The sequence below is a fragment of the Homalodisca vitripennis genome, chromosome 5 (assembly GCF_021130785.1).
Source record: "Homalodisca vitripennis isolate AUS2020 chromosome 5, UT_GWSS_2.1, whole genome shotgun sequence".
NCBI lineage: Eukaryota > Metazoa > Arthropoda > Insecta > Hemiptera > Cicadellidae > Homalodisca > Homalodisca vitripennis.
The window spans coordinates 101,671,147-101,815,325 of NC_060211.1; the positions used below are offsets into that span (position 1 = coordinate 101,671,147).

General features: G+C 33.4%; 4 protein-coding genes across 4 annotated transcripts in view; 2 read left to right on the forward strand and 2 right to left on the reverse strand.

Annotated features, from left to right (window-relative positions):
• Window positions 1-14,092: 14,092 nt before the first annotated feature.
• On the forward strand, window positions 14,093-50,246 carry LOC124362569 (ring canal kelch homolog). The gene is given in 14 exon segments (XM_046817192.1): window positions 14,093-14,415; window positions 24,607-24,766; window positions 25,810-25,956; window positions 27,215-27,440; window positions 31,839-32,014; window positions 34,778-34,874; window positions 36,085-36,241; window positions 39,861-39,970; window positions 44,164-44,454; window positions 45,402-45,542; window positions 46,273-46,387; window positions 47,444-47,584; window positions 49,556-49,698; window positions 49,700-50,246. Coding segments are annotated over 13 exon segments (1,818 nt in total). The 5' UTR covers window positions 14,093-14,415; window positions 24,607-24,728; the 3' UTR covers window positions 49,736-50,246.
• Window positions 50,247-77,004: 26,758 nt separating this feature from the next.
• On the forward strand, window positions 77,005-112,582 carry LOC124362570. Its single transcript, XM_046817193.1, has 8 exons — window positions 77,005-77,144; window positions 102,394-102,496; window positions 104,543-104,580; window positions 104,690-104,873; window positions 105,453-105,709; window positions 109,136-109,280; window positions 111,081-111,215; window positions 111,346-112,582. Exons 2-8 carry the CDS (start codon window positions 102,416-102,418, stop codon window positions 111,508-111,510), a joined length of 1,005 nt encoding a protein of 334 aa, XP_046673149.1. The 5' UTR covers window positions 77,005-77,144; window positions 102,394-102,415; the 3' UTR covers window positions 111,511-112,582.
• Window positions 112,583-113,808: 1,226 nt separating this feature from the next.
• On the reverse strand, window positions 113,809-117,013 carry LOC124362571. Its single transcript, XM_046817194.1, has 2 exons — window positions 116,953-117,013; window positions 113,809-114,934 (listed from the first exon to the last, which is right to left on the reverse strand). Exons 1-2 carry the CDS (start codon window positions 116,980-116,982, stop codon window positions 114,002-114,004), a joined length of 963 nt encoding a protein of 320 aa, XP_046673150.1. The 5' UTR covers window positions 116,983-117,013; the 3' UTR covers window positions 113,809-114,001.
• Window positions 117,014-126,999: 9,986 nt separating this feature from the next.
• Window positions 127,000-144,179, reverse strand: part of LOC124362572 (zinc finger protein 37 homolog) — a 22,385-nt gene continuing 5,205 nt past the window's right edge. The window contains exons 2-6 of the mRNA XM_046817195.1: window positions 141,354-141,587; window positions 140,279-140,643; window positions 137,345-137,995; window positions 136,457-136,810; window positions 127,000-129,602 (exon numbers count right to left, since the gene is read on the reverse strand). Coding sequence (XP_046673151.1) covers window positions 129,077-129,602; window positions 136,457-136,810; window positions 137,345-137,995; window positions 140,279-140,643; window positions 141,354-141,566 — 2,109 coding nt within the window. The 5' untranslated portion in view covers window positions 141,567-141,587 and the 3' untranslated portion in view covers window positions 127,000-129,076. The remainder of the gene's footprint in view (window positions 129,603-136,456; window positions 136,811-137,344; window positions 137,996-140,278; window positions 140,644-141,353; window positions 141,588-144,179) is intronic.

A 144,179-nucleotide genomic window follows, 5' to 3' on the forward strand; every position in this document is an offset into this window, starting at 1 on the left:
TCAAGAGATTTATTTATTATGTATGTTACTGGCATACAGATTTCCTCTTCACAGATCTTTAATATCTAAGAGGAGATATAATTGAACCCTGCAAAAAGTTTTAGCTTCAGGGTCTGAATGGTTTTAACTACCTCTTCAGTATTTGTTGGAAACAGACATTAAAGCATTATTAGGGTTAGCATTTCTGATTGTAGCATCTAATATTAGCAAGGAAATCATTGGGGGTGTGTTACTTGTGGGGTGCCTCAGGGTTCTATCCTGGGTCCCCTACTCTTTGTACTGTATGTAAATGACATTCACAGAGTTCTCAAATACTGCAGGTATCACATGTACGCTGATGACCTACAAATCTACTTGCACTTTGACGTTAACTCCATTAATGACTGCATCAACAGGATCAATGACGACATTAAAAATATTGTTTTATGGTGTGAAAACCATGGACTTACACTAAACCATACAAAAACCAAACCAATACTTATATGCCACACACGTTTATGGAATTTTCTGGACCCGAACACTATTGAATCCTTAATTATTGACGGAACTACTCTACCACACTACGAAACAGTGAAAAATCTTGGTTTGACATTTAACTCGAATTTGACTTGGACGGAAGCGGTGAGGGATATATGTAAAAGAGTCTTCGCATCTGTCCACTCACTGAAACGCTTACAAAGATTTCTACCTGAACGGATCAAACTACTGTTGACAAAATCACTAGTACTTCCACACTTCAATTACTGCAACTCTGTGATGAATGACATGACGGTAGCACTTAGTGAGAAGCTGCAAAGGACTGAAAACTACTGTTTACGTTACGTTTATGATGTGAGACGAGACCAACACATTACACCTTACTATATTCAGGGAAATATTTTGAAATTAAAAGAACAACGATCAATCAAAATACTAAATTTAGTTCATTCAATTTTACAATCTGGATTTCCAAAATATTTTTCAAACTATTTCCAATTTATATCTCATGATAGTGCAAGAAGCACTCGCTCTGGTTCTCGTACCTTAAGAATGCCCCAACACAGGACTGTAGTATTTGATAGATCTTTTCAAGTGATGGGTTGTCGTCTGTGGAACTCCCTCCCCCCAGAAATCACTTCCATTGAGGGAGATTGGCGGTTTGTGGCGGCACTGAGACGTTTGTACCATGAACGGTTGGTCGGGCGGGTCCGTCCTAAGGGTCTGTGAGTGTGGTGAGGAGTGTGAGTGAGATAAAACACCATATATATTATTTATTTCTCAAATATTCTTATTATATATTTATAAATTATTGTTATTAGGTATTATTAATAGTTTTTGGTTCTTATTAAAAATGGAAGTTGTAATATTATTTTGTGTGATGATTGTATAACTATATATATATTATATTTTTTTTTTAGAAGTATCATATTTATAAATTTTTAGTGTTTAGATTAATGTTTAATTTAATGTCTTTAGTAAAGTAGATTAGTGTTAATATTAATTTGGTTAATATTTGTTAATAATTATTGTTCAGACAGGTTAAGTGTAAGAAAGGGCCATGAGGCCCTAACTTTGCCTGTTTAAATAAAAAAATTTTCATTTAATTTAATTTCATTGAAATGGTCTGCTACTTTGTTCATGTCCTATGTGGGTTTTTCCCACGATCTCTAACTCCCAATCAATGCTCCTGTCGTCTCTATATGATTCTCTTTCACTATCAATGATGCTCCAAACTGCTTTCCTCTTTAAAGTCTTCATTGCCTTCTTGTCTGATCTGTTTCAGCTTCAGGTCATCATAGTTTTTCTTAACTGGGAAACGTCCAATTTGTCAGTTTGAGAGCCACTGGGCATAATCCTTTCTTAGGCACTAATAAATTATTTCCTCAGTTCTTCAGCCTCTGAGCCAGTAATATATAACCTATTTTGTCTTCTTCAGGTGACCTTGTAGGGGCAAGTTGTGTTTAGAGCCACAAGTAATGTGTCAATGAAGCTATTATATGCAAATTCAGCACTTTCTAAGATGTAAAACTCCAGCCAGTCTTGCTCAGCTAGAAGACTCTTGAGAGCTGTCAGATTCTGTGTGCTGAAGTTCCGTCTATAAGGTGAGAAATTCTCAGTTATTTTGGAGTCGAAATCATTACTGGTTATTTGTGCTGTATGATCAGACATTCCATTGTTTATCACATCAACATAAATTATATAGCAGTTGAGATTAGTACACTCAATGTCAACTGATGTTCTGGAAACACCTGGTGATTCTCGTAGGTTGAAGAGTAAGTCTATTAATGTTGTAGGTTGCCAAAATTTCTAATATTATCAGTTTTGTTAGTAAAGTTATCCAAGCCATTTACATTAAGATCTCAATACATATTGTATACTATGATACAATTTGTACATTATCATACGTAACAATACCATTATGCTATTGCTATTTAGGGGAATAAGTCTAGAATATAGGAAAAAAGATCAAGAGCCCTTTGAAGTGGAGCACTTGTAGGCCGATAAATGTCCATGATGTACAAGTGTTGTTCTTTACCAACTGATGGTTCAACTGAATGCTTGAAACACCCGGTCTGTGCTAAGTCCCACAATGTTCAAGCTCCAACTGCATTGGTATGGTTATTGAGTTTGTAAATCGCCAAACTCCCTTTTTGATGGTTGCTTCTGCTAAAAGCAGCCATCAGTGAGCAGTCTATAGTAGTTGGCAATGGTGGATGGATTCAGGTCATGTTCAGTGAGGTTTCTTTAGGGTCAGAAAATGAATTAGTTTCTCTTTCTTGTTATTGAGGCGATCAACATTTTGGTGGAAGACTAATATTTTATTTTTAGAACTGAGTTTATGAACACTTAAGAAACATGTTTCAGTTAGCCTCTTTTCCATTTGGCAGTCTTCTTTTGGCTCATGAATAAAACATCTTTTCTGGTCCATGTGGGCATTAGTCCTTGATGAGGAGGACGAATTTCTATCTCAATAGACAGACTGGAAAGTATCAAGCTTTTTTAGGACTTTTCATGAGATTTCTTGCAGTGTTTATTTTTTTGTCAGGGGACCTATGCACTTCAACCACCACTGCAATCTCATTGATACAGTGTTTTGACTCTATCAGAGGTGTTTGGCAATATTTTTATTGTGATGAACTAGACTGAATATGCAAGTTTTGGCTGGTTAGGTGGGAACAAAGTGGCAGATGTCTACTTCTCCTGCTAAATTTGTGTCAATTTGTATAATTTATGAGGTTGCGGCAGATTTTGCCACTTGGAGGACAACACTAAACATCTTTCTCTTCTTACCTCTGATTGAGTTAATTTTGTCCTGTTTGGTTTTTCTACTTATATTTAAATTGTTGGACTTCACCTGGGACTGTCTATTGATAGAGTGTGTTCTGGTTAGGCTTAAGCGGAATAGCCACAAGCTTTTCTTCGCTGAATTATTGAAGTTGTTTTTGGAGTACTTCTAAAGATCACTTCATATGCTCTTAGCAGACCTTCAGTTGGACAACGACAAGTAGTATTTTGTGCCCACCTGTTAAGTCCATGTGGAATATACTCAAAACTATAAAGGTGCTGATAGATTACTTAGACGTGAAACGGGCCTTCCTGTACCTCTTAGCCCTCAAACCCCTCACCATCAATGAGCGAACCATTTCACATCTAAATAATCTATCTGTATGATAGAATACAGTATATAAGGGATTTTTTATAAAGAACGATGTCTAACTTTGATGTTCAGGGTTTTCAATTCACAGTACTTATGTGTTTTTTGTTGTTTCTGATAGAAATAAATGGATCCTGTACTGGTACAAGTGAAAGGGAGTAGTGGAACAATCAATAGCAAAGACTAGTTTATCTTACCTCATTCATAATGCAACATATTTTTCTGTTCTTGTTACAGTAATGGTGAAACTTATTTATGACCCCTGAGGAATCTATTTAGATGCAACACGACAGGATAAGGTACAGCTATTTAAATTTACTAAAGTTACTGTTAGTAATAACTGATATTAATGACAATTGGGAACAAACACTTCATATTTCATTCCAAAAATCAAGATTATGCAATCTGTAGGAGTACAAGGTAGAGTAGGACGATGACAAATTGAAGGAATTGAGTTTTATTCCAATGACCAATACTGACTTAAGTGATATTTGATTATATTCTGCTTGTCATTTCGCAGTTTCAGATGATGTTCTTGTCGGATGCAGCATAACCTGTTATTGAGCATTGAAATACCTAGTAAATTGAAGAAATTAACTTTTATCCCAATGAATATGACTGACAAGTGATTCCTAGGTACGGTACCTATACTTATTATGTGAGAATTTCAGGAATTGCATGATTCCTGTGTTGAAGGCCGTATATAACCTGCTCTAGAGTTGTAAACTTAACTAGGCATACATTATTTTATTGCTAAAGAAATGATCAAAATGTATGGAAACAGTGCATAACTATACAGATGTACTTCTCATATAAAACTGAATGTATCATAAGTAGTTTACAACGATATAAAAAAACCCTCACACACAACTTTTGAGTATTTATAATGAAAACTTTAATTTTTCGGGTATATTCACATTTTTTTGCAACAAATGGTAAAAAATATATGTTAGTATTACAAATATATTACTACACAGTAAGTTTTACAACATTAAAAGAAAAAACAGATTTCTATAAAAATATTTTTGTCCCAAGCCTAAAACTTTGCCAATTTTTTGCTGTCTGCGAAGGGTAAAAAAAAGCATTATGCTTTGGTTTTGATTAACACAAACATGTAACAAATGATTTTTTTGTATTATACCTTAATAATAAACATGTAATGTATATTATTAAAGTAAAATTATTTATTACATTATTTTATTATTTAAAAATCTCGTACATAACTTGTTTTGTAAAGGACAAAAGATTTTAAATAAACATAGTTCAGTTGTGTATACCACACTATAAGTGACTTGACATTTTGTAATTAGATTTGTAATATTGTTTCATGGTAAATGAAGGGGAAATTGTATTGTACCAACCATGTTCTTAAAGAAAATAAGCAAAACGTTTTAAAGAAGTTTAATATTATTTACTAATGGATTATTGTTTTACTAAATTGTATTTTTTACTCAGCCTGTTAAGAGATGAATGATTGTATTCCTTATTATTTTACGAATTATTGTCCATAATACCTCAGTTTACTAAGCATGGATAAAAATATTTGATGCACAAAAATATATATTTATAAATATTTAATTTTTATAAAAAATAGCATTGTTTTAATATTAATGTCTTGCAATAAATGTGTTTTTTTTTTTCAACGTGAACACTAGTAGTTACCAAATTCTATTGATGGCTAAGTGCCAGAGTTATGAGGAACAAGTAAACATCTCAGTTTTCTGTCCTATACTGTTGGTGCCAAACACTGGTTTCACAGGCTGTGTTGTTGTTTCTCTCTAGGATGTTTTCACACATTCAGTAACAAAGAGATAACCAAGCTGCTCAAGATTAAGTCAACAGTTGTATAACCCGAAACTTTGTTTCCTAGCACTACTACGTGTTTATTCCTAAAACACAGTGGCTATAACTAACACTTTAAAGCAGTAAAAATTTTCATATCCACAATATATGTAATATTTCTTTTTTTTATACATAAATTGCAATAAAAGTATTTATTTAAAATTTTGCTTATGCAGAGAAAAGTCCTTCCAGTCAGTGCTTCAACATCCACTGTAATAAACATTTCTTGTTTCGTTTCTCAAATCATGTTCCTGTATTATTTTAGGGAATCATTTTACTAACAATAATACAAATCGGAATCAACATTAAAATTTCTTAAATGGAAATACCCTCTCCCAGTACTATTTTTGATTTTTTAGTCTGCTGAATTCAAAATCTCTCCATTTTCCAATTTTATTCAGTGTAAACTCTATAATCCCATCTCCAAATTGCCTCCATTCCTATCAAGTTACAATAAGAAACGCAACTAAGACTAAATTAAAAATTTAACCTACAAGCATTGCACAAAACATACTCATACTCATAACATTCTCTTTCTTTACAAAATTATAAACTGGACTACTGTATGTTCTCCTCATTTAGTTTATATGTTCTTCAGCTAATGCATAAAAGTGCTAACTTAATGAGATGTCATAGTAATACCAACATAAACAGTTTTATTTTTTTATGACATCTTAACTCGGTACTATGATGACGAAACTAAATTTTTTAGTTGACAGAGAAGGTGATTCAAAATTGATATTTCTGAACACATATGTCAATAATGAGTGTAGATATTTATTTTTGATTTTCCTTAACCTTATATCTTAATTCGTCAATGTCATCTTTCTAACACATGTATTCTACCATTTAAATTTACATTATATTGAGATAGATAAGGTTACAAATGATTTATTCCTTGTTGTTATTAGTTCACATTAATTACGAATCAAAGCAGTAAAATTAGTAATTTTGGATAATCTTTTGTTTAAAAATTTATAAAAACAATCATTTTTGAAAAATACGTTGAAAATTAATGACATCTGTAGGAAAAATAGTTGTTATGAACAACATTTAAAAGTCTATTCCTGTTTTACTATAAGATGCTTACTGTAGTAATTGAAATATAATTATTCCTTTTCCAAACTTTTAATACCCATCATCTTGAAACATGCAGATATATTGCAAAATATTTTATTCTTTGATAATCTAACAGTCATTATTTGAACAAAATGTTCAGTAGGTCAGTGGGTAGTAGATACTTCAGTTATTGCAAGGCAGTGTAGCTCCTCTTTGGTTGGAGAGGTTGCTGAGCAATCCTATTCTAGTAAGCATCCTATTGGTGATTCGGAAGTCACATCAAATAGTTTAATTGTACATTTCCTTTCATGAAATTTGGCTTAATTCCTTTAATGAGCATTTAGCAGGATATTTCAAGAACAAAAAGTATTATAGACTTAATATTTTGTATGAAACTTTATTTCTACATCCAGGCAAGATAATGTCTGAGTTTTGTGCATATATTTCCATGGGATTCGGTTATAACAGCATTATAATAAAAATTACAATAAAACAGCATCAAGAAGTAAGCTACAATAAAACATTGGTAAAATTCATTTTAAAATAGTGAATTTTTTACGTTTAGACTTTAATAAGCGGGCCTACGCTCATTGTTTGGTTCTTTATATAGAATGTTTCAATCCAATGAATATTTCGATGCTACAGTTTATTTAACTGAACATATGATTTCAACTTGATAATTACAGTAACTTTTGTGTAAAAAATAAACAACAAGAAGTAACTATTCTTGGGGAGTTTGAAAATGGCGATTAATATGACAAATTGTGTAAGATATCTTTTTAAAATTATGAGATTTGTTTCAAGTAGCTACAAAATGTGGATTTGGCTCATTGTAAAACCCATGGGGAGAATTCATACATTTATTTCATAAAAGCGGTTGCTCACTGCTATCTGAACAAGCTGTAAATAAGTTTATTGTAAAGTTTGTCTGATATTTAGGTCTGGGTCAAAGATGGTTTTGTATTTTTCAATGCTATTGTTAAATGTATTTAATTAAATCTTGTAATGTATTATTCTCGTTGTTAATGTATTATAATTTTTGTAAAGTGCGATTATAATATAATATCAAAGTTGGATAATAAAACTAATCGTTCGATAATAGCAATTAAGTAATGATTAAACTTATTAGAGTTTCCTCTTTATATGCATCAAAGTAATATTACACAAATAAATCAACTAAACTTAGACATCTCTTCAAGTTCAGTTAAAACTGTGTTGTAAGTCAATTATTGAATAATCAAGTTATTGCTACAAAATGCAATTAAAATTATGGTGTACATTGTTAGCAGCTAACTTATTGAGCTGTAGCACTCCTGTACAAGTTGGTGAAGAATATATATTAAAATCATATTAAAGTAAAAATATAATGCAATGAAGTAATTATTAAACTGCTTACCTTTCCAATAGGTGAACTTTCTCTTGAGAATCACCACTAAATAGTCTATGCCTACACTAAAATCACCTTGCCCGAAAACTTCTTTCCTGCACAAAAGCCGACAGCAAGACTGGCAAGTTTCTACCAGTAACAGTATTTATTGTAATATTAAAAAAGGTAAAATAATTTGCAGCTTGTTAACCTCAACTTTAAATAATCTTGTAAAGAAAGTTTTGTTTAAAGAAATCTAATATTTATGACAGAAACCTGTGCCAGGTTACAGTTGAGACTAGTTTTGAAAACTTGCAACGTAAATTTAAACTTCAAGAACAAACCTAGCAAGTTTGCAGCTCGCAACAGGTATTTTCATAAATGCATGTATCAGACAAACGAAACGACGACGCTCGCTTGCTCACTAAAATTAAACCTACAAACTGACAGTTCACTGTTAGACAGCTGATGGGACGAAAAAATTAAAATTGATGCTTACGCCAACGCCGCTTGCTTCTCGCCGTGTTCGGTAGCTTTTTCGTTATATCTGGCCGTCAATGCATACAATGTGATTGCAAGCTCTCATCGCTTCCAACTCAAACCGTATCGTACTACAGCAAGTTTTCATAACAGGTAGGCTATAACGCGACTTGACTGACCGATCGCGGCCCACCTACCAACTGTTAGCGACCTGCGCATCGCGGCAACTAATTTATTTTTATCAAATGTTTACTAGTTTGATCAAATATGGGTACAGCCTACTGGAATAAATAGTAAATAAAATCACAACGAGCAAACTATAGGGTGAGACTTTTTTGGACTAATTCTATTTGATAAAAATACCAGGTTTTATAAAAAAGTAAGTTAACTTGCTGAATCATTAAATCAAAATGATTAATCTTGCTCCTTTAACCTTTCGTCTATAGAACATTGTCTTATACCTAAGATGTTTTTAGTTCTATTAGTTTACGTTTTCTTACTGGCTACGTGTCTGTTGCATTATATGAATAGACATTAACTTATTATGTTTTAGATCATGTAGCTGTCTTACGCTCCCCTTATCACAAAACAGTAAGCATAATACGTTTATTATAATAATATTTAAAAAAAAAACACTCATTTCTTGTTTTCTTTTAAGCCCTAGCTCTTGGCTATGGTGGCTTGTTTTTGGTTACTTTGGCTATTATTCCTACCTTGATTGGACCTCCCCGGGATTTGAACCCGTGATCTCTCCGTTAGAGAGCCGTGACTGTATCTACTAGTCTACGGAGGAGGACAATACTCATCTTAACTTTGCATAAAAGCTCAGTTGTGAGCTAGGATCATTATCTATCCTTCAGTCATTGGAAATATTTCTAATACACTCACCAACGAGTAGATTAACGTCTCGGTAGGCCCGTCTAAATTCTGGAAGTAAATCTTAACTTTCAGAATTAGGGTTTTAAATCTGTTACCCAATTTATAATGAAATTCGAGAAAAAATATGCAAACGTCTAACATATGTTTATTTAAAATAAATTATAAGTTTCTCGGTATCAAATTTTAAAGTGCAGGTTTTCTTCAATGAACAATAAAATTCAAATTATTGCAGATGACAAAAATTTTGAACGTTTTAGACAAATCCTTAACCATTATAAAAATACAAATATAAGGGAATTTAACTTAGAACATTTAAATACTTCATATAAAGAAGACCTATAAAGCTGGAATGTGTTTCACTTTCTAGATTTCAAGTAGGTTCTTATAATTGCTGAATCGAAATTGCGCTAGTATTGATAGAAAAATACTTGTAAAATGCGTAAGGCAAGTTATAGAGTAAGAAGACTTTCTAGACACATAAACTCAATGATGTACGACACATTCCTTCTCCTAACTTGGAGCAGAACACTATGATAAGTTATCGCTAACCAGCTGGTCTGCCATTCGTGAATTTTCTAACTACTGTACTGTATACCTCCTCTTAGAAGTTACTTGATTGAAAACCGTTACTGTTGGTTTATTTTATTAGTTAATATTCTATCTTAAAATCTAAATATTTGTGAAAATGGTGACGTTATAGGAAAACTTCACGTCAAGATAATTTAGAGAGTGGGCGAGTTGGCAAAAAGCGAAACCCACGGAATCCTTTGCATAATACCAATGGCCAGTCCTCGGAAAAGCAACAAGATGTAGCTTGCAATGTTTTGTCGGTGATTTAGTGTGTTAAGAAAGTTAGAGTATGTCAGAACTATTAATAATTGTATATCACTAAAATATCACATCTGTCCTACGACTTTCAAAATGTAAACACTAAAAACAGCATTTTTAAGTTTTTGCAAATAATAAGAGAGACAGGTTTCACATAGTTACAATTTTTCATCTACTAGGAAGAACACGAAGGAGAATGTTTAGGCAAGATTGGTCCGCATCTGCACCAGCGAGAGGAGAAGCGTTTTTTAATTCCAAATACGTGTTTTATGGAGAGTGAAATTATTAAGGAGCGATTATCTCAACTAAACAAACCATTTTCTTCTTGGGAGTTTGTACCCTAGACCAGTTAATTCTCTATCTCTCCCCAAATATAACCGTTGATGTTGCCTATTTTCAAGTCAATAGAGCACAAAACTCTAGCTCTAAAAACACTACATTGCCAAATTATTCCATCTAAATTAAATGAAACATGAATCCTCGATAATAAAACATGAAATGTACTCTATAATTAAATTATATAAGGGACAATGCAATGGTCTTGTTATCTTACAATTAATTCGACATGATGCGACTTACACGGTATCACAATGATTTCAATAAAATTGATAATAATAAAGTGATTTTGAGATTTAAAAAATAGCAAAAACTACATTAAAGGACAATGATAATATAAGCAAATCATTTATCAAAATCTAAATATATACCACTATTATGTAAGTTGAAAATGCACGAAATAATCGTTGAAGAGTAAGAACAGAGTATAATAATAACATAATGCCTATTGCAAAAATAATAGACGTGGCTTGACGATTTATAGTAGGTAATTGTGATTCTTAAGTAATCGAGAGAGAAGAGTCTGTCATTCAAAATTACATTATATCAAATATATTAATTGCTATTAGTACTTTACATGAAGCAGGCCAGGTAAGCAATAGTTAGATACAGTCTTAACAATGATATAAGATAGCACAATATAAGGGGGATGTCATTTAAAATTCCAGAGAAGGAGCTAATCAATTTGTATTTGTGTGTAAAAATTCGTTATTACTGTAAAATCGATTGTCTTTTAGTCAATAATATAATTTGTATTTGTAGTACTTAAAAAAGAAAGTTTAAATTAACAGGGGTAATTTTCTTAACACATTTAATACAATTTAGTGCAGCTAAATAATTCCTTGTTAAAGCAAATGGATTCTGTGGGATATCATTTTTAGTTTATTTCTTGTATTGTATTTATATGCATCCTGTCTGGTGCTAGTGTTCAAGATTAGTGTTTTAGTGTAAAGTGGAATCTGTAAATATATACAAATCAATGTCAGTTATAATTTTAAAATGTTTAAGAAGTCTACACAATTCAATAGGCCATACTCTAAAAAATAATCGAGATGGGTGTCTTTTGTATAATCCAAAGTTGACTGATATAAGATGATAGACCTCAAAGCTATTGTAATTTAAATAGGCAAAAGTATGACAATCTTAAATATTTATTAAACACTGTATCCCTTAACTTCATGAATACGTAGCATGAAAAAATTACAAATTTTATTCGATGTATATTAAATGTATACTAAACATGCCAATTTAATGAATTGACGATTTTAGTATCTAATAGTTTTAAAGACTGGGTATCTGACATATATATTAATCTCATAGTAATACTTTGTTTTCTTATCATTACAAAATTAATTGATTAGAAGCTAACCAATTAAGAGATTTAATTTAAACATTTTTCGTTTTGGGTTGCAATTGTTGAAAACTGTATGTGACCCAACATCGTCTGCATAGATTATCAGTTTAACACATTCTTCTAAACCTATTGGTAATTAATAAAAAAAATAATGACACAGAGACAACGAATTATAATAATGGAACGCGCTCTGGGCCGGAGAAACCGAGCCGAAATCCTGGGCTGCGTTCCGAGTCTGCAGGCGCTGGAAATGGGCAAGAACTAACTCCGCCCATATGGCAGGCATTATAGTAATGATCTAATATCACTTTAAAACGCCTTGTAGACTTAATACAATTGTTAGATACTACAATTTATTTATTATTACAAATGTTAGTAGCTGCTTTTTACCGTGGATTTTTATTTTCTGTTAAAAAAACTGATTTTTGTGCAATATCAAAATAACTGAGATTTTGACTTTTATTTTTCTTACAAAGTCGGAAACAAATATTACAGGCATTAAAATATTACCCAGATGAAAAAAAAACAACTTTTTATTGACAGTATTTTATTTCAAAATAAACTACAAAAAATTTACAAACATGACACACTTAATCTACGTGTTAGAAAATAAAATTATTTTGACCAATATTTTTGCCTTATTTCTAAGTTGGTTTCTTTTTTAATGTCAAAAGTTTTTGTTTTTTCGATGTGATGAGATATTATTAAAAAAAAATAGTTTAGTCACAGTTTTAATTCAAAGTAACTCGTGGCTTCCTGTCAATTTAGAAGTGGTCGCATTTGTTTGAGATAACTAGAGTAAATAATAATATTTTACAATTTTCAATACCGTACATCATCACTTGATCTACTTAATTTACCCTTAGATTTAAAATCAATAAAAAGTTAATGTGTTCTAAGATCAGCATCATTGGCATGGAGTACAGAACTTGGTGAGTTCTTGCCCACTTTAAGCGCCTGCAAATCCATGGATACACCAGTAACGCACAGCTGTGTGCGACCGGAAAACACAACATGCTGCTTATGGGCAGTGCGCGTTCCAGTAGTATAGTTCGTTGCACAGAGATGACCAAGCAATTGCTTTTAAGGGAAACATTAGTTACTCTATCGATTGTATATTATTTACGCATTGGCTGTAACATTTATATCATATTGATGAGATACTGACTGTTTACTCAAGCCGTAAGTTTACAGTTCGTTAGTCAATAATTCAAATTGCAAACAACATAAGGCTTTACAAAGGTCGAAAAGGGTGAGCGGTATTGATTTTTGTGTCCTCAATATCATTTCTGGCTTGCTCAGTTACCGCATAATAGCAGTTATTGTCGACCCTTTTCTCTAAAATAAAGTTTTAAATCTACAAGAAACAACATAAACTAGTAAATGTAGATTAAGTAATTCATAACCTAACGGCTCATGTACTTTTTGAAAAATTGGTAGTATTGAAATAAGCCTATAATTTCTTAGATAGTTTTTGTCTCAATTTATAAGTACAGGCATGAGTTAGGCGAGATACGTCCAAATAACAACCTCAATGCAGACACTCAGTTAAAATAAAGGGCATATTACAAAATCAATAAAATTTCTATTCTTATTATATAAAAATTGTGAAATAACTTTTAATGTCTGCTTGAAAGTGATGTTTCTCCATCACAGCAAAATGTGTTTGTGTTAATCTTTTCTTTAAATTTTCGTATACAATTTAGAAAGTCTGAAAATACTGATCAAGGACAAAGTAATTTGTTCAGAATGCGCGTATTTTTAAATTTGTAATGGCAATCCATTTAGTTAGCACCTGTTTGATGGATGTTTAGTAAATCTTTATATGCTCTCCTCTTTCCACCTTGAAGTTCACTTCTATCAATACACATTACACTCTTATAAAGCGATAAATAGCCCATAGAGACTAGAAGTCCAATCGCAGCTCATTTGTAATTGTAGGAGTATTATTTCCAGTATCATACGACACACATCCAGAATAAAATACTTTTAATTCTTATTTTTAGTTTCTATGATTTAGTTTAATCAGGTATACATGTCTTGTTTATAAAGTGTTAGTCATACGCTAGTTGTATCTTAGTTTTGGTCAAAGGTTGTGTTTACATGTACTTCACACTCTATTTTTTATTCCTTAGTCTATAGTAGTGATTGTCACACCATAGGTGATAAATATTTTTTTTTTTTCATTTTATTCTACAAACTTTGACATAACGTATAATCTGACCCATAACGTATAAACTGACCCATAACGTTTGTTTATCTATGGTGACTTGCTTTTGATTTTTTGCGTCAGCTGACTGACAGTTATGTCAAGCGCATAAGCATAAAGATTAAGAACAAGCAGTAGGCTAATTCAATTCGAGTAAGGGCATAGATTTCAAGGATAGGGTATTGTTGGCGAATGGGATGTTTAGGTAAATTATTAATCCATGTTATTAAAACTGTACTATACATACAAACTTCTATTGTTAATAGGCTAGCCTAAATTAGTTAAATTCAAAGAATCATAACTTGCTATGCTAACCACTGTTGACTGATCATTTCCAGTTTACGAACTTATTGTGGAGTAACCTTCTAGAGTAAGAGTAACCTTCTAGAGTGGAATAACAACAAATTATTTGTGGAACTATTAAATGTGTAAGTACTAGACTGTCTTATCTATTGATAACATATGTATATATCTTTTTAAAATCAGCAATACTATCTTCCTTAAAGTTTCACAAGAAATTAATTATAAATACTTAAAGTAGTCATTAGTAATGTCATGTGCTTATCTACCTAGTAGTAGCTACTTTGTGATTTGGTTTTTAGGATCTGTTCATATTTAGATCATGATAATATAAAAGTAGTGAGAAAGTAGCCTACCTACAATTATATAAATTACAAGATACAGTTATTGATTAATATATATATATATATATTTTTTAATACCCTAGCTTAAATCTAAAGTAGCCTATGTGGGAGTTGGAGCTGTGTCACAAGTTGCAGTTACAATGTTTTATTAATAGCCTTCTATCTCTCATTCTATAATACTGGTGATCACATAATAAACATTATAAGGCCTATCAAGTGTAATACATTTTAGTACCATTTATCGGTATCAACCACATTATTGACCTGAGTTACCAATCATAATTTATTTCAATGTTATTTAATGTATCAGGGATACTTTAATAAGCTACCTACACTCTTTAGTTGATAGTTTTTTTTGGAACGATTTAATATATTATTCAATTTTCGATATTAAATAATAATCGTATGTAACAAGAATTATAACACAATAAAAATAATACTTAACAATTTGTAATAAAATAAATTTATCAATTCATTATATATATATATATATATATATATATATATATATATATATAAATGATTAAATACTAAATTATATTTTCGATTGTTATTAACGAATGGTTTGATTGTTTTTATCCGAAGTTATAATTCGATATTACAATTTATGTAACTTAGCATGTGATTTCAATTAATTATTACTACTTAGTGTAATTTTAATGCAAACAATAAACAACAAGAAGTAAAATATTTTGATATTCTGATATTTTGAGACTGAAAATGGCAATGAATATGAGATATTCATCACAATTTATAAGATTTGTTTAAGGGGAGACGACACCTCTTATAAATCCATAATTAAATGGGGTGTCAAGTTCAACTTTAGGAACCATTATCTCCTAAACTACATGAGCAATCTGCCCCACATTTGTAACACTTGCCAATTGTATTATTCTTGCCCTATTATAGCGCAATATGTAAAAAATACTTTTTATTTCTATAAAAAATTTAAAAAAAGAAAAATTTTTATACAATTTTTAAAAATTTTATATTTACTAGGCCTAGATAAATTTATTTTTCAACATAACTCAACATCTCCTAGGGCAGTATCACACAATATTTAGTCTTTTAGTTATATGCCAAATTTCATTCTAGTATCTCAGACAGTTTTTTAAATTTATGTAAAAAATTAAGAAAAACAGGTTTCGGAAGAACACATTTGAAAGTAAGAGATTGGTTTTTTCACGAAAAACCACCTGGACAATTGCTTTCTTCATCTTTACCTTCCTTGTTTTCTTTTTAGCTTCCATCTTAGTACCCTTTTCTTCTTATTTTATTCTTTTACTTCCTTTACAGCTTTTCTTATTCGTTCTAAGTTGATTCGCTTTAGACCTAAAACTGTGAACTTCCCAGGACTTATGTTAAGGGGAGTGCAACATTAAAAAAAATTTTTTTACAAAATATTGTATTTTTTATTTTTTTTGTAATTTGGACTTTTGTGAACATTTTGATACCAAAAATATTATAGTTTTAAGCTTCTAAATAGTTTTTATAATTGTTATAAAATATGTCTTCATTGCCTTTTACGCTGGCAAATGCTGCCGCAATTGTGTTTCTTTCAATATTTGTTATAGTGCTGGTCTGGAAATTTACAATCTGTGATTTATTTTTGTTGGGTTGGCAACAGGATTACTGCAGATGACAAGCATTGACTCAGATGACATTTCTAACACTGTGTTTTGTTTGGTTATAAAAGAAATAATACAAAAAATAATAAAAAATGCTGCCTGTACTGTCACTAGCGTAGATACCGGTAAGGTTATAGATGTAGAAATCCTTATTAAATACTGCAGAGGTTGTGAGCGAACAAAAGGTTTTGCAGAGAAAAAAACTGCCCATCTCCCTAACTGCCAGAAGAATTATGAAGGAACCAGTGGTGGCATGGAGACAGTTGCTGCTGTGACTGTTTTCTGCGATCTGAAGCTAAGCGCAATGTCCGCTACGTTAAATTTCTGGGTGACGGAGATAGTAAATCTTTCAGTGCAGTAGTAGAAAGCAGGCCTTATGGTGATTTGCAAGTGGAAAAACTTGAGTGTGTAGGGCATGTTAGTAAACGTATGGTACCCGTCTTCGCAAGCTGAAGCAAAAGTTAGGCGGAACATTGCTTTCCGATGGTAAATCAATAAAAGGCGCTGGAAGGCTGACAGACACTCTCATTGATAAGTTACAGCTGTACTATGGCAATGCTATCAGAAGTAATGTCAATGACTTGAATAAAATTAGGGAAGCTGTGTGGGCAATTTACTGCCATAGCTTGTCCACTGATGCTGCCCCGAACCATATACTTTGCCCACCCGCTCTCAACACATGGTGCAGATATAACAAAGCGTCCTTAGCTGAAAAAACATCTTACACACATCAGCCAGTACCAAAAGCAGTAATGGAAGCCATTAGACCTGTGTTCAAGGACTTAGTTAACCCTACTCTCCTAAGGCGTTGCCTTCATGGCAAAACCCAAAATGTTAACGAAAGCTTCAACAATGTGGTGTGGAGTAGGGTACCAAAGAATGTTTTTGTTGGGCTGAAAACTCTTGAATTAGGTGTTTTTGATGACATAGTTACTTTCAATGAAGGGAACATGTGTAGATTAAATGTTTTAGAACAGTTAGGCCTAACACACATGGGGAAATACACTCTGGAGGCGCTGAAGACGGCTGATGTGTCGCGAATGAGAAAAGCGGAGTTTGCGGCGCAGTTAGCAACAAAAGAGTCCAGTATCAAGAAAAGAAGGCTAAGGCTTGGGGAAGAAGAGGTTGATGATCCAGACTACTGCCCCGGTGGATTTTAAAATTTAAGTGGGGTCTAATTAAAGTTTTGTCTTATTTTTATGTTCATTTTATTCAATTGTTTTCGTATTTCTTCGATTACCGAAAAGTTCATTTTTTTTGCAATTAGGTACACTTAAAACAGGAACCGTTTGAAATATCTTAATATATATATATTTTTTTTTTTTGCTTGTAGGGTATATCAGAATGCAGCTCTGGAAGTAAAATAATAGTAATATTTTGAAAAATGCCTTCAGGAAAAATTATTTTCACAAAAACAATATATACAAAAAAATATATGTGAGAAAAAAATCATAAGTATCAAAGTACTGAAGATATTTTAACTATTTTAGTTCCAGATATTTATATAACATAGATAAATAAACATGCAAAATTTCATAGCTTTATATCTAATAGTTGAGGAGAAAAAAAACCTACCTAAAAAGCGTAAATTTAACATGGAAGGGATAGGGACGTTGGACTTCCCTTAAGCGTTTTCAGAATATTAGCTTTTCCTATGGATCCATCATTAAAGCAGATAACAGCATCTGCAACACCTAATTTGAGGGTATCAAGGCCTACAAATACTGTTTTTGGTAATCTTTGCCTTACAGAGGCATTGAAGCTTTCGTTCCAATTTTGGGTTCGACCGTGGAGGCAGCGGGATCATAAATTATAGTCCTGATATAATCTCTAATCTAACTACCAAGTTAACTTGAGACTCTTCATACTCCTGTTCATTTGGGTATTTAAAATTGTTAAGTTTCTTTGATGCTGATGACTCCTTAGGACTAGGATGCTCAATAGTAGGCCTATGACTAGGCCGGACAGTAGTTGAGAGGTTAGATGAACCAGAAGAACTGGAACTAAGCCTATGTTGATTACCTCTGAAAGCACTTTTGGCATTAATTTTCCTAATTCTAGGCATTATGTTTAGTAATACACAATAGAAAATCACACAACTAAAAAACAACTTTGCACAAACCCATGTCAACAAAAACTGTTGTAAACAAACACAAATACCACAACACTGTTCTCTGCAGTTGTCATCTGGTTCTATTTGTCTGACTGTTAGTCTTAGTGCAGTGTTATCAACACCAAACATCAGAAAGCTAAAATGTAGGTATAATATACACTATAACAAGTGATCCATTCCATAATTGAATTATATTGCATAGAAGGTTGCAGATCAGATGCATCAAATGTCATGTCATGGATTTGGTTTTATTTTTTTAAGTAGGCAAAATATTTGTCACATATATACTATCATATATTTCTTTAAAGAGAATAAAACTGAGAATGTTTTAGAATAAAAAAATTAAAACTGATGTTTTTAACTCTAAAGGTACCAACTCCCCTTAAGTGGATTCAACATGGTTTGGCTCCTGGTAACAACATGGGAAAAATTCTTTCCTCTATTTCACAAAAGCGGTTACTCATTGATATCAAGCTGGGCAAGTTATAAACAGTGTAAGGTTCCTTTGATATCTAAGTCTAGGTCATAGTTGGTTTTGTTGTTTTGTAATGTTGTTGTTAAATTTATGTTTTTAAAATTGTAAAGTACGGGATTCTTCTTGTTATTTATTATAACTCTTATTGTGTACGATTTTTACATATGGAGGTTGGATAATATATCGTATTTTTCGATAATATCAATTGAATAACGAGTGTAGACCGCTTATTAAAGTCGCCCCTAGCATTCAAAAATACAAAGCTAACTTTTGCCTAGACCTCAGAGAAATGTTACATTATTTATGGCTTGTTTGGATAGCAGTTAGATTGCAGTTAGTTTGGTTTTGCTTGTTACGATCGTGAGTCAACCTCGTATAATTTAAACCTTTTGAGAATAAAAGTTCATATCAGCCAGATACAAATCTCTCCGGCCATAAGCGCGGTGGTGGCCAGTGTTGATGGCATCATGAAACATCATCCCTCAAGGTAGTACCTATCACTAAAAGGTCTAAATGGTCTGATCACAAATGCCTCCGATCATTACTGCTAGCTAAGAAACGCAACTTGACAAAACAAACAAATATTGTAAATTTACCCAACCATAACTTACTGCTATCTTGCAAGAAAAGTTGTTCCACTTTTACGTTCTAGAACTTATTGTCATTTTCATCCCATAAAAGCTTACATTGTTTTGTTCAGGAAGACGATTGCAGTTGGTCAATAACGCAAATCTCGTTACCGGTGTCAATAAAAATAAATATGATAATAATATAAACAAATTGAACCAAACTTTCTACAGGCGAATAGTGTAAAAAAACTTTATTCAATAAGCAAAACAAACGTAACTATAACTTTATAATTTAGTATTTACTACTATTTATGTACATATATACCATGGGGTAACTTCCGATAACATAAAAATAGCTCTTCTCTATTTAAGAGTAATACACGATTACACAACAAACCCTTACTCTCACTCTGAAAAAACACAATGACCAATTAAAAAGGAATTTTAATTATTTTACTAATATTTTAACTGCTCATGTAATCCACAATCAAACAAGTAAAACTTTCCGGACTAAATACCAAAATTCTGGATAATACCAAAGTACTTTTGTAATATGTGTGTATATATTTACCTACTTATATAGATACGAATGTAGGCGGCATATTAAAGTCTACACTGGGAGAGTATGATATGCGGACCTTGTTTTTTATCATTTAGTATAATCATTTATTATAAATATATATATATAAAACAATTATTGGACTTCTTGGTATATAATTTCCTTTAATATTTTGGCTTTGCCGTTTTCAAAAAGTTATAATAAAAAAACACAGCAAACAAAATTTACATAAGTAAATAAATAAAAATTTACATAAATAAATAAACAGGAATTTTTGAACATGTGATTAAGACCAAAGAGAAATATCATGAACAGAGAAAGAATTTAGAAAAAATAATACATAATAAAAACAATTAATTGATCGTTACATCGATTGAACATCGATCTTGATGTTTCTTGTATACAAATGTAGTGATATACACCATCATCGATCTTTTATTCAGACCAAAGGGTACTTTTGATTTTAATATTAACTGATGTGCCTGTTCTAAATTTTCTAAGTAAATTTTGTTTCCATCTTCGGGTACTTTGCAAATACCTTTCAGTGAATAACATTGTTCAAAATTTTTTTTGGTATATATATATATATAAAATTAGTTTCACAACACGCACATTTACATACATATTTATATGTATGTAAATATATATATATATATATATATATATATATATTTATATGAAGTCACTTTACATATAATAGGCTATGTATGTTTACAATCTGAAAAATCTGTTTACAGTGTTTAAATTAGTTAACGTTCAAATAATTTAATTGGTCAGTTGATTGTATTGATTGTTGTAGAGGGGTAAATCAAATATAAACAGTAATTTATTTCTTTACCTATATTTGTGAACCTAATACATTTATTATTCTTTTAACATTTTCAATATACTCTCCTGCGTGATCTACACACTTTTGCCACTGATTTTGAAGTATCAATATTCCCTGGTCATAGAAATTTTGAGGGCGAGTTGTAAGCCAATTGCGCATGTGCTCCTTGACTTCTTCATTGTTGTCAAATAATTTTCCTCCCAGTGATTCCTTCATAGACGCGAACAAAACATAGCCACAGGAGGATGTCAGGATTATAAGGAGGGTGCCCAAGGGTTTTCCCGCCGATTTCTTCCAGTGTTTCTCTTGTTAAGGCCACGGTGTGAGGCCTGGCGTTGACATGCAGGAGAATGACATATCTGATGGACATGTCTCTTCTTTTGTTTGATAGGTGGCTTTTGCCAACTGTAACAACTGACAGTAGTAAACCGCATTCACTGTACGTGATCATGCAGAAAATTGACAAATAAAATTCCCCTACAGTCCAAAACAATTGGTGCAAGGGCTTTTCCAGTAGAGAGACAAGTTATGGCTTTCACAGGGCAACCTTCATCCTTTTTACACCAATTCTTACTTTATATTTTTGACTTGGGGGTGTAGTGGTGTATCCACATTTCATCGCATGTAACAATGCACTTTAAAAATGCATCTTAATCTTGCTGAAATCTATCCAGTAGCCTTCCAGTGATCCCACACCTAACCTGTTTTTGGTTTTCAGTCAACAACCTTGGAACCCATCAACCACTAATTTTTCTGAAACCAAGCTCATAAGTGATTATGGATTGAACACTTCCATAGCTGATATGGACTGATGAAATTTCTTGTACGGGTAATTGGCGATCACGTTCAATAAGCTCTCCATTGGCATGAATATTGTCATCTGTAAGGCTTGTCCTTGGGTGTCGATCATGACTATAATTTTCAACCCGTTCTCGTCCACCCTTGAATTCTGTTCTTGCGGCCGCCCACGTAAACACATGATTCTTAGACAGTGTACTGTCCCCAAACTGTGCCCACAAACGAGTTAAAATTTCAGACAGTTTAATACCCTCATTGGTTAAAGCTTTATGATAGTCCGTTGCACAACAGACAAGGGACTTCTTGCTTGGTCACGGCTGTACTGACGGCAATGCTGAACTGAAAATTAACCAGAATGGTTCCTACACTTCTTATAAACCAAAAACCTACTCCACACATCATTATCTAGTTGGGACTTGTATTCTAAGAACAATAGCAAAATTACCGTTTATATTTGATTTACCCTCGTAATAAAGCATTGATGTTATTGTTTATGTCAATATAAAAACCGGGTTCGTTTATTGTATTGTACCATGGCGTCCATTACTATACCACAAGTTCAACTCTAGATAATTCTTAACAATTACTATCTTAAATTCAGTTCCTCTTGTACTATAATATTCAACATAAGCCTGTTGAAATAAACACATTCTAATTTAATTATTTATTGATCTTTCTGATAAATAATGCTTAGAGTGTGAATTGGAAAGCAATTAAAGTGCAAAAATCTCAAAAAATCAAATAAAATCGTTATAAAGGAATTAGTAGCCTAACAGATTAACAGCGTGCGTTGTGAATGAGAAACATCACCCAAGTTAGTAGGCTACCTATAAGACTTTAGAGGTATCAGACTCTGAATACCTGAGAGACCTAAAAGATATTATAAAATCATCTAACATTAGTTTCTTATTTTAGAAATATAATTTTTGCATGTATTTATTATTAAATAATTATCAAATATCTTACTACAATTTTATAATATAACCAACTGGCTTTTTTGCATTTTTACGTTGGATTTTTGGGTTTTCCTCTTCCTACAATCTTACTTTGCAACATATACAAGTATAAGGAGACTTGACATTGATACAGTACCTAATTCTAAATAATTGCCCTGGAATTCCATGCCAGTTTCCAGCCTGTTCCATGTGTTTGGAAAATTATGTATATGAACGGTATATGAGTACTGGCTAGTCTATGTGCAATTTAAGATTTTTAAGATTCAATCAATCGATTTTTTAAATTAAACTGTGTTTTTAAGAATAAGATTGTGAATTCACTGTGTGGATGTGTGGTGTTCAGGAAAAACTGATACTTAGTTGTGATCAAAAGTTACAATTTTGTTTGTAAGCTGACCAATGGTACGTAATAAAGTAATGGGAAGTAGGTTAGGTTTTATTTGAGAAAACTCAACTAAATTTTTGTTAATAGTTGTAGTGTGTATTATTCTTTCAGTGATTATAAAATATAAAAAGTTTGAAAACTAATTGAAATTCAATTATTTATATAGGTATTTTTCAAAGAACTTGAAAACTTTTTGTTTATCATATTAATAGACTCAAAATCTCTCTTAGTGTGTAAGATGAAAGGTATTAGGTTAGTATTTAATTAAAAGTGTTATTGTAACACTTAATAATAATTCAAGAAACAAACATAATATAAATATAAAACAGTAAAACAAATAAAAAGACAATAGAATAATAGCTGTTGAACGTAAACAAACCAGTTGAACTGAATGATTTACTCTTTTTTTCTCAGATACATTGGTTGAAAGCAGTCCATGGATATCCAAAGTGCAAAAATCAACACATATTTGAAGTTTTTGGAACAAGAAAGCACTCTTAAGCACCTACTACTATTTTATAACTACAACATTTTATGAAATTTTTAGTCGCACTCTGTGACTTCCACACTTTTAGATTAAGAGCTGGATGTTATTAAAATGATCTTAGTTTTTGCACATTGGAATAATATTAAATCTCATGCAGTTTTACGCTTGTATTTTAGTCGTAGAGTTATGTGAGATGTTTTCTTGTAAAAATATAAATAATACACACTCAAAAGCTTTTTAAATTGTTTTTTGGGTATTTTTCAGAAAAAGATCTTGAACTTTATTGCATGTCATCATTTAAATATAAAAAAATGTATACACTTGAAAAATGTCAAAACGTTTGGATGCGTAATATTGACTTTAAAGTGAGATATCTCCTATAATGCTACAATCAAAATAAGAGTGTAAAGCTATATAAGGTTCTTACAGGGGAAAAACTCAAGGTTATTTTACTACGGCCGGCTCTGAAATCATAAAATTACTCACAGTAATATTGTATAACTAAAATTGTCAATAAGTGTAAATAGTTACATGATGAGTTTTTTACGTAATACATTAAATTTATCTAATAAAAATGAGATTAATGGCTGGACTGGAAAATTATTGTTTCTTAATTATTACCTTACTTATCCCTGTGCAAAACTGTAACAGTCTTAAGGGGTATAAGAGAATTGTAAAATTTTATTAGTGAAACTCTTTCTTATTTTGTGGAGCAACATTTTGTTGTTGTGTATCTGCATTGTGTGTTATATGAACTTGTTGTGGCCATATGTTTAAGCTATGTTGTTTGTTGTTGAATGCAATAAAATAATGGTGAATGCAGGTATGTATGTATAATAGTAAATAACACCAACAAAGTGCTGCTTCCATAAAAAATAATAACAAAAAAGAGTTTGGCACCTGTGTTCACCAACCCTACAAATGATTTTTTTACTTAGGTTGAAATGTATGTTACAGGCAGGGCTGTGTTATTCCATAGTGAAGAGAGAAATAAAGGGAGTTTGGCACCTGTGTTCAACAACCCTACAAATGATTTTTTTTTTACTTAGGTTGAAATGTATGTTACAGGCAGGGCTGTGTTATTCCACAGTGAAGAGAGAAATAAAGGGTGTTTGGCACCTGTGTTCAACAACCCTACAAATGATTTTTTTACTTAGGTTGAAATGTATGTTACAGGCAGGGCTGTGTTATTTCACAGAGAAGAGAGAAATAAAGGGAGTTTGGCACCTGTGTTCAACAACCCTACAAAATTATTAAAGAAGATATTTTATTGACTACAAAACGAATTTCTTTTCAATATGGACACAAATGTGGAGTGTGGAATGGATAGAGGAAGGTAATTCACTAAAACTTATCTTTTGACTAGTAGGTTATTTCTAAAAATATTATTGTTAGTATAAAAACATTTAATAAAAGACACACATCTCCTGTCAAATTGGTACTTCACTTCTAATTTTTCTAGACATATCTCATATCATTTTCTAGATCTAAGCCACATTTAAGAATGGATCACTTATAAGGTCGAAATTTTTGCCTTAATTAAGAATTATTTTTATTCATTTATACATATCTGATAAAACAGTTGTAATACACTTATTTCCAAGAGAACATTTTAACCCTTCCCATGCCGTAGACGGATATATCAAAATATTAGACTTTGACCAAAACGCCAAACACGAATATATTCTGAGTGTAGTATATCCGATATTACACATTGTGTCTCTTAAAGAGTTTTTCAGTTCACAAAAGACCTTCAAAATGGCTGTTGCATGCTCCTTGTCTATCATGGTTGATAAGAAAGTATTTATAGATGACCTTTACTATGCTGGCGCCCTTTGTGCCCTTTGTCTAGAGCTGTGTACCTGCTCCTCTTCTGTGTGTCCTAGAGAGCCATTACCAAATATATCCCTTGTCTGCCCAGATGATAAGATAAGATGATAGACCTTATCTGTGAAACCTTAGATAAGGGAATGCTCTAATAACTAGAAGTGTATGTAATTTATCAGTTTTATTAGTTTGTACCAAGAATTTGAACTTAGATCAAATTCACAGTATAGTAAATTGTTTTATTTAGATTTTATCAATAAATATGCTAATTTTAACCAAAATTCCATGTTTAATATTTTTTGTGTGTTTACCTGTTATAGTATATTTATAATACAAAATTAGTTTTGAACTTAAAGACCAATATATTTTATAGATGTCTTGGCATTATTGGGAAATCAATGGATTTATTAGCGGCATGCAAAGGGTTAAATATTATTGTTAGTTATTAATTATGATGCACTTTTTGTTAAAACTTATCACTTTAACCATAACTGACTATTCTCCTAACCATGCTGTGATTACCCTGCTATTTATTGCCTCTTATGTTTATAGCTGCCTGTTGCTACGATATGCGAGTCAGAATTCCTTGGATGAGAGCTCCCAGAAGCATATTCCTCGTCCCAGCAGCAAAGAGAAACCTCCTTATCGGAACAGCAACCATGCCCATCGAGCATTTGATGTAATGAAAATCATGAGAAAGTAAGTATTTTAAAATCTATTAATTATGAATTAGATTAAATAACAGGTTTTTCAACAATAGTCATTTTAAAAATTTAAACACTACAATATTAGAAGGTATAAAAAAATCTTAATACATATGACTGAGTATGCATGAAAAATTAATCAAAGTATGGGGTGAACTTGCCTAAATGAAATTTGAGAGTATGACGAAATGTATGTAAAAAAATCAAATATATACTTGAAATTCTAGAGTGATCCAGAAAAAGTCCAGAAAAAAAACACAAACTGTGGCACTGCCAAATAAAGACACACTGCAAAACTCATAGTGCACACACCGTAGAAGGTGAGAGTCTGGGAGAAAATCAACATCAGCACATCCTGTGCAAGCCTAATGCAAATCTTTAGGATTTGTTGACACTTGAAATGAGAATACATTTCAACCCTCAAAACGTAGTATTCTATTTTTGTTACATCTAACGTTGGGAAATATTGGCAATTCTGCAATCCTTTTTTAAGAGGGAAAGAGCCTAAGTAAAGACTTAGGCTACCCAAGGTTCTTGGATTAGGGCAGTGTCCAGGCCTGGTAAGATAAATCTCCTACCCAAGATGTAAGTTGTACCCTTTGCATCGTGGAGGTTTATCTGAATTAGACATTTAACTTTTGTACACCTTTTCTCCTCCTACTAGGAGGTCCATTCTTTTTGCCCTTCTTGGGGTGCTTTGGAACTGTGCTCTGTTTTTAAAGGGGGGAAAGTATTGTCTGAAATCTGATGCTGTCACAGACTACTCCTGAAATTTGCAGTCATGTTTGTATGAAGTGATCCAAAAATAATTGGTGACAAAGTACAAAGAAGCTCAAAACAAACTCTTTGCATCATTTCGACATCAGAGACACCTAGACTACAAAATAAAGTGCAATCTAAGTGAAGTGGTATTCTCATTGTCTCATCAGGTGCACTATGATGTTAACTGACACGATCCCAAACCACTGTGGAGCAACCAAGTCACCACAGACGAGTTCATCACATAACATCAGTTTTCATTATTTTACCTCCTATAATAACTTAAAAAATTTTAGTTCAAATAGAACTTTAAGTAAATCTATAAGTGTGAAATAAGGAAATTTATATCCAGTCTTCTAAGGGTTAAATGAGGTTTTTAAAACATATTTTATTATCATTCAATTAATTAAAAATACATAAATTAACTGCATTTTGTGTATAGGTTTGATGATTGAATTGTGTAATCAGATTGTACCTCTGCACTATGTTGTTAGGCAAAACCTGCTGTGTGATGTGCGATTGGTGGCAGACAGTGTGGAAGTTCCAGCACACAAGATGGTGCTGGCTGCTTGCAGTCCGTACTTCCACGCCATGTTCACCAGCTTCGAGGAAAGCAAGCAGGAGCGTATTGTGCTGCAAGGCATTGATCCCCAAGCTCTGCAGTTGCTCATTGACTATGTCTACTCCTCTGAGGTTCACGTCACAGAGGAAAATGTGCAGGTTTGTATTTATATCAAAGTCTTCCAGTTCACACCACGTCAAAACATTGCTTATACAATTATCTTGTTGAAATATTTCGACCTCGCTGTGGAGAGCCATCTTCAGTTAACAAATGAAATACCAGAAACATGTTTTGGTAGTTTCAAGAGTTCATACTTTTTGTTTGTAAATTATCTCTGATAAATAAGGGTTACTGAGGAATGTAACCCTTAGGGGATACCTGTATATCTGCATTCGTCCATGAAGGGTTAAACTTTTCTAAGTAAGCAAAATATTGAAGTAGAATATTCATTTGGTGAGGCGTCAGAGCCTCATTTCTCGTCTCTTCACATTAGTGCAGTCATTGAAGCGAAAAATACAGTCTTACCTCCGAATTTTTTTACTGTGAATCGATTTGCATGAAATTTTGGAATTAGGCTCATCTTACCCTTAACTTCAAAAGTGAAAATGATCTGAACTCCGCCTATTATTTTTAAGGGGTATAAACAACCCCTTAATGGAAAAAATTGACATTGAGCCATTTTATCGCTAGAAAACATGTCTAATAGTAAGTGGTGAAATTGTAAAGTGTTTTGTAACACAATTACCTCATATTAAAATCATTTTCAACCCCTTGAAAATCTTACAACCCTTGCAAACAACCCCTAAATTGAAAAATCACAAAAAAATACTTTGGTATGACATAAAAAGATGTAAGTATAGAGTAAGTAATATTTTATATTCTCTATAATAATTATCAAATTTTTAACCCCCTTTCAACCCTTAAAAACTACCCCTTGATATAAAATTGTTAAAAAATTTTTTTTATAAAATGAAAAGGATTTAAATATTATTCCACACTCTCGAAAATGATTATCATATTCTTAAGCTTTTCTACCCTTTAAAACTACCCCTAAATTAAAACAGTAAATATATATGATTACATTTTTAAAAATAATTTAGTTTAGAGTAAAAAATTGCCATTTATTGAATAAAATATTTACAAATTATATAAAATTCACTCAAATGTGTTATATATACATATAAGAACGTTGGTATGTATTCATGCCTACGTTTCCAAAACATATGAGCCATATTATGTATATATATACACATTGCAGTAGTTTTGGGTCTCTATTATACTTCGTACTTTCACATTGTTCCAAATATTCACACTCCGAAATTTTCAGTTACTAAGTAGAAAAAAATATGATAAGTTTTTGGACCATAACTCCTTCAATTTTCATGCTATCACAATTTATAAAAAACCATTGTAAAGGTAATTAAGAGAGCTGCAACATCCTTCATTGCAATATATAGTAAAAAAAACCTCTCTCTCAAACGGTGAAGGGTTAAAGGGCTTAATAGAGGCTGTGATTGCGCTGCCACGCGCTCTTTAAACAATCATATCTCCATCAATTTTTGTTTGACAGAAAAAACAAAAAAAAACCAAATTGTTTGTCAGAAAAATACCTAAATTTTTCATTCCTACACTTTTATACGTATCTGTCATCATTTTTGAGATATTATGAAAAAAGGTGGTTTTTTTTATTTGAAATTTTTTTTTAATCATGACTTTTTTGAAAAATATGTGTCCTGAAGCAGTCAAACTGATACAATCTATCAAACTCTTCATAATAAAGTTAATTCTAGGCGGAATACGATTAATTTTAATTTTGGTGGAAATGTCACTTATGAAACCCATTGATTTAAAAGAAAAAACATTAGATGCTCCTCTTATTTGCAATACAACTCACTTATTTTACGTGCAAAAGACTTTTAATAGTGCTCATTTTAAAGCTTATTTCAAGCACTACAAAACCCTTTTTTATTAGAATGCCTAAAATGCATCTGCTTGCCGCTAGATGGCATTGACCACATCGATTAAAATTTCAGACAAAATAAAAAACAGCTTTGATCTTTAATATCTAGCTTAATATTGCACTTAGAATACTTTATAAAAAACTTAATTGTTCATTTTTTTACCTGTTACAATTTTGTTCTTTATAACATTTTCGATAAAACGTATATTTTTGGAGATATTTTCAAAAAACCGATGAAAAACGTGAAAAAATTGCGAATTTTCAATTGCCAATAACTTGAAAATTATTGGATTTTTCGAAAAACTTTGTAGATATTTTGCTTAAAATTAGGCCTTCTATCGATATCCGAGGTTATTTGAAAAAAAAAAAAAAAAAAAATTCACCCCCGAGAAGGGGTGGCAAAAGGGTGGTTGCGGAGTTCAAATCATTTTCACTTTTGAAGTTAAGGGTAAGATGAACCTAATTCCAAAATTATATGCAATTCGGTTCACAGAAAAAAAAATTCGGAGCAATAATGCTTCAATGACTGCACTACATTCAAATAAACACATCGCTGCCAAGAAATGAATATCCTCGAATATAAGAAGCTCTGTAAATTAAATATTCTTTAGGTTTGGAAATACGTCTTTCTTTGACAAACTCGCATGAAAATCACCAAGTTTGCAACTGAATTCAAATTTAACATGTTCTACCTCAGCTTAAAATTTGTTAAAAATATTCTAACTCTAACTAGTAAAAACAATTCTTATTTACCTAAAAAGCTTAGAATATTCTTATCATCTGGTGTAAATTAGAAAGTCTACATTATTCCCATTATCTGGGGTAGTATATTCTTGAAGTTTTAGTAACATAAAACATTGAATATACCCTTAAATATGCATAGTTTATGCAAACACTACTTTTTATTCAATACTTTAATATACTTGAGATATAATTATAGTAACATGTACAAAGTGAGGCTAAAAAAAACCAGACTGTGGCTGGAATAAAATATTAATTACACATGTTTACAATTTTATGTGATTCCCCTCAATGTACACTCCTTCTCAGTTACTGCTATATGCGAATGTCTCACTGTGCGAAGCAATGCTGCTTATAATTTGTTGTAATCTTGATCATGACTTCCGTCGCTTTAAGGAATAAAAAATCACAGAGGGTCAAGTCAGGAGAGTAGGGTGGATAGTCTAAAATTGGGATGTTCTGTGGCTAAAAATATCTTCACTGACAAAGCACTGTGAGTTTGGAGCAATGTTCTGTTTAAGGATCCATAACTTGTTTTTCCACAATCGCTCTGTTTTCCCGGCACACGCTCACTTAAGGTATTCAGAAAACTAATTTATTATCTATATTTCCTTTCATCTAAAAATAAATAATTGCCTTCAATTTTAATTTTGACATTCATGCCTTTATCTGCTGTAAAGAACCAGATTTCCAATGCATTGATTAACGTTTTCTTTCAGTAAAAGAATTGTAAAGGAAAGACCATTATTCATTGCAAATACTGATGTTTTCTAAGAAGGTAGGATCACTAGGATCATTTTGAATGTTCTGTAATATGTCAGAACAAATCATTCTTCAGCATTACTTCAGTTTAGATGTGAGTCACTTTAGGATCATTTTTGAACACACTTTGTTCATGTTGAAACTGTTATGGAGAATCTGATTAACTTTCCTTGTCAATTCCTGTTAACTCATACATTGCTCTGATAGTTAAACAGAGATCTTGTCAAAAAAGGTTAGCAATTTAAAAAAAGTTAACATCACTTTTTGCTGACGATGGTCTGCCAGTACATGTGTCGTTACTTGTGTTCTGATAAACAATTGTTACCTTACACTTGATGTAACATTGGAAATGTTTCAATTCAGTAACATTAGAAGGTTTGCATAATTTGTGCAGAGAATTGCGTTATCAGTACAATGATTGTGACTTAGGATTATTCGTAGCGCCTTTGCTAAAATTGGCATTTACAAGCAAGAGTGTGTAATTAATATGCATAAAATTAATGTGTGAAAAGGTGTTTAATTTATTTAAAAAAATTTAAAATACATGTCATATTACCACTTGGTAGTAGCCAACCTGCTACAGCTGATGGATGTGCGAGATGCTTGTTGTGACTTCCAACAGGCTCAGCTACACCCCACCATCTGTCAGCTAGGGTTGTACATTACTGTGTGTTGACTGCTGTTGTAGGTTCTCCTGCCGGCAGCAAACCTGCTACAGCTGATGGATGTGCGAGATGCTTGTTGTGACTTCCAACAGGCTCAGCTACACCCCACCATCTGTCAGCTAGGGTTGTACATTACTGTGTGTTGACTGCTGTTGTAGGTTCTCCTGCCGGCAGCAAACCTGCTACAGCTGACGGATGTGCGAGATGCTTGTTGTGACTTCCTACAGGCTCAGCTACACCCCACCATCTGTCCGCTTGGGTTGTACATTACCGTGTGTTGAGTGCTGTTGTAGGTTCTCCTGCCGGCAGCAAACCTGCTACAGCTGACGGATGTGCGAAATGCTTGTTATGACTTTCTGCAGGCTTAGTTATACCCTACCAACTGTCAGCTAGGGTTGTACATTACCGTGTGTTGACTGCTATTTTAGGTTCTCTTGCCGGCAGCAAACCTGCTACAGCTGACAGATGTGCGAGATGCTTGTTGTGATTTCCTACAGGCTCAGTTACACCCAACCAACTGTCTTGGTATCCGAGCCTTCGCTGACCTCCATGGTTGCATCGACTTACTCTCGTCTTCTGAATCTTACATAGAACAGCACTTCCCGTAAGTCTTTTCTTATAGGCTTCATTATGTGTGTCATAATGTATAGAAAAATCGTTACATTAATATAGACTAGAAATTACGATTATTATATTAGTAAGAAAAGTGTGTGCTGAAATTGTTAAAGTTTAACTTAATAACTATAAAACAAAAAATACATTTTGTAACATGAATGCGAAAAATGTATGTACTGAGAAAATGTGTTGTACCTCTAACAATGACAGTAAGGTGCTTTAATACACCTGAGAGAGGTGGGACAGTATTGTAAATGTATAATTATTGAAGCCAGATCATAATATTTTTTATGTCTTTGGCATAGTAACTGTATACAAGTGAAAATATAAAAAATATATCAGTTTTAAAGGGCAGCACTGTATTTCATGTTTATTCATTTTGTATATTGTGTGTATGTTTGGTTCAGTTTTATTAAAAAATATAAACCACTACTGTCCATTATAAAACTATAGCAAAGATGGTTGGGCATGGAACAATCATTTAGGGCCAACAATCTGCTAATAGCCATTACATTGTATTTCAAAGTATATAATAATTTATGCCACCTAATTAATAATACAAATAAAGTGTTTTAATATATTTTAAAATTGGTTACTGAAGTATCCATTTTATTCTATTACTGAATTTTAAATTAAAGCATATATTAATTTTCATTTAAAATAACACAAAGAAGATTAATAATTTATTATTATTTATTGAAATGACCAATGATTATCTGTTTATTTTTCATTTGTCAATGTTGTAATACAATAAACACACTGTTAATATTTTTATCAACCCATTGAGGTAGACGTACAATCTGGTCTCATATTGGTAGTTTTGGAAATGCCGACATATATGCACAGCTTGTGTTGCTATTAACAAAGCAGCTGCTCATGTAGTTGTTCAGAACTCAAACAGGTTAAATACTAATAGTAGTTTTGATTACTCTGAGGTGGTATTTGAGAACTAAAATGAACAACCAAAATTAGTTTTTCATATTTTTAGCCATTTTAATTGTTTGCATACAGTTATGATTGTTTACATTTTAATAGTGGAGTGAGGATAACTATTAGAAACTGAAGTGGAACTCTTATTAAATAGTGACTTACGAGCAAACTACAGAGTGTTTGATAAATCATAACCCATCTTATATTTTAAATAAAAGATTTAATCTTTTATGTTGAAAATTGTGACTAACATAAAAAGAAAGCTTAATAATTCCTAAAGTGTTTTTATCATATAAATTATTCAACTACAGTTTAACATGTACTCAGGTGTTGGCAACACATTTCTCTAACCACCGTTGGACATCTGCTACTGAGGCTTGCAGCATGTTTGCTGGTATTTTTGTGAACACTTCCCACGCTCTGTTTTCAAGATGGGGTAAAATTGTTGGCCTGGTTTGTTCAGTTCTTCTTGATGAATTGTATACAGTTTTGCTTGTTGGGTATTGACTTATCAAACACATGCCGGCACACATCCTGAAAGCCTCAGTGGCAGATGTCTCACAGTGTTTGGAGAAATGTGTTGCCAACACTGGTACTCCACTGTTGGCAACACTGGACTATAGAATTGAACTATAGTTGAACATAAGGGAAATAACCTTATGAATTAAGCTTTCTTTTTATGTGAATAAAAATGTTACCATTAAAAATAAAATATTTTATCTCAAATATAAGATGGCTATTGATTTTATGCAAAATTGATAGAGCTTATAAGAACAGGTTTGAACCACATTGAATTTGTCACAGCACTGACAAAGTCATATCAAAGTTTTTCACACAACAACAGACTGTTAATAAGCAAAAAGTTCTCATCTGTAAAGATTGAACAGTGAGATTTGTTGTGTAAATAATGTTTTCAGTAAACAATAAATTTCATGACATGAATATTTATTAAAAAAGGGAGGGTAGGGTAATACCAGGCAGTTTGGAATATTCTGAAATTGCACTAATTAGTTATTTTACTGATATATAAAATATTTTTTACAAGTTATTATTTAACAAATTTTTATGATAATATTGTTTGTTAAAAGTATTGTGGCCTTCGGGAAAGTACATAATGAATAGTAACATATATATATATATATATATATATATATATATATATATATATATATATATAATTTTAAAGATCGTTTATTTTGATTGCTTTCTTTTTAATTTTTTATTTGTTAATAAATACAAATTAATTATGTAAGGTAAAATGTTATGATATATATATATATATATATATATATATATATATATATATATATGTATCATATATATGTAGGATATAAACTTTGTTTTAAATGGAATTACAAAACATTCTACCTGTTAATTTGTCCTTTTCTATCAAGGTTTAATCAAATGCTTCAATTTTATCCATGTTTTATAGTTGCCATTAGTGTTGTAGAAGCCAGTATAATTATTTATGCAATAGGGTAGTAGAATATTGGTCTCTCTTGAAGTGATGAAAGAGACCATTTATTTTTATTTGAGGATTTTCTTTGCCAAATCATTATTTTCCCTAACGAATGAGGGTGAATCCAGTCTAGATGTAAAGAAATGTATAGCGACAAGTAGTGTTTTTCTGGACCAACATTCAACACAATATTAGACACCACAATAATCCTGACCAAACAGTTAATTTAGTTCTGGAAATTATTTCTTGTCAAAAACTTTATTTGGTTAGTTCTCCTAAATAAAGTTTAAATAATTATAGTAACTTTGTAATTGTGTCTGGTTACCTGACACAAGAAGTATTAAGAGTATGTAACTGTTACAGGGAGGTTGTGGAGTGTGAAGAATTTCTCACCCTCTCCCACCATCAAGTGTCCAAACTGATCTGCAGTGACCATCTGACAGTTCCGTCAGAGGAGAAGGTAAAGACTTTTATATTGCTAAAAAAGATTATAAAATGAATGTTTGTAACATTGGAGGACAGAAACTAAGCCATGAGGCTGAAATTAATTAATCTTAAAAATGATTAACATTGTCATTCTTGAAAGATTTTCTCTGTGTTATGAAATAAAAAGAATTTGTTCTGTCTTTAAGGATTTGTTGTGAAATTATTATTTTGATTAAGGTAATAACACTATTATTCTCTGTCCTTGTGTCTAATATTTTGGTTAGAGAGAAATCCCACTGAAAAATGACGAATAACTTGAAAAATTAAAAAAGTTTTTCTTGTTGAAAATGTTTATTTAGGTCTTCCTTTATAAGAAAATTACAAGTACAATGTAAGTATATTTCTTTGAGAAAAATAATTTTTAAGTTGTGTGAACACATAGATTTTCAGTGTGCACATACAAATTCTAGTTTCAGCCTAGTATAAACATTTTATATAGTAATGAATCTATTTTAGTGATACTTGTTATACTCTACATTGCATATTCTCTTTCTGGCTACATTATTAGAATGTAGAACTGAGAGAAAACACAAGGTATAAAATAAAATAGACTTTATCGCATATAAAACAAGATAAAAAATATAACGTAACCACAACCCTAATCACACAATGAAGAACAATCACGAGATACGTTATAGACAGACTCATGATAACCGACAAAACAGTAATACACGCCACCGACACATAACAGATCATGTTTGGTTATTGAAGGCACATGGCAGAAGAGCAGGTGGATGGCAACGGTCACCCCCTCACCCTGCTGCGGAATGTTGGTAATCTAAAAATATTTCTTAGCCAACCGTGGTAGGTACGGAGCGTGCACCTGCAATTTCAAAGGCTTTTTGTGAACTAAAAAAAGCTCCAAGAGACACAAAGTGTAATATCGAATATAATCTTGTTTGGTGTTTCGGTCAAAATGTACTATCTGTCTACACAGTTTAGGAAGAATAAAAATAAAAATATAAAATTAAAAACTCATTTATTTTTTTGAGATTTTTGTAGCAGTTCAAAGACAAGAGATAATTTGAAATGAATACATAAAGATATAGTAGGTATTATACACTTCCATAATAACAATAAAAACATCTCCATACAGCCCTTTGTTCAGGAGCCTTAGTGTTTTTTGTAAATGCTTGTTATCAATTTAGTCAATTTAACTGTGTTAACATGATATCATCTTGTAGGTGTTTGAATGTGTCATCAGCTGGGTGAACCATGCCCTGGAAAACAGACAAAGTCACCTGGCAGAGCTGATGGAACATGTACGGTTCCCTCTACTGCCACAGGACTACCTGGTCCAAAGGGTGGAGGAGGAGCCTCTACTTAAAGCTAGTCTTAAGTGTAAGTGCATCAGTTATTCTATCCTTATTCTTACAATATAACATTTGTTATGCTATAGACAAACATGAATTAAGTATGTGTGGGTACCATGTGTAGTCAATCCTACAATGGTTAAGATTGAAATCCCCAGGAGGGTTGACCTACACTGAGTAAAGCTGAAATTGAGTTTTAACTGAAATCTGGACAACCCTGTGGATGTCCAGGATTGGTATATCATTAACCACAAATGTTGATATATTGGGGTAAAAGGTTGGATCTATAGGTTTAGTTTACTGCGGAGAATGACTGTAGGAGTGGGTGGAGCTTCCTTAGTGTTAGTCTGTTGCTAGCCTGAACCTGAGGAAGCAGTGTCTCCCTCGCTTTGACCGGAAGAGGCTGGAACAGAGCCTTCCTTCTTCCAATACTGAGATATAGAGCCCATTATCCCTCCTCCTAGGATCTCAACAGGAGGCAGCCCCTACCACCAAACTTACCAATTCTGAAAGTCCTCTCACTCCAGAAACAAAACTCAAAGGACCTTTTAGGGTTCTTTTAGAGTACTATAGGAAAGTTGAAAAACTGTTTTATACTATTTTTAAAAGTTCTTTTACTGTTTTTTAACTTGAAAATGATATTTTTCAAAGCTATTAAACATAAATGGTTATAAAATACATGTTTAATCCATACCCAAAAAGATTTTAAATATTGTTTGTGTTTTCTTTAAGTATCAGTAAAGAAATTTATGCTTTATTTGTGCTTTTAAACTTAACATTATGGTGCATAGTATAAAAAATGTATACAAAAAAAATTACAAAGCCCTTAATAGTTACAGTTTTGTTGTTTCCCCAATAAAAATGTGTCAAAGGAGTAAATGGTTTACAGACCTAAATAGTAAACTATGTAGTGTGTATAACTATGTTTGATTCATGAAATTTGTTTATTTTATGTCATTCTACAAGATAGTGGTATTAGAACAGTTTTAAGATAAGTTTTTGGCTCAATGTTTTTTATATACCGTACAGGGTGTTTCAAAAGGACTTAAAACTTGGAAAATTCATATTAACATTATTTAAAAAAAGGTACAGTGCTGGTTTTAGTGCTGTTTTAAAAGAAAGCACATCAAGGTTTTTACATTAATCTAAAGATGTCCTATGTGGCTTCTGTGGATTATCCTGCAGACATCTCATCGGTTATTGATTTCTTCCCAAACTGCCACTAGCAATGCAAGTGTAACTTGCTCACTGGCGGCGTAGATTCTTGCTCTAAGTTCCGGTAAGTTACGTGCAAAGGAGGTACATACACCACGGCCCAATCCATTGACCTGGAAAGCTGTCATTGAGAAATTCCCAGACGTCAGTCAGATAGTGTGGTGATGCATCATCTTGCATGAAATACAAATTTCATTCTCGGTCATCCTCATCGATCTGTGGTAGTAAAATTGTTGTAACATATCCAGGTACACTATCCCGTTGATGGTTCTCTCTTAGAAAAAAAAGGGCCATACATTTTCTTCTTACTCAATGCACATAATACGTTCAGTTAGGGCTATCATGAGCAAGTTTCAATGTTTTATGTGAATTTATTACTGACCTAAATCCTATAGTTATGTATGTTATCCATGCCACTTAAGTGAAAATTTTACTCGTCAGAAAAGATGATATTGTCCAAAAAATGTTCATCATCATCCAATTAATTTAACATATCCGCACAGATGCACAGATATACCTCCAGCCTATCTTATGGGTGTATTTAATTACTCGTAAAAGTAACAATCTGTACGATTTTGAATGCAAACATTTTCTCAACACACGCCAAACCATTATATGTGGGACTTGCTGCTCACGAGATGCATGCCAGGTCCATTTTGTAGGGCTGTTGACAAAACTTTGTCTCACTTACTCATCGACTTCGTCAGATGTGCTTGGACAATCTGATGATTTCTTTTGTTTTACTGAGCATCCGATTTCTACAAAACATTCGTTCCACTCATAAATTGTAGGCCTACTACGAGGATCTTTACTGTATTTGGCATGAAAATTATGCTGAACTATTGTCACCGACTTTGATTCTTCAAACCAAAACACACAGCTTGCACGCTCCGGTCCAGTAAAGGCAGCCATGTTTAACGTAACTGTCACTAGCGCTTGTTGCAGCCTTGATTCTGCACTAGCGAACTACGTGATTTAAAACTTGATGTGTTTCCCTTTAAAACAACGCTACCAGCACTGTACCTCTTATGAATAAATTTATATGAATTTTCAAAGTCCTTTTTGAAACACTGTATTTTTTTTACACATCAACATTATCCTCACAACATACTCATTATATTCTTTTATTTTCATACTAAACAACACAAAAATTTGAACAAATAGAATAAAAATACATATTTTAGTAATTTTTTAGGCTAATAGTATATTACTTTTCAAGTAGCTGAACATTTCACAGCCAGAACCTGTTTTAAACACTGCGGCATTAAAAGGGCTGATGTTTTCTGATTGGCTTTTACATTTATACAAATTGTGTCGAAGAGCAGATTACTATCCCATATGGAGTAAATTGAGAGAGGGATGAAGTCTTTGTTTCTTGTTACAACAACCTCACTCACAATATATATAGAAACAATGACATTGGCAAAAGTGTAATGTTAATGCCAATGTGTCATTTTTTTGAATGTGCATTGGGATATGTTGCCATAGTGGGTTATGGTTATGAATAGGATATATTTGTAGTTACGTTTACTTTTTCAATAAGTTAATATCTGAATTTTAAATATTGTACATTGTTGAGAATGTTTCATTTTTTCCGAAGTATGTTTATATTTATATCCTTTTGAATTATTCTTTATTGTCCATAGGTAAGCACAAAACGTAAAAATATCCATTGTAGTTTTAAAGTTTCAAATTGAATAAATATTTTTTTTTGTACCATAAATTTAACAAATTTCATAGAATCGGTTCTAGTGTAGTATTTAATGTTTTCATAAATACCTAGTGCCATTAAAATGTAAACCACCCAAGATCAATAGTGCATTTGCTATTATAATTAACTTGCTAATTCTTCATATTACAGTTCCATCTGGCCTAAACGATACCCAGCTTTTTGTGGGGGATCCGTTATCACATTAAGCTGGAAATGGCGGATTTTATAATATTTAGTGATTAAAACTATTTATTGGCCATTAATATAAAATATGTTCCTATACAATGGATAACAATTGATAAACAATAATAACAACAAATATAATTTGTAATATTCATGATGATTAATGAGCTAAGAATTATTGTATGGTTACAAATAATACTAAGAGTTTGGAATAATTATCTTGATTTGTTAATTGAATAATGTTTGAATAGTTCAAAGTTTTAGTTGGTAAAATTAAGTGTGAAATGTGGAGTATTCATTTTATAAGAAACCATTTTTAAATATGACACATCTTAGAAAATTATTAGATTTCACAATTAGTAGAGGTATACGTCTTGAGGCTGCTATCATATAAATTGCAAAAGAATTAAATTCAAAATAATAAGCTGACGTATCTTGAAATCAAACTTTAAGTCACAGAATTATAACCTTAAAATTTCTGCTATTCTTAGATTCCTCACTTGATTATATTTTTATTCTCATTATGTTCTTGTTACAGGCAAAGATTACTTAATTGAAGCCCTAAAATACCATTTACTTAAAGGAGAACAGAAAGCTCATTTCAAAACTCCAAGGACAAAACCAAGGCAGCCTGTTGGTTTACCCAAGGTTAGTAACAAATATGGATATGTATTAATAATTTGAAAAATTTCTTATAAAAACGGTACTGCATTACTAGTTAGTTACGTAACTGGATAAGTCAATCTATCCATTTGTGGATTATTAGTCCAATAGGTGTTTTTGGACCTTCACTGCTGGTCTATACTAAGTGGTTTCTTGTATAAAAGTTCCTCATTATGTGCAGACTACTGCCGCAGTTAACTACGTTTACTTTGGTTTGGTACAAGGTAATGCCCTTAAAGATATCTTATTTTTTAATACACAAGTATTACATAAGGATTGTGTAATACCCTTTGCATTTGTTTTTTTTAATAATCGTCCATCCTTACAGCAAGACTAAATTTTATTATATCTATCCTTGTGTACGAGGGGGTACCCAAAAAAAACCGGAATTGTATTGCTGGCAGCCGGCAGCGTGTAGTACACATTCCTGCCGCTAGGCGTGTGTCGCGCAAACCCATTGCGAGCTCAGTGACCCCAGTTCCGTTGTCCTAGTGCATTCTGTTCGTTCGTAGTGACTGTTTTCGCTAACCCTGTTTTGTTCTTGTTTCGTTTTTTGTCATGGTAAGTTTAAGTGAACAACGTGCAGCTGTGAAATTTTGTTTTTTACTTGGTAAAAATGTTGCAGAGACTATTTTAATGTTGAATACAGCTTACAAAGATGATGCTATGGGGAAAACTCAGGTCTACGAGTGGTTCGCTCGATTTAAAAATGGCGACATGTCGATTGAAGACAAACCTCGTTCTGGACGTCCATCAACCTCTCGAACGGACGAAAATGTTGAGAAAATTCGTGAACTTGTGCTCGGTTCAGCGAATTTTAACAGGAGATTTAGGACTGAAAAGGGTTGCTGCCAAATTTGTTCCTCGACTTCTGACTAACCATCAAAAGGCACATCGAGTTGAAACTTGCCGCCTTCTGAAAGAACATCTCGAAAATGATCGCGATTTTCTGGAAAAGGTAAATACTGGTGATGAGTCACGGTGCTATGGTTATGACCCAGAAACGAAGCAACAGCCAAGCCAATGGAAGTCGCCATCTTCACCTCGTCCAAAAAAAATGTCAGCAAGTCAAATCAAACATCAAAACCATGTTGATTTGCTTTTTTGATGCTAAAGGCATTGTTCATTCTGAGTTTGTTCCTCCAGGTCAGACTGTCAACCAAACATTTTATTTGGAGATTTTAAGAAGATTGCGCAACAGTGTTCGCCAGAAAAGACCCGATTTGTGGCAGACTGGAGACTGGTTCTTCCACCACGACAACGCACCGGCACACACACACAGCCATCTCAGTTATGCCCCACGCACCTTACTCGCCTGACCTCGCTCCATGTGACTTTTTTTATTTCCACACATGAAAAGAGGCTTGAAAGGTCAACGATTTGACAGCGTTGAAGAGGTTAAGAAAAAAACAAAGCTCGAGCTTGCAGCCATTTCTAAAGATGACTACAAAAAATGTTTTGATCAATAGAAATACCGTTGGGACAAGTGTATTAGTTGTAATGGAGATTATTTTGAAGGAGATATGGTCGTATTGTAAAAAATTTGATAATATATAATTTTTATAAAATAATTCCGGTTTTTTTTGGGTACCCCCTCGTATTTATGTTCAAAAAAAAGATTTCTCACAGTTACTAAAAAAATTATGGTGTTCATGTTTTAATGTTATCATAAACAGTGAAGTGCGCTACAATTGCTGTTACACAGTAAATTTTATTTACTGTAACAATCTTCCAGAATTGAGACATGGTGCAAGTATCCCATGAGAAGTACAAGTGCCAGATGTAATAATGCTCAGGACTCAAGTAATGCTTAGACACTCCGCTACTGGAAGTTACTGAGCTAAACAATTGAATACATTCAAATGTGTTTGGTTGTGTAACACCAATAGGAAATGTCCAAAGGAACTTTTTACCTTGTCAAAACCTCTGACAAAAATAATGCTTGAAACATTAGCAATAACATAAGTAATTTTGTAAAGATTTAACATGTTATTTTTAGATTAATCATATATTATTCAGTAAATAATAAACTAAACACAATTAATAACACTGTTTAAGTCTGTGGGAAAACTTTGAAAGCAGGAAAAGGTTATTCCTTGGTAGCTTTTGAGAGTTTTGAACAGGAATGGTGTTTATCTCAGTTATTAGGATTCATAAAACCAAATAAATAATTTTTATACATGTGTTTGGATTTTATGTAGTTTCAAAGTAGTGGTTGTACAAGGTTTTGAAAAGTATGTAATAAACCGAATCATTCTAATGAATATGTTTACAAACATGAGTTGCTAATTATTGTTCTGGGCCAAAGTCCATGTTTTAAGAGACCACTTTATATCGATTTTAATATGGTTTGAAGATAATTAAATTTCTAAAAACATTTAAAGTATTAGGGGTTTATTAACATGCCATCAGTGTTGTACAAATTAACCTAAAAACTAACAATGAACATATTTTTTGGCACTTAATGCTTAAAAGTTAATTAAGAGATAGTTTAGAAAAAATTAGATTCCAAAGCATGAATATTTTTTGTGTGAACTCTTGCTTGTTATACTTATAACAATTTTATAAACCAGTCGAGGAGAATATTTTGTGACTAATAAAGTCCATAATTATGGAATATTTGGTAATTCAGTATAATCATTATTAGATGGTCAAAATTGAATTTTAAACTTTTGTGCTTGGTTGAGTGGTACTTGATATTTTTAGTTTTCTAATTTTTAAATTTTTCCACCGTATATTCTTCAGGATGGATATGAATCTTCTGTAGCCAGTGAGGATCTTGAAAAGACCAACATAGTAGATTTACGCAATGAGTGTGCTGAAGGCAACTCAGGATTTGTAGAGGCAAGTCAGGCATTTTGTGCTAGCCATTGCAGAATAAGAAACATTTCAGCCGAACAAAACTAAGTGGGAATCCTACACAAACTAGAGTGCTCCCATAGTTGTGTTACTGTGATGTTCTACTTCCTCCTTTATAACTGCTTTTTTGTGCTTTGAATAACTTATTCTTTTCTTTTATGCTAATACTTGACTTTATTCTGCAGTAAAATGTAACATTATAAAAGTGCCAAGTAGTTTTGGTTTGTTATAATTTTGCTTGTGCACTATATTCAGCATGTGTGTTATGATAAAGATGAATTATTGTTTAGTTAATAATAATAATCATCATGAGTGAACAATTTCCAATGTTAATCATATAGATTTGGTCACTATTTTGTCGTTCTATTATTATATTTTGATACAATGAAAAAATACATAAAATAGTACAAGAGCTATATTTCATCCTAATATGTTTATAAAAATTTAAAATAGTCATAAGAACCAGCACAGATTAGATGTCAAAATTTGGAATTCCAGTAATATATCAAAATGAGTAAAGCACAAAAGCTCCAAAGTTTAGAAAATTAAAAAATTCAAGTGACATACAAGACATTTTTTATATAATCCATGTTAATAGCCCTTGATATGTGGGTAATGTGGAAGACTAGATTATTTATTTATTGTTGTTTAGAAAGGATGGCACGAAACAAACATTTAATACATAGAGACTGGCTTGTCCGCACGATCAAAATCATGGGGAAGTCACACAGTCTTGAAAAGCTTGGCTTTTTCAAAGGTTATTCCAACAGTCTATAGTAAGTCCCACGCAAGTTTATAAGCGACTTCTATTCAACTGGAACAAAATCCCTTCACAAAAATGCTTGTTGTAGATCTGGTTAGCCCACCAGTTGGTTTGCCGTTTGTAGTAGATCTATCTTCAAATATAGAGATCATTAAACTCCTGCCAATACAAATTCCTGCTAATATAAATTCTGATGATTTTTTCCCATTTATTGAAATGAAATGAACCAATGTTAATTTAAATTATTTTAATAAACCAATGTTAATGTATGATCCATTACAATTTTCAGGTTTTCGAAGCGTTAAAGAAGTAGGATTGAAATTGGATGATGTTTCATTGTGGTAACTACTACCAGTATTGATAGCATATTTTGATTGTACTCATTGCTTAATTCACGGACAGGTAAAACTCATTCAGATCCCAATAATATTTGTATTTGGTATTGGTTTATCAAAAATATAACTAATCATACATGGTCAATATCTTTTACTGCTGTGAGATTTATAAATCTTGAAATTAATAATGAAATATACATTGTCGTATTGTATTGTTACAGGTGCTGCTGGTTGTAGGGGGCCAAGCACCTAAAGCGATCCGTAGCGTGGAGTGTTATGACTTCTCAACGGAGACGTGGAGCAGTGTGGCAGAGATGCCTGGACGCCGGTGTCGTGCAGGGTTAGTTGTGCTGGGTGGTCGGGTGTACGCAGTAGGCGGGTTCAACGGCTCACTCAGGGTACGCACTGTGGATGTGTACGATGCCGTGTTGGACCAGTGGACTGTGTGTGCTGGGATGGAGGCTCGTCGCTCCACCCTCGGCGTGGCTGTTCTCAACAACTGTATTTACGCTGTGAGTAGCTGGTAGTTGATCTAGTCAAAACCAATTACAAGTCACTGGCTTGTAAAAGTAGTGTGCTGCACTTGGTAAAAAACATTTAAATATTTAGAACAATTTTTTGGGGGTAGAATGCTTAATTAACATAAAAATTCTCATTAAACAATGCAACATTAATGATTAAATTAAACACTTGGTGTTTTGCTTCTTTCCACTTTCTATATGGCAAAAGTGCACAAAACAAATATAGCGCAAAGCAAAATTTTATTATTAACAATAAAACAAAAAAAAGGCATTCTGACCCAAAAATCTTACAAACATTTTTTTTCTGTTTCTCCTAACTAAAGTTTTTTTTTATAAAGGTTACAAATATAAATAAAATAAAGGTTAGTAAAAATTATCTTTGCCTTCTTTTCAAGCCCTAAAGAGAAATTAGGCAACTTTAGCACGTGCTTTAAGGGTTAATCAATAGTTAAAAAAGGTTTTAATATTTTCTACCTTTATGTTATTATGTAATATTTATCAAAAAAATCAAACTATACATTAATATATGGATTATATACTACATTTGATGTATTTTGTAATATTGAACTCAAACATAAATATTGTAATACAAATATTTAATATAACTTGTTTGTAAAAATCATTAAAATTTCAATTGATGTGTCTTTTAGCCATGTAGCAATTAAACAAATCTGATACACTTGATACTATGAGACATAACAAAAAGAATAAGTCGTTTTGTTGCAATGGAACTGTTAGCTGAAACGGTTTGGCTCACCCCATATCAGATCCGAGATGTACAGTCATGCAACAAACAGTCAGCAAAGGAACTTTAGATACTTTTTAAACACACCTTAGAGATCTACTATTCATTCACTCGATTCAAGTTAAGTATTATAAGTAAGTTTTTGAAAATAACACATTGTACTTAGTTAAGAGAAGCATATTTTTTTGTGCAGGTGGGAGGGTTTGATGGTTCGACAGGTCTCAATTCTGCAGAGATATATGACCCCAAGACTACAGAATGGCGCATGATTGCTTCTATGTCAACACGTAGGAGTAGTGTTGGCGTTGGTGTTGTCAACCACCTTCTTTACGCTGTAAGTCTAATTGTTTGTCAACAAAATGAAGCTAAGAATTTTAGTGGATCAGGTTTAATTATATTGGGAGAATACTTAGAAGAAATTGTTATAATGTACCAATATTAAAAACTAAATCTCTTGAAATGAATACAAAAATTTATAATTTGGCAAGACTTGCAGTCATGAAATTTTGAATTAAATTAAAATAGAAAAAGCAAGATTTTTGATTAGATTCATAAACAAAAGAGATGTGGAGGGGGAATTACAGACATTTATAATTTTAAAAAACTAATTAATTATTATACCTTAAATTTAGTACAAATACATTTATAAAAGTAAAGTATAAATAAATTTCAAAAAAATTTGATTCCAAAACCAATATTGTGATCTTAGTTATCGGTTTCAAATTCGATTCCAATTTCTGTTTTTTTTTATTAATCGTGACCATTTTTCGTTATTACTTTCTGACAATCTCTGACAGATAAAATCTGTTGAATTGGTCCATTGGAATCTGTTCTTTAATATTTGGAAAAAAGTTAATGTGGATGTCGCTTGCATGTGAACATACATATCTATGATCAGTGATATATTCTGCAAATTGTTTATTTTTTCCACACTTTCACTCCAAATCTTTACATTTGCACTCTAAATTAATGTTCATTTATTGGTAACAGAATATTGTAGGTAATAGAGAATGAGCACAGTTAGTGAAACCCTGTTGTAACATAACATAAACCATGTTGTGCAGGTTGGAGGTTATGATGGGGCGTCCAGGCAATGTCTTAGCTCTGTAGAATGTTACAATCCTGAGACGGACACGTGGACTAGTGTCGCTGAAATGTCTGCAAGAAGAAGTGGTGCAGGTAACGGATAGTTTATATCCTTGATGATAGTTCAAACTCATTTTTCTCTGTGAAAAGGATAAACTATTTTGAGTTTATTTAATTAATTACCAATCATTAATTGATTCAGGAAATCACAAATAGATCAAAATTCAACTTAAACTGATTGTAATTTTAGAACACTGTTTCCAAAAAATATAAGTAGGCCAGTTACAGTAGCTTACTCTCTGTAAGAATTATTTTAATAGGTTGAAATAATCATCATTGTTGGTTATTACTATATGTATAGTTATAAAACATTTTTTCTCATTAAACATTGTTAAAAAACTTTTACAGGATAGCTTTGCAATTCCTACTAAATAACAGTGTAAAAATAAATAATATTTCAATTTTTTCAACTGAAAATGTTACAGAAAAAGGTTGACTACAATTATATGCAAAATTTTATCTTTTTTATACAATTCTGAACTAATTCAAACATGAAGTGATTATGAGATAATACATTTGTTATGAAAAACGTTTATAATGTTGTATCACCTGTCTCGTTCCTATGAATGGAAAATCTAACATACACACTTAAACACTCACACATTAAAAATATTAATACACATTAAAAAAAACACAAGGTGCTGAATAATCGTTAACTGCAGTTTGTGTGTTCATTAATTGCATTCAGAACTGTTTTTTAAACTTTGTGTTGTTTTTGACATGAAAGAGAGCAAAAACTATTTCTTGAAATCTCATGTCAAGTTTAATTTCTGTTACATAACAATGGTAAATGTATGTGACAATTCTACAATTATTTAAAATCAGTAATAGCAAACTTTAAAGCAGAATTTTACTACAGAACCTTAAAATTTCAGATAATTTTGAATATAAACCTATCTTAAATCCTACTGTTCTTTATTTAACATAATATTTGTATTCAATGCTTTGTCACTTTTTTTGTATATTTCATTGATTAGACTAATTATTATGACAATTATTCTAGTACTTATTATAAGTAGATAGATGTGCTATAATTTGAACATAAAGTAACTTATGCTTCTAATGTGTATATGTATGATGTATGGACAGGTGTGGGCGTGTTAGATGGTGTGCTGTATGCAGTAGGTGGTCATGATGGTCCTCTTGTCAGGAAGAGTGTGGAGGCGTACAATCCTGACACAAACACCTGGACACCTGTCGCAGACATGGCGCTTTGTAGGCGTAATGCAGGTTTGGCTCAATAACTTATAGTGTTTAATTTTAGATCCTTACTAATAATATTTGTTTATATTTTTATTTTTTATTTGAGACTGCTTGCTTATTTGATGTATATTGTTGTCAGAAACTGTTTTCAAGTTCAATACTGTTTGTTGTGACAATTTTGCTGGAAAAGAGTGAATTAGCTATTGTTTTAATGATTACTCGATTTATTAAAAGTATGTTATACATTACTTGTAATTATTGGAGTTGTGAAATAATTCTGATAAAATTATTCACAAATTTTTAATATGTAATGATTTCTGTGCATGAGATTCTTTACACATATTTTAAAACTCATTTTGTATTTTAAATAGTTTCTAATCATTGAGGTCATTGTACTCAAGCAGTATTAGTACGAAAAATGTCTAGAAAGTAAGTATGTTTTGAATTAAAACAGTACATATGTTTTTTTTTAATAATTTTGTTTATACATGGAAAGATTTATTATTATTAACGTAGTATCCATCCTTATTGAGGTATTTGTCGTAGTAGGTTACCAGATTATGTAAAATCGCTCCGCGAATAAACAGTCCACCGATGAGGACAGCCACAGCCATATATCTACTCTGTTTTGTATAATTGTCACATTATGATCATTTACCACTGAGCTCACATTTTATGTATGGCAACAATTTGTATTTAGAGGGTGCCAGGTACGCCGAGGGAGTGAGTAGCTCACAACTAAATTAGTTTTTGAGCATTTATGGAACCTGGCTTGGAATAATTCAATTGGTTCATTTCAATCCGAAGGCATTATGATTGTGAATCATCTGTCCTCTTTACTTTTCTTACACACTCCTAACCAAGTCATATTCGATTACAGAAGACCTCCCACTTAGTGTTTTCTCATAGATATTTTGTTCATCCTTCATTGTATTGTAATCTGGTGATGGATTTTGATTGACTTGGCATTCCTTGCATTAAAAAACCAGATATCAAACCGAATGTTACACTAGGTGTGAGCATCAACTTCATTGTTTTCCACTAACATTTGGGGAATACATCACTGAAATCTGAATAGTAATAAAATTCACCCTTTACAATAAGTGCAGTTTCATCTTTGTTTGCATTGAATTTATTTTTAAACAAAGTAAAACAAGAATAATAGTTATTCTCGTACTATCATAGTAACCTTTTTACAGTTTTTTATGTAATGTAAATAGTAGTAAAGGGCATTTTAAATATTTTATTCAATGTAGTTTGTCCTAAACAAAAAGACATGAAAAGTAATTGAATTTTAATTTTCTTCATGTAATAATTTTCTCCATCATTAATGTCATATGTTTGATTTTGCGTATTTTTTTTAGTAAAAAGCTAACTAATTATATTTTTTTTATTGAATTGTTTTGACATGTTTAACACTTATATAAAACAATATACAGAACATGGCAAAAATAATTCTTACAGTACAAAAATACCTAAAGTACCTTTGAACTCAAACTTATCTCGAATTTTAAAAACCTTTTTAGCATTTTTGCATATGTTCCTTGTTTTCAATATTTTCAGTATTTTGAAAGTTAACATTATTTTGTTTCATAAAAGGCAATTTATTTCTACACATTTTGCCACTAAAATAGCTTTTTATCTTTATTTGGTTTCTACTTATAGTTTAGTCACAAATCATAGAAAAACTTTTGCTTATAGATCTATACAGTTTTGAGGCATGTCCTTATAACGGTGGCGTCTAATTTCTGGACATAATAAAGTTGACTCCTGATCATTCCTGGAAAATAGCTCACATTGTTCTATTGTTAACTGCCAACTTCAAAGGTTTAAAACTGAAAACGGATTGGAAAATAACTGGCCTTTTAAAATTTATCTTGATATAATGATGTTAGCTCCTCTTCAATTGATTTGATTAAACTTGTGTATTAAAATGTAAAATGTAATTTACATTAATTATTGCTTAAAGTTCTAATAATATTTTTGTATGTCTGGCAGGAGTGGTAGCACTGAACAAGCTGCTGTATGTGGTGGGTGGTGACGACGGTTGCTCTAATCTGGCATCTGTGGAAGTGTATAACCCCAAAACTGACTCCTGGTCCATGCTGTCATCGTGCATGAGCATCGGGCGCAGCTACGCGGGGGGTGGCCATCATTGATAAACCAGCCAATATGTGAGCCCACCTCCCTCTCCTATCACCGCCGTGCCATACCTCCTTCTCTACGTCCCAACACTCACAGTTACTAATCAAGCCTGCGACTAAAATATCATTCTGAGTGGCAAATAAAATATATACAAATATTTTAATATCGATTAGATATATTTTCATCCAAAGTAAATTTTTTAAACTTTCATACATAAATCTAATGAATTTGTAAATAACTCCACTATAATAGTGTGTATGTCGGTAAATTAAAAATAAGCCTAGGTTTTCTTAATGTTCCTTTATACCCATATCTGTGAATCTCTACCCACAGCTGTGACAACTATTCCCTCCTTATTTATTGTTATTTTTGTAGATACTGTTATACTTATTTTTTTATTTATTTGTAGATAATTATTTTACACTTTGTTCTTGTATAATAAACAAATCTGGTGTTAAAATCAAATATTGCAAGCAATAATAAAAGACATAATCGAGCTACTAAGTCGATTCTAAAGTTGTACAAATAAAATACAGTACAATGATTTGTCTTGTTATTTAACAATTCCAATGCTAACAGATACAACAAAACTAAAGGTACTAAAAAACAAGGTCTGCTCAAACATTATTAACAATAATAATATTTCAATTATCACTAACCATTAAACAAATAGCTAAAGTTAAGACAATATACTCAACTCTGTGGACGTCAACACACAAGGTTGCCGCCCATTTCGTCACCGCCAGCATCCAAACTAGTTTTGGTTACTACAACTGTTGTAGTAGCCAAAATTGCCAACCCTGTTTTGACGTTTTTGCAACTTATTACGTTTTGCTCTGTATTATATAAATTGAATTTTTTTTTTATTTTATAGCAGATAATATGTGCTATAGAATAGTGTATGAACAGCATTTTGTATAGAACAAACTTGTTTATGAAGTGGTAATGTCTAACCAAAGCATTTGTTTACACAAAAATTCACTTCAGATCAAAATATTGGTACAAATAAAATTTATCTATCGATAATATTTTTATTCAATACAGATATTATATCTAAGACTACTTACAAAAATTCAGAACTTTGAAATTTGAAAAATAGTTTTAAAATATCAGAAATAGGTTTGTGAATACTTTTATAGTATTAAAATGAGAACATTTTCTCAATACCATAAGTTGTATTATAGTTTTTCTTAAAAATTAGAAAAATCTTTGTCAAAAAAAGTTACTTTGTTCACGTTACTTCCAGCTTGTGTGTTTAAAAAGACAGTGGGTGGGCATTTTTTTGCAATTTTTACAAATACATCTTATTTTTCTTCTTTATCCACCATGGGCTATACTTAGTCTACTGCACACAGAACGATTTCGTTCCCTGCCATTGAGCAATTTGTCAAGCGGTTCATCACCAGCAAGCTGCACTTAAACTGGTGCTTGTTCACCAAGCCACTTGGCTGCATGTTTATCAATCAGTGCAAGTGTAAACTCGAGTCTTGATAAGGGATTGTTCTTGTTACCTATTTTTAAATAAAAGATATAAGTTTAAAATCATCTGTCCAAAAATGTGAAATGTCACCTTTAGCCAATATTTGAGTGTACGACGCTCGTTTAAATAACAACACAACATCTGGCCTGATGTGTCTATGCCGCTATTAAAGGAATTGTACTCACGTATGATAGAGGTTTTACTGGTAATAAACACTTTATTTCCTTTTTTAGATTTCAATTCACTTTTAGCCTCATTATTTTTATCAGTGTCTCTTTCACCCTTTGTAGCAAAAAAAAGATAAATAATGATTATATTTTAATCTAAACAAACTCTCCCTTTTAATTATTTTAATTTAAATAATGATTAACATTGTCACATAGCAACCATAAAAACAAACAACTGAGTCAAGGTCATTAGTACCACCAACTTTAAAATTGATTAGTCTTATTTACTTTAAAAATAGTCCAAAACAGTTTAAATGCCATGGTGGCCATTGGCATTTTTTTCCCTCAAACCTTGGCGGTCCGGTTGATCAGATGTTTTTCAACTAAATATCAACGGTTCGTGCAATTGGAAGTTGGCATCCAAATGGTTAAGTAGGTCTCATCACAATGATGTTTCCTTTGCCTGAAGCAGATTCTCTATAATTACAAGAAGTAACTATGTCACATTTTGTTCATCTTTATAGTACCTTGAAGCCTGTGTTACCAGCTAATTGGTAAAATGTTAGGAAAATAAAAAGTCATAATAAGAAATGTTAAGGTAAGTTTGTAGAATAGATCTGATATTTAGTCCAAATCATTGGACAAGTTGTGTTCTGTGTGTGTAAAGTTAACTGCAAATTTTCTAAGATTATTATTGTATCTTGAGTTACTTGAAGCTTTCCTTGTAAACTTGTGTTTAACTCTTAACATTAATCACTCTGAGCTTTTGAGAAAATTGGACCATGAAAAGTGAAAACACTACTGTCAGGGAACTAATCAATATAAGTTTACAGTAAGTGGCGTGTATAGAGGCACTTTGCCCATTAAGGAGCAAGATGGGGGGAACTTGATAGCAAAAGATATTTACTTGAACCCTAGTGTTGTTTTTACAGTGAACACAACTTTGATGTATTTATTGCGTATTGTAAAAGCTCATCTCTGTGACAATGGAAAACTGTACTGTTTAAAAATTAGCATGATAATACTTTATTGGCTGCTCTAGGTATTTGGGTTCCTCATTTTTATGAGGCATTTACATGAAAAACTTACCAAAATTCCAAACAGATTCAAACAATGACATGAAAAAAAAACTTTGAAATTTTAAGACTCTTTTTTGAATAATGGTTTTTTAAGGTATTAGTAATCAGTTACCTAAACCAAATAATGGGTGTTTTGTATAGAACATTTTAACTTAAAAACATGAAATACTGCTATTTTCTTGGTTTTAAAACAAAAAAGTTACAAAGGTATACTGTTGTTAGTTTCAGTAATGGTAGGTAATTTCATGGTTAATAATAAATAATGTTTATTTTAGGCCAACGGACTTCACCATGGTATCCTAGATGAGGATAATATTTTAAATGAAGATACTTTCCCCAATTAATCAGCTACCATTCAGCCAGATAATTGCCCCCATTTAGCCACCATGGTAAAAATCACTGGGATAAAAGAGACCTTAAGATGCTGTTTTACAGGAACTTGGCATGACACGCCATAATGATCATTGTTTAGACATTGAGCTGTAACTTCTTGGAAACAACCCTTCCTACGCTAGCGGTAAAATCACTCTAAGTTCGTGGACCGTTCTTGTCGTGTTTTGTTTGTAAATAGATATGTCAATTGTAAGTTGCTTTTACAAAGTGTTTTCTGTGCGTAGAGGTTTTGTAATAGAAGTTATAAAATCCAATAATGGTTTTTTTTTTCCTTGACAGAAAAGGACAGTTTGTCCCGCACTTAGTCCTAAAAGGACCTTTACGCTTCCTTTACTTTAATTTTGTGTCCTCAAAGTCCGAGGCTTTTGCAAAAACTGATCAGATTTGAGGGCTCCAGTTCTCTGATTTCCTTGGGGCTGGGGGAGATATGCTCCCAAGAATCTTTTCAGAGTTTCTAAGATGGTAAGACAATCTAACCAAATATGCTCTGCTGACAATAATGGTGTTGGGAAGCCTTCTATTAGTCAGTTTAAAGAGGTCATAAATAAAGATTATGAGATCACATGGTAATAATAAATGTGTTTCTGTAACCCTTGAAAAAGCAAGTAAGAGAGCGGCTGCTGCGATAATTATCATAAATCCTTTCATAACTCAATAAAAATAAATAAGACAGACTGACATTGATGACTCTGATAAATGTGTTAATACATAATACTGTTTATCAGTTTTTTTTTTATAGAGAAATATCTTCCTATATTAAAACTTTTAATACACTTTGAAAGGGAAAATAAACTTTGCTGACAGTGAAAAAGCTTGAGAATTATTCTAAATAAGTTAGGATTTAAGTGGGCTAGATGTGAAACCAACTGCATGCTGCTGGTTGAAAAGTAGGATATACAGGGAGCGGCAAAATGATCTGACGGTTTTATAATGTAAACAACTCAAACGTATAAAGTGGTACAAAGTGTTTTATTGCAGATTTCAGATTGGTATTTATGAACATTTATAAAAATAACCAAAAAAGGGCGAGTTGAGTTGATCCGTTTAAGATTTGAATATAACGTCTTTCAAATGATGTCCGTCTTTGGCGATGCATTCTTCCAATCTTGCACTGAAATTGTCAAACACTTTCCCTAACATTTCAGGAGAGAGGTTGGCTATTTCTTGGCGTATGGTTTCCTTCAGTTCATCCAATGTGCGGGGTTTGTTTGTGTATACTCTAGATTTCAGCAGTCCCCACAAGAAGAAGTCACAGATGCTGAGATCCGGGGAGCGAGGTGGCCACGCAATGTCCCCGAAACGCGAGATGACTCGGCCATGAAACTTGCTTCTTAAGAAGTTTATTACCACATTGGCTGTGTGGGCAGTTGCCCCATCCTGCTGGAACCAAATTCTGTGGCGGTTGAAGCGATTTATGCGTATTTCGGGGATCAGGAAGTTTTTCAACATAGTCAGGTATCGTTGTGAATTGACGGTTACAGTTAGACCGTTCTCTTCAAAAAAGTATGGGCCTATTACACAATTTTTTGTTATGCCACACCACACAGTGACCTTGGGACTGTGAAGAGGTCGTTCATGCAGTTCTTCTGGATTGTTTTCTGACCAATATCAGAAATTCTGTTTATTAACATAACCATTCAAATGAAAATGAGCTTCGTCGCTCATAATGAGAATTTTTTCATCTGTAAGCAAATCAATCATTTGCTCTGAAAATTCAATGCGTTTTGCATAATCACTGGGCTTCAACTGTTGCACGATAGCCATTTTGTACGTATGAAAGTGCAGGTCGTACCTTAATATTCTTCTTACCGAGCGGTCAGACATCTGCAGAGCTGCAGCTTGTTTACGTGCAGGCCGCCGAGGACTGGCTTCCACAGCTCCTCTCACTCTCTTGACGTTCTCTGGCGTCCGGACTGACCTTGGACGGCATGTTGATTTTTGTTTTAAAGCTGAACCGGTAGCTCTAAAGTTACCCACCCACAGCAAAATGGTGTTTCGAGTTGGCACTTTCCCTCTTGGAGCCACATTAAAACGTCTGTGGAACTGCCGCTGAACAGCAACAACACTATCGCCACTTTAAAAAAAATGCTTCCACAACGAACGCACGGTGCTCAGCCGTCCACCGCTCCATGGCTACTAAAAATGTCCGCACGTAGGCTCTGCCACGCCCCTATCCCCACCAATCACTCGCTTGACAGCGCGGCAGCGAAAACCGTTAGATCATTTTGCCGCTCCCTGTACAAGGGAAACAAATAACTTATCTTCAGTCAATAAAAAATACAGAGATGAGGGATAACCTGTCATTTACATGGACAAAGCATATATTTTGACTAGTAATGTATCTAGTATGGTGTGGACAGATGATATAACAAGTGGCACCACACTCCAATTTCATCTTGTGCAACGAAGGATGTGCACCTGATGCCCTTTTAATTTGGAAAGCAGGTCAATATCAACAGCACAAATGATATTCAGTGATATTTCAGAAAAACCTATTCCAAATGTGAGTCCCAACTCGGTGCTCGTGGTTGATAGCACAAAATACCACAACGTCATCGTTGACAAATTACCAAAGAAAATAGAACGTGATTATGGTGTTGTCAAAATAATCCTGTTGATGATTCCCTGCTTTAAAATATCAACTTCCCACACAAGTCTGTATTTAAACAGATAAGAGGAGGACTAGATACTAGAGATAAAGAGTGACATAGTATGTTGTGACTCTCTCCATACCATTCCGATCCAAACTAAATTGAAATGATTTGGGTGGACATGAAACATGTAGTGAATCTAAAACTACATTCATTATAAAAATGTTGGTAGGAAAAAATTTTACTTACTAACAAAGAAGAGTGAATGGAAAAGTGAAGACATGTACAAAGAGCTGAAAATTATACAGAACCCTGGAGCCAACGATCGACGATGCTTCAGGAGTAGAGGCGATAACACTGAATGACTCCTTAGAAAATGATTGTGATAATTTCCCCTGAAGGGAAGACTACAGATCCGGCTGTGGTCCAAACTATTGATAATTCATTTATTCATTAGTGTAAAACAGCACATCCAAAATAACATTTCCAACTTTTTTACTGCCTTATTTCCTGTAACAATTTTATTAATTCATACTATTAGTTTGAAAGTCTCGCTGTATATATAACATCATGACAAAAAATAGTAGATTGCTTAATTTGAACCACTTGTCATTACTTGATTTTGTACATAAACTCAAATCCCATGACATGTTATTTCAAAAATTCAGAATGATTACTCAATTAATAGTTTTTACATTGGTCTTATGGATAACCATGATGGCAACAAGAAAATACATTTTAAACAAACTGCAAATAATCATATGACATATTAGCATTTGTAGATTAATTACACTATCATCTTTTCGTGAAGTAGACTTTTACTGTACACCATTAAGAAAATCAACTTGATGAAAACAAATGTAAATGTATCTAGGTTGCAAGATTTTTAAGAATCATTCATCTGTGGAGTTTAAATTTTGTTTGAAATCATTACTACATAGACAAGAGTGAGTTTTATGACTGTGCATGATGAACCACGAAATTTGGCTGAGCACCACTGAAGCCACTTGGTAGACTGACAAAATTACTCTTTTGTCTGCCGGGAAGATGTAAACATTTTTCCTTTATGTCTGTTCACAAGACATCTTGAGGATGACATGGACTATAATAGGACCAGTATAAAGATCATTCTATCAAAACTTTGAATTAAAAATGTTGGAATTATATAAAACTTGTTCGTGAATTGAAAAAATATTTTAAATGCCAGGAATAGAATTGCTTTCTATATTGCCACTTATGAGGGGGGTACTGGAATTATTTTTTGAAAAGCTATACATTTTCAAAAATGTTTACAATAAAACCTTATCCCCTTTTAAAATACTCTCCATTACAACTAACACATTTGTTCCACCAGTGTGTTTCCGTTGTTTGAAACAGTTTTGGTACTCATCTTTAGAAATGGCTGGCAGTTCCATCCTCATTTTTTTCTTGATCTTTACGATATTGTCAAATCTGTGTCATTTCATGCTCCTTTTGATGCGTGGAAATAAGAAAAAGTCGCATGGTACCAAGCGTCAGGCGAGTAAAGTGCGTGGCAGCGGAACCATGCCATATTTTTGGCCAAAAATTTCCTTTTTCTGATGTTCCTTTTGATTGTCAGTCAGCACCCAAGGAATAAACTTGGTAGATACTCTTTTCATTCCCAAATTTTCCGCAAAATTTCGCTGAACCAATGAGCTCCAAGATAATGCACTAATCTGACAGTTGATCAATTGTCTGTGAGCATAAGCTGTTGAATGTTTTCAATATTATTGTCAATTCAGGCAGTTTATGAACAGCCAGAACAAGGTTTGTCATCAATCGACAAGTCACCATTTTTAAATCGAGCAAACCACTTGTACACGAGTTTTTTTTCCTATAAGGTCATCTTAGTAAGTTGTTTTCAACATTAAAACAGTTTCAGCAGCATGTTTACCAAGTAGGAAACAAAATTTCACAGCTGCACGATGTTCACTTAAACTTGCCGTCCTAAAAAACTAAACAAGAACAAAACAACACTAGCCAAAAAATCACTATAGATGAACGGAACAAGCCAAATTGACAATACAGGCGGCACTGAACTGGCTATGAGTTGTGCTATACAAGCCTAGCGTCAGAAGTACCACAAGCTCAGCTCACGACAATGCTATTCCGGTTTCTTTTGGGTACCCCCGTGTTTATATTGATAATTATCACATATTTAAAATTAACTATAATTGTTAAAAAAAAATTTTATATATATATATATTTTATATAAAGCTGTGTTTTCTTACTTGGGGTGTTGTAGATTGCACACATGTAGGAAAGATTCCTATCCAGTTGAGCTGCATCTTGTGGCTTTTATTTTTATGGAAACTACTTGGAGGCCATGAGCTTTGTATTATATGTGAATTCTAGAAGTTTGTGTTTTATTTTAATAATAATTGTTTTGTGATGTTTTCTTGTTGATATTGTTTGTTATAGTGACTATAAAAATGTCCACTTTATAATCAGGTTCTGTAAATAAAGAATGAAGAGTTTTTTATTTCAACTTCCCTCCCATTGCTCCCCTCATCAGGAGATTAAAAGTTTTATTACCACACATATACTCAGATACATTGTATAGCTCAATGTCAATTCTGCATGGTTGTTAAGATTTATGTGTATTTACAGTTACTAGGGACTGTTTCAAAACATTTATTTTATCACATTCTATAGCTGTTAAAAGTGACAAGTAGGAACAACTTTGAAACACCACATGATGCTGATAGTTGAAGACGAGTCACCAATATGCTCCTTCTTCAATGGACTTCTTTGCTGGCGGTCTGTAATTTTATTATGTAGAAGAAGCAAGACCATCAACAGACTAAAGGTACTTTGAGACATGCTGTTATGCTAGTGAAATGGCTAGCTTTTTTAGATTTTAGGTTATACACTAATAGTGCACATAATTAGCTTGGAATTTTAACTTCATACATTTAACTGTAGGTGAAATTGTTTTGGTTACCAATCTAATACTGTCTCTAAAGCATTATTAATATCATTGTTCATTATATTGGTGTTGATGAAAACTCTTGAGTAGTATACTTTAATTCTTACAAGAAATAATATGTTCGTGTATCGTTATCGGTTTTGTTTTCAGACATTGAACAAAATCAATGGTTGGATTCGGACGAAGGGTTCTTTTGCAGAATGGCTCCGCAATAACGAAAAGGGTTCTATACAATCTAGATTGTGAGTTATAAATTGAAACTAGTTTATACTTTACACATGTACATTTTTGATATATTATAAGAAACAACAAAATTAATCATGTTGCGGCAGGTCATAACCAAAATCGTAGCGCACACTGTTCATCCATAGCAAACATATTGGTCCTTTACCATTAATGTTCCACTAACATGATCACTCTACTTCTTGTTTTTTCAATAGTAAAATTCTGACTCAAGGATTTAGATGTTTTACTCATTTAATTATGTAGAAAGTGTTTTGAGTAAGTATAATATATGAGGACATAATGCAAAAGACACACAAAGTTATGGAAAGAAACGGCAGTTCTCCAAGCACAGATGAAAACATTCCTGTTGCGAAAAAAAGGACAAAATGAAAACTACTAAAGGCCATGAAGGTAGGCTTTTAAATATCAACTATATGAAAATAGACCTAATTCAATAAAAGATAGAAAGGAGCAAAATTGATTTTTTATACATACATTTTTGAGCAGTAATAATTTTAAGTGTGTGCTATTCACTTAAGTTTCTCATATAATATTTTACAATACCACCTTGGATGAAGGTGTAACAATCAACTATTTTTTTCTTTTCATTGAAGCATGATGTTCAAGAAACAGAAGTTCTTATCTCCGATATCATAAAAACGCAGAATAGCAATCACTGCAGGGAGGGGAAAATGTTGAAGCAGTTTTATGAATCTCGTACCACCATTATTCCATGAGGACATATGCCTCCTACAACTGCCTTCCAAATAAATGACAAACAAGACATTCTCCCAGATGGAATCGATGGTGTGAATATTGAGTTAAGCTCCAGTTCACCCATCTCTTAGCAGGCCCGTTTTACACCCTGCCAGCGCCCTAGGCACAACAAAGAGTTGCGCCCCTTTTTATACCCCTGCCAGCTGACTACGCCCCCCCCCCACCACCAGCCCTACCATAACGCCTATACCCCGTAAATTTAGATTTAGTCTGAAAGCCAGTTTTGGTTCGGGTGGGACTTTAGACTTAATGTCCCTTAACTCTCCTTTACAAATTATCCTGATTTTTTCGAGTGCCTTCCCATTATCCACCACCTATGGACCCGCCGTGTCCCGGACTGGCAACAGTAGCCGTGAGGTCCACCACCCCCCCTTCTTTATATTTTAAGTATTTACATTATTTATAGTATTCGTTTAATCACATTTTCTTTGGATTATTTTTCGTTTTTTGGCTTACCACTAGACTGACTAAGTCGTCAATAATATTTGTTAGTCTAATTTTAAAGTAATGTCGTTTTGGGTGCACAGCAACAACAAGCCATTAAGCTTTTGATCTTTCATCAACAAATGACGATCTAATTTCTGACTTCACTCTTTTCAAAGCTGGAAAGCTACGTTCAGCTGTGAAGTTCGTCAAAGGTAAGGTTAGAAATATCCTGAGAGCGACCTTCAAATTGGAGAAAGTGTTCTCTAATCTGTTTGATTTTATGTAGGCGTACATATCTTTGATCTTAGAAAGGTTCTCCAAAATCATGAATTTTTGGAAATTTACATTCCTGGGCAAAGTCTTGTCCATCAATATCGTTCTTGTATACTTCTCCTAACAGTTTAGCTTCACAAGCCACCTCTTTAGAATTTTTCTCTTCTAGATTTTGTAAGATCTTAAATATTGTGTCGAGATTTTTATAGGCCTCCCTTCTTTTGAGCTGCGAAGCTATGTTGTCAACAATGGCAATAAATACACCCTGGTGCGAAATCTTTCTCGAGATGTTTCTTCCTTCATGCTTTTGTCATTCTCTTCATCGGGCAATAACTTTCTTTTTCTAACTTTGTCATATACAGCTTCTTCTTTTTCTGCAAGTTTTAATTCTTTGGACTCGACACAATCAAATAAATATATCTTTTCACTCAAAAACGAGGATAGTGTTTCAAGTTCCTTTGTAGCACCAAATAGGTCTAAATCTTGATTTTGAAGAGTCAAACTTGTTCCTTGTTTTATCAACTGTCTCGAGAATTTCGTCCCAGACCACAGTTAATAACGTGGTTTGGAAATTTCCAAGTGTTTTTAGAAACCGAGTGGCTGTGCATTTTATTTCTAGTGTCTGAGTATCGTCGTTATTTAGCTCATCAAGAGAATCTTTTAATTCATGTCGACTTATTTTTAAACCTAGAAGGGCGTCTGCCCTAGCAGACCATCTTGTGTCACTCAGGGGTTTTACCATTAATTTACCATTTCTCTGATCTTTCTTTGATTTTCCTACGTTACTCTTTTCAATATGACTTTTTATGATGTTCCACCTGTAAGTGGATGCCGAGAAAAAAGCATACATCCCCTGTACGAATGTAAAAAATATTGTGTATTATCTGGATACGACGCCTTATCGGCAGCAAAACACCAGCAAGGTTTAGTGAATGAGCTGCACATGGTACATAGTCAGCAAGATCATTTTTTCTGTTAATCCTTGCCTGAAGACCTGAGTATATGCCCGACATGTTTGATGCATTGTCGTAACTTTGTCCACAGCAGTTATCAACATCCAGCTCAAGTTTCACAAGTAAAATGAGGGTTGCTTATTCCAAATTTCCATATTCGGGGCATACACTTGGTAAGAGTTGTATCAGGCGTTCGTTGGCGCAAGCATGAAACATAACGAAGTACTACAGCCAATTGGTCTGTGTGCGACACGTCAGGTGTGGAGTCTATAGAGAGATAGCGAGCTTGCTTGATTTCATTTAAGATTTGTTTCAGTACTTCTTTGCTCATAATCTCAATAAGTTCACTGCAAATGTCAGACGAAAGGCATGATACACTACCTTCATCTTTGTTACCATGTGTTGCTATGTGTTTCGCGATAAATAGATCAAATTCACTTATCAGCTCGAGACAGCCTAGAAATAGTCCGTTTGATGATTATGCATGCAGATACAACCACGGCAATTTGATTTTCCATTTTTTGCGCCCCCCCCCCCCAATACCAATTGCCTAGCGCCGTAGGCAAGTGCCTACCGTGCCTATTTGGCAAAACGGGCCTGTCTCTTAGTGTAAAGTCTGGAATCTGAGGGAGTCACAGACGACTTCTGGAATGTGTAGTCATGCTTATCTGAATAGATCCAAAAACAGTCAGGGATGAAGAAGCTCAAAATGAACTCTTTACATCGTTCAACATCAGAGAACAGCACTTATTCCATTTCCCATAACATTACTGAGTTTGTTAAGGAAAAATCCTATCCAGATTTACCAATACTGCAAAAAAATGTACCAACGCAAGAAGTAAACACATACCACAGAAGTTGTATGGTATTATTTTATTAATCATGGCATAAATTAAACAGATTAACTTTATTCAAACCCTTGCTCTCTAGAAAGAGAGCCTATAGAACTATGGCCTTACAGCCACCTCTTTAGTTACTCTGGAGAATGACTCGGCTAGGTACATATAAACTGTATTCAAAATGATAGGAAATGTGCTAAGTGACTCATAAAGGCCCAGTAACAAACATGCAATTTTATATATATATAACTAGTGTCCTGGAGAGCCTGGAGGTTAACTAAGGAAGAATTTCTTTACGAGCCCACTAACCTCTAAAGATGTGAAGAAGCCCATAAAAAAATGCATTGCAGCAAACACGTTTATTAAAAAAAAACTGTCAAATAGTAATCTACTGTTCTATGTAAACATTATAGTGTTGCAACACAATCGTATGTTTAATTAATTTAAGTACAATTTTAAATGTATTTACATCTAAAGGTCTTGAAAGCATAGACTAAGCATAAAAGTAACATCACTTGTTATTTAAATCTTTTCTGTAATCACTGTTGGAGCATGGAGCACGTTTTAGTAAAAAATATACTTTTAACTGTAAATCTTAGTAAATATTAAAAGTATGCAGTGCTTGATAAATAGTATAATGCAGGTATTAAAGATAAAGTTACTATCTAGCTTTTACTGTAGCTTTATAGACTTTTATACAACCCAACTCAGAAGAAGGCTTTTGAGACTTTTGTATGTACACTCTTTCTTAAGCAGGACAACAAAGTAAACAACTGTGGCACTAGAAATATCTTAGACTGGGAGTAAATTACAATGCCCGAAAGCAGACGCTTTATTAAAAAAAGAGGCTTCTCAGATCTATGTATGTATATATATTTTCTTGGTCGGGAATCGAGGCAAACTTAACTATGGCACTAGAAATACGTTAGACTAGATTAAATCACAATTTAAGTATTACGTGTTGCCGCTAGAAGTATACACGTGTTGAAATATTTTCTTTATCGTGGCAAAAGTTCAAACTTAACCATGACGTCGAAAATGTAATTCTTTCAAACCATAATTGGTCTTAAAAGGGCAAAAGCTAAAATAAGAGCCATGAGCAATTTCACTTAACATCTGAAGCTGTTAAACGTGAACACTGACATAATATGTACCTAAATTATGCTTACTTCTGTTTCTTAACTTCATAGAAAGTTTGCAGTGATTGATCAGTAGTGTCATGCAGATATCTCTAAGACAAAGATACTATCTAACTTTTACTACAGATTTAAACACTGTTATAATATCCACATTAGTTATTTTGTTCAGAAATAAGCTTCTCAGATTTGCGTATGTAGATATCTTCTTGATCAGGCAACAGAGCAAACTCAAAAGTAGTACCAGAAACATTTTAGACTGGAAATAAATTACAATGACCGAAAGTAGACACTTTGTAACGGAAGTAGGGTTCTCGGACCCGTTTATGTATAGACATTTTATTGAGTGGGAGAACAAGGCAAAATCAACCTTGACGTCGGAAATATAATGAATACGAACCAGAAGTACTACACGCTCAAAGCCTAAAATAAGAGCCGTTAGCCATTTTACTTATCATCTGAAGCTGTTATCCATGGACAGTAACAAAATATGTATCTAAAATACGCCTCCTTCCATTCCTAAATTACACAGAACTCCACCATTCATTACATCATTAACTGCTATCGCCTTCGGCTTAAGGATTCTTCCACACTGACCTAAAATCGTTCTATTGTTACTGGAATCGTCGGAGTAATTCAATTAACTGTTTTGGAATATCTTTGAGTGACTATATTTCAGGAGTGTTTAGAATGTCATATAAAAAGAATATGTCAATAATGGTATTCCAGTTTTTCAGCAGGAAATTGCTGCGAAGTTACGGATAACTGCTTCACGGAAGTTCGTTCACATATATTTGTATTATTCTTCTATTTTACTGAACCCGTTTTTTTAATAGTGGAAAGCAACATGGAAGTGTCAACATGAAAACGAAATAAAAAGGCTTTCTCTGATATAACATTATCTTACAGTATAAACTGTACTAGCTCTGTTTTTTATAAACAGCGAACGGAAAATAACAGTGGTTAACACACAGCAATTTCATAAACGTTTTCTCGGGAATTATAAAAACTGGTAGAGTAATTTAACCGGTCAGAAAATTGACACACGCACCTACGAGTATAGCCTGCTCCTCTAACACTATACAATCAAGTGACTACGAGTATAGCATGCTCCTCTAACACTGTACAATCAAGTGACTACAAGTATAGCATGCTCCTGTAACACTGTACAATCAAGTGACTACTAGTATAACCTGCTCCCGTAACACTCAAGAGACTACGAGTATAGCATGCTCCTGTAACACTGTACAATCAAGAGACTACGAGTATAGCCTGCTCCCGTAACACTCAATAGATTACGAGTATAGCATGCTCCTGTAACACTGTACAATCAAGTGACTAAGAGTATAGCCTGCTCCCGTAATACTCAAGAGACTACGAGTACAGCCTGCTCCTGTAACACTGTACAATCAAGAGACTACGAGTATAGCCTGCTCCCGTAACACTCAAGAGACTACGAGTATAGCATGCTCCTGTAACACTGTACAATCAAGAGACTACGAGTATAGCCTGCTCCCGTAACACTCAAGAGATTACGAGTATAGCATGCTCCTCTAACACTGTACAATCAAGTGACTACGAGTATAGGTTGCTCCCGTAACACTCAAGAGACTACGAGTATAGCCTGCTCCTGTAACACTGTACAATCAAGTGACTAAGAGTATAGCCTGCTCCCGTAACACTCAAGAGACTACGAGTACAGCCTGCTCCTGTAACACTGTACAATCAAGAGACTACGAGTATAGCCTGCTCCCGTAACACTCAAGAGACTACGAGTATAGCATGCTCCTGTAACACTGTACAATCAAGAGACTACGAGTATAGCCTGCTCCCGTAACACTCAAGAGATTACGAGTATAGCATGCTCCTGTAACACTGTACAATCAAGTGACTACGAGTATAGGTTGCTCCCGTAACACTCAAGAGACTACGAGTATAGCCTGCTCCTGTAACACTGTACAATCAAGTGACTAAGAGTATAGCCTGCTCCCGTAACACTCAAGAGACTACGAGTACAGCCTGCTCCTGTAACACTGTACAATCAAGAGACTACGAGTATAGCCTGCTCCCGTAACACTCAAGAGACTACGAGTATAGCATGCTCCTGTAACACTGTACAATCATGTGACTACGAGTATAGCCTGCTCCCGTAACACTCAAGAGATTACGAGTATAGCATGCTCCTGTAACACTGTGCAATCAAAGTGACTACGAGTATAGGTTGCTCCCGTAACACTCAAGAGACTACGAGTATAGCCTGCTCCTGTAACACTGTACAATCAAGTGACTAAGAGTATAGCCTGCTCCCGTAATACTCAAGAGACTACGAGTACAGCCTGCTCCTGTAACACTGAGCAATCAACGTGGCTAAGAGTACAGCCTGTTCCTATAACACTGTTGCAATTAAAGTGATTAAGAATATAGCCTGATTTCCGTTGATATAGGTACTTTTCAGCAGTCTTTTAAGTTTTGTATTAATTTATATATTAAAATATACTCAGTGGATTTAAAAGCGTGGGGACTTCTTTAGAATAGTAAATTTTTTTTAATAGTTTGAAAACATACTTCGAGCGTATGTCATACTATAGTAATTGTTATATTTTTGTATAGTGTCTTTGTTTTTTTTCTTATCTGAACACTTAATAACACTAAACGATTTAAGCTGTAATTTGTATAAACTGTAGTAAACAAATACAGTGTACTGTGTCATCCGTTCTGTCTTCTTCTATAACCTAGCTATTGCTATAATAAACACACATTTTCAATAGTTTTGTAATGGCGGCTATTTTAAAATATATGAGGCTACGCCAGATTTTTCAAATGAAAAGAATAATTGTAAAGAGTCAGAAAATCTAGCTCATATAAAAGTATTTAATTCTTTATTTTAAATAATCGTATGATAAATGCGTTAGGAAATTCTTTAGCTGTTGAAATTAACCGGGCCCGTTCCTAGAGTTGGTGGCGCCCTAGACAAGCTTAGCCTCAGCGCCCACCCTCCGCCCAACAACATGAATATGAACAGTTAAATTCATGCAGTTCTCTTACCTAAGGGACCGTGTTTATTATTTATAAATTTCGTTTCCACATATACTCGTATTTTCATTGCAATTCCGTATTTATTAAGCGTAGACAGCAGCTGTGATGTTACCACGCTACCCGCTTCAACCTAAACTGCCGTGCCCGGATTTATTGCAAAATATGAAATTCTCTACACTTTCAATTACTGAACATCACAAGTCCTAAATTCATATTTATTTACCGCTGATAATATATTCTTACAATTTTAAATACAAGATAGTTCAAATTTAGTTGACTGTAACTTCCTGTGTATACGTTGGTGGGTTCGTGTGAGTGTTACTTAATCACTTAAAAACTACTGAACCGATTGTACTGAAATGTCATATGGACATTCTTAGGGTCCGTGGTTAACATACAGGCCTAATGTTATTTCGAAAATCCCACAAAGTTACGCTGGTCTCCAAATTTGCGAAACATCCCATCTTGGTTTCTAAATTACATTACAGTAATCCAATATTATTCATGGAATGAGCCTGTTAAATGTAATCAACCGTTACGTGTGGGTTCAAATCCCGGGGAGGTCCAATCATGTACTTTGTACTTTAATAAAAACCAGTGCACTTCGAAGCCGGCATAGCTGACGCTGATGCTTAAATGAGAAAAAACCATTGTTTTTTGCCTGGATCACCACATGTTTAATTAATTAACCACTATTTTTAATAATTTGTTTACATTATTTATAGCCTTTAAAGCATTGGGTAAGGCCAATAATAACAACACTTCTTATTTCAATCTTTTCTGCAACCGCTGTTGAGCACAAAGTAAAAAAATATCCAGATAAGAAAATTAAAAGTTTTAGTAAAAATATACCTTTAAGTGTACATTTTAGTAAATGAAGTGCTTGGTAATGTAGATGTCAAAGTCAAAGTTACTATCAAACTTTGACAATAAATGTAACGAATGTTATAAAATCTATCTTAGTTGTCTTTTGACAGAAATAGGTTTTTCAGACCTGTGTGTACATATATTCCTGATCGGGAAAACAAGGCAAAATCAACTATGACAGAAAAAATACTAAGGCCGGAGAAAATTACAATAGCCTTAAATATATTTTCTAATCTAACATTGGCGTTGGAAATTCGAGTATGATTTACTCGAACTAGAAGTGCTCAAACACGTACAAAACTTACGAAGTTGCGTGCGAACCGTGGGTACCTGCTAGTGGGTTGTACATTTCTCCTGCAATATTAGAGGACTTGGACAGCTTCAGTGCAAGATGGAAGAGTCCACGATCAAAGAAGAACACCATTCAAAGGATGGAGGAATGAGTGTCCCCTTTAGATCTTATACTGATAAATTTGATTGGTTTGATGTCAACTTCATTAATTTTCATGAACACCCTTCTTTAATAAGCAATAAAACATCTTGTATAATTTTTGATTGTTGTGCTATTTTGCTTTCAAAACCATCAGGTCTTTTTGCCGCACCTGTATTTCAGAAAATAATTATAATCTTAATTTCTATTTACGTGTTTTAGTACATTTTACCTGTGATTTTATTATGGAATAACTGTAGTGAGACTGGACAGAGAGCAGTGAAGGTGATTTATTTCCAATAACCTTGACTAATTTCAGAGCATTTGGCCGTTCATGTCTGTGTTCCGCGTGTCACCTTGTCGGAGAGAGCAAAAAGCGGTCCTGGCGCAGCCATTTTACTCTTTAAAATGAAATAAGGAGTAAACGTAGACTCCTTTGGATCTGTATTGTACAGTATCGACATTCTACAGTTTTCTTGGTTTCAATTTTTTTTTTATTCTAAAGAACATTCCAGTTTACCTCGCCGGTTATTAATGTGTTTATAAGGTGTTCAACCGGTATTCTAACAACAGACATCTAGTTTTGTTTTATCCCAATGGAAATGTCAAAGGGGGATGGGTAAACCAGTGACTCCAAAATTGTAGTTAATTGCGGACCTCCAAGTAAATACATTAAACGATCCTGTGTTATAAAATTCCAAATAATCTTATGTTACATTGACACTTATATTGATAGTAATTACAATCAGTATTAAAGTTAATATGCATAGAAGAACCCATTTAAAAATGAATATGTTCAATGTTCTAATATAAAATATTTTTATTTTACAAGCGAGACGTTATATTTAAATATTTTGTTACAAAACTACTGAAATTACTAAATACTAAGAAGTGCCTTCTTTCATTTAGAAGGAGGAGTTATCTATCTATTTTTCTCAAGATCTATGCAATATCGGAATATTCGGTTCGAAAACATTTACTCAGAAATCAACATAAACGTTACGACGATTTCTATTTTCATGAATAATTATGAAGAGTTAACTGTGACCTGTGGCCTCGCACGCAATTTTAAATATCGAAGTCCTTACATAAATTATTAGAAGCACTTATTATATAATATGATGGAGTCCTAGGGAATTCTCCAAAAATACGTCGACGTAAATCAGGTACATATTATTTCAGTGTTCATGGTTAAGAGGATCCGAGTTTAACCTGAATTGTTTTCATGTCTTGTACGTGTAGAAGCATTTCGGGTTCTAATCAATTATATTTCGGACACTACAGCTGAGTCTGCCTTTTCAGAAGCCCCGATCAAGAAAGTACAAATATAGGGTCTCGGTCAGAAAACGTTTACCTTATCAGATATCTCCAGTCTAAAATATTTCCTGTGCTTGTTGAGATTGCCTTGTTCTAATGAAGAAAATACATAGACATACAAAAAACATAGAGCTATTACGGTCTAGGGGGAAATTTTACCTACTTCCAGTATAAGGGAGAAATCCTTATTAAGTTCATGCAACAATTCAAAATAATCATTTATAAGGTTCTGCGTGATAGAAGTCGTATTGCTTCTCGGACTGTAGTCTGGGAAAGAATGGATCGCCGAGTCATGTTAGTGTTCATTCCTCTGTTTTCCTTAAGTCACAGTTTAAATGCCATATCACGATGTGAAGGAAGGTCACCAGTTTGTGAATTCCTTATGTGAGAACATTCACAGCTTTGTTCATTAAGGTTCGTTTTACAACAGTGTTTAAATAATGTCTGGCACAATCTGGACTAAAATTTAAATATTAACTAAGTCTTTGCGATTTGCATTATACTAATAAACAAACACTGTACTTAATATTTTATAAAATTTTAATATATGATTGAAAATATATTCCACTTCACTGAAATTTAATTCTTCAATCTTACTTTTACTGGTGAATAGACATTTAATTCATTAGTCCTGAACGCCAGGAGGATGAGTATGCTCTCAGTGAAGCTGTTAAGGTGCACTAATATGCAAAATCCTATAGTGATATTTCAGTTTACAAACTTTCAGACAATTCTTTCTCTACAGATTCAAAAACTTTGTAGGGTCTAATGCAATTAAGAGTTACTTAAAGACCTTCAAAAGGGATTACATAATTTAGCTAGCCATAATGAAAACCACTCGGATCACCTTTTCGGTAATCACTGGTATAGAGCAAATTGGTCGCTCTTTTCGTTTTTCTGTACTATATTTTAAGTTTGTGAGAATCGTCAAAAATGTTTAAACATTTATCAAAATTTAAACTACCTGTTACAGTTTTTATCCAAAAGCTTATTGAAGCTAATAAATAAATAACATACACAAATCAACCAATCTGAACAAAAGTCAGTACGCGTTATGCAGGGAGTTATTGGAACCGTCGAATATTCCTATTTTCATGTTATTGAAACAACAACATTGTGTTTAAATAAACTGATACAATGTAATAGTATCGAAAAACCGTACAAAACGTAACGAAAATGTTACGAACCAATGAAATATATTGACTTTATCACATGTGTCACTATGTCACATGATAAAATATCACATTATTGTACTCAGTTTGTTTACAAATGTATTTATTCTGCAATTTTCTCGATGCCAACTTGATTATACCAAAATGTAAAAATTTTAGAATTTTATTTTTACCTAATGCCGTATATTGTGACCTTTTGACCCAAGAAACAGAAGAGTTCTACCTAAGACCAAGAGAACTTCTAGGGTAGTCTCTCAACACTTTCTAATCAAGAGCTATCGAACAGCCAGACAGAAAAACGATAAGATATTAAGAAGTTCCTGCCAGGTCTTTTACTCGACAACAACAATAATCAGTAATATACAAAGGATACGGGTACATATAATTAGCGGGAACTTTGGATATCTTCCTTTCATATTACAGGAACAAAAGCATTGGTTTTAAATAATCATACAGAGGACCTTGAATCCGTTTGGGATACGATCGGGAAGTAGTATTTACAGCATTAAATTTTTCACGACTTAATGGCTTAAGTTGATTCTGAAACAACAACCCTATGTACATCGTGGTACTAAAAAATATTTGGAAAAACATCAATAACCTGCACTTTTCATAATTAGAAATAATGGAATCCCCGTAATTTAGCAAAGTCGATTTAATATGATATAGATGTTCCAAAATGGTTTTATTTACAACAGGGAAAATGTAGTGGTTTAACCCTCCCCCCCCCCCTTCAACAGTATTAACATGTCATAAGCAGCTATTACACTTAGGCTGCATCGTTATTTGTAATAGCGACAGAAATGTGAACCAAACACTTTGATTGTCGCCCACTGAGGAGACGGTAAGATCGAATGACTTAATAGGTTGAATCGCAGTCTTGTTCCATTAATACAGCCTGGGTCCCAAGGTTCACTCGTCTAAACAGTATGTTATTGTTCTGATTGGTTCAGCTTTGTCCCGACTCACGTCCTCGTGTCAGTAAACAACTCGTAGTCCCCAGCTAACTGTTACGGGCCAGAACAAGTTGTAGTCATATGTATGTCCCGACTGGAAGTTTCTCCAGTAAAAGGTGACCGGTCGCCGCAGCCACGGGGAATGAATGAAATGCACCGGAGAGAGTAGAAGCAGAGTAGACCAGACTCGGGTCAGCTGATTCCCACGCGCCGTTCCGTCCCGTACTCGACCAGTCGCGCCACACCGCCACACCACCACACCAGGCTATGACCTACAACATCACTTTGCTGGAAACTAGTTGCATTTATCCCGACAATATATTCCATCACCGACCTGCCGGCTGTTAGCATCTAAAAGCGGTTTCGGTTCTGTAAAATTTATGTTCCGATTTGTCCATATCGTAAACGTACTGGAGTAGTAAACCCACGTGAAACTGGTCTTCTCTCTCGGTCTCTTCTCTACAGTAAAAGGCTTTTGCCTATCGGGACACTACAAATAGCTTATTAGTCTCTTACGACATCTTTAATGGGATCGGAATAAGTGGAAGTTGAATAATGCAGTGGAGATGGGACGGGAGGAAATGGAATCTTGAGGATTCGATTCCCTGATTAAAACCCCCATCCAGTTATCATTGTCGGGACTGCATAATTACGATACCAGTATAACATTGTTGGGACAGTAGTATTTGAAGATTAAACATTATAACTTGCTGGTTAAAGCAAATTAAAAATTATTGTAAAGCTTTTGTACTTTGACTTCGCATTTCTATAACAGAGGAGGTGGTGGCGATTGGTAACGCTTTCTGGATGCACAAAGTGTAATAATCAATGTAATGGTGCAGTTTAATGTAATAATGTTCCCAACTTTTTGTATTTAGGAGGCTATCCCGAGAAAACATTTACGAGACTAAACATGGACGAGTTCAATCAGGATTTTATGTCTCATATAATAAAGGTAATAAAGAGTTGTGGACAAACTTTATTTGTTTCACGTTTCGACAAATTGTCTTTATTTTTATTATACAGGAAGAAGTGTATTTTAATTGAATGTCTTGTTAAATAAACAATTTTCGTAACTGACAGAGTCCAGTTCAAATACTAATCTAACAGTTATTAATATGGTCTTCTTAAAACCGTGTCCTTGTCTGTCCGTCTGTACTATAAACTTTAAACTTGGTACATTAGCTCCTCTGGATCTAAAGAAGATGTCTATTGATTTTCAAAAGAGGTAAAAAGGTCAAAATTAAAGTTAATAATACAATTCTAACATTTTTACTTTAATAACCAAGGTGGCAACAACGAGAAAATTTCAGAATCAGGCAACATTGCAAACAAGCTGAATGAATACAACCATTTAACATTTTATCATGTGACGTACTCTAAAACGTGCGACGAAATTACTTTATTGGACTGTTTCGTATACTTTTGTTACTTCTGTCGGGCTCTTCCAAGTTTTCATGCCAGAAGAATAATGGTTCACATTACGTTTCAGTCTTTTTTCCCAGACGTTGGTCCCTTATTAACTTAAGAATGTTCATATTGCATGATTTTAAACAAGAACGAGTATATTGTTTTACTTTTGTAAACGCATAAAATTAAAATAATATTAATAATAACACATATAAGTTATTTTAAACTTAAATCAATTATAATTTTAAACAGAACAGTTATAAGTAGTCTACTAGCAGTTGCCTACTAAACTGTTTCACTTGCAAATACCAGCCGACTATGTGAATCAACGGCATAATCTAGCAAATAAATCACTTCTCAATTGTAGCTAACAGACTACCTAGTGCTTAGAGAAACGATTGTTTGCAGTGCATTCAGCTTAGCCAAGGAGGTGAGTGCGATGTGAAATCCATTCAACCGACCGAACTTTCAAGCGGCCGGATCTAGTTTTTAAAATTGTATTACTTCATATTATCCTTTAAACTTTGCACACCAAATTCATTGTGTTTGATCAATCCCATATAAATAGGTTGAGCTTAGGATGAAAGGATATTTTACAATACATTTGGCCATTTTCTAGCTGTAGGCCTAGTAGTACGTGAGGAGCAACTAATGTTGATGCAAGAAGAAATGAAGCAGTGGAAGGCCAGTTAATTTCTCCTCTCTCACATACAACCCTTTCTATTTATAACTCATTCGTTTTCCTCCAACCAGGCTTGGTGCATCCTCTCGGATTTGCCTATTATTCCTGCAACATTACGAAAATATAATTCCTCCTACTCTAGCTGAACTGTTCAATTCATCGAAATCTAGGCCCGTCCTAAACAGATGTACTGTGTAAATTTGACATTAATTACTAAAAAAACTAACCGACGTACAAAACATTTACAAGAACAATAAAATAATATCTCGACAATCGGATTAATTAATTTATAAAATTTATTCCTTAGACAGAACTTATTCTAAATCTATCGAATTCATTAATAAACTATCAGAGGCTTACAAAACAATAAACTAAATCAGGGCAAAGATGAATGGTCTTGTATCAGATAAAACTATTCAATGTTTAAAAAAAAAAAAAAAACAATGTTTATAAATCCTAGCAAGATGTTTTATAATGTTAGAAGAAGGTAAGTTGTTCTTGTCTATTTCCTTCACATTGTGTGGAATGGGCGGACTTTGTTACATCCTTTTATTCTTATTTATTTCTTCTTTTGTATGGAATCATTTATAATGCTTCTTGGTTATGCTATAAATAGAATAATGGCCGGGTCTTTTTTCGTATGAAACGTATTTAAACTCAAAGAGCGCGTTTGCACGGTTTTCCCAATTTAGCAAAAAATGTACTGAAGACCGATTTTTTTCAATGACCGATTTAACGTTTCAAAGGCTGTTTGTTGCATTCTTTGTTGCTGAATCAGCTCTTTCTTTGCCACCAATACGAATACGTGCGTAACCAGTGAGTGATCGAGATTGAAAACCTAATGATTACTAGATGACTTATAGATGAATAATTTGTATTCATAAATAAAAATGTTATAAGAATTTGTATTGCAAAATTATGACTAATCTGGATTGACAACGACACATTACATTTCTTATCAATCACTGCTACATTATTTGACTTCGTTCCTAGTTCTTTGATCATCGGGATAGGTATGAAAACCAGTTTCGATTATGGACTACTCGCTTTTCCAAAATTAGAATGGTTGCAAAAAATAGAGACTGTTTTGTAATTTTTTATACAAAATCTGGATGTATGGCCATAACAGATAACAAACCAGTACCTTGGAATATGTGTGGAATTGTAATTAACAATTTACTAATATTTAATAAGTAAAAGTGGTAACACTCACTTTTTCCACTTTTTTAGAATTGTTCAAATTATGTATGTACTTACTACCATATACATTATGCATATACTTACTACATCTTTATGTTTAAAAACGTTCGGTAACTTGATACTACAATAGCCTCACATAATGTGGAATTATTTTATAAGAGATGAATAGAATATTGTCAGAGATTTCAAAATAATATTGCTCTAATAATAAAGATAAATCAATTAAAGGTCGTAATTAAAAGTTGCAATACTTTATAAAGTTTTCATAACGTCTGAGGCGGTATATATCCAGGATATTACCAACAAAATACAAGGAGAACGAAATTCTTTGTTTGCACACTTAAAAAACCCCTTTACATGTTTCTTTGTTTTTAATTTAGTACATAATCTAACTTGTATATGATTATTTTCTTATGTGAAGTAGTACATGTCGGATTCGGAGAGTGGTTGTTATATTGTAGGCCGTGTAAATTATTGTTTCCGTTTTAGTTATTATTATTTTCTAAACTATAAAACATAAATTTCTTTGCTCTTCTGTGGAGTAGCTACTCGTATATTTCGGGTATGGGGAGTGTAATATTTAGTATTTTAGTAAGTGTAATATTGTTTCTGTTTTAGTTGTTATTTGTATATGTATTTGCATTGGTTGTAGTGGTTGTTATAATAAAGGTTGGATACATGTTCTAAGGAGATAGTGGTCGTCTGGCATTGTAAGATCAGTACACGTATTAAAATGTATTGCGTTATTTTATCCAACTTTACATCGGGTTTATTTATGACTAGCAGTTACCCGCAGTTTCGTACGAAATTTTGTAATCTTTACATTAGCAATTATGTTTCGAGTAAATAATATTTCCGGAACCAAGGTCGAGATTGTTGTGCTGCCACAATCGAGAAAATGAGTCAAAAATTATATATTTATGGCTATTGTTATTTATTCACGTCTTAGTTTTGTTTGTGCCATGGTTGTTTTGACCTTATTTCCCCGATCAAAAAAAAAACATACACAGGTCTGAGAAGCCTACTTTTGTCAAAAGACAACTAAAACGGGGTTTATGGGTCTTTAAATGTATAGAAAATTAAAAATAACTTTGTCCTTGATATTTGTATTACAGTACTGACCAAGCACTGCGTACTTAAATATAATTAAAAGTATATTTTTACTAAAACTTTTAATTTTCTTATCTGCATATTTTCTTACTTTGTTCTCAACAGCGGTTGAAGAAAAGGTTGAAATAAGACATTTTGATACTATTTAGCTCACACTATGCTTTCAAGACTATAAATATAAACATCTTATTGAACATACTGGTTAAATTAATTAAACATAGGGTTGTGCTATCATAACACATTGTTTACACTGAACAGACGATTACATTTAACAAGCTCTTATTAATATTTGTTTGGTGCAGTGCAACTTTAGAGACCAGGATGGGATTTTATGTTACTTTAGAGACCAACGTTAGAGGCGTAGGGTATTTTCGAAATAAGATTAAACATAAATTAGGATTAGATGGGATGTTAACCACAAACCATAAGAATGTTCATGTAAAATTTCAGTACAATCGGCCCAGTACGTTTTACGTGATTGAGTGATGCGCGCGCGAACACACAGACAGACACCATTAGATTTTTATATAATAGTATAGTATATTTTTATATATATTATAATAGTATTGACAGTTTGGTGTGATGGTTACTCCGCAGGAACTTCACTTGGTATCTATGATGGTATGAGGGGTATTTGGAGTTCAAATCCGATATCGTGACATGTCATATCTTTCATATTATGCACATCTTCTCATTATAGAAGTTACATGGTAATCAGAAGACAGCAATAATCACGCCTATTCAGAAAAGAGTCCTCGAAGGCTATTTTTATACCGATAACTCTGTTATTGGCATAGGTCCAAAGATATTCACAAAGTTTATGTGCAGTTTATGCATAGCCGATAGTATATCTAACTCCCAGACAGCCGCTTAAGAGGTCGTTCAACTGCTACAATCTTGTGGATGTAGCAGTACCTGGTCCTCCGACTAGAGGAACTAGGTCAGTTTGATAGTATGCACATTTACTTTAAAAAGGTATTTGGTATCTCACTTTTCAGAAACTTCTAAATCATGAATTCTCTTATCTTCATTCATTGTATAAGGTCCCGTTTTATAAGAAAGAACATTATTAAGGACTTGACAGGTCCTTCTTGAAATTCTGTCATCGTCTGGCTCTCCGTCTGTGCGATACGTTTTAATATCGAGGCACGAAACTTGATAGATAGGTCCTCTTAGTCTAAGTAAGAACTGTATTGATGTTAGGGTTTTCGGGTAGCAAAGTTATAGTAATAATTCGGGAAAGTTACAGTCAATTCGGCAATGACTCTGCTAACAATCTGTCAGGTCCTTCAATACCTTTTTGTATCGGTTTATTACATAATCGGTAATTCAGGAGTACCCAACGCTCCAATTTGAGACTACTGTCACTTTTTTGTGAATTGCGATCTGCAATTTATCAGATTGACTTACATTATTAACTTTGACAATTTTTGAAGTTTAACATTTACCCCTGAATGTGGCCAACTTTTCAGTTTGTATTATCTCAATGATTGTCTTGTTTTAATGGCATGTATATATGAGTAGAGAGAGTACTTTTAGTTTTGGGTAGTTTAACTGTGTATTGCTGTTGAACAGTCTCCCAGAATTTCTTATCAGATTCATGGAGACCCAATTCTCATTCTCTCAGATATAAGAAAGGAGTCACACAACCTGAATTCAGTACAGAGATGAAGTAATAACTGAAAATGAAAATTTAACTTGGAAATCTGATTTGAGGTATGAAAATGAAGTAGAAAGTACTCGTATGCAGCGGCACTTCACACCGACAGCAAGAGGTGGTGGGGACCGTTAGAGACTCGCGAAATGTAGTCCAGTGCCGTGCAGACCTGTTTGTTCCCCTCTCCGACTACAGAGAGCGCGGTTGCGGCTGGGGCGGCCTACCAGTCAGTCCGTGTGTATGTGTGCTGGAGTCTACGCGTCCCGTCAGGTCCTGTCACTCCGCCCGCCGCTGCCGCTGTCCCTACCCGGCCCAGGTAAGCAAGTGGGAGAAGCACCAGGAAGCCCTCGGGCACGTGACGTCACCCCTTCATTTGTCCCGTATTTCCATATATGTTATAGGAACACCCGATCTGCTCTCTCTCTGACCCGACCGTAGCCGGGCACTTCTTAATACGTGCACACACACACACATGTCTGAGAATATGTAAAATAGAACAGTACGAAACAAAAATACATATTTCCGAAAAAATAAAATCCTGAGTTCGATATTTTAAAATTTTGATACTTTACAAATTACTCTCTTACACATAGTCACACCTAATCGATATGACTTTTATATTGGGTCCTATTTGAAAGTACGGAAACTACAGACCCATATCACTCTTGCCAAACAATTAAAAAACTGTTAAAATTAGTTGAAAAACATAACACTCCAAAAAAGCTTTTGCAATTTTTTCAACAAGACACCTTGATATTTCCAAGTATGACATCATGAGCTATTATTCAAACTCGTCGACCTTGTTTAGTCTAAGAAAACCGGCAGACATAGCAGACAAATGATACGTGTACTGGTTGAGTTTGAAACGCCTCCTGTAAAAAATGGTTGTAGAATGTAATAATATACACACATTGCGCTTAATAAAATTTTGTGAGGTCGATATATTGATTTGAATGTGTATGCGTTCTTGTTTATTTACTTTTACAAATGTAATAACTATGTAATCCTGAAGTGTTGTCATTTTTTCACTTTTATTTAAAAACTGGAACACACTAATATTTTAATTGTAGCCTACAAATTATTAAAGATAACATTATATTTTAATGCATAAATTTATATTACTTATAAAATTTACTTAATTATTACAAATCTGGAATTGAGAGAACTGCGAGCAGCTTCAAGATGATGTACTCGTATAAATGATTTTTCAAAAGAAAACACTGTTGCATTCAGTAAATTCCAGTTGATGTTTCCTCTTATTTATTTTGAAAATAGTTACTTGGGTCAGAATAATCATTAATTCCATATGTGGATGGGGGTTTAAACCTTCCAGTTATCACTGGCTGTCTGTTATGTATTTTTCACATCAAATTTACTCATGTTTCCCTTGGTTTCTTATGGAGATAAGCTATCGATTAAATACTTAGGCATTTAATGTTTGCATTATGTTGGCATTGTGTTTGTAATGCTGTATTAATTATTGTTTTACTTTTAAGTTGTATATTACAAGAAGCTATTATTTATATTACGTTATCACTGAAAGGAAAAGGTGACGCTGAAGTGTCAGACTAAGGACAGCGAGCCGTTCAATATTTTTGTCTGAAATGTCATTTTAGTTTTAGTTTAACAAATATGGTAAAAGAAAGCGTTTATAACACTTGTTTTTTTTATTTCGCATTACAATAATTTGTGCACACTACTCCACTACAATTATGTACACAAAGAAATTAAATCATCCTCATTTTAATGAATAACTTTTGTAAAGAGGCCTTTTTTAGTAAGAATAAAAACTCCAATTGAGAATAAAAGCAAATACATTTTTTTGTAATATAGAACATTAGGTTTTTGTACCTGAGGAACACTAAGGCACGATATAAGATAAATAAAAAACTTTAGCACATACTACTTGTGAGTTAGTCAAGCACCTGTTTTTTTTATTTCTCTTTTTACAATTGATACGAAATTGGTTGGTTTTGAAAATTTTTTATTGTTTATTAAAATGTTATAGTTTACAGTAGAAATCCAAATGATAAGGTAAACTTCAATTGGCCATCTTAACACCTAAAAAGATTATTATTTAATTTTCGTTTGAAGAGTAGCCTATGTATTTCCAGTTTCTTTCAGCAACCGAAGCTACAGACAATTCGTTATGAAAAGTAACTAAAAGAATCGTGCAGCATAAAAATTTAAAACAGCAGAATTAAGCAGCATCTCCTTATTTATTTATTATTTACTGTTTTATTTTAAATACTGATGGAAACTGGGCGAAAAATAACATTAAAAAATCGGAGAAATATGCTATTTTTCAAACGTTTTTTTTAACTAAATGGCGCCTTGGTAGACAACGAAGAGGAAAACTTAGACGAGTATTTTAGATTCTCCACAATCCGATTTCCCGTAACAAAAATGTAAACAGTCTGAAGTTCGTCGCTCTGTTATAACTCACAATCTAAATCTTCATAAGTCTCCTGGCTGCCTCTGTTAACGAAGGAAACTGAAAGTAGGTAATTACAAAAATCGATTTTTCCTTAAACTTTATTTAACATCATACTGAGACTGAAACACATATCCGTCCGATTTAAAACAGCCCAGCTAATTATAGTAACAAAACCAGGAAAGCTGAGAGGTGAGAAAGCCTAGCTCTGACCTCATACAGACCAATTATAAGCCTCTTACCTATAATTTCAAAAGTATTTGAAACACCTCTTCTGAGAAGACTACAACCATTAATCGATGGTGATTATGTAGTACCTGCTCATCAATTTCATATTAGACGGAAACATATGTGGAAGTGCTTAAAAACCATTAGTGTTCGGCTACCTTTTTAGATGCCAGTTAAGGGTTTGATAAGGTATTGCATACTGGTCTACTGTACAAAATTTTAGCATTTTTGTCTCATTATATTTTCCAATATTAAAATCACATCTTTAAAAACCGATTTTCAAAATAAAATATCAAGATATTCTTACTGAGCTGCATTCAATAGAATCCGGAGTTCCTCGAGGAAGTGTACTTGGTCCTTTTTTAAACTTACTGTATACCGCTGAGCTCCCAGAAAATGAATATACTCAAATGGCAACTTTCTTAGATGATAGTTTTGTCAGTACATAAAAGCCGTGCTAGAGTAGTATGTACAGTACATGAAAATCGTGCTAGAGTAGTATGTACAGTACATAAAATTCTAAATAATTACTTAGAACATCGATTAGATGTTTTATTTTCTTATACTAATGTTTATTGGTTTATAATATATTGAGAATCAAAATTAACGAGGATAAATCTGTTTACATAACGTTAACATTAAATTAAAATTCTAGTCCTTCAGTTACATCAAACGTTCATTTAACTCAAGTAACTAGAGTAAATTTACTTGATATACATAGAAAATTTGACACATCAATGCCTATGGGTTTATATACGGAAGGTTTACATGAACATCACACATTTAGACGAAGAGACAGCAGCTAAACTTAAAACAGATCGAATGAATTGGATACTTGGATTTAAATCCAAATTTAGTATGAAAAATAAGTTACTATTACATAAATCTATCCTAAAACCTGTATTGACATATGGTGCGCAGTTATGGGACACAGCAAGCATTTCAGATTTGGAGGTAATACAACGGTACCAATAAAAATTGCAAAAGCGCCTTGGTATGTTTCTAATAAAACACCAAGATTTTGAATCCCAACAATTAAAGAAGAAATTAAATTCAGTTTAAATTATCTTTCAATATAACATCAATAAGCTCACCCAATGGATAACCTTGCCGTAAAGTCTACTTGATAATTCTAAATATGTTTACAGACTAACAGAACTGATAACCTGGTTTTACGTTTTAGGCTCTTGAATTAATTAATTATGTTAGTGTTAACAATGGTTAACAGCTGTCTCAGTTTTAATTGCTAATGGTTTTCTGTATGTAATATTATTAACTTATTAGTCTTAAATAGAACTGATTGTAAATAAATAACTATGATGAAAAATGTAAAAATGAAAAACTAAATTTGATATTGTATTTTTACTTGTTTAGATTGTAAATATTATTTATGTTCTAATGATGTTTGTATAATATGAAAAGTAATAATTACCTGCAGTTAAAATAAGAAGCTTTTGTTTGCGTTTTGCCCTTGATTCGGAGTGTATTTCCTTGTAATGATAGAAAACAACTACCTAAGGCAATGTTGTACCAGTTTTAAATACTGTATTTCAATTTTATGAAAAATATTCAAGCCAGAAAAACTGTTAAGGAACTAAAATAAATTTTTGATCAGTAAAACATCACTAATATTATAAACAATATTCCAACACTCAAATTAAAATATACATAAATTTTCGCCTTCAGGAATGGCGCAAAAAAACAAAATTAATTGCGACCATACGAATCTTTTCAACTGTCATTGATGTCCTTAAGTTCACTCAGAGTTCCCGGCAATGTCCTGTTTAGAGCAAAACTGCGGATGATTCTACTTTTCTAAAATAATGGAATCCATCAACTAGGTACAATTGTTCTAACAAAGGTATGAGTGCGCCGTACCAAGTGTCGCGTAACAGGCTTCGCTGAGGTGGCTTCAGATCTATAGCTCATTTCACTCTCGTGATGTTGACACAAAATAATAAAGTCAAGAAATGTTACATCCCACTGACAGATACAGATAAATTGTGTTAGCCTACTGTGTTAAGGTTCAATTACGCTCGGCCAAATTCCATGGTTGAACATGCACCATCATACAACTCATACTTGTCTATGCAGAAATGAAGAGTCATGCAAAATCCAAAGTCTACATACAGATGACATATTTCTCGAGATATCTTGTCGCATGATACATTATAATATGACATTTGTATCATGTCACGGCCCCTAGTCAGGGCGCATTTTGACTTACAGAATAAAACTGCCTCCAAGATATAGAGACATGGCAGAGTCAACAGCTGCAATTTTTTGAAAGCTGGTCTGCACGACTCTCTGAAGTTCATGTTGGCGATTGTTCTGATCGCTTTCTTTTGAAGCCTGAAAACTCTCAAAATTTGATTGTTTGAAAAACAATCAAATTTTGTCCATTAAGTCAGGTTTGACTAAAATAAATTCTGCCACCTACTTCTAACATTGACATTTTTTACTATAATATTTTTAAACATTTTTACGAATAAAAAGGTCACAAATGTACTTATTTTGTTTGCAAATTGATTTATTCTGCTATTTTCTCTTTACCATTATGATTACACCTAAGACCAACGTACAAATATTCGCTAGCGCTCAGCCAAATCCCATGCATTGACATGCACCTTAGTCGAACTCAGCGTTGCCTATGTAGAAATAAAGCTTCACGCAAACTTTTCAATCCATAGGCCAATTCGTTTTCGAGATATCTTGCGAGTAAACAGACACGTAGAAATGATATTCCAGACTTTCGAGTGATAGATAGTCAATAATGTGATTATATTTTTATAAGTTCATATTTCAACTAATTCAATTGTCACCAAGAGTACGTTCGTTAATAGAAATAACGTTGAACGTATGCTTCAATGTAAAATCAATGTGCTAAATATGGCACAACGTAGCATCAAATTATTCGTATTTATTTTGGCCGTTTTACTTGATTCTATTACCATAAATAAAACTAAACTAAAGCATATTCTTGGATGACTCACTGTATACATTTAGAAACTGCACCATCTAGAAATGTTATACGATACGAATATTTATGAGTATAATTATAAACAGGTGTCTAGTAATGAGGATTTTTGTTTCAAGTAGGTAGAAATTATATGTATACATATTTATGTGTGATTCGATATTATGGCATACCTACGTGCACACTTTTATTTCCGCTATTTTGTCCTACAATTCTCAACGTTTTTTATAACCGTCATCTTGAAATTATACAAAATAGAAAACATGTGTAAGAGCATACATTTTTGTAGGTGAACTTGGAATTCTAAAATACCTTCACTGTTTTGGTCTACGATGTCCAAAAACTGAAAAACAACAATTTCTCTACTAGGCTTAAAACCACAAGGTGTAATTTTCCCGTCAATATCCCATCATGAAAGGTGTTCAAAACTGCTTAGTATTTTTTAACGTGTCATAGTGGGTTTATCTTTGGAAATAGGCAGAAAAAATTGTATAACATTTTATTTTTTGAGACTGGTTAACGAATCAATTCAAGCCGTGTGCAAAACACTACGTGTGTCAGATTTAACGCAAATCCGATAGAAAGTATGTTATCGTGTTCAATCTTATGTTCGCTATATTTATGCATACTGAAAATACAGAAAAATCGTGAAACCCTACGAGATACACAAAATGTAAAAACAAAGATTGGAATCGGTGGCCTGAGAATTCTAACACTTTTTAAATTTTTTAATTATGATGCATCCATCTCGTGAATAACTTTGTATTTCATAAGTTTATGTGTATATACATTTTCGGTTTTTGGTTGATTTGATTACTGAGAGCCACGATCTGAGAAATTTAAAGTACATTTCTTAAAATTCCGTTTTCCTGAAGATATTACTACAAAGAAATCTACTTAAAGTAGTACTGGAGCAGTCACATAATTCTATACTAGAAGAGATACTACAGTGACGGTGATGTAGCTATATACGTAAAAGTGTACATTGATGACGAACTAAGTTATACTGTCTGAAACTACCGTCGTAAAGTTTACGATGCTAGACATTCTTAATAAAACATGGCCCGTCAAACTCCAACACCCATTGCCGTACCGTTTTACAAATGGGGACCTATTCCACTTGTACAGATCCATGTATAGGGCAACTTTGTTACATTAGTTCTACAACTGTTCCTATCACAGCTATTAGAGAATCATCAGACCGCGACAATGGCTTATTGTTGCTTAGGTGCCTTAATTTGACCATTGATGCAAATATGTCAACACATTATTTTCTGAACAGTAGCAGCATTACCAGATCTTTGCATCTTTTTGCTTCTTGTAAACATTTATCTCGAACAGAAGAAGCACCATTGTGGACTTCCCTGTTCGTACTACGATAGTCAGCATTATATTATGTCAATAAGAGTATTCTAAGAGCTTTCTGGTTATAGTTGTAGGATTATATAAAATATTCCCAAAGTCACATAAAAAAACATTTGTATAAAGGAATTTTAGTTATATTATGAACCGAAACGTCAATTTGCCAGGTCCGATTGATCTAAGTTTAACTTAACTCATAAGTGTTCGTTGTTAATAATTCTAAATTGAAACATTGAAAAATATATACTACCTACCAAATATAGGCCAACTCAATTATTTGTAAATTTAAATTTTATTTGTGGGTATAAAATGAGGTTTGAAGAAATTTGTATAAAATATTAGGACATATCCTCGTATAAGTGTTTGATGTAAGAGTGCATTATAACAGTTAGCTCTATAAAAATACATACAAAAACATACGTATAAAATGGACATAGTAGTGGAAATGAATCGAGTTGGGAACGGAAATTTTCAGAATATATCACCCATTGTCAGTAACAAACTTTTAACAAAGAATGTTACCCATTGGATCATTTAGAAAAAAATTTGATAGTAGAATATTTTGAAGACTTTTTATAATAGATGTCACCCCTCACTTTAAAGTTTGAGGTATTTCAAAATCCCTCTTCCCTTGAATGTGGAAGAGGGAACAACACAAAAAAGTCCCCTTCCACAATTTGGGAGGATAGAAGGATAATTTTTAAACGCACCAAAAGAATTTTAAGGTGATGTTATTACATAACCTCAAAAATGATTTTAACGTAAGTAAATTCATGGTGTAAGTTTCTGAAATACGTCATCGTCCAAATATACTTCTGTACACGCACTCAAGATTTCAGAATTTTATTACAACTTTATATGCGTTACAGCAGTGTTGATAATATAAGTCTGAGCGCCAGTTTTGGACAGTAGTTCAATGGTTATACCAACTAGGAAATTTCACCAATAAGTTCGGCTTTAACTTTTGTAATGTTACGTGTGAATGTCCCGCTCTATTTCTTTCTTTAGTTTGTTGGGTCAGATTAGTATATAAACGTCCTTATACAAGTTCTCACCCTGTCCACTAACACTTAAAATCACCTTTAGGTGAACGAAGCGAACGATTAGCAAGCTTTCCCAATAGCCTAAACATTTACCTGATTTGCAATCTACTAAAATAGTCAATTGGCATGTTTCAATATAGAAAAACAATCAAATACAATTTACAAAATTTAAGTTAAAAACACGTTTATAATTTAGTTTTTTGTATTCTATGTTTGTGTGAAACATTAAGAATTTAGAAGCACTTGTAACATTTAGGATGTCTCTTCAATTTAAATTATGTACAGGATGGCCACAGACTTTTCTATCAAACGAGGTTATACCTATTATTTGTGTACGACGGTCGGGTCTAAAAGGTTCAAGCTATGATAAATATAATGTGTGAAAAAATTATCGTTTCATATTTTTAACTGTTTTGATACCCTCCTACTTCAACCTCCTCGAAAACCAGTGGTCGGTGATAGATTTCTTTCTCATGACAAGTTCTGTTGCCAAAACTAGGTCTGTTGCATATAGTGCAAATTGGTCCTAAGTTCCTATACTATAGCAGACCTAGCGATGATGCTACGTTGTTGGTGTAATATAATTATTATGTACAATCAATTTATTAATATACTTATAACTGTATTTAGCAATTATAATACTACATAAACAATAGCACGTACTACATTATTCTGTTCCTCTAAAGTTTCATAACTACAACTACTAGTGGTCAGTAGTAGATCAGTAAGAAACTTCGGCTGACAACACTAGCGCCTATGCCAATTGTTCTTACTTGTATTCTGTAAATAAATAAGCTTTATTCATACAAAGTTTAACAATTTTGGTGTAATACCCCTATTGAAATTGGCGTCAAACATGTTGGGTGGTTTTTGGTTGCAATAATTTCTTTTTATGCTAAAGTCACTGACCCTTAAGAAAACTTCCCTGAAGACAGAAAGATAGAAACAGATGTTATCACTCCTAGAGACAGTATGGTTATTTATGGAATTTCGAAACCAGACACAAATAAAATCCAGTTAAGACAAAAATGTGATCTTTTACTGTTAGTACAAATTAAATTGTTTTAGATTCAAGGAGTGACATATCTTAGCGATTTATGACTTTTTATGAATAAAAACAAATTATTTCCCCCAGTCATTTGGCATGACATACTATAAAAAATCATTACCTAGTTATTCTTTGGGCCTGATCATAAGATCACCCCCGATTACCCTAAATTTTTATAGAACTACAATTTCTTGTGGAGTGATATCTTTTAAAATACTTTTTCCTATCTTCAGAGACCGTACGCTATATTCAAAGCCCGTAGCAAAAAATCCATTTGTTAAAAATTAAAAAAATATTATTCCAATTGAAAACTAATTGCGTCTCCTTACAACAGCAAAATAGTCGGAAATACTTTAAACCAGCAGTCTTCGTAGAGGTCTGACACTGTCATGTACACTATAACAAAATATCTGTAGTAAGTTATGCACGTTTGATTATTTGTAACTGATTACGATAAAATTGCTCATTGTGTGTAAAAGGTGACACATCAGTAGAGCCTCGATAATAAGCTATTCTCTAATAACCTATTACGGAGTAACGCCGCGTCTGTATGCCTGTTACTGGAGGTTGTAAATCATGTTCCACGCTTGACACTCAGGAGACTGTCGGGGGCTGTCTGCAGGTGTGAGTATGAGCCTCGGTCAGGCCAATTCGACATTTTATGGCCCGGCAATAAAGGCACGCGTTCGAATCTCGTTTTAAATGCTCACAATTCCGCACGGCTCGGAATTAGTATAGCTGTAAATAATTCTCTTCGCGCCGTCCCGTCGACCATTCTACATTTATATTCTTTTGTGTCGGGTTTCCTCGGCGCGCGAGTTTTATAATACTGTACGCTCCCCCATCGGCTTTTTGTGCGCTTATATTCTCCGGTCAGTTTCTTTTCTCGTCGATTAATTTCTTTACAGTGCCATAAAACACGAGACTAATCTATTCCGGTCGTGCCTGTCGGGTGACAAAAACGCAGTGAAATTTCACGGCTTTCAGGGAATATATTATAGTTGTGGCTTGTAAACCTTGTATTTTCTCGAGCACGTCTTTCTGGGCTTCCGATGTGGGTTTCGCAACGTCGGGTGGTATTTCCATGTTTAGCAGATACAATAGGACATTACCTCATTTAAATTATCTGGACGATTATATATTTTATGCACACTACTGCATCGGGACCAGATTTTATGCAGTGCACATAAGGTGTTTTGATATTTCCAGAAATATGTTTTCTAACGACAGTATTTACAACGTATTTGAGCCGAGCACGTTTATCTTCGCCAGAAGCGAGTAGAGCACGTCTGGCACAAGTCGCGCCAGGGCGGGCACTTGCAGGCTGATGTACGCCACAAGAGGGAAGTAGGAAGAAATAAAACGCTAAAATTGGATCGGGGAGAGAAACTGGTGCACATTTTATGGCTGGAGAGGGCAGAGCACTTGAACAGTAAATATAGAAAGCCGAGCGTGTCTGGGGCTTACCGAGCCTGGATCAACAGTAGTAAACAATCGCGTAAATCTTCCCAGTCTCAGATGCTGAGATATCTTCTTCGACTGGCCATCCCGTAATGGAATTTATTCCTTTCTGGATTCTAAAGCAATACTAAACAAAAAAAAAATAGCAACTTATTTTTATAGAATAAAATATTGACACTTATGCGATTAAACTTGTTGTTGATGGGTTTTAGTGTGTAGTTTAAGTTCAACTTTTATGGCGTTGCTATACTTATATACTATATTATATAGGCCACACGCATTTTGTAGTCCTGAAATAAAATATTCTAGAGGAAATTAACGTCTGGCCAGGTTAATGAGTCTTCATCCTGATTTCCCCCCTACCCCTCCTAAAAAACTGCATTTTACAATTAGAGGTAAATTTTTTCATGATATCTGTTGTACCAATTTATACTAGAGCGTTATTTTGTTTAAATATATTTGATGACCGGCCATATTGATGTATCCTCACTCCTATTTACTGATCGATCGGTTATGTTATTTTAATGTGAAATGCAAATATGTCAGTTTACGTTTTTAAGTATATTCTTCTCCAAACGTACGGTAAACTGGTGGTATTTTATGTCAGTTCTTAAAACATCTGCTTACACTGATATTGGTAGGTACTGAAAAAATTAGGAAAAGATCCATTTCACAATTTTTGTTGCTGTAAAATAATGCAAAGGTTTTTAGCTGTTTCATAGTTTTAAGTGTTGAATATATTTAATAAACTATCAGGTGGCCATTTTAATAAGAATGTGTAACCAGTAAAATTAGATTCCTTTATGAAGCGTGTCAAGTAGATTAATTAAAATTTCTTAATGGAATAGAAGTGAAATAAAACTACGAGGCATGACTAACTTAAAGGTGATCTCCACATTTAATTCTTGGCGTCAACCTTTTGATAACCATTGTGTAGTTACATGTTTTACCATACACTTCGTATGGTTTCGTCCAATCTATCTCCACTGCAATCAGGATTACGAATTTGCCAAAACCTGGGTCTCCATCCCTGACATATCATGTTTACGGCACCAACGGTTTTGTGTAAAGCATTTTTTGGAATGATAATCACATTGCACAAATCAAGTACTGTTACGAATTCAGGAATCCTCTAAGTGGCTTATGTGTGACATATCCGTGTTATCTGTAGACTCTAATGTATCCCTTATGTATCCCGTAAAGGAAGACAACTTTACACATTTACACATTTTATGTACTGTTGAAAAATGATTTGGTTATTTCAACGTAGGAGGGTGGGGGGAGGGATAAGGACACATGTATCTCTTCTTAGCGTAGGATATTTCTCTGTGTATAATATAAGTAACATATTTCTCAATACAAAGAAATCAAGTGGAAAGCAAGGTTAATATTTGTTTAAATATTTGTTTCTTATAATTATAAACATATATAGCAAAATAAAAAGAAACTTTAACCACCTTTTTATTTTAGGCAGACAAAATACAAGGAACGTTTCTTTAGCCAGAAACGTTTGTATAACGTCCTTGGGTTTATTTAACAGAAGAACAACAATAGATAACCTATATAAATCGTATTTTGAAATGCCACACACATTCTCGTAAGTGAAAATATTTCGTTGTAGTACCGCCTTATAAACTTTATCTTAAAAATTGAGTTAGTAATTATTAATACTCAAAAGCTCAAAATTGTAAGAATAATGTGACATAAAACATAATCAGTTAATTGTTTGGAAATCCTTATCTTGATGACGGTTACAATAAGACTTTTACAAAATTCCAACATGGTTTTGAGGGCTTTGGCTCGTAATATTGAACTGTACGTGTGTTTTATTCATCTCCTCTGCCACGGGAACTATATCACTGTTCCAGCACACACGTATTTAAAGACGTAATACACTCTTTCATTAAAAGGCGGTTTTGGAGAATATGAACAGAAAACTCATTTTCATTGTAATTCAGTTTATACTTACTGCATTGAAAATATCTTTCCTTGCCTAGAACATAAAATATTTTACATTATAACATATTAAACAGGCTTTAATTTCATACGTATAAAGTGTCTCTAAACTTGCTCATTTTATACCAGTATAAAAATAATGGAAACAGTTGTTTTATGCAAGTACCATACTGCAACTCTATGTCAGATATAAGTTACAAATTTTTAGCTTGTTAACAGATAATTATATATTTAACAATTAATTGGAATTGAAATACTTAAATTTAAGTAGCGAAGTAAATCTTTTTGGATTTAAAAAATGTTTATATTTATAACGTACTTTAACTTAACCCAGTGTTAAAACCAGAGCCTTAGATGCGGGACCAGCAGCTGACCTGTGTGCCTTTTAAACGATGAAGAAAACGTTATAATAGTGCTTCCAAAATAAATATTACTTGAAACCTCATAAATTACGTTATAGTCTTATCTTAGATAAGTTTATATTTACGTGGAAAGTGCATTTTGTGTCTTTATGATTTCCAGTACTCTGAATTCCCTTCGTTAGTGCAAGACAATTTACAAGGGCATATTTTACAAGTCGTTCATGTAAAACGTATTTTCCGGAAATAGGACGCGATTAACTTTACTGTTCCCAGCGTACTAGAACGATAATATACTCTGTGAGAAAACTATTACAGTAAAACATTGAGTTGAAGTAAATACATTCGGCTGTGTCTCTAAAGATGCAAATAGACTAAAGAAGAGGTCAAGTCCATGTCCTCAACAAGACGACAGATACTGATTTATCCATCCTGTCAGTTTACATATGTGAGCTTGGAATCTTAATCTTAGGTATTTACTCTGTAGTGTAAATGTAGTGACCATAATGTTTGAAACAGTGCATAATTGGTAGGTTTAGTAACCAAACAAAGTTTCAGGAGACCGAACAGAGAAAAGAAAAGGGATAGGAATAAAACATGAATTGTTAAAAACTAATTTGCCTTCACAGACGAAGGTGGATAAAAAGCATACTTGAAGGAAACCAATCGCCACTAACAGCAGTACAGTAACAATGTAACTCGTTTCGATTGCCCAGAAGGTTTTTTCCGGGTACAGTAATTCCGGGTTTTAGCGATTCTAGCTAGACGTTCTCGGAATTACTGGAACTGACGTAATTTCACAAAGGGTGTGCGACCTTCCTGGGAAATAAAAGTTCTAAGGTCCATTTACCGAGGTTCCAAGAGGGGACACTCTGAGTTGTGGCAGTGAGAGTGTCGGCAGAGACACCAGATCCACTACTGAAGGTCAGATGATATCTGGTGTCTGGTAGAGTCGAGCAGGACCACACAATCGGTGACGGTACGGCTCTGGTTCTGGTTCTGGTTCTCCTGGTCTCACAACCTGAGACAGTAAGTATCAACGAATGTGGGGCTGTAGTTAGTTGAAAATCCAACATACGATCATGCAAAAGAACATTAATAGTTTCACTTAAAAACCTTTTCAGAATGGAAAGGTTCAACTTATAGAGATATTAATGTACAGTACTTTGAATACTTGTTAATAATTTGGCAGTTTACGACTTTAATCCAATTTGTCCAAACCACAATGGTGCATTCCGATTTTACCTGACATAATTGATTACTAGTAAAACACTTCTAGTAGAATTTACAACTCAGTCTGGAGTTAAGAAGGACCACTTCCAGGAAACTGTGTGGGAGGAAAGTCCTGCAAACCCATACAGTGTCGTTATACGAGTTTGACTTTCCACTGCTTCCTTATTCATGCGCCGATCATTACGAAATCCATACACTCCTTGACAAAGGTTTCGAAAAAATACCCCTATTTTGCTATTTGCAAAGTTGCGTTTCACAAGGGAGGCTATGCGCAACTTGAAAAATACGCCACCCACCGATAAATTATTTATTAATACATACTAGTTACATGTTGTAATAATTTAAAACAATTATTCACAATTTATTGATATACATTTTTATAAATGAAAGATGAAATCAGATCTAGTAAGAAACAGGAAGAAAATCATTGTGAATATAAGGCCAGTTCGACCAAAACAGCATTTCTACATGGGAGACTTTAACGCCCGGTCGTTTTAGTGTGCAGTAAAAGCCAATCTAAAACAATAAAAATTGCTTTGAAGTGTAACCTTGCGGAGGAAATTGCATATATACAGGCCTGTAGGCCATATCAATAAAAAAAATAAACTTTTTTGTTTTCTGTCAATTTTTAACTTCTAGTTCAAATGAGTTTCGTTACCAAACTGCAGACTACATTAAAAATAATATGCAGTTTTATATGAATTATTACATGTTAGCGCTAGGAAAATGAATAGATTTGGATTTTATTTTGCCTACAGTTTACATACATTTAGTGTATAGCAAAGTGTAATAACAATAGTATTTTATCGTTTTCAGAGAGTGTTAAAATATATTAAATTTACAATAAAGAAACTTTGAAACGGAAAGTTAAACATTTTTGTATTTAGAGATTTTACAAAGGAATCCGCCATACTCACTCAGATTCTTTGGTATAGTTTATTAAATCTCTGGTTTATTCGTATCCAGCATTAGCTAAGATTTAAACCTCTCCTAATCCCAAGAGAGTCTTGTTGATTACAACTGTACTTGTTAAGACTTTACATTACTTATCAGAGAGAGCAACATCAGACAGCTGAAGCTTTAGAGCAACATTTCTTATCGCTTCCAGATCCAGGCCTACTGGAGGAGGAAGGCGTTTCACCCTGACCCGGACAGAACATTGACATCCACTGCCAGCTCGAATCCATTTTTAATTCCAGTCGTATCGTTCAATCTGCGAGCTCCTGCGATCTGTATAATTTCCTCCACAATCGTTTTGCTAAGAATTATTAAATATGCAAGGGTATAATTTGTCGGCGCCGGTGGACAGGAGAGCGGGGGGCGGGCCGGGGGCGGCTACGTGCGGATGGCCGCACATCTGCTACACGCTACAGCCGCTGGCAGTCGCAGCCGCAGCCGCAGCTACACGCAACCTGTTCTTTCATATCTCGAGTACTCCACTTCTTAGCTGAACAAGAGAAAACTCGAGCTGGTAAAGTTTCCATTTATTCGAGTTCTGAAGATCCAGTAAAGATTCAGACAGACCGTTGACCTTCTTCAAGATTTCTTTTCATAAATCGTATCTGTTATCTCAACATGGACTTTTACCCCTAATTGGTGGTAAAAAGAAGTACTTAAAATATTAGAAACGAAAGACGAATTAATACAAGGTATAAATACGTCACACCATGTGTCCGCGTGCCTTGCTGAGATTGTCTGCAAAATTTGAAATCTATGCTCATTTTATTCTAGGGGTGGGTGTCCTGCGAACAGAAAAGAGATGTTTCATCCCCCTGGCAGACAAAAGAGAAATTGTGATACTCCTTTGAGTCATAGGCTTCAATGACGATCAGCAAATTCCAAAGTTGGAATTAAACAATCATATAACTCATTTTTGCATTTGTAGAAATGAAGTTTACGTAAAATTTAAAAAGATAAAATATTAATAAATCGTGTCTGTAAACATCATTTAGAGAACAAATGTTCTTACAGGGATATCTTGCCACGTAATATATTTACATTTTTGTACTTCAAGTTAGGTTTCATAGCATTTTTTGAATTATAACAGTTTCGGTGAGATATGAAGGATGTAAAGTTTCTCTGTTCAATCTTCAAGATGTTGTTTGGTATTCTTTAAAGCATCCGTGCAGTTTTCAGTGAGAAAATTCCTTCGAGAATTATTGTCGAACAGAAAAAAAACTATTTCATTGGTTGCCATGTCTATAATGTGTAGAGCCAGTATTATTAAATTACACTATCCTGGCATCCTGGACCCACGTACGCCAGTGGTGTATCCATTACTTCAGTTTGGGAGCCCTAAACCCATCAACAAATTTTTCACGTGGTGGGGGAGAAGGCTTTGTTAATGTCATGTATTAAAGATACAGGGTGTTTGGAAAAACTGGACCAAAACTTAGTAATTGAAATTGGTAAAAGGATTGGCTTACCCAGAAACAGTACTCAAACGGCTTCTTCTGCAGTCACATCGCCCCGCCGTCTACTCAATAAAGTTCATAAAGCTGCATGTATCTCTGCCCATATGTATTATATTGCTACAGATAACTTAAACTACCAAACATTATGAGTAGTTTACTTTTCTTATGAATGTTATATGAGTAGTGATCGGGAACACCTCCGAATCGGGTCACAGCCCTAACGACAATCACTGAACAAGGCATATCAAGCAGGAAGGCAATAGTAATAATACCAGATTTAATAGGGCAGACTTCGGTATGAGGTGCCCTAAATAATCAATTTCATCTATCGGCAGTTAGATTATAGTTCGGTAACGGTTACATACAAATAATCGGTTTTATAAATCGAAAGCTATTATATTGACCAATAACTGTAATATATTGATGATTCATAGATGATTCTATCAAACACAAAATAACGGAACTAAATACAACACCAAAATGCTGCTGTAATGTTTTTGTGCCTTTAGCCCATTTTCATCATAGTAGTACTAAATGGTTCACATCTTGAATTTTGCAGCACCAATCAAACTTGCTCCTAATTTAAACATTTCCGTCATCATATCATATTTAGATAAATTTGTAAAATCAATTATCATAATAATCCCTGTATGGTACTTTAATAATTTCTAACGAACAATATTTATTTACTAAAAAAAACGCCAGTTTATTATTTAAAATTCGTTTTAAGAAATAAATATCGATACTCTCTCTACTCATTGTATTTTAAGGTTCGATAATCTAACCAAATATCGCTAGATGAAATTGATTATTTAGAGGCACCCATACAGATCTTTGTTATATACGTTAATCAAACAACTAAATTCATTCCGTTGTCCTCAAATCGATTGTGTTGCCAACCTTAGTTTGAAAAAATAACCAATGCCAATGTATCAGCCTTAAATCAATACACGTTTTATAGTCGGGGTATTAAAACTAATCGTTATAAATAAAATCACATTATTGTCAACAAATTTTTTTCTTTAAATTTTACGAAATTTAAGAAATTTTAAGATAGGACCCTCACGCCCGAGTACAGCCGCTGTCAAACACCGAGATAGAACCGCTCTGCTGACGTGAGCAGAAAAATGCGAACGTGACTTATTCTAGGTTATGGTGTTCACGGATACTTTCCATTGTTGAACTGTCGCGTGTGAAATGAGTTGAAACATTTCTCTCCGCAAGAGCGCTGATTCTAAAGATTGGGTCCAAACCTGTTCCGAACAAATTAGTTTTTCTTACACCACGAAGTATAAGTAGATGTTCTAGTGTTAAAACAACATGTGTTCGTCAGTTACATACGGTACATCACATTTTGTTTGTTATTTATAATTAAAGAACTTTAATTTTTGTTTTAGGTAGTGACGCAAAAATACTCAAAGGTCCCATAGAAAAAATTTTAAAAATGTGAAATGTTTTTTTAATAGTAACACAAGAGAATGGAATTTGAACCCACTCTTGGACAATTTAACTTTTTCCAGACTATATTTATGTATTATAATTATACTCGTATTTTTGTTAACGCTCCATTAATACATTACATTATAATCCTTGCTTTAATTTGTTCCTTTTATACATAAATCTCCTTTTTTAAATCTCATTTTATTATCTGGAGAACATGACTTGGGCCACGAATTTTGCTGTTTGACTTGAAACATAAATGTTAGAGTAGTCTGTCTAAGAACTTACGTTTTTTTCATTGGTGAGTTAACCACGTACCGGTACGTATTTTAATTTGAAACACTTTCTTGTTCACACAAGTTATATTCAAATGTGTTCTACATAATCATATAGTATGTTATAGTCATTGCTGAAACTAGTTTGTTTGTTATAAACCCTATACATTTCAAGTAGGCTCTACATATTTCAATAATTTGCGTTTGCATTTAAATCCTCTTTGATTTCATTGTCACATCAAACTCAAAATTGGGCTTTCGTACTATTTGATTTTGAACTATCTTAGACACAATATAGCAATAAACTATTCTAACTTGCTTCTAATATAAAAATCGTTTTTGAGTTATTTGCACGTAGCCTGTATTTGAGGTGTTCTGGAGGATCTTGCACATATTAGGATGTCGAAAACGTTTTTGAGTTATTTGCACGTAGCCTGTATTTGAGGTGTTCTGGAGGATCTTGCACATATTAGGATGTCGAAAACGTTTTTTGTTATTTGCACGTAGCCTATATTTGAGGTGTTCTGGAGGATCTTGCACATATTAGGATGTCTAAAACGTTTTTGAGTTATTTGCACGTAGCCTGTATTTGAGGTGTTCTGGAGGATCTTGCACATATTAGGATGTCGAAAACGTTTTTGAGTTATTTGCACGTAGCCTGTATTTGAGGTGTTCTGGAGGATCTTGCACATATTAGGATGTCGAAAACGTTTTTGAGTTATTTGCACGTAGCCTATATTTGAGGTGTTCTGGAGGATCTTGCACATATTAGGATGTCGAAAACGTTTTTGAGTTATTTGCACGTAGCCTATATTTGAGGTGTTCTGGAGGATCTTGCACATATTAGGATGTCTAAAACGTTTGAATACTCGTAATAGAATGAAATGAATCAGAAACATTTGATCCTACAAATGTAATGCTGAGTTTGTCCAACGTAACTCACAGTAATTACTTGATCTAGATAATTGTATTATAGATGTAGTAAATATAAAATTAACTACAAAAGGAAATTATAATTGTACCGATTTCCAATGTAAAGGTGTTTCTTACAATTACATTATTATTAAGTGTCTAAATTTTAGAATTTGCGTATAAGAAAAATCACATATAGTGAGAATTATAATATCCCACGATGTTTATTTAATATTACATTTTTTTACGATTAAATGGTGTAAAAATCAAAATTATTAGAACAAAATTCAATTTTTTATGTACTGTAATTGCGTGAAAACATATATAGGTATACGACAGCCAGAGAGAATATTCCAGCTTACAACGTGTGTTTATGAAGTTACTTTGTTGAGAACATTCATTTCTGTGGTAGTTATGGTCATCTGCCTGATAATAGCATTTAAATAACATATTTTTTTATTAAAACCATTTTCGAAAGACTATAAATCTTATGTATAATGTTAACATGCAGAAAGTGGGATATTGCGATAGATCAAGGTGAACAATAAGTATAAAAAGTTTCCCAGGTTCAGGTAGGATTTGAATCCTCGTTAACAAGACTGAAAGTCATAAGTGTAAGCCCCCTTCCCTGCCAACTCAGTTTTATAAAAATTGGTTTAATTTTTAACAATACGCGTTGGTTGGACGGTCATAGCGACATGATTCCAAGGCCAACTTCGTTGTAATATTTGAATTAATTATCCATTTATATAATTGGCTTCTTAAATTTGTTGAAACAAAAATAAATATGTACGCAAATCCTGTATACAGATTTCTACTTTTCTTCTATTCGTTCATGCTATTTTGGAAAGATTCCACTGGCGTTACGCATAAGATAAAAATTATATACATGGGAAATATTTCAACCTGATTCTAAGATTGAACTAATTTCCGTCACTTTTAAATGTTTTACATTTCTGAATAATCAGCTTTTATTTTATCTTATAGGTATTAAAACACAATTATGACAGTCTTATGTTATCGTGAAAGTAGGCCTCATTCAATATTTACCGAGTTTATATTTATTCATTATTGATATATTTATTTACTTTTTTAATATTAAGGCATTAGTAAAAAACACTTAAATTTTAAATTGTTTAGTATTACAGTATTGACTTTCGTAGCAAAACTTAGTTAATGCTGTAGTATCAATAAAATACTTAATATTTAAGTAAGATGTGTTAATAAATGAAATTTGAGAAACATTATGCTTTATTATAATAAAGGAATTTACAAAATATATTATTATACACTCTGATAACTGCTGTAAAAGTAATTTGTAGGTCGCAACAAAATATCATGTTATAAAATATAAATGAATCTAATTGTTTTGATGCTGTTTGGAATTAGATAACGAATAACACAAGTAGCAGGCGATAGTTTGATAACGGCTCATAAGGTACAATATTCGCAGCTCTAGTCTAGGAGTCAGTAGTCTACAGTCCTACTAATGGCGCCAGTAACAGTGACGCAGGAGGCGGATCTAATTAATAACCCAGGACATTAATAGCTCTTATCTAATTAAAATCGACAGGACGGACTCGATCATTTGGTGTTGCGAATTGGTAGACTATCTGTACGTTGCATCCATGTAGTGCAGGTGTTGCAGCTCAGGTCTACGAGTATATGCAGTTCTAGATCGCATGATTACACTCCACTGGGTATTCTATTTCCAGGGTTGAGCAGAATATAAATAAAATTGACAAACTTTGGCACAAACGTTTCCACAGGTATTACCTTTTGCCCTATCTACACTACCAATGACTTCTAAGTAGAGATAATATACGTCTTCATGATTAAAAATCTATATTTATTCTCAGTTAAAATAAACAACGAGGAGATTCTCCAGAGATATGATGCACCATCAAGATCAATATACGGTATTTGCCATAGCTTTAAAAACTGCATTTTTATCAAAAATTCCAGAGAAAATACATATAATGCAAGTAATTACGAGACGACATCACTAATGAATAAAGTAAACCTTGGAAACCGAGTTGAAGAACGTCTTACGCAGACTCTACGTCAAGTTAACTGGCCATAATGTAAATGCATATCTATGGTGGAAGGTTTGTTCCAACCAAGAAGCAATAGGGCATATTATTGAACACAATTCTCTCTGGAACTATTCACAACGCGATCTGACAGCGGACCTCAGAAGTACCACTGACAGTACGCAGCGCATCAGTCGCGAATTCTGTAGAAAGGTCCTAATGATTAACCCCAGTGAGACATCTAGGTTTGTGTTGTCTTTGTACCAGAATAACCAAACAAACTTTGAGCAGATAACCATTTCCATGAAGTTGCAACTATCACTGAGGTGCCAAGCTCCGACGCAACGATCTTCAGTGATAATGCAGATCGGCTTTCACACCCCGTTCCAGCAGCGTACCGTTCCTCGGACCTATAGTTTGTCCTCTATTTGGCCTTTGCGATGCGGTGACATGTGAGCAGGTTCTAGCCGCCAAGAAACCTCTTTCGTCTGCACATGGATTTGATGGCATTGTCTCTAAGTATTAGATTGCGGTTGCAGCGGAAAAAATAGATGTTGTATGTAGGTCTTTGATTTAACATCGTTCTTAGTTAGGGGTGCCGCGTGGGTTTCGAGAGTACATGAACTTAGGAATTCGATGGTCTTTGAAGTGGCAAGCGAAAGGCAGCGAATTTGTCTGATGGGTCATTGGGTACGGTATATGGTATAATTTTATTTTGTCTCGTTGAAGATATAGTGAGGACCTTATTCCAAGACCTTGGCTTCGAGGTTTCGGAGCCAATGGGACACGATCTTCTCTTGTTTAATAAGTTGAATTGGGACTTTAGGTAACTATGGATCGGATGGAGCGAACAAATCGTGATGGAGTGACGTCCTTTGTGGGCGAGCATTGCCTGTTTCCTCAGCAACCAATGGTATCATACTCTTCAGGCGGAGTGTGAAAACTATTGTCTGGGTCCGGGTAGACTATGAAGACATCAACACCAAAAGCGCTGTAAAGCATCTTCCTATGGAACTCACACACCAAGCTTAAGATTTGAGGGCAGATTTCTGACGCGGCAGATAAGGCGGCGGAAATTACTGCCTCTTCAAGGTGTCCGATGAAAAATATTGCCGGACCTGTGGTGAGAAAGCGGCGGCCGTTCATGTCTACTTCACACTCCGTGCTCTTGTACTGGTGTGAGATATGGGCGGATGTGCTGCGGCAAGACAGGCACAAGATGTCGACAGTACAGAAGAGGAGGGGTGCTCGCACCATAGCTTGTGCTTACCTGATAGTATCTGGACCAGTTTTACTAGAACTTGTGGGAGCTGTTCGCATCCATTTCCCTGCATCCAAGAGAATGCGGGTTTAGCCTACGAGGAAAGTGTTCAGATCACTACAGATCCACTTACAATTCATCAGTTTCAACTGAAATTGTTACACTACGATTTTTGGACATTCGGAAACGCCCACGATAGATTTTCCGACGATCCAGTGAGACTTATAAAGGTCATCCTCGAATAGACACGATTCATTTATATTGAAAACAAAATGAATTTCCGTTTGAATGGTTCAATTCACTTTAATATTTGTAAATTAATGAAATTTTAAAACACACTTTTCTTCATTTGGACTGAAAATACACGGGAAAATATTAGGTTTTACCCACATACAGTTCAGTATACTTTGGGTATCCTGTATAATTTTGTCAGTCTACTATCTAAGATATACTTAGGGTCAATAAACGACTGGTTGAAGAAACGGAATAATCTACCTATACGTGTATGTGCTTATTGCGAGTTTCGGACCATTCAGTTATTAGCGTGGCTGCGTTATTGATAATTATTCCTCCTATAATTTTAATGCATATTGTGACTTCCGAACTATGTAAGTCAGATAGTACAATCGATTGGGCTCGAACCAACTTTTGGAGTCTATAATACGCACACAGATGTTTTGAAACGAGGAAAAAACGCATGTTCATTCGAAAACACTCGTAACACACAATTTCCTAGCCCAGCCTAACAATTAAAGTTCCTAATGATACCAATCCATCTCGCTGTCGAAAATCCGCTCCATAATCATGAGTCGCAATCTGGAACGAAGTTAGCTGATTAATTTACGAAAAATGTAGCAACATTACCGGCCAGTTATGAACGCCGCGGGAAGTATGAACGCCTGGTGTGGCCGCGCGGCCGGCTCAGCTGATGGCGGTGGCGAGGCGCTGGCCTTGGTGGACAAGTCGCTGTTTACAAATAAATGTTCCGCGGAAGGTCACTATGCAGCTTTCCTCCGCAAGCCTCTTGCGAAAACCGTCTCAGCGCGGACTTACCACGTCTTGCGCTGCCGACTAGACTGTTACACCATGGCGGCTTTCGCAATTACTCATTGCTCACGTCATGTACAAACATGTACAAAATATTTCATTCATTTTTTATGCTTCTTCTCATCAGATTTATGCGATGGATTTGATTTGCGAGCAGGCTTGTCAGATTTATGACTCCTAAGTTGTAGTGAGTCACGGACGTTTTGCCTTCCTTGATCGTGAATCACATGTCACAATTTAAAGGGAATAGCGTTTGTTTTCTCAGACGTTTGGAGAAAACAAGAACTTTTATATGAACTGTTTTCGAAATTTTAAGACCTTGGTTTGATAAAATTATGGGAAATAAAGGGGGTATAGCGATAATTTTGTTTTAAATAATACATCATGACAAAAATTAAATAATAATTCTTTAAAGTCTGGTTGAATCTATAAAATATAAGGCATGAACAAAACAAAATCCTTTATAAACACAGATATACAGTCTTAATATATTGTCTCTCTGTTTTTATTTTAATTAGTCCTTCTGACTCAGTCGGAAGAAGTAGGTAGATTTTGTAAAAACTGAAATATTAGAATTTATTCTCTTAGGATTTACATGTACTCAGTTAGTATTTCAACTGTTTGAAGATACCAAAACATTGTATAGCAAAAAGTTAATGTCTATAAGCATACACAATTTTATTTTTTCTCGAAGAATCACATTAAGAATTATCTTAGAGAAATTGTTAGGTTTACCTAGGCTAATAAATATTATAACTTGTACAATTAATAATTGAGAGAAACACTGGGTGTATTATACACCAGTTTGCTCATAACAATAAACAGTATAGTATAAAAATGTAATTAAATTTAATAATGGTAGATGTTTGATGATCAGATACCCAAACTTTGTTTTTCCAAAACTAGCTGTACAGAGAACACCCAAATTATTTTATTTAAAAATCTAAAAAGGACTATACTAAATAGGTTGGTTGTGCTTTATAAGTAAGTATGTAGTTATTTACACTTTTTTACAAATAAAATACCAATTAAAAAACAAGACTATATACAAGTTTGTGAACATGCAAGTGTATCTATTCAGAGTAACCTTCAGGATTAGCTATATTCCATCCCACTTGTTTATCCAATGATCCATTATCAGTCAATAACACGACTAGAACCTTATATTATCTCCAATATATACTAGAAGCTTTTTTACAAAAAAAAAAAAAAAAATTAGAACTGCTTGGTTGAGGCATGGGTCCTAGGATTTAATTAATTATAGTTCACTTGTAATGCTTATCAGTCTCCTCTGAACAAATGCCACTCTGTCAGTTATAAACTAAACTAACACATTTTTCCTTTTTTTTTCTTTAGCCAACAATTTGGCAGCCTGGATTTTATACTGAGGCTTCGAAGTTCACTTGTTCTGTTAATTTTGGAAAGTAAGGATTTGATACTTCTTCCTTCTCTGCTAGAAGGCTATCACGAAATGTCCTAACCCGGAAAGAAAAAGCCACGGATGGATGAACCCAAGATTGGATAAACATTCATGTATTTAATGTAATGTGTAATTTTCTGGGTACTGTTTTCTTGCATAAGTACATAAGTATATCCAGAACAATGAATGAAAATGAATGAAAAGATGGTCCAATGAACACATAGGAAACAAAATAGAATTAACAAAACAGTCAATCAGCTGCCTGATATATATATAAGTGAATACAACAGCAGAAAGAATGGAATCTGCTAATTGTAATATTATAACTCTTAACACAAGAGCCCTTTTGGCTTGGTTGTTGTTATGGGCAGCCACACATTCCCAAAGACTAGCGATTCGAAAGTCACTATTTTAATACATTTTACCAAAATTCTAACTGAATTATTGACACTTACTTAGGATGCCAGTGAGGTTCCAAAAATTGTAATGATTAGAAGAGGATTTCTGTTGCACATAATGTGTTGTTTATAGACTGTATGTTAAAAATTCTGTGAACTTGTAAATTTTTACAGTTTTATATTTAATCATAATCTTATTTTATTACTTTATATATAATTTTTCTCTTGTTTCTTTATCACACCAAAATCTTATTAATGTTTCAGGAGCTGAACGGGCCAATCTGCCATGGGTCAGTCTACAGCAGTGACCACCGTACTCTGTCTGACCCAGCTCTTCGGGCTGATGGCTATAGAGAGGGAGCACAAGGTCAGTTTTATCAGAGTATGGTGCTAAATTGTACATTAGATATTGAGCTCTATGTGACCCGGCTCCAGGTTTTGATGGGTATCCATCCACACAGAAATATGATCTAGTTGAAATTGTTGTGCTTAGTTTTATTCTGATATTGTTGTTATTATACAAACAGGATGAGTTTAAGTGTGTGTAATTGTACAATATGAAAGGAGTGGCAAAACCAAAGGATGGAGTGTGATGAGCAGAAGATTTAAAACAGGAACAATGGAACCGAGAATCATGTATGGTTGCAAGAAGGTGAATGGCAATTCGAAGTTATTGAGCTTGTGGAGAAGTGTCATACCATGAGGTAATGAAGATTATTGCTGAAACATCCCACCTGATGAGAGAATAAGAAGGCCAGAAACCTTAGAAGGGTAGATACGAGAATAGTATTAAAGGATGGAACAGACATGGGAGAAAGAAAGAGCTAACATGGGAGACTTGCACTCTCATACATCACAGTTTGTAAACAGGCTAGAAATTTATGGAAAGTTTAGAGAACTTAATACGGTTGATGATGAACACTATTGGAAAGTCCAACATGTCCTGATGGAATGTGAAGTGTATGAGAAACAGAGAAAAAAATTGTGAAAATGTTTTACAACACGTAAAAATATAGTGCTAGAAAAAGAATACCTCCTTGCAAGCAGATTTCAATGAGTTTTGAAACTATTTAAAATATGTAAAAAAATATGGAGATAAGAAGAAGGAAGAGATGTAACAGCAAAGATAAAGATAGTTTAGGAAGGAAACACAGATGTAGGGATTAGGTTGACACCTGTTTAAGGGGTTTGTACCTACGTACACAGACCCAGAATATAACCCGATTAATAAATAAGTCTAAATAGACATTTCACAAGGAGGCAGGAGATTCAGACAGTACTGTCCTTTCAGCAAAGAAAAACGTCCAACTATTTGATCAAACACAAACCGGAATTCAATTTAGGGATATACCAATTTGATTTTTTGATGCATATGGGGACCAATCTCCTCATGCTACATATGTGTCAATTCAACAGTTTTGAAAGATGGAAAGTAGCTTAATCATTAAAACAAATTTTGTTTAAGAAATCAACATCATTGATGATCTAAAATGTCAATTTCACAATTTATTTTGCATTTTGGCTTACTATTAAAGTTTATTCCATGAAGATGCCTCACCTCACAAGGATATCATTTCAAATTTGTGTGCAAAATTGTAATAAATTATAAAATGTGGCATTTTTATTTTCCTGAGTGTATGGCATTCCAGATTTGCTTGGATTCTGGAGAAATGCTACACACACATGACCTATATGTTTTCTAAACTTGGTCGGGATTGGCCAGTTTTCATTTGTGTAGCATAAAAAACTCCCATTTTTCATGAATTTTCTGTGGCACTGTCTTATAATGGGCTTCAAAACAGGACCTCTGTTATATTAGTTCTAAATTTTTAAAATTTTATTTAAGATGTCTTTTCAAGAGAAAAGACATCTTAAATCAAAACAATCAATCAATCAAACTGCATAAAACTCAATTTTAGCAAATAATATGATGAAGAGGAGAAATAAATAGCTACAAAAATAAAAATATAAACAAAGAAACTTTACAACAAATTGGATTTGTTAATAAATCAAAGCTCATTAAAATATAAATATTAGTTTTATTTTTAATAGATGTATAACATTGTAAAGTAATTTGTGAACACCTTGTACTATAAGAATTTTGTTGGTTGCCATTCATTTTGGTTATTGGGCAACTGGTGAATAACAAGGTCTCAATCACCCACTCCACTCATAAATCTATTTATATTCGTCTTGAAAAAATGTACTCGGGTATGTCAGCATATCAATTTGATATTCATTAATCAATAACCTCATGATCAATTTTATAATAAAATGTCCATTACAACAGCTGAAGTTCGAAACATTTAAGTTACAGATTATATCTCTAGTGAAATCAATAAATTGAGTTTAAAAAGTTGTAATTTTTAATTATGCAACAGTGTTTAAGATTTGTGACTGAAAACTGTTTCAGGTACACAACATAGTTCTGTATCCTCACAAACACTCGTGGTGCAAGACGACTCCTATAAAGCAAGTGGTGGCGTATCCTGGTTGTGACTGAAACTGTTAAACTGTTTCAGGTACACAACATAGTTCTGTATCCTCACAAACACTCGTGGTGCAAGACGACTCCTATAAAGCAAGTGGTGGCGTACCCTGGTTGTGACTCTATAGAAGTGGAGAACAATGTGTGCGTGGGTGGCTGCTTCAGCTACAGTATTCCTCGCACCATACCTAGCTCCCCTGGGGAGGTGGTGCCTTATTGTGACTCATGTCAACCCTTCACTCACACTTGGAAACAGGTTAGTGTACTCATCAATGTAGTTAAAGTACTTAAACTATATGATTGACATAATTTAGAGTTAATTAGATATCTTTATCTCAAACAAGTGAAGAGAAAATCAATGCAATGTTGTCATTAGTTTCAGAGGAAACACTGTATATCAGACTGTAGTAAAAATTGCATTCTCAAATGGCTTCATTTTGCAGTTAAAATCGTGACATATAAAAAACACCATTTTTAGCCAATTCACACAGAAGTATTCTTTAGTGCTAGATTGTGCAATGAAAATTTTGTCTTTAAAAAAATTATTATGCTGTATTAGATTTAATTGTAATATAGTAAAAAAAACTTGTACTAAATAGAAAATATGAAGTTTTATATAAACATGACGATTGATTCTGAGTACTAATATTGGAGTACGTTTGATCCTCCAAGTAATTCATTAACTCTTTCCGTGACAGTATATAGTAAGTGTGTAACTATACTGAGAGTAGTAACCATCACAGTGATGTATTAAAAGAAATGCCTCATATATTAGTAATAGTTTAAATATTACTAGTCTCAATAATGTTTCAATTTGTGTTTTTAATGCCAACAGGTAGTTCTGAACTGCAGCTCTGGTGATTACAAGGGTGAGCTACTATCAAAGATGGTGCAAATAATAGAGGACTGTACATGTACAAAGTGCAGCGAGCAGTCAGCGAGTCTGTTCACTGAGGAGAGCTCTCTCGAAGATATTCAGCAGCCAGAGAAACCTCAGCTGATGGACATCATGGACACAACGCCACATAGATACGGCAACTACACTGTCCTCTCCAATGCTACACATGCCAATGATACAATGATCAACCAGAGGTAACAATCCTTCTCTAACAATATTACAATGAGTTATGATATATGAGGAATGTGAAGCGTCCAATTGGAAGAAGATGATACACCAAATAGATTGGACTGTGTGAAACAGCTACCAATTTGTAGTGCTTTCTCCATTGGATTTCCTAAATTGGGGAGCCGGTTACTTAGTGATCAAAAGCATCGTATATCGAATCTGAGTTACAGATAGCACATGTCTAAATCCTGTCTTTGACCATTACACTTTTTATCAGTACTGACGTTGACCTTCCACTATACCGACTCTATTACTTGTTCTATTTGATAAGATTCTTGCACAGACCAGTCTTGCACAGATCCATGAGGTCGTGCACGATAAGGCTAAAAAGTAGATTAACCTCTCCTTAAAAAAACAAAATAAAAACAGACAGAGAAATCCAAAAAGGAATTTCTCATAAGCTAGGAATTGATCAAGGGCACTAATTTTGTTCAGGATTTAAATGAGAGTGTAATTAAAGGATTAAACTGCCAATCCAACATTTTTTAATCTGGCATGTTCTATAATCCAACAATATCTCAGCAGCAATATTTGTCATGTGTGAGAGAGTGAGTGTGCATTATACTGAAGACAGATTGGTGGGGATAGGTTCATTTTTTCCTGTCAAATTTGTTGTTGCTTTTCAGAGTAGTACTTACATAGTATACAGATCTTTCTGTTGTGTACATTTTGTTTCCATTTCAGTTATGCTAGTCTATTGATTTTGTAACTTGTTGTGTGTTTAGAATGTATCCTCAGTCGACTGATAAAGGTGAATTAACTTTAAATGTAACTGAAAAGTGGGTGATTATTCAGAGACATATAAGGGGGACAATCAGCGGCAATTTTAAGTAGCATTTACAGGATTGCACGGCTATTTAAAATATTATATTTTGGAAAATAAAGATAAAACTAACGGAAATAGATGCAACCTTAACTGGAAAAAGGAAAAGTCTTAAACAAGAGTTTAAGTATAGTTACTATTACAATTAGTTTACTGTTTTTACCAAGTTGTAGTTTCAACCAAGAGGTTATTTAGCAACTATATAATACCTACAGTAATCTATAATTATCTATAGTACGACAGGTCTGACACTGATTAAATCAAGAGTGCCAAGAGTCTACTGTATCAGCGTCAACTAACGAGATCAAATTAATCTTTTTTTTAAGAAGAGCCGATCCCCTTTCAAGCCTTATTCTGCCCATCCTCATGTGCACTACAGGTCCTGCGCAAGGATTATATGAAACAGAATAAGGGGAAGAGTCGATAAAATATAAGGTCATTGTGCTGATAAAAAGTGCTATGGACTCAGACAGGATATGTACCTGTACTATCTCTTAGACCGCTTGACCATCAGCACTCCATCAATTAAATTGAACTTCAATATTTCTTGTTTCTTTTAACAATATGGCCTAGAAGTTTTAATTAACTGTTAATAAATAAATTTGTTGCTAACATAAAAAAATTAATGAACTAATTCAAATTCACAATTAAATTGAAATTTAAGGTCCTGTATATATTCATCCACATCATAAAACACATTACTGGTTAAAAATGATTTTAATTAAGATTTAAACAATAGAACATTTTGTTCATTCTTAATGTTTTCTGGAATAATATTGAAAATACATTCTCCAGAATAAGAGGAAAGATTTTCATATAGGTTCAGTCTATGCTGATGTGGTATAAAATGTCCATTAAATCTAGTATTATGTGAATGTACATCCCTGGCTGTTCTCAGCCTGCATTTATAACAAGAAAACAGAATCGTATTTAAAATTTACAAAGAAGACAGAGTCACAAAAATTTTTAAGTCATCTCTGCATGATTTAATACTTCTAAGATTGGAAGTGATCCTTTATCCTCAAAGTCTTTTTTTGTAAAACAATCTTTTTAATTCTCTTGCTGCACATTCATCCCATCTCTATACCATATGATAAGTATGGGAAAATCGTTCCATTATATGCATGCAATTAATACAATTTTTGGAGGACAGATCTTTGATAACATATATGTTATAAGACACCTTGGAACATAAGTGATTAATATGTTCTTTTCAGGTCAGTTGCTTATCCAGGAGTATTCCCAAGAATTTAATATCATTGACTTCATTTATAATTTCATCATTTAACATTACTGTTGATTCTATGTCATCAGTAGGACAACTACTAATTTACTGTGTATTCATTTACTGAATTTGACAGTTGATTCACAATTATTTATATATATATATATATATATATATATATATATATATATATATACATATATTTAAAATAACAAAGGACCCAGTATCAATACCTGGAGGACCCCATACTTTATATCAAAATATTTAGAACAACTCTGAGATATCTGTTTTTGTTTTCTATTTTTTGAGATAAGATTCAAGCCATCCATGTGGCATTCCTCTTATTCCAAAATCAAATAATTTTTGTGATAGCATTTTGTGATCCATACAGTCAAAGGTTTTTCAAAAGTTCAGAAATACCCCAAATGTAGGATTATTATTTTATAAGCCATCAACAATAGCACCTACAAGTTTTACTATTGTGCTAGTAATAGAGATACCTTGATGAAATCCAAATTGGTTTTTTAAAAGTATGTCTTCTTTATTAGGATAGTTGTTTCATCTTCCAAAAAAAAAAAAAACTTTTCAACAAATTTGTTAAATGCAGGTAATATTGAAACAGGTCTATAGTTTGTTGTAACATTTGGGTCTCCTCTTTTATATACAGATACAATTCTAGCATACTTAAACAAATTTGGAATAATTCCTGTTTAAAATGAAGAATTAGTTAATTTTTACAAAGGATTAACATTAAATAAACACTGAAAATGTTGAGATTTGGGTAGAAGCCAATTTGTTTGGAGTGATGGGTGATAACATCATGGATGATCTAGGGCAAATTATAAATGTTAGAATCTTTCTTACATGAGTTCTCATCGACAACATTAGAAAAGAAATCGTTAAAAGCATTTCCAATGTCAGTGAAGTTTGTAACCACTTTTATATTTATTGATTCAATGTTTAGATTTTTTTCACCCGTTTATTTTTTGAAGATTAATAATATTCCATGACGTCTTCAATATACGACACAAAATATTTTATTAACACCGTACTGGATGGACCAATCAGTCAGATATAAGTGTTCAAGTGTTACTACCTTGCTATCTTCCTTTCACGCATAATCATTCTCCTATTAATTTATAAGCTTTAGTCTCTTTTTAACATAAAAATTTTCTGTTAGAACTTTGGCAAGGTCATTGCCATACCTTGTGCCTTAGGACTTTTTTAGCACCTGAAGAAAAGGATAAGTTCCAATCCTTCTTTTCTTTAACCATCCATAGTCAATAATACATTTTAAATAAAGAATTTTAAAACTAGAAATATAACTGTGATTTTGATTTCCAGGACAATGGTTCTACTAGGAGAGCTGAGTGACAAGGAAGAAGAGGAGGTGGAGGAGGATCAAGTAGCATTAAAGGAAATTCTTCATCAAGTAGAGGGAGAAGATCATAAAATCAATGGTGTCATCCTAAAAGACTTTGTTAGGAGAGTAAGTATTAAAAGCTGCTGAATTTACTGTTCTGTAGATCTGATGATTTACAACAGTTTTTCATAATAACTAAGTGTGGAGCTACAGTTGGATACGTCATCCACTTAAATAACAATGTCATAAAAGAACAAATTCTCTGTTTTCTAAGGAAGATCTGTAAATCACAAAAGCAGAGCAGTTAACATGTAGTTTTGAAAATTTTCCCTATAGGACAACATTTTTAGTCAAGTTTTCTGAATCAAACTAAAACTGGGTAAGCAAGATTCCAAAAGAGTTCGTTCCTGGCTAATCCAGTTGATCTGGAAACAGCAAACTCTGAGCTAAACAGCATGGATGTCCAAAAGTTATCTCTTCCATACTGTCTTGTTATAATGTGCATGATACTAGGAAAGGGATATGCTCAATGAATCAATTGCTTACTGACAGCTAAATGTGGAATGTTAGTCAAAGTGTGTGCGACTTCCTTGGTATCAAAAGAGGAGTCGAATAGATTAGGGGGTTCCAAAATATATAGACAGGGCAGAGTTTAACAATTTAAAAGTTAAAATTATGGTTTAGACTACTCTATAAAAGCTTTTTGCAGTTTTGCAAAAAGTGCAAAAACTCAGGTCACTTTTCCATGAGTATTCTTCACATAGAACAAACCAGGATGGCCTAAATAGGACAGCGGTTGGCCAAATTCTTTAAAACATAAATGCCTGAGAAGTTTTGATTAAGGTGCATTTAGAAGGAATTTGTTCTTGGCCTACCATTACAGTCTTAACAATTTCAAATTCAGATGATCTCAAATCAAATTTCATGAAGATAGGTTATTTTATGGTGAGTGGAGCTTTTGAGCTCTGTAAGTGTCAATTTTCCCATTTTGTTTTAATAAGAAAGAGAATGTGATCAAATTTTGTTTATGTCATCTACGTAGTAAATGAAATTTCCATGTCGTGTGGACTATACAACTTTTTTATACATAATATGTAAAATGACGCTGAGTATTGTTCTCTGGGCAGCCTCGTAATTTATTCTGTCCGCATTGAACTTAGTTTCTCCAGTTTGAATCATGTATTTACGATAAGATTTAAACCACGAGAGTTGCACTCCTCTGACACTGTAAATTTTATAAGAAAAGTGCTAAGGTTAACACAGTAAAAGGTTAGGATGGGTTGAAAACACTCCAATTTTTTTTACTTTGACTCTTTAGACCCTCTAAAACCATATTAATCAGTCTCATTGTTATTATATCATGTTTATATTTCGTAAGCCCCTTGTACATACAAATTGGTTTTTAATACAGTAGAACCCCTCATATCCGGCCACCACGGGACCGAGCCCCTGGCCGGATAACGATTCGGCCGGATAAACCAACCTACAGTACACAGCACTTGACGAAACAAAACAATTGTACTGTACTGTACTAACCGCACTGGAAATAATCAACGAAGTGTTTAAAGGATAAACCTATTAGCTCAACTGAGGACAACACAGGAAAATGTAAACAAATAGATACACCAAAATAACGCAAGAGTCGTGGGAGACTAGTGCGTGCAACTGCGCGTCTGCAAGCCGTGGTAAATAAATTTCGATATTGGCTTCCGGGAAGTGGCCGGATAAACCGAGGTGCGGTAAAACCGAGGCCGGATATGAGGGGTTCTACTGTAGTGGTTTATGGTTTTTAAGTAAACTTAATATATTTTAGTCCAAAAATCTGTTTTAAAGTCTTGCTGGGTCTACAAGTATAGATACAGATTTGCAATTTTTTTATTGACAATGCAAGTCGGCATATCATTATTATACCCTTACTTTGTCCAGGTTGAAGAAAAAGGACATATGAACATAAATGTGGAGCGTCTACAACAAGTTTTGGAAAAGCTAGAGCGTGCAGAACACAAGTTCAAAAATGGCCATAGACATCAACACATGATGGTGGGACCTCATCACTCACTGGTAAAATACTGACTTTCATACTTAGTACAATAATATAGCTATAGATATAGTGAATAAAGAAATCATTGACACAATGTACACCTGTATTTGGAATATAAACTGACAGTCTACCAATCACATATTTACACAGGTGTTACCTAAGGATGGCCAGCAGACACCGGAGATGTACCTGAAGCCAACTCTGGATGTTCCGTCACACTTGTTGAAACCTGCCCACGAGGGCTCAGAACTGAGTTACCACAACAACCTGCTACAAGCTGACGAGTCCGAGGACTTGGATACTGACAGCGAATAGTTTCGAACGCAACAATCAAACAAGACCTCTGGTAGATTTTACCAAGGGTTGCTCAAAACAAAGCTTTAACTTAATTATTATTAATAGTTGATTTTTAAATTGGCTTTAAAAAAACAATGTAAAAGAATAAATTTGGTGATTTACACAATATTTTTGATTACTGCATGTTTAATAACAGAGTTACTGAGAATTAAATGGATACTTTTATCAAGACTACTTTTATTAATGGTAATAATTTCAGTAATTTGAATGAATAGCACATTATTCATCATTATACAGTAATTAAAATACAATTAACTTAGTAAAATTTTTAATAAAAACTTTTTTATAATCAAGAGCATTGTGTAGCTTATTTTTAATTTATCTTCTCACACTAATACTGAAAATATTACTGCATAAAACTATTTAACACAAAAATGTATTGTTACAAAAATAAGTAATTCTAACCATAGTTTTAAATCTTGTAGATTTGAGATGTGTCGCTTTTACTTGCTAGTAGGATGTACTAATATTTTACCATAACCAAGAATATGATGAACACATAGTTTCAGTGTTATTTAATTCAGTACTTATAATAATAGTTAAGTAACCAGTCACAGTATGAAATACTGAGACTTTCAAGTGATAAATGTAATGGTAAAACTAAGCTTTAATCTAGATTATAGTTTTGTACATAATAGTTAACATAAAAGACACATATTTAATATAGTCTAATTAGTATTTAAAAATAAACAGAAGTGTGAACTTTTGGTCAATACAGAAAAATCTTATAAATAAGCTTTACCAACGTTATAAAGAACAGTATTGATAACGATTATAAACTGAACAAATTCAATTTCAGTTATGTTTTAAAGGAGAACTATTATTATGTTTGGTTGGTCATAGGTATAAATTATCCACCTTACTTTGAATGTCGTGTTTTCCAAAGCTAGCTAGTCAAATACAGGAAGTTTAGTTTTCTGTTATTTGTAATATATAATATTATGGAATCAAAGCTTTAAGGAGTAATATTTAAGTATAGTGTATTATGTTGAATGTCAGCTGAAATAAACACAAATTTTTATCTTGTTAATTGTGGTTATACTTTTATCCTGATTTATCCAAAAATGTTGAATTATAACTGGATAACAAAAATTATACTTTGTTCCAAAAGCTGCGGTAATTCAGGAAAATATATAATTTTTATAATAAAATTGATTAAAAATGTTATAGAATTAGTATTCAAGGGTGATAAAGATATTATCTCCCCACCTTTTAGTCAAAGTCCCCCCCTCCGTAGTTACTCCCTTTGTATATTTGTATCTACTCCCAATAGTAAACAATATATGTAAACTCCTATAAACCAAATGCCTTGACTTCTAATAATTCCTACCCAATGTGTTAAATACTATAATGCACATTAGACTGTATGTTCGAATGAAAGCTAAGATATGGCTTAACATTATGAGGTTTCTCTGATACAGCAGTTGTCTACACAAAAGGAATATTGAGAACCCAAGACAATAGCTACTTGATGGCTGAAGAGGGAATTCTTTAATTCAGTCAGGACAGATTCTTACTCTACCAAGCCTAATAAATAATGTACCACACAACTGTTTCTGCACGTAACAATTAAAACATGTTTTCATGATTAAATCGTGTTCAGTTTTCTCAAACAAATATATAGTAAAAATCAAACTTTCACTTTTGAATCATTCTCTAACTCACTTTGGACTCATCTTATTTTCTAATCACATTAAAAACATTAAGATCTTTTTAGGAAAACCATTATGAATTCAAGACCTCCAGCAGGTCAAGTTTGTTGTTAAGTTAATACTATGTCTAAAAAGATGTATCACATTTTAAATATTTTTCAGATGATTTGTACAAAAAACATGTAAATCTGTCCCATTGTATTAAATATTGTTGAATTATATTGTATGGTAGGAATCAGTATTATGAACGATAGTGGTGATCTAAGTTACATGTCTAAATTTGCGAATCATTCATTTATATATTAGATAAAAATAAATAGTGTATGTATCACAGAAAAAATGTTTCTTTCATCCTTAGCTCCATCTTGTGTGATAAAAAACTTCCCTCTCAGGGCGAAAAAACTATCACTTTCTTTCTTACTTTCTTTCTGATATATACATAAATAAATACCCTATTAATTTCCTTTGTACTTCATAATTACATATTCAACTGATATATACATATTTAGTACATTTACTAGTAGAAAACTATTTACTGAGAACTATTTTGAGACAGTGAAGCACCATTTCTATATAATCAGTACAAATAAAATATGCAACAAACTGAAAATTAATATTTTATTTTCTCTCAGCGTGATTACATAATTTTCTTACTTCTTCTTGAACTGAATCAGTTACCATTTAAAAAATAACAAAACTAGTTTACTACAGATATGGGGTACTTAAGTACCTGAGGTAGATATTAAAAAAGTTGTTCATATTATCATGTTCTGATCAAATAGTAGAAGTGCTAATATTCAGTTTTCTTTACAACTAACGAGATGATTCAATGAGACGCATTTCTTCAAAACAATGCTGAACCCCTCTCCAGGAGGACATGAGAGAGACAATCTTTCAAACAGCTGTGTAGTGGGGTTCATTTGACACTTGAAGTACTTTAGACAGCTGTTGTTATCTGGGGCTATTAACTCTCGTGTACACTGTACTTCACATACTTGGCTCGTAACATTGAAGAATTCGTTCTCTCCACAAGTGTTGATCAAATGTGGCTGTCCGTTGACGCAATAGGCGAAAAACGATCCACCACTCGAGTAAACTACCTTAGTAGCATTCAAGTTGGAGCAATCAAAAGGCTCGGCGATCCAGGAGAACTTACTGCATCCCTGAGATGGTGCATAATATTTGTATCCCTCTTTGCACGAGTATCCGTAAGCTTTTAAATCGGAACAAATGAAATACCGAGATGGATTGGACGGATGTGGGAAATGTCCATCTTGCATGCAACGAAAAGTTCTGTCAGGAGACGCACATTTTACTGCTACGGCCACAGAGTTGACACAGGTGCCTGAGTAATTGTCACAGTAAGGGCGCTCTGCGGGGCACGAACCAGAAGTGAACTCTACGAATCCACGGCTTGTTGGGATGCACAAGCGGTAAGTAGTACAGTTGATGCAAGAGTACGGTCGGTGGCAGATCATTCTCGGATTGAGAGTTGTTGGGATGGTAGTCACAGGCTGTTTGGCAGTCACAGGCTGTCTGGCAATTACAGGCTGTTTGGTAGTCACTTCCACAGTACTTGCGTAACTCTCTGTTGGGATATTTAGGTTAGTTTGAGGACCCCACACGTTTGAACTTGGTGTGGTAAGCCAAACATTTTCTTCAGGCCTTTGATTGTAAAAGTTTTGCTTAATTCTGCTTACTCTTGTACCCTCCAACCTGACCAAAGACACCTAAAACACAGCAAAGATTTATATTACTGGTAAACAAAAATGTAAACAATATTTTGTTTAGTTTAAAAAATATTAAATTCCACTTTGTAAGGGAATAACAGATCTGTTTTAATGTGCAGGTTCTTGCGAATTTGTTTTAAAAAATGCTGCGAATTTAAAAATGAATTTGTTCTTTTTGAAAATGCTGCATAAATAGTTAAATTTATAAGATTATAAATTCACCACCCTCTTTTGACTAAATAAAAAAATTACTACACTTAATAATTTATGTAAAAAGTTAGATTTATAAGACAATAAAATTAGTTTGTCACACTAACTGTACTTAAGTATATGCCTGGACCAACAATATTGCGTTGTTGTAGATTCTAGTTTATCATAAATTAATTGTGAAAACATTACTTGATTAATCTCCTAACATGACAATGTTCAAATGTAGAATTTCAACCCGTATTATTTCAATATAACTCATTGAAGTGGAAACCCCAAGCTGGTTGTGCCATAATAGTAGATCAGATTCAAATTTAGAACTATTTGTTGTCAAAATGGAAGTCTCATGTTTGGTGTGTTAAATATTGCAAAAATAATTAAAATAATTTCCAAATCAATATACTTCTATAGAAGTTCTAAGTTCTTGTTGCAAAATATTATAGTTTAATTTTAATTGTAATAATGAACATCAATTTTTAGTAGTCTAATTCAGTTTATAACTGTTACTGTTTATACTATATTTATCATTTTGAATCATTACTCATCTAATCTTTCACACCATTACAATTCATATTTTGTTGTTTAAATTTCTTAGGAAGATACACAAGAATGAGAAATTATAGAGATTATTAAAATGTATGTATATTAGTTGTTTATTTTTCTAAAAATCTTGAAAAAAGTGTTTAAAGGCTAAATATTGAAAAGTAACATACCAGTTATGTGTTGACACTGATTCACTATTTTATTCCTGTTTCATATACAACTTATGTAAATCTTCAAACAAGACAAGATGGTGGCCATTTGGCCAACACTAACTTAAACACTGGCTTTACACAGGTGTTTTCAAACCAGTAACTACACGTTTATTAAGTGTAATAACAATTTTTAAGCCACTAAAAGTACATATAGCACCAAGGACATGACCCTAAATTCTGCTTCAACACAAATATGTCACGTAATTATTTAAGAACCGGCTGGAGTGAAATATCTTGAGTTTTTCTCTGTAAGTACAATATTAAACCTCATGCAATATTATGCCCTTATTTTTAGTTCTAGAATTATGGGAGATGTCTCATTTTAAACCCATTCCACGCAGTAGAAGGATATATTAGAATGGGAGACGTTGACCAAAACGCAAAATGCAGTTATATCCGATATTTTAGATTATGTCTCTTGGAGAGTTATTTAGTTCATAAAAGGCCTGTGAAATGCCCGAAGCACACTCCATGCTTATTGCGGTTGCCAAGAAAGTATAAACGACCTTTATTCTGCAGCAAGAGGAGGAGAACGCTGGCTTTGTCTAACTGCCACCACCAACTGAATTATCATGTCCACACTAGACACTCCTAAAGATATTCGTTACAATGATTGAGTATTTAGACTGTTCAATATGATTGAGTTCTTGATTATTAGAGAGTTCACTATTGATTGAATTGATTTCATGAGTTGAAAGAAATGAAGGGCCTAACAACTCTGTAAAATCTAAAGATGCATGATCATTTTTTTTTATCCATTCTAAGCTTATTTGGAGATCAAGATTGCTACCAAGCAAGTATTATGTGTAACTGGTTCAACACTAATTCTAAAACTCATAAGGAATTCAAATTTATCAGCTACTCCACAACATTAAAAAAATGTTTAAAATCAACTAGTTCATAACTTGTTGACGGATTGAAGTATTAAATTGAGATCAATTGCTCCTTTAAATACCAACAAATTTATTATATATATATATATATATATATATATATATATATATATATATATATATATATATATATATATGTATATATTAGTTTGGTTATACTTACCAGAAACAAGATCCAAGGAAACCAAAACATAGCAGAAGGCTCACTGTAAGCTTGACTGAACACTGGAACACTGGACTGACTATCACCTAACTGGTAGTTCTATATCACGGTTAGTCCCTTTTAAAGAACGCTTGAGTAAGTGGGCAGTACACATAGGGTGTTACAACAATACTGTTACAGAAAGTCTCTGCTGATAACAGCAACAGTGCCTTGTGTAAAATGCTGATTAATCTCACATTACTCACACCCTGTGTCACCTTGCTGATAACTGCTTGCTGTTGTAACCCTTAAAATACTTATTCTATCATACATTCATGTACTGATGGAAAATTGTTTTCATTTCAGCCATTCATCAGCATTAGAATTTGTGGTAAAAATATTTTATGAACATGTAAATGGCCACAATACACTGCTGGCTACTTTAATTCAATGGTTAGTGTCAGATTGATCACTGAGGCTCACAAGTTGAGTTCTGAAGTTGAATCAGAATTTTCCTCATTTAACAGGACCTAATTTGATAATGCTGATGGGTCAAATGAGGTAATAGTTAATAAAATATACACAGAGCTTCTGTACACAGAGCTTCTGAAGAGTTTTGGAACAGTTTAATTACTTTTTAATGGTTCAACTTAAAGATTAAAAATTAAACATTGTAAATCAACGTAGGATCTGAGACTATCGGTAAATCTCATTTGCTCTTCAGACCATGAGGAGTCAATGGAAAATCTATTGATATGATTCAAAACGTTCCCTAACTATAAACTGGGCCTAGCGATCTACCGGTACCTGTTCTACTCAACATGATAGCCGCACAACATCTGCTCTCCGCTTGCCTATCGTTGGCAGGAATATGCCTACTAGAACCTGTCTGAGTATTCCAGATAGTAGGAGGCTCCCATTGTAAAAACTACAACTAATTGATCTGCCCAGCTGGCTATCGAGTTCGCAGCAACTTTTATCTTTAGAACTCCTTTACCTCACACCAGGTGCTGCTGACTGATCGGAGATCTTCGACCATTGTTGCAATATACGTTAGTTTGCCTCTAGTATAGAAAGTTGACCTTTTCGTAGCGTGTTGTTAGAAACTCAATATTATTATATTTGAATCAGGAGCTAAATAGTAACTGTGTATAGTAACTAGGAGTTTTCAGTAACTGAATTTGTTTAGTGTTATATTATACTGTATGTGCTCCCTGGGGTTTGCAATGGCAGGGCCAAATACAATTTCGGATAACTAATTACAGGGCCTTTTGTTTGCCAGTGATTTAGAACTGAGTGATGTGAGTGTGAACTTTAATACTTTGACAATTATTGTAAGTAGTGTAAATGAAAATGACATGAACATTAATTTAGTGAAATGGAACTTTTAGGATAATAGAACATTTTTGTTGTCTCCAATCAGATAATCATTAACGTCACATTTCTGAGGAATTTGTTGTCTGAAATTGTTGTGCTGTACCTGGCATTACCTTATGATGTCTACAGGTAAAAAATGTTGGCATGCCTACACAGTTTCAAAATTTCTTTTAGCAGTGAATGTGTTAACAAACAGTTGCATACATATACTCAGGCCCTCCATTTGTGAGGCTGAACCTTTCAGATAAAGATTGTAGATAACTTTTGTTTAACTACCATCAGAACTGGTTAAATTATAGTTTAAACCAAATCGTGATCAAACTATGCTATAAATGTCAGCTGCCATTAGTCCAAACTTGAATCTTACGAATCTTTGTTAACTAAGTACAATCAATGGCCCTAGCAGGACTCTGATTATTTTTTATTCTAAAATGATAATTTTAAAATATTGAATCTAATGATATAATAATTGAGTATTATAAGAATTTTATGAATTAATTTTTTGTTATACAGCAATGACAGAATGTATATGATCTAGTCTAAGTGTAAATAAAAAGATTTAAAAGCAAAACTTAGAGCTGTCTGTAATGAAACAACCTCAAGTTTTCTCCATAAGAACAACGTTACACCTCAAAAAGTGTTAAGACATTATTTAGTTGTAAAATAATTATGGTTAATTTTTCTTGTAATGTATATACTTTTTTGATATTCAAATTTTTTAACAGTTGGAGAATTGTTCCTGAAATAACAATAAAAGTACCAACAAATCTAAAATAGTGCTTGGATGCATATTAATTATATTTTTAAAATAAGACATCAAACATAATTTTATGACAAAAAATAAGATCGTTAAAGTTTGTGAAGTTTAACAATGGTTTTATGAGGCCAAAATCAGATGGCTGCCAGTATTGCTGGCTTTTAATTATTTCTGTTTTGGTTAATTTGAAATGTATAGTATCATTTTATTTTTAAATCATCAAATTCACAATCCATACAGTTTCTTAACTTCAAATACATGTTTACTATAAATATAAGAACTTAAAGGGAAAAATATTAAACCAATTCAATTTTTCATTGCAAGGTATATTCATACAAAATTATGATAAATATAAAATGTCAACAATAAAATAAACATATAGTATTTTTACACATTCACGAATTAAAAATACATTTTGATACATTCAAATTCAATTACTGCATTACAGAGTTGAGTATTACAGTCATAAGATCATAAAGAACTTTACAACAGAGAACAATAAAAGCAGGCATACACAATAACTTAGCCAACACAGAGTGAATCACAGATCTGACCTTCAGGCTTCATATCGTGACCTTGTCTACAACATTCCAACCAAGTGATTTCTCAGGTTTTGGAAGGGTCATTGTTGTTAATGACATTTATGTTGTTGAGTAAAGAATTTAATATTTTAAAAAAATAATTTGAAAAATGAATGTTTATAGCCCAAACCTACTAGAAGCTTCAGTTTTATCTAGTCTGAAAATATTATTGAATGAACTTAACTACAAAACTCACATAACTTGGATCATACATATTTTAAATGTGTTTAATCAAAATAAGGCTACAGGGGATTGTACAAACTTTGAAACAAATTTTGCAAAACTTTTCTAGTTAATTAGATTATGCATTATGTGTAACTCATTATGTGTAATTATGCATTTTAGATTGTCATCAAAATGGAGTCTACTATTTTACTGAACAAGTTTTAGACACGAAAATAGAGATATGAGAAAATGTTTATGTAGGTTGAGAACAAGGATTAAAAACACAATTTATGATATATTAAAATAAAACATGGTTATTTGGAGCCAAATTGAACAAGATGAGCAAAACAGAGTAAGAACTATGAATGAAGATACTGAAAGTAAATCAGATTGATCTGAAACTAATTAAACATTAAACATGGACACAATAACATTTGTTTTTAAATATTTTTAATGACATAGTTATAATATTCTTTACTCATTACAAATTAAAGCCTCACTGACTTCTCACCGATACTCAAGAGATGAAGGTGGATGTTTATTTGAATGGCAGAAGCCACTCAATAGATATTTGATCGGTTAATAATTTTACTTAGTAAAAAAAGACCTATTCTCTTATTTTCAGAAGATAGTAAAATTTCTTGGCGCTTTCTTGATAAATCTTGAATATAGGTACCTTGTATATTAGGCAATAAAAGGTTTAGATCTTGTATATTTTGAGGCCATTAGACAAACTTCTTCTTAGAAACATTTAAATAGTGCATGAATATTAAGATACACCTTTGAATGACTAAAATCTATATTTGAAGCATTACTTTTATACAGGGTGATTCAAAACTAAACGGCAATCTCTCGGGAGCTTATTCTATAGCTAAAAACAAGTAAAAAAGTTCATATAACCATATGCCCGGAAACGCTTCGTTAGCGAGTTACGCCTAGCGAAAGATTTCGCCCGGATTTCAGAACCCTTGGTGAAGTCAGGCCGTATAAAAATGGTAAAGGTAGTTACAAAGATACAAATACGATTGTTTTTTATGTTTTTATATCTGACAAATTTATTAAAATTCGTCCCAGAGCTGTAAATGCAATACTTTTAGAGATATCTTACGTAAAACACAAGAATTGGTGCAAAGAAATAACACATTTTTGTGTTTAACGTAAGATTACTTCCATAAATGTTAAATAAAGGTCATTTTTTTCTTAAACAGATTTGTAGAACATTTAATTCTGAAAAGATTCATGTGAATTACTTAGGAAAAAAATTAATAATAGGTATTGAAATTTAGCTTTATTTAAAAATAAAACAGACGCACAAAAATGCATATTCTTATCTGCATAAAATATTAACTAATGTTTAGGTTGTGAGTAACAGCTGATCATTTATTCAACACTTTTTATCGTCATATTTTCTTTGCAAAGGTTGGCAATATCAGCTGATCAACAATTAAGTTCATGAAGTAATATTTGAATAACCTTTATGGAGGTTTTTGTATTGTGGCGTGTGAAGATTGTATTTTATGAGATCCTGTGATTATTTGGAAATATTTTATACAAGTGTATAAAATATTTTATTAAATATTTATTTTTAAAATATTTTATTAAATATTTTTATAAAAGTGTATGTAATTATCTTAGTAAATAATGGCAGATAATGTAAATGGTATGTATTCGTTTGAAGAGTATACGGACATGATACTGATTTACGGCAAAGTTAACAAGAATGGTTTAGCTGCAGATCAGGAATATCGTGATACTTTTCCACATCGAAGAACACCTGATCGCAAAACATTTGAAGCTGTGGAGAGACGACTTAGAGAAACTGGTAGCTTTAAACCGAAGTGAATAGATACTGGTCGTCAACGTAGCGCAAGGAACTATAATAATGAACAAGCAATAATAAATGCTGTAGAATTATCACCAACCACAAGCACCAGACGATTATCACGTCAGTTAAATATTTGCCAGTCAAGCGTATGGCGGACACTTCATGAAGCACAGTTGTACCCATTCCATATAACACGTGTTCAAGACTTATTACCGCAAGATCTTAATAAACGGAAGATGTTCTGCCGCTGGTTAAGAAGAAATTGTTTACGACATCAGTATTTTCTTCGGCGTATTCTCGTTACTGATGAATCCTGTTTTACTAGAAATGGAATTGTAAATTTTCGTAATACCCATACTTGGGCGTACGACAACCCACATGAAACTGCGACGAGGCATTTTCAACATACATTTTCAGTCAATGTATGGCTTGGTGTTCTGGGTGATAATTTGATTGGTCCATTTTTCCTCCCTAATCGACTTAATGGAGTAGCATACTTAAATTTTTTAAGAACAAACCTGCCTACCCTCTTGGAAGATATTCCTGTTCAAAACAGAATAAATGCATGGTTTATGCACGACGGAGCACCTCCACATTTTTCTAATGATGTGAAAAACTATTTAAATGATACATACGGTAGACAATGGATTGGTCGAAATGGACCAGTAAAATGGCCACCACGTTCTCCTGACCTCACGCCAGCAGACTTTTTCTTATGGGGTTGGATGAAGTCAATTGTTTATTCAAAACGGATTAACACCATAGAGGAGTTACATAATCGCATTACAGAGGCGGCAGAAACTATCAAGAATGCTCCAAACGTTATGAAAGAGTGGATTCGTCGTGCGAAAACGTGCATTGCTAACAACGGAGGACACTTTGAGCAACTATTATAGGTGATTATTACAGTTTTATAAAGGTAAATACATTTTATGTTAATGTTCAGTCTAGAATAAATGATCAGCTGTTACTCACAACCTAAACATTAGTTAATATTTTATGCAGATAAGAATATGCATTTTTGTGCGTCTGTTTTATTTTTAAATAAAGCTAAATTTCAATACCTATTATTAATTTTTTTCCTAAGTAATTCACATGAATCTTTTCAGAATTAAATGTTCTACAAATCTGTTTAAGAAAAAAATGACCTTTATTTAACATTTATGGAAGTAATCTTACGTTAAACACAAAAATGTGTTATTTCTTTGCACCAATTCTTGTGTTTTACGTAAGATATCTCTAAAAGTATTGCATTTACAGCTCTGGGACGAATTTTAATAAATTTGTCAGATATAAAAACATAAAAAACAATCGTATTTGTATCTTTGTAACTACCTTTACCATTTTTATACGGCCTGACTTCACCAAGGGTTCTGAAATCCGGGCGAAATCTTTCGCTAGGCGTAACTCGCTAACGAAGCGTTTCCGGGCATATGGTTATATGAACTTTTTTACTTGTTTTTAGCTATAGAATAAGCTCCCGAGAGATTGCCGTTTAGTTTTGAATCACCCTGTATATTACATTAATTCTTCAGGTACATCAAAATCCCTATTAATACTCCGTGACACACATAAACTGTTAACTTTACAAACAAAAGTCATGGAAACCACTTAAACAACATACCCACAAACAAAACTATTACAATATAACATGCTCAGATAGGGGAACTTCGCTATATGACATTTGACCATCCATTTACTGACTCAAAACTTTGAGATGAAGATCAACTGAAACTGTAAAGTTATGTAAGGGAGGAGTAGAAGAGAGATGTCTTAGAGACATGCCCTTTAATAATTACACAGGAGGTATTTTGGTACAATACAAAAAATACATTAAAAGTGTGGAATCCTGCCTCGCGTGTCAGGCAGTATTAACTTTAATTGTGCATGTCTTATTAAAATATAACACATAAACAATGGAATGCAATACATGTTAGTGAAGTATACTACAATAGTGATCAAGGTAAATCAATATTTATTTGGTACACTTCAAAAAGCATATAATAATTTAACTATAGCGCTTTTATTAGTAACTAATGAGACACTCATGTATATATCTCTACAATGTAATTTACAATATTACTTATTCTGGCCGAATGTACCGAGATGTTTCAAAATATAATCAAGTTTTTACATAATAATTAATAAATGTAATATATGTGGATGTACAATCATTAACAATGATCATTAATTACTTTAACGCTCAAACCTTTTACAGAACATTATTTTCAGCAAATTTAAAATTTTGTAAAACTGTTATATACCATTGGAAATTTAATACAACACAGTTTTAACTGTACAGTTTTAACTATATACTTACTTACGGATCAGTCAGTTTCATAAGATTTGTGCAATATTTTTTCTGAATTGTTAACAGTATTATATTAGAAATAAAATATGCACTATTGTACATAATTTTATTTATAACATCATATATCATTTACATGTTATTGTAAACATTATTAATCAAGTATTTTATAAATGTGAAAAACAGATTGAATGTCGTGTTTTACTTCATGTTTCCAATATTACTAAATAAACACTACATTATATAGAAAAATTACAGTATAGTCAGATGTATTAAAATTTTGTATTGAAACAATTGTATAAATGTCAGAACATTATTTATTTTATGAAAAAGTTAAAATAAATAAGTAAACTGATGACAGAAAATACACACACAAGTCTGTTTTTGTGTTTCTTTTTTTATACAGAAAATGTAAGTAAACAGAAGATTTACTGCTGTTTGAGCAGTTCTATTTTGTTGCCATAGCTGTTACTCAGTAAAACTCGTTGCTGAAAGAAGAGATAAATACACAGTGTACACTAGTATCGAGTATAAGGTATTCAGTGAAGTATGGACACAGTTACATCTGTCTATTTATAGTAATTTCAAACTGCCAATGTATCTCAGCAATAAAATATTGTATTAGTGTGGTCACTACCAATGCAACATACATCAATAAACTACAAGAGGGTTAAGAGAACTTCTATAAATTTAAAAAAGTAATGTTTTACTACTTTTTTATCAGGCTTGTGAATATTTTATATAAGGATATTTTAAACACCTTATTGTATGTAATAGGTTAATATAAATTCCAAAGTACGCAAATGAATTAAAATTTCATACTGATTACAACAATTATATTACTTTTAATTCAAGGTATAGTAATAATATATTAAATCAAATTAAATTTTATAACTTGAAGATTTGTTTGTGCTTAACTTTGAACTATCTTACTATATGAATATATTATAAACCAAAACAAAATAGCTGTAGATGAAAATTTAGTGTCTTTGTCCAATCACAAAATAGAGAAAAATGTCAACTAGTCAAAGTTATTTGCAATAAACATGTTTTTGTAAAATTATATAATGTAAAACACTAAAAGATGTATTACAAAGTTATTAGAATCACTAGAATAATATTTCTTTGATTTTGAAATAATTTATTGAATTGAATATTGTTTTAACGTTTCTATTAAACAGGATACTGCATGTGGACAGTTTCATTGTCAACTAAATGTCTGTTAAACATTAAAACTTGTGAAATTTGAGAGAAATACATATATTTAGTATTACAAACACATTTCATCACGTTAGCAATTAATTTGCATTACTAAAATATTATACAAATTGTCAGATACTTTGTCCAGTTAATACCTGAAAAGTTGAGATTCCAAATCCTATAAAACACAGGAGTTGGTAGCACTAAAACAACTTAATGTAAAATACTAAGTCACAACATTTCATAAACAGAATTAATGAACAACGGAATGAATATAATGTAATAAAATATATCACAGATCAAATACAAACATACAACATGAAAACACCCTACAACACTGATAATGTTTACATCCTCTGATAAATTTCTAAAACCAAACCTGATCCTGAAAGGAGTTCAGCAGGTCACATTCATTTTATTGTAAGCTTGTAGAGTACACAAAGAAGTATTTTTAGAATATAATAAAGGTTTCTAACATTCCTCATCACATGAAACAATGCTAATATTTGAGTAAATATTTACTTTCAGCTCTCTTAATTGGAGTTAGGGTTGTTTCAGATGTTTTTATTTGTAAATATAATATTATTTTTTCACACATATAATGTACTCTTTCATATAATGTTCCATATGAAGGGAGGCTTTTATTAATATTTTTTCCTACGTACCTCTGTTTCAAAATTCCCTGCTGCACCCTGTTCCCTTTACTACTTGAAAATTCTTTGGATAGAGTAAAACGGACGAGAATGATCATGATAGACTGGAGAGAAATATGATTACTAAAACATTATATATAGACTGTAAAGCAAGAGTGAGATTAGGAAATAAAATTACAGAGAGAACTGAAATTAGTGTTTCCATTTGTTTAATATTTATTTATTGATGCAGGATTTTGGATCTTTTTGTTTGTGTACTTTTTATCATTAATGTTGACGTACGTTATCAAATCTCCTCCTTATTCTGTTGGCTAACATCCTCGCACAGGCCAATGGCTGAAGAAAACGGACAGAATGATGCTGAAAAGGGGATTAGCCCTCCTTTTTTTATAATAAAATAAAGGAATCGAGAAGAGATATCATGGGTGAAAGAAGAGATGAATGTACTAGATTTTCAGGTAATATAGCATTCATAACGAATTATGAAGGTCACTGGAATGCAACAAGATTTTGACAGAGTAACTGAAAAATAGAGGATGAAGGCAAAATACAAGTTAAACCAAGAGCAAGATAATAGCGAGGAAAGGAAATGAATAGAGAAGCATAATCAATAGATAATTAGTTGATAATTTTAGATGTTAGGTATGAAAATAAAGAAGTATGAACTATTCAAAAGAAATGAAAGCAATAAAATTTAATGGAAAAGTAAAATTGAGCTGGAAGGGGTGAACTGATGGTAAATGTATTAAGTAACTGCTTAAATGATGAATTACAAGCTATTTTTTTTGCATTGAAGACTCTTGAAGCAATTGGAACATTTTTAAATATTACTACGTAAATGTTAATAAAAACCAAAGGTTTCATCATCAGGTTTCATTTATTTATATATTTATTTATTCATTGGGGTCACCTGATGATGAAACCTTTGGTTTCAAAAGGCCTTGTCCAAAAAATAAACTATTTGGGAAAGTATTGTTTGTTTAACATTTAGAACTATTTTCTGTAGTTTATGCAGCTGAAGCATAAGACTTCTAGAAAAGAAGATGAAAAGATAAAATAATCAATGAAGGTATATATTTGGAATGCAAAGCATAAGGTAAAAGGGAATAAGAAATAAAGAGCTACTGAAGAGTGGATGGAAGAGAGGAATGAAGTTAAAAACTCAATGTATTAAGAGAAACAAGGAAGAGAAAAACAATCGATATGGGACATAATACTGTATTTGTTAAAAACGGTAATAGGGAGAGAATAATAGAGGAAGAAATGGAAGGTACCAGGGATTGGACAGTATTCAAACTGTTAGAGGGATATAGAGAATGTCACAAATTGGTACAGGACAAAAGACATACATACATACCCCACACACAACATTTCTTATTTAATTACAATGAAATATAATCTTCTCACAACAACAAGTTAATATAATTTTTACATCTCCACTTCAAAACCAATATAAATACTCCTAATTTTTGCTAATTTCTTCACAAATGGAATTTTAAATTTGCAGAATTTAATAGTTTATTAATTTTACCAAGAGAAACAACAAGTATGCAGAAAATGGTAAATGTGAAAAATATATAACTGATTTTATTATTTTCCCTCTCTCAAAACATTAATCTTAATATGTTATTGCTTTGCCTAAGTAGAAACCGATAGATAAAAATTGTAGTTTTTTAAGTTAAATATTGATTTTTGTTTGAGCACTCTAAAGTTTGTGTAAAAAGATCTGTTATTTACTTGGTCTCACTGGATCTAGACTGACACATAAGTAACAGTTAAATAATAGGTTATACAAAAGACTTTATGAAGTTCAATTTCAAATACTTTATATATGGTTGGATGAATGGATTTTAATTTGTAATAATGATTCCTGACAAAGTCCAAAATAAAGATAACCAGTATAAAATTTCACAAATTTCATAATATCTAAGTGATGTTAGTAAAATATTTTAAAAAATATATATATATATATATGTAGAGGTGAAGTTAATAAAACTTAAGCTCTACTGGTTTGTCTTAGATTGTGCTCAAATGGTGTGAATAAATAAACACTAGATCTAAGTAATAACATCTAGCAGAATTAAAGACATATCCGGCAAAACTGAAAAAATTGCCATTCATAGCACTTGCTAGGCCTAGAAACAATTTACGTGTCATGTTGTGACTTAAATGCCAAAATTGTTATGGCCTATGATAGTGAGGAGACGAAGGACCTCTCCATACCTTACTTCAATGAAAAGTTGTTTACAGCAAACGCAGATGAATAACATAAATTGGAAAGAGATCAAATACAAGTTTGATATTATAAGACAAATGCCTTAAGATATTACATAATCCAATTTCAAAGATTTATTAATTTACTAAATGTTCTAGTTGTACTTGTATGAATAAATGGAACCTATATTCTATAAAAAATATATCCTTTATATTAAATTTTGTAAGCACAACAAATATATATAATTATGTTGTATATGTAGGCCTTGTAATAATTCATTCTAGACTGAAAACCAAGATCGTATAAAAAATGTAAGAAAGTCTCAAAATGTTTTCTTGGAGAGAAAGTTCTCCAGCATGTGTCAGTTCCATTCAAAAGATCTGTGGCTTAAAAATCAACAATTTCATACTCAAATTTAAACTATTTCTTACACTTAAGTATCTATTGTTGCCACACTGTCTTTTTTGGTTGAACTTGCATAAACTCCCCAATGGCTGAAGTCAAATAAACTACTAACTGCTAACATACCCAGGAGCTGACTTAACGAAAACCTAATAGTTACTAGTTTAAGAACTAAGACATTTATTCACTTAGTTTTGTAAGTAACTAGTAGTTTTCAAAAACTCCTAACCATTGGCAAATGGTAGTACTTAAAACCAAACAGTATCTTAAAAAAATGTTTTAGACATAGCAGGGTGCTGGGTTTTATTCACTTCTCCAAATATGTAATATTAAAAAAACACAAAATGATAATGTTGAAAATAATTAAAAATAGTCTTAATTCAGTCAGTAGTGGATTATTTTTTTACTATACGTTTCTTTGATAATTGCTGTTCAAGTTTTTATTGTTTGTCATATAACCATCGTTACCAATTCCATAATAGACTCACACAAAAATGTTATATCAAATATTTATTGATATGTTGGTAGTTCAGTACAAATAAATATACTTTTAAATATATAAAAACACACAATGTCTTAACAATTATTAACAACCATTAAATCTATAAAAGGCAAGTAAATACCACATAAAATGATATCAATGTTTATAAAAATTACAACTGCTATAAAATGTGTAAAGTAGGCATCTCTAGGTGTTTAGGAGGGGCCATCATGATGAGTGATGGCGGGAGCGGAAGAGGAGCAGGAGGAGGGGGAGGCAGAGGCTGGATGGCGGGGGGTAGAGAGTGGTGTTGCTGGTGGCGGTCCAAGTTGTACTTGTATATAAACGTCTTCGGACACACATTACATGCAAACGGTTGTTCACTGGAATGTGATCTCAAGTGAGCTACAAGGGTATGTTTGTGAGCAAATGCTTTTGAACACTGCGTGCACTGGAACATTTTCACATTCGCATGAGACCTTTTGTGCACTTTTAAAGCATCTTTCATCCAAAATGCTTTATTACAAATATCACAGACGAATCTCCGTTCACTAGTGTGTTTCATGTAGTGTCTCTTGAGGGCAAAAACATTGTAGTAGGACTGGGAGCATTGGTCACACATGTATTGAGGGTTCTCTCCACTGTGTGCCTTCATATGGCACTCATATGATGACTTCTTCATGAACGACTTACCGCATTCGTTACATCTATAACACAACAGTTATGTTAGATACTTTCATAACATTAATGTTTAATAAAATAAATAATTCATTTATATAATGGTATTTTATTACGTTTCACAGTTGAAATGTAATAGAAATGTGTGATATGTACATATATAAGTCATCACTGAAATGTGCATACAGTTTATCACATTATTTGTAACATTATATCTATCTAAATACAACTTCGCTCACGAAAATCAGCCACAGTAAACTTTAGAGGCAACAATTTGTAACTGTTTATTAATCAGTTGCCAAGACAACAATAAATATGCAATAATGTTAACAGCTGATTTAGTTCATCAGAAACACACTGATTTAATGTAACAAACAAACAGAACTCATACCAAAAATTTAAAAAAAAAAAAAAAAAAAAAAAAAAAAAAAAAAAAATTAAAACAAATAAATGTTGATGTAAAAATGATTTAAAACATCGGATATTTTACCGAAGCTGCAATCGGACTTCAGGCGCAATCATAGTACATGTACAGCCCTGACAAATCTTTTCAGTGATATGATTGACGCCAAAGACAGGGGTAAATATAACTCCATTGTTATGTTGGATTATTCTAAGGCCTTTGATTCAATGGACCATGAGATGCTTTTAGCGAAGATGAGCTATTATGGCTTTGACTTGAGCGTAGTCAATTGGATAAGGTCATACTTAGACTCCAGGCTGCAGGTGACGCGTTTAGGGAGTGAAACATCAACCCTGCTTGTGAAGTATCGAGGCATTCCTCAAGGTAGTTGCCTAGGGCCTATTCTGTTCAATATGTACACAGCCAATATGCCAAGCTGTGTGCAAAATTGCACAGTTCATTTGTATGCTGACGACTCGCAGCTGCACTTGTCTTATGAGCCATCGCAGATGGTGTCAGCCATTGATATGATCAATGTCGACCTTGAAAAAATATTGGGGTGGTCAATGGCGAATGGGCTGAAACTAAACATAGGCAAGTGCACTGTGTTGCATACGGCGCCACACAACATTGTGCAGTCCCTCAGTGAAAGAGGAGTGATGGTGAGGCTCGATGGCCAGAGTTTGGCTGTATTTGATAGGGCGAGAACTCTTGGCGTTGTGCTAGACAGTGGCCTCACGTTCTCTGACCATGTCACGCATGCCTGTCAACGAGCACTCAGTAGACTGAGGGGACTCTACAGATTTAGAGATATTTTACCTGAGTCTGCGAAGCTACGTATCATGCAGTCACTAGTCCTGTCCGTTTTCGCCTACTGTTTCCCAGCCTACGGGAATAGCATTTCTGGAGAAGACATGCATCGCATTCAAAAGTTGCAAAACTCTGCTATCCGTTTCATTTTTAATTTGAAACGATTTGAGCATGTCTCTCCTTACAGAGATGCCGCTGGGATGATGTCGGTAGAGACCGTCTGCAGGGTCATGACGTGTTGCATGGTCCACAAGGCTCTTGTTAATCAGGAGCCTCAGTACCTTAGTGAGAAGCTTTCATTTCGGGATGAGGTCTCTCAGCGCAGAACCCGCCATGGGAATCTTCTTCACTTTCCCAAAGTTAGGCTGGAGTTGGGAAGGAGGAGCTTCTCTTATTTCGGCCCGAAATTGTACAACGACCTCCCACCAAACGTGAAACAATGTTCAATAGCTACATTTAAGAATAAGATGAGGCAGAATTTGCTTAACGTATAGATTTTATTTATTTATTTCTATTTAATTTTCATGTATATGTTGTATTTGACGATAGTTGTTCTGAAAAGCAGTTGTTCTGTATGTAACTGAGAAACGCTTGATGAAAATAAAGACAACATTATTATTATTATTATTATTAAGTGAAAGAGCCTTTTCAAATTTAATCAGCTGTTCTTTGTAAACATATATAATGCGACAAAAGAAGTATATGTTTATATCATTTAATTACTATTTTAAATTTCTTTACAATTATAGTTTGAAAGCATTAAGCTTAAGAGAAACAGCAAATTTTGTTTCAACTGTTTCTGCAATCACTGTTAAACATAGACTTTACTATCCAGATAATACAATTCAAATTTGACGTAAAAATTCACCTTTAACTGCAATATTTATCTAATATAAACCATGTCCGTGCTTGATCAGAAGAGCAATGCAGATATCAAAATTACTATCTTACGTTGGCTAAAAATATAAAGAATGTTATAAAACCAACCTTAGTTGTTTTTTTTTTTGACAGAAGTATGGTTCTCAAAACTCCGTGTGTACATATTCTCTCAATCGAGACAACAAAGCAAGCTCAATCATAGCATCGGAGATATAACTAATTTGATCCAGAAGTGATACACGCACAAAGCCTAAAATAAAAACCATACGCAATTTCGCTTAACATCTGAAGCTCATAATCATTAGACTGTAATAATATGTACCTAAAATATGCCTATTTTTGTTTCAAAATTACATTGAGCGCCATCATTTATTACATTGTATGTGCGCTAATGAATTCCGACTTTTTGACTCCTGTCCACGATGGTCTAATATAGTTCAATTGTATACAAAAATCATGGAATATTGGAGAGAAATTCCAGTTATTTCACAGGTGCATATTGAGACTGTTTTAAAATTTAAATCTTAAATAGATCATGAGCTTGGAGTATCTTTCAGTGACTATCATTTATCTCAGAAGGGTAATAACGACGTTCAAAAGAAATATGCCTCCTATGTCCCAATTTTTCTGTAGGAAATCGTGTGCGAAGCCGTGGGTATTTGGTTGTAATTGGTATTTTATTGAAAATGAAGAGTTTTCGTTATAAAATACTACGAATTTATTGACGAACTAGCTGTTACCCACAGCCAATCGCGCATAATTGCTTGCTAAGTAATATAAGGACTTCGGTTCTTAAGATTTGCGTGCGAAGCCGTGGGTAACAGCTAGTATATACAGGGTGTATATTATGTCTGGAAACACCCAAATATATCCTTTAATAATTTAAATATAAATTTGAAACCTCTTACAATCGTGATAGAGATTGGGCATCTACTTTTTGGAACAATGTTTTGTTATGTCACACCAACGGGGGACGTCCTGCCGAGGGTATCGTGAATATTCTTAATGGAAGCCTATACCTTGTGATACATAATTTTAAAGGTAATAGCTTACTGAATTGAATGCCACAAACCGCATCTCAAAGGAATTATTCTATCAGAAAATAGAGCATTTTTAGTATTGAAAATTTACTGATGTTCAACAATGTAATTTTAACATGGTTCTTGCCACAAAATGTGTTACACTAATTTTTTAGCATTTTTTAAATGTTCAATTAAAATAAAATAAACAATTTATTTTTAAGCTGGTTTCATTAGTACAAATTTACCAGTTTTTATTACAATGAATAAAACTTATGAGTCACTTTCTCTGATTACTTATGAATCTGTACTTGGTGTTTTCCAGTCAGCAGGAAGGTTTAAAGAGACAAAGGTCACTAGCCTATGAGAAACATTATTGTGTTATTAATCATCTGGTCTACAGGTTTCAGTTTGTTGAGCATGGAGCTTTCACTAGACAGGTCTAAGCTTGGGAATTACAAATGGACAAAGGTCATATCATTCCTGTCGAGTTAATCAGTGTCTCTGAAGCATTGCTGTCAACAAGTTATCTAATTACAGTAGTTCAGTTTTTATTTGGCATTTTAATGGAATTGTCTGAAAGAGAACGAATTACTCTGTTGATGATGCGAGGATATGGCGATCGTCAAAGATCTTATCGGGAAGTTTGTAATTTGTTTAATGACACTTTCCCAGAAAGGAATCCCATAAGTGTTTCAACAATATCAAAAACTATTGAGCGTTTTGAAATGACAGGGAGTGTACGTAATCGGCCAAAGTCGGGTAGGATACAATCTGCAACAGATGAAGAACATGCACTAGATGTTTTGCAAACATTTATTGAAGACCCACATACATCGCTCAGAAAAGCTGCACAGCAACATGATATGCACCCTATGTCTGTGAGTAAGATTTTGAAAATTAATAAATACAAACCATTTAAAGTTCATTTAGTCCAACAGTTAAGTGAGGATGATTACGACAGAAGAGTTGAGTTTTGTGAACTTGTGATGCGCAAATGTGATGACAATAGAGATTTTCTGACCAACATACTATTTTCTGATGAGGCAACTTTTTTCCTAAATGGCAATGTTAACAGGCACAATTGCCGTTACTGGGCTAGTGAAAACCCACATTGGATTACTGAGTCCCATTCACAGCAACCACAAAAACTGAACGTATGGTGTGGAATTTTAGGTAACAAAATTGTTGGACCCTTTTTCATCAATGGAAATTTAAATGCCGAACTTTACTACAATATGCTCCAAAATGAAATAATCCCAGCTATTCAAATTGCATCAGGAGAATACTTTGATAATGTATGGTTTCAGCAGGATGGTGCTCCACCCCATTATGGGAGACAGGTAAGAGAGTATTTGGATTTAAGGTTTCCTCATAAATGGATTGGCCGAAGAGGAGAAATCGAATGGCCTCCAAGATCTCCGGATTTGTCACCAATCGATTATTTCCTATGGGGTCATTTAAAATCCAATGTTTATAGAAGAAAGCCTCATAATTTGGAAGACCTAAGAAACAGGATTATAGAGGAGATTGCTTTGATAACTGAAGAAATGTTAGGCAACTCTGTCGAATCATTTTACAAAAGATTGGCTCATTGTCAAACCGTAGAAGGAACACAGTTCGAACAATTGCTTTGACACCAAATGCAGGTAAAACGTTTGTTGTAAGACTTTTCTAACAGCATACATTATTTTTTATTTGTAATAAGAAATCAATAACATAAGTATTTCCATAATTGTACTGTAATAAAAACTGGCAAATTTGTGCTAATAGAACCAGCTTAAAATGAAATTTTTGTTTTATTTAATTGAACATTTAAAAAAATGCTAAAAAATTAGTGTAACACATTTTGTGGCAAGAACCATGTTAAAATTACATTGTTGAACATCAGTAAATTTTCAATACTAAAAATGCTCTATTTTCTGATAGAATAATTCCCTTGAGATGCGGTTTGTGGCATTCAATTCAGTAAGCTATTACCTTTAAAATTATGTATCACAAGGTATAGGCTTCCATTAAGAATATTCACGATACCCTCGGCAGGACGTCCCCCGTTGGTGTGACATAACAAAACATTGTTCCAAAAAGTAGATGCCCAATCTCTATCACGATTGAAAGAGGTTTCAAATTTATATTTAAATTATTAAAGGATATATTTGGGTGTTTCCAGACATAATATACACCCTGTATATAAAACACATAACAATAGGCTACCATCTGAATAATAGTACGTATCATGTTACAGTATACAAACCTTAAAAGAAGTTTTAGTCGCTCTAGTTCATTTAATATATTAAGTCGTCTATTAATAAGTATTTTTTTTAAAATTTGTTTTTAATTGTTGCTTAGTTGTTATTAATTGCTTGATTTCTAAGGGAAGGAATGTAAGACATTTAGCATCTAAGTAATGGGTTCTTTTTGAATGTTTTATAAATAGTGCGAAGGTGGAGCAATTTAATTTCTAAATCTTGTAATATAACTGTGGTTTGATACTAACATTTTGATTCTATTTTCATAAATTTTAATATAGGTTACACATTAAAGTGTGTGTCATAATTCCAGGGTGTAACAAATATGGACTTACTGAATCTTACCATTTTAAATTTCACATTGCTCTTTTTTTGTACGATTATACAATTTAAAAGTTTTGTAATACTAAAGGATCCATATATTTTTATGCTATATGCTATTATTGAATTTATAATTATGCAAAATCTAAAGTCTTTAGCAAGACTAAATTACAAAAACTGGCCATTCTTCTTCAAGAACAGCTCTGGAGAGTTTTATGAATTACTGAATCCACATGAAATTCCATGTTAAGCTTTTGTCATTTGTTTACCTCAGGAATTTCATTTCCTTGATAAATCACATCAATAACTAAAGTAATTGGTCATAAAAAAATTGTAAATATTTTTGAATTATTTATACAGCTGAGAAAGTAATGAGGTTTGTTTAACCCTCTCCCGCTCGCAAGGCATGAATTGGTACGGCCACCACATAGCCACTGCAGCTTAAACGGCACAGATCGGCACACACTGCTTTACCCACTAGAGCCGATAAGTGCTGCTCTCGAGTAGCAATATTTTGTATTACTACGGGTTGTTTGCTATCAGGAGACCATTCACTTTACTTTTACAGTAGATTTATTTCATTATTTTGCTATTTATATTAGTTGTGCGGAAACAATGGCGGGTTGTAGTCGTACACTTCGTGACAGTGAAATCGATATCGTTATTAGTAGTGATTGCGACGATTCAAATGAATGTAGTGATGTAACAGAGCCTTGTGAAGTGGTTGGTGGCATTGATGATGTAGTTCGGAGTGATCACAGTGGCAGTGACGGCGAGCTAGACAATGACCTTCACCAAGTAACTGCGCAACAAACTCCGTGCCACCGGTGCCCAGCTGTCCATGTGCCCTCTCCTTGGTCTTGTACAGTCAACTTCATTGAACCAATATATAGTAAAATAATTAATATATATAATTATAGTTAATTACAATGACAGAACGTGTGTAAGTTGAGGCGCAGCGTATTTTTACCAAGTGCGACAGGCAGAGCGAATTAATTGAGGTTAGAAGCACCGTGAGCGCCTGGAAACAATGCGAGCGGGAGAGGGTTAAGATGCATAGATTGATAAATTAAATAAAGCCAATTAAGAAATTATTTATTGATGTCAGTGTTTCAGATGTTGCTAATTCCAGTTACATTGCCCTACAAAATCCTATTGGAAATAAATAAAATCATAAATTAACTAACGTCATGATCACTCACTTGAAAGGTTTGTCTGATTCGTGGGACTTCATGTGGTTCTTAAGGGTGCCCTTAAGCGGGTAGCCCTTGCCACAGACGGTACACAGCCAGGGCCGAGCGTCTGAGTGATGGTGGCAGCGACGGCGCAACTCTCCCTTGCTGGTCGCATCGCTTGGACACAACTCACAACTGAACATATCATCCGCACTGTGGCCCTTCATGTGCAGTGTGTATGTGCTCTTGTACACAAACGTCTTGTCACATATTTTACATGCATACGGCTTGTTGCCAGTGTGCAAAGTGTAGTGCAACTCCAAACTGGAAGCACATTTGAAGGAACGTCCACACTGGTTACAGTTGAAGCTGCCTTCTCCACTGAAAGAGATTTTGTTTGAAATAGCCAAAATACAAGTGAATTTTACTATATCCATACATATATTGTACTTAATAATTTACAGCTGAATTCAATAGTTGGCACATAAATCAGCATTAATAATATGATTAAATTGTAATGCTCTCTCTTCTGTAATTTTAGAAAACCAAATAAGTACAATATGAGGTGAAAAAATCTTAGAAGTCATAACTGCTGTAACTTTATTTATCATTATATATTTGTTGGTTAAATAGTCTAGACTCTGAGTCTCTATCATTAATTATTTAAATTTACCCATGAATGTTTCACAAATATATAAATTTACCATTAATAACATTAATATGCATAATGTTATAATACTACTTTCAGTTCAAATAAACAACCTGCCCTTAAAATAATTTATAAGCAGATGTGGATAATTTGTTCACATGGATTGGAATAGCACAAAATTGTGTGCTTTAATACGAAAGATTGATTTTTTCAACCCTAAATATTAGAGAGTCTATTAAATGATATTTTTCACTGAATTTGCTTACCTGTGAACAACTCTTATATGCCGTGTGAGAATCTTTCTTTCTGGAAACGTTTTGTTACATTTCTCACAAAAAAATGGGGCTTCCTCATGAGTCTTCATATGAAAATATAAATTTGCTTTAGTTTTGTATAAATTTCCACACTCGTTACATTTGAATTTTCGGATATTTACGTGTGCTCTGGAGTGTGTAGCTAGGTGACTCTTAAGCCTGAATTTTTTATTGCAGACGGTGCAATCGTAAGACTCGGGTTTTACCATTTTTTCATGCTTGTTATCTTTTTTTGCCATACTTTTATTTGATTTTGAGACTAATTTATCAGCTTCTAATGGGAAATCATTTTGATAATCTGGTTTATTTTCTTTAGTAGATAAATTTTCTTTGTTGTATTGTGTGTTCTCTTTTCCTCCATGTACTTTATCCATGTCACAATTATCTTGTTCAACTCTTTTAATTGATGGAGATAACAATGAATCATTATCTGAGGCACTTGACAGAGATTTTACTAACTTCTTATTTTCAACCACTTTCTTTTTTCTCTTTTTTTGTTTGAATTTTGCTTTGTTTCTCGTTTTTCTATTTATTACTTTGTGTTTCCTATTTTTATTATTTGGTGGAAAAGGAGAGAGTGATCTGTCATGACCTGTTTCACTGCTGAAACAAAACAATTATACATTTTAAAAAGTAGCAAAACTACGCATCACAATTTTAGGTAACAGTGATTATTTTCATAAACTTGGGTAAAGGTGAATGATAGTGTTCTGAAATAGATAAAGAACAAAAATTTAAATCATTGATGCAATCCAACAAAAAATAAGCCAGACGTGAAGTAACAATAACAAACCAGTTTTAGGTGTTCAATATGTAATATTTCAACTAGATGTCATAAAGAGGAAAAGCAACTAAATTATGTCAATGTGATTGGACAAAATAAGAGAATTTTTTTATTTTTTAGAAAACAGATTGAGTTTTGTCCAAGAATAGCAACTTCATCAATTAAATCAAATAATACAAAAAAATAAATAATAATGTAACTTGGACAAATCACATTGACAATTTATGCCTAAAGCTAAATTCATCTCTATATGCCTTACAATGAACCCATGCAACTAGCAACCTTGAATCCAGTAAAATAGCCTATTTGAAATTCATCTTAGGTATGGAATAGCAGCATGGGGAAGTACAATAAAACTCAATCTTTCAAAAGTCCTTAAAACAAAACAAAAAATCAATATGTTTAATGGGCAACCTAGGGCCTAGAGAAAGTTGTAGAGTTATGTTTAAAGAATTGAAAATACTTACGGTAACATCCCTTTACATAATAGAAACAATATTGTATTGCCTAACAAGAGACCTTCCTCGAAATGGTGACTTCCATGAGCATAATACAAGACATGGTCAAGACTTCCCACTACCTCTTCACAGAACAGCCTTATTTGAGAAAAAATCCTACTTACGCTGGGAAGAAACTCTTTAATGCTCTGCCAGAAATCAAGAATAATCAAGATAATCTCAAGAAAATGAAGACAGTAATGAAGAACTGGCTACTGCAGAGAACCATCTATACAATAGAGGAATTCTACTCTTGGAGGCAACTCAATCACTCGACCAATACCACCAATACTTTTTATAATAAGACTTAACTAATAACTATATACATCTTATTTTCATTGACGCTACTTGTAATCTTAAAGATTATTAATAAAGAATCTCTGATTGAGGTACTTGTGATTGGAAATAGACATCAGCAGTCTTCTTTATTTCGTGCAACAACTGCAGCTTGAACAATACTCTTGGCCAGCACACAGTCCCTATTCCTGCCCAGCACCGGTAGCTCTTGACCTTGGTCAATGGCTCCTCTCTCTCCGCCCCCCAACTCTAGATTATATAACATAAGGCCTACACAGCATTGGATTATATCAGTCCTACAGATCCTCAAATGTCCGAACCATCTGAGTTTGGTGGGGTTTAAGCTGAGATCATGGTCATCTCAGTTCCCCTTAGCTGTATCGAGACAGCCGTAGACTCAAGGGTCTAATGGCCCAAATGTCCGTGAATGAAGAGAGGTGTGTGTCCCCTCCAGTATGTCCATTTCCATGTCCATGGAGTGTGGAGTTGTGGCCTATTCTATAGATGTGGTAGGCTGGTAGGGAAAAACTGTATTGAAGTTGAAGATAGGTTTCCTGAATGAGGATAACGTTCATATCATGATCAGTGGTGAAATGGTGTACCTTGTCTCTCCCTTACCCAAGGCCTTATGAGTCCCAAGAAACCACTTTCAGCCGCCTACTTGCCATGGATGAGAAAGTTCTGATGAGAAGTGAGGATTGTGCCTATACGAGACACAAAAAATCGCTTGTTACAAGGCATGTTTACTTCCGTACCACACAACAACCGCCCCCTTCACTGTGTAAACCTAACAATAAATATTTCTTTCTGGTTTGAGTTATAAAAAAATCAGATTGATCAATACAAACTCAAAGAGGTCTACATCAAATTTTGTTTAAAATCTGTTTTTTACAAAAACACAATGATTGGTAATTTGTCCAGCTATCTTTTCTGATACAATAAGTGTGATATTATCCAAGTAGTATTTTTCACAAATACTACCACAGGTGATATATTGTCCAGTGGCCCCCTAAAGCTTAATCAATTCTCTTGGCCATAAAGAACACAGTTACAAATGAACATATTGTATTGTAACTAGACTTGTTTGGCAACCTATCGTGGCACCAACACACCCATCCCTTATACTGACAGGGTTTGAGCCTTGTATGACAGATTGACAAGTTTAGTGAATATATTAAATTTACACAACACGAAAAGACTCCAATCTGGTATGGTCCAGGTTAAAAGGACCAAATTGAACAGTGTATGAACCATTTAAAAGCACTTTTGATTTTTAAAACAATGTTAACGTGATAATTATTGTGTTACCTGGAATGACTGGGAGAAGGAACTTCTTCCTCAGGGCAAAGGTCAAAGTTGTTCTCCAATTGACTTTTACCTAAGTTTTTGTTATTATCAATCTCAGATGAACTAGATTTGGAGGATTTACTCTCTCGTTTAAAATTTCTAAGAGCTCTTGTAATGGCTTTTCTATTGGCTAATTCATCTTCTTTTTCATTACAGAAGGATTTTTCTACTGGCTCCTTGACGGGTGTAATAGGCAAATTTGTTGATACTTCTGTGGGCCTTACAGTGCTACTGCTGGTAAAATCTTTATTTACAAATAGTAGCAGAGTTGGCTGTAATTTAACTTCCACCACTTCTTGAGGAACTGTTATTGAATTAATTTCCACCTAAAAATAACACAAATTACAATTCTCAACTCATAAATATAATTGTTTACAATAATCACAGCATTTATTTCTGAAATATTCTTTGAAGATAGAAGCTTCATAACTTTTATCTTCTGAACAACAATTCTTATTACTACGTAAAACATGAAATGTTATGGAATATATAATTTAATTCAGAATAAAGTACAGTACCGGTACATTATAGATCAAATAAAACTTTGGTTTAAATTTACATTTGTGTATGTATAGTGCTTTGAAGTTGAAACTTTTATTTTCTGCAGCTCATAGAAATCACTTATCATCTTAAATTTAAGAAACCAAAATATATACTAAAAATCTGGGTTGTTATGTTAAACAATAAAATGTCAATATATAATACAGAACGAAAACAATGTAAAACTATACAGACCAGAATCCAGCTGACTCAAACAACAACAGCTGTCAATATTGCATAGCGTATCATGCAGGTGAGTAAATTAGAAAAAAGTGTGGAATCTGCCGATTACATCAATATAACTTTCATTACGATTTAATGAAGATTGTTCAAAAGATGACGTAATTAGTAGATGTTTCATGAGTCACAAATTATAACTAACTGCTGGTTGACGGCAGGAAAAACGCATCGTAATTTACGACTTTGGCAGTTCCAGAGTTAAATATTTTTACACAAACTAAGGTTAAGAAAAATTGTTAACTTGAATCTAAAGTACCAGAGGTTCATCCTCAGGTTCTTCAAGTTCTTCTTCACTTTGGGAATGTGATGAGAGAGTAAAGGGAACTTCTTCGACAGATGATGTTATACTCGTGGTAGAATCACAGGTCTCATTTTCAGATTCTGGTTCAGATTTCACCTCCATATCCATTTCCAACCCGACTGCTATCGCTGCACTGTTGTATTGTTCTCGTTCATATAAAGAATTCATTGTACTTTTTGAATCTTCAACCTAGGACAAATTATAATAGTATAGTGTGGTAGACTTAATATAAATTTAAATTTATCAGCAATGTCATTGACTAAATAATAATTATCCAGCAGAGCCTCGCTGATACGGATTAATGCTGGATTTCTTACCATCTTACCAACACGTTGACTGCCATGACCACCGGTGGCTCTCACTATGTTCTATACGTGACGCCATGAGAGCCACCGGTGGCTCTCACTGGTTTTACATCTGAGGCCAATGGCATTTGAGCCAGGAACGTCATAACTGAACTATTATTGGTTATACATCCCATATGATCAAATACGGTCTCCTGAGTATTATAATCAACAAGATTCGGTCCTAGGCCAATTGTATTAAAAGTTGTAGCTGAGGACCACCTGTGGCTCTCATGGCCTGGGCAAATCTTTTTCTGCTTCCATCTGAGTGGTTTTTTTTAACTTAACCAGCTGTTTTAGTTTGGTTATGTAATTTCCCGCCAATTCTCGTCATCCTGTTGTTTTTTTTTTATTGTGTGGACCACCGGTGGCTCTCATGGCACAGCCAAGTCTCTATATCTAGTTTCCAGCTAATTCGTGTTCTATTCGTTTTGTCTAGATCATAATCTTGAGTTTTAGTGCTGTTACAAAAATGAGTGCGGGTCGATTGAGACATGATGACGAGGATTTAGGGGATTTTGTGAACAGAATATTAGAGGAACCTGCGAGTACAGGTACAGAGCCAGTGGGTGTTGAAGAGGAGGATAATAGTGAATTTGACGACAATGGTAGTGAATCAAGTGAATTGTTTGGGAGGTCATGATTCAGATATTGGACCCCTGAATATCTTCCTTCAGAGGATAGTAGTGAAGACAGTGATAATGATATGAATACCTTGGACCAAAGGCAGCTCGTCCACAACCAACTTATTCAGCAGCAGCCCAACCACACACCCACAGCCTGACAATGGAATCCAACAGGTAAACCAAAACATTGAACCAAATTACTTAGCCTTGACCTGGGGAAATACTAACCAAAACAACTTATCATCATTCGAGTTCAATGCATTACCTCTTATCTCACAAGAAATAAAGGGACAAAATTGAGGGTGCTTTCCCCATTTGAAGTCTACAACCAAGTCTTTGTTGACAACTCTTTTTTTACAGAAATTGCACTGCAAACAAAACCTATATGCACAGCAGACAATTGAATCTGGTGTACCTTCTGATAAGTCTCGGCTCAAATCCTGGCTTCCCAACAGACGAAAAGGAAATTAAGCAATTTTTTTGGTCTCATAATATGGATGGGGTTAGTTCAAATGCCAAGTTTAAATTTGTATTGGAGCACAAAAAAACATATACAAAAATGAAATGTGCAAAGTAATGCCTAGAAACAGATTTGAACTGTTACTTAGAATGCTTCATTTCAGCGATAATACAAATGCAGATGAAACAAACAAACTATACAAAATACAAAATATACTTGACTCCCTGAATGAAAAATTTAAATCTGCTCTGACTCCTCAGCAGCAACTCTGTATTGACGAGAGTTTTGATTCCCTTTCGTGGCAGGGTGGGATTTTAGACAATACATCCCTAACAAGGCCAGCCGCTATGGCATTAAGATCTTTAAGCTATGCACTGAAAAGGGTTTACACCTGGAATTTTAAGGTGTACACAGGTAAATCCGAAGGAAGGAGAGTTGGTCTTGCTCAGGCCATTGTGATGCAGTTGATTTCCCCGTTACTTGATGCTGGTCGAACACTGTATGTTGACAATTGGTACAGCAGCATAGCTCTAGCCCATACCTTGAAAGAGCGTTCCACTCATTTAGTTGGAACACTTCGTAAAAAACAGAAGAGGAATCCCAGCATGCATTGCAAATGCAAAGCTAAACAAAGGTGATGTTGTGGGGAAACAAAGCAATAGCAATGTCGTCGTGATAAAATGGAAAGATAAGAGAGAAGTAATGATGATAACGACACAGCATACTGATGAATGTATTGAGATTCCCTCAAAGGCGAGGAATCAAAATAAAACCAAGATGTGTGGTTGACTACAACAAGGCCAAATCTTTCATAGATTTGTCTGATCAAATGGCTTCATATTCTAGACCTCTGCGACGCTGGCGTAAAATGGTATAAGAAAGTACTGTTTGAACTACTTCTAAACACAGCAGTGGTGAACTCACTTCTTCTGTACAACATTGTGAATGAAAAAGAAAATGCAAATCACCCAGTTCAGACCAGGAAATCGCAGATTCTCTTATTGAAACCAAAGAGGGAGAGGAAGATGAACCTCAAGCTGCAAGAACTCCCAAACATAAGCTTATCGAAATCCAGGGTCCTAAACGCTCAGTACGTCGGAGATGCGGCAACTGCTACAAAACTCTCTCAAAGTCTTATGGTCGTGAACATGCCCAGAAACAGTGCAAGAGAGTAACCACAAAATGTGTCATGTGCAATGTATTTATTTGTTTGAACTGTTTCAATGGAACCCATAAAAAGCCCATTCATGTAATATTAGTGTGTAATCTAAAGTTTCTGAATACAAACATGATGTACTTATTACATTCAATTATTTTTAATTATAAATCTAATTTTTCAAGGCTATAGAGA

What these genes read in the sequence shown, in the direction of transcription:
- LOC124362570 (XM_046817193.1), top strand. Translation starts at nt 102,416, where the DNA reads ATGGGTCAGTCTACAGCAGTGACCACCGTACTCTGTCTGACCCAGCTC. An exon ending in CTATAGAGAGGGAGCACAAG is followed by an intron (nt 102,497 to 104,542) that starts GTCAGTTTTATC and finishes AAACTGTTTCAG; the next exon opens with GTACACAACATAGTTCTGTA. An exon ending in TAAAAGACTTTGTTAGGAGA is followed by an intron (nt 109,281 to 111,080) that starts GTAAGTATTAAA and finishes TACTTTGTCCAG; the next exon opens with GTTGAAGAAAAAGGACATAT.
- LOC124362571 (XM_046817194.1), bottom strand. Translation starts at nt 116,982, where the DNA reads ATGTTTTGGTTTCCTTGGATCTTGTTTCTG. An exon ending in TTCCTTGGATCTTGTTTCTG is followed by an intron (nt 114,935 to 116,952) that starts GTAAGTATAACC and finishes GCTGTGTTTTAG; the next exon opens with GTGTCTTTGGTCAGGTTGGA.